Source organism: Caloenas nicobarica, chromosome 6 (assembly GCF_036013445.1).
Source record: "Caloenas nicobarica isolate bCalNic1 chromosome 6, bCalNic1.hap1, whole genome shotgun sequence".
Lineage (NCBI taxonomy): Eukaryota > Metazoa > Chordata > Aves > Columbiformes > Columbidae > Caloenas > Caloenas nicobarica.
The window spans coordinates 4,878,861-5,019,881 of NC_088250.1; the positions used below are offsets into that span (position 1 = coordinate 4,878,861).

Consider the following 141,021-nt stretch of genomic DNA (forward strand, 5'->3'; position numbering starts at 1 on the left):
CAGGCCTCAGATACCAAAATACCTGATTGTACTTGCAAATGAAGCAGCTCAGTATTTAAGCGCACGTAATTTGCAGGTGCCATTAATTTTCCCTACAGTTTGGTGTCTGGTTTTAACTGCAGGCAAAAGGCTTGTCAACAGAAGAGCACACCTGCAGTTTTAAGGTTGCCTTAGAAGCAGCGACAAAACAGCTACAAACCCCAGGACCACACCAAGGTATGGTGGTGAAGCCTGCAGAAGAGCCACACCAGCAGGACAGAGGAGCTGGTGCCACTTGCAGGCACAGTTGCTGTGTCCCTACAAAGACCATGAGACCCACTTACCTGACAGCTGGTTAATGTTGAAGCTGCCACTGGCCAGTTTGCCTTATCTCCTGAAAGAGAGCCCAGGTGATGGATACCCAACAGGAGCTTTTTCATCACAAAAGAGGAAAAAAACAATCCGCAAGAGGTAGACTCCTCTTTCCCATCAGACTGCCACAGGAAACTGCCAAAAAATGTTCACAGGTGAGACAAGGAGAAGCTTAGAGAGGTCCATTACACCTGAAAATGAGATACATGTTCAGAGCAGTGGTTAAAAAGGAGTAACATCAACATATATCTGCAGGTTTTCCACAAATAAACACATCTTGGCTGGTGTCACCAGTGGAGGACTGGTCAAAGAAGGAGGAATCTGAAACTCTGCCATAAAACATGTAATTATGGTTGGAGTATGAAGAAAAGGAATAGCCCGGAGCCTTTTACTTTCTGAGAGAGGCCAGATGGAGCTGTGGACTGCTGTTCTCCAACTTGTCACCTGGAGCTGGTGGAAACCAAACCCAAGAGAATGACTCCGCTTGCAAAGGGGATTCCTGCAGCAGATGGATGACTGATTGGGTCAGGACAGCCCCTAGGAGAGGTGGGGAATGACCCTTACAGGATGATCCTCACGTGAGTTTTGAAGGAAGAAATGGGCTTACTGAGCTAGGATTCAAATGCAAGATAAGTATAAGATTAAGTAGTTCCTCACGTTGGTATAGTGTTTTCTTCTTGTGAACTGACCAGTTTCACAGATTTCAGTCTGTGCTGCCTCCTCCCTGGTACAGCATGGGGTCTCCTCATAGTCATATACTTTCTCTTGAAGATGTCCTCGAGGGGTAGGAAGGTGCTATTAGCAGCCTACAGCATGAAGGAGCATGTGCAGGAGCACAGGACATTTCTGGTTTAGCCATGAGATGTGTCACACACCAGGTGTGTCAGCACGGGGACCACCCTCCGTCTGGGTCTGAGCCTCCTGAGACAGCATCAGAGGACGCCACGAAGCTCTGGGGAAGGACCAGCAAGTAGTTACTGGAGTTACTGGGCAGATCAGCATAGCGAGGGCCAGGGAGAGGGCTCAGGGGTCATGGAGGCCATGAGGGGATGGGGGAGCCCAATGTCCCACATGCACAAGGAGACCGAGGTTCAGACCTTCAAAGTGTGGGCTTATCTGTCTTGGGTTGTAAGTGAAAGCTCTCATGACAGCTCCTTGCAGGATAATCTGTGTTTTTTCCTCAAGATAGGTTAAGTGGCTCTTGGATTAGAAAGTGCTGAGGAGTGCTCCCTGTAGTTTATCTTTGCTAATGGTTTCCTTAAGATCCTGTTCCATGCAACACGAGTGATGCGTCATTTCATAAAACTTGGCCATAAAAGTTACATTAGCGCAGGAATGGGTAATACAAGCTCACCCATGGAGATCTCCATGAGCCTGCAAAGTGACACATTACCTTTTCAGAGAGGAGACAGCAGACCAGTTTTGTGTAAACCTTCACGATCAGCATTGTAAATTGCACCCTGACACCCAGCCACCACTGGCAGAGGTAAGAAAAATCCCAAATAAAAGGTCCTTTCTAGGAAGGACACGATAGATGACAGACAGAGAAGTCTCAAGGAAAATAAGCGTTTGCAGAGACTGCAGGAGCTTCACCCGGCGAGCCTGGAGCTGTCAAAATCCAGCTTGTCAAGATAATTGAAGAAAAGCAATTTCCTAAAGAGTAATGAGCTAAAGTGAAGGAAATGTATCTCCTCAGCTCTGGAAGCAGGATATACTGAATTATCACATAGTGGAAGAGCCAAGCAAGACATTTTGACATACGTCACTCAGGCATTAAAGAGCTGCAGCCTCTTTAGGAAATTAAGTAATGAGTGTGAATAGGAATAAAGGAAAGTGCCTGTTTGGAGTGGATGAAAGGACTCCAGATGTGTACATGGCTGTGACTGCTTCATATTGTTTGGGACTTTCAGCCCTGAAAACAAAAGAGAAAATCCTGATGAAATATGTAAGCCTTCACTTGAATGCTATCAAGACAGAACCAAACCTAATGTTAAAGCACAAATTCAGAAAGGAAACACAAGAGGAAATGAAAAGTGAAAGAGAATTTCCCCTTGAAAAAAAAATGTAATAAAGATATTCCACTTCCCCACGCTTTCCCTTATCTCACGCTGCTTGGGGACCATCGGTTCTGCATATGCGAGCCGCTGCACAGACTATACCGCATTATTGCAGGATGTAATTTCTGGGTTTGAGAGGAACAATTGGAGCCGGGGGCCCTGTCGTGCTCCTCAGCATGCCCTGCACAGCCCCAGCCCCGCAGCTCAGGTGCCGTCGCTGTCGTTTCCACCGTGGGCTCACCTGCATCCCCGCCACGCTGGAATAAACCCGGCGCGGGTCACAAACAACTTGGGGCTGATTATTAAAAACTCAGGCAATACTTATATTGCAAAACCCTCTTACAACAGCCTGCTGCTCCTCGCAGAGTTTTGGCGACGAAATAAAAACAGGAATGAGAAACTGGAGCTGATTGACCAGGTAGGTCACGTCACCCAGTGTGACAAGCTGCAGCACCTTTGCCCTTGGCCGCCTGGCTGCGTTTTCACTGCTTGCTCCTTCCCAGGGCCTGATACCACATTCAACAGCTCCCACACGCTTGCTGGGGACCACACGTTTGACCGAGGTCCCTTCCAAGAGCCCTGCCAGCCTGGCACAGGTGTGGGACAGTGTCAACACCACCGCTGGTCTGCAGGACAGAGCTCCATTTGGGGGTAGCTCAGACCCGGGCGGACTGAAGAGGTGAGCTGTGTCGCACTGCCGGGAAGTTTTCATCAGTAAAGAAAAAAGAATAGCCAAACCTTTTGATTTGAAGCTTTCTGATCCAACAGAGGGGTCTTGCCATCAGGGAGCGAGTTTGGCAGGCGGCTGTTGCGTTGTGGTGCTGTCTGAGACTCAACGTGGGCTACAGCAAAGTGAAAATGATTCAAAAACATGGCTTTCAGGTCCTGGTCTGGGGTTGTGGAAAATAGCCTGAATCTCAAGCAAGAATACACTACAGTATTTGAATCTGCGGTGACAACGATGACTCCCAAACCACTGCCCTCCTCTCTTCTCCGCTCCCAACCCAGGAACGGCGTTTTGCTCCTGCACAGATCACGACAGCAGGATTATTATTAGCATGTCGTAGACTCAGACAGACCATTAGCGAGGAACGATCCCTAGGTAAATAATTAGCAAATTACCTGTTTGAAAATAGAAGCAGAAAACTTAATTCTCGATTGTTAGGAGTCTGGCATCGTTCACATAAAAATTACAGCCATAAACCAATTTCCCAATGCCAGCCTTTCCTTTGCCAAGCCATTTTCCCAGAGTAAACAAAAACCTCTGAGAACACTTACCTTGGTACAAAACCTTGCAAGAGAAATAAACAGAATGATGTCCAAAATGAAAAATAAAATAGGATGTGTTGGATTTATAGCACTGGGAAGGCCATAAAACTTAATACTACGAATGCAAGAGGTTGAAGCCGTTTGCTCTCATCAGTGTATCCCTTCCATCAAACACCACCTTCCGCTGCAAATCAAGTCCTAAACAGCTGGTGGAAAAACAAGAGGCAAAGGGAGAACAGGGCTAAATTATGAATTGTATTAATGAGTGGAGTTATTTTTATGGCATTAGAGAAGACCGAGGTAAAAAAAAAAAAAAAAAAGAAAAAATATTTTCTTTTCTTTTATAGTTTTGATGTATTTAAGAATTATGCACCACAGGAGCAGAGGGTAACATGATGCAGATAAATATCCCATGTTACTGGGGGGAAATTAAGGAAAAGTATGCCTGCAAGTATTCAATTAATTGAGTAAGAGTTAGGCTGCCGCTCAGCAGCTCTCTGACACCTGGCAAAGGCAGCTGGCAGCGGTGCTGCCCATGGGCAAAGTCCACCCAAAGCAGGGACGTGCTCAAAGAGACACAGCACGGTCCTCCTGAAACACTCTGCTCCCTGAAAGCAGCCAACATCACAGCAAAGCAGGAACCGATAGGAGCAGGACCGCTCGCTTTTTAAGCGTTTTTAATGGAAAACGGTGTCTGATAAAGGCATCATCTTTCTGGCATGTCATCACAGGAAATTTGCTACAGGCAGCCAGCTTTGCAAGGCACGCAGAAAAAAAATCGCAGCAGTTTTGCCGCATTCTTTTAAATAGGATTATTTGTCAAGATCCTCATCTCCATCATCTTTAGAAAGACCTGCCTCAGACAACAAATATATTTGTACAAGACCTTGACTGATTCTAATTCTTAATTGGGGGTATCAGGAGTAGCTCTGCCAAGCAAGACCTTGTACCTGAGCAGAGCTGGTGGAGATAAAGGAGCCAAGTGAAGAGGATAAGGTCTGACAAGGAACAATTCTGAGTTCTAGGAATCTAATTTTGCTTACCAAAATCCCTTCACTAACAATTTTAGTTGTAGTCTGGGGGGAAAGGAGATGGAGAAGACACAATGAAAACATTGTATGGAATGGGCAAAACATTGGGGAAAAAAAAAAAGAGGACAAAACCCCCAAAAGCTATACTGAACAGTTGGACCCGAAGGAGAACAGAAAAAATTAGATTAATAACAGAGGAAACTGGCTAGCTCCACTGAGCAAATGCTGGTTAACAGAAAAACTAAATTCTGCAGGCTTAAACAAGACATTAAACTGGTTGGGGCGGGAGGGAAGTGCTCTCAGATATAAGTCAAGTGGCTTTACTGACTTTGAACACTCAGCTGGACTGGAAAAGCTTTTTACTAAAGCAGCCATAGCAAATACATGCAAATAGCTGAGAGCACAAATTATAGAAGACTACGCACTTAGAGAAATATCCTCTGCTGATGCTAACACGTGTTTCTTGCTTCAGGCAGCAAGTTTAAATGTCTGCACAACAGGCAGCAGGAATGTGCAAAGAACTCCAGATGCCTCATGTGTCTTGGATTTAACTCATTTGTATGCTTCTAGGCACTTAAAGAATCACTGCTTAAACCTCTCTGCCCATTCCAGGTGGGTTCATCCTAATGGGGTGATGGCAAAGTATATTTTTCATCAGCAAATGGAAAATAAAATCTGACAAAGGCATTATTTTAAAGACATGTCCAAAAGTGAGAACAGCTTTCAAGATCCCTGGGCTCAGCCAGCTCTCCCAGGACTGGAAGGAACCAACAGCACCAAGCTGGCCATGGAGAGACACAGGGAAGTTCTCACCAGGTACCATGTGCCCTGTGTAGAAATGGTGACAATAGTCACTTTGGAAAATATTTGTGAACCCTTCCAGGGTCCAGTTCTGCACAAATTCCACTGGCACAAATGAGGACCGATTCTGCTGACGTGGCAGTATTGTCACTGAGACTCACAGCTCGAAATCAAACGTTTGGCAGAGTACTGGCCCAGATTTGACGTTAATCGGGCTCTTCGTTCTTGCCGATGCTTTGGCGCCCGCTGGGTGAGGCGAGGTTGGTGCTACCCCTCCAGCTGCAGCTTGGGCCCAATGCATTTCTTCACAACGCTCCCACTCTCGGCACACGCAAAGCCTCAGTGCAAAAAAGCCACAGCCTGAAGGGAAATGCTCCAACGCACTTAGAAATCAAGATTTTCCTTGCATCTGTGAAATCCTTTCCAGCATGAGCCATACCCCATTTTACCCGGTAGCACTGAGATACTCTGATGATGGACTATAGAGACAGGGGAGGGTTCCACGTCAGATGCCAGCTGTGCTTCTCGCAAGCTTTGCTGCCCTCCCTGGGGTCACAGTGCGGGCTCACAGCACCGGTCTGCGCCCAGAAGACCCTCTCATCACAGCGTTCTCCTGCTGCGGAGTCCATGGCACCCAACGTGGCTGCGGTGGGGAAGCTGGAAGTGGCTGAAATCCATGACACCCTCCCAGGAATCGTTGGCTTGCGGAACACGAGGGAACTGTGACAAAATATTGGCCAGCGTGAGGGCATTTACACCTGCATCAGCAGCCTGACCAGCCTGAGCTTTCTGGCAGGCAGCACAGCACAGAGGGCCCTGCAGATCAGATTCGCAAGAGCCCCTGCACGATGGCTACAGGGGGTGTCTGCCACCAAGAGTTGCACGGCATGAAAGCAAACGCTTTAAATTTTAACAATCAAGAACCTGAACCTGAGCAGAAAGAGGCAGCAGAGCCGGATGGAGTTCACATCACAGGAGCCCCTCCACAGCGGTGGCCGTGTCAGCCATGGCGAGGGAGGTGCGGGGGGTGACGGGACGCGCGAGCCTCTCGTTTCTAAGGACATCTGTCAAAGGAGTTCTTGTATCTGGATGTAGAAGGTTTGCACCACTGTTCCCCTACAGAACCACAAGAATACACCTGAATATGAAAGCCACTTGGCTTTTAGGGACATTTTTAACCACACCACTTCAATTTTATTACTAGATTCAGTGGTAAGTAGGCCTCTTGATTAGCACTTTCCACAAGTTGTAAACTAGCAATAGCAGTAAAGCACGGCAGCCATTCCTCGCCTGAACCTCATGCTGGTAAGCAAAACAACCACCTTTGAGCAGCTCAAAACAAGCGTCGTGTATCTCCAGTTCAGACCTGACAGCTGAGAATACCGGCGCGGTGCTCGGGGTGTAGGATCCGGGGGGCAGCGTGGAACACGGCCCCATCATTTCCTGCAGATGGGACGACTGCCCATGACCACGCAGGGAAAGAGAGAGGTGGTTTTCACTTCTGCAGGAAGCCAGCTCTCAAATTTAATGAAGGTTTCTCCTTCAAATTGCTTCACCAAATAGGAGAGTAACACTGGGTCTTGTAACAAAACGTCACCTGCTTTTCGAGTACAAACTAAATGAGCTTCCCTGAGAAAATAATTGCCAGCTATTGAAAGGCTACTGTTGGAGCTCGAGAGGACTGTCAAAACACAAAGAAAGATGTACCACATTCTTCCTGAATTGATACTTCAGACGAAATCTATTTGTGTTTTGAAATGTGGCACTAGAACAATGACCGGTCGTTTTTGTGCAGTTTCGGCCTGAGAGCCATGCAATCATTTCCTAAGAGCAGCGTTTCTTTGCTGTTGATGGAAATGCTGGGGAAAACAAACCAGCCAACCAAACCAAACCAACCACAAGCCAGGTGGTTCAGTCGGTGCCTCCCTTAGTCAGCAGAGGAGTCTCAGCCCGTCTCTCATCAAGCCCACATTTTCCTACCTTCCACCTTCTTTCTCCTCATCGCGGCCTGAAATCCTACACCAAACAGCAACTTACTTTTGCTGTTTTGTTAAAAGCAGATTTTAACGACTATTTTCCACCTAAGAATCAATTCTTCCATCTCTCACCATTTTGATTTTCGGTGCTGCTCGAGACACAAGCACTCTGGAGGATCAGCTTTGCACCATCCACATGCGCAGCCAGAATTACACCAGAAACAGCACAAAACCACCTCATCGCTATTGCCCCACGGTGTCCAAATGCCTCAGGCCCACAAACTTGAAAATTCCCCAGAGCTGACAAGCTTGAGGTAGATTTTCTCCAGCTATATTGGACTGAATTTGAGCTGCCAGATTTTCCTTTTGTTTACTGGAAGTGTCTGATCTTTTCTGTCATTGCTCTGTCTTGACAAATGTCTGGATGCGGGACTTCCAGTGTAGTCCCATCTCCCAGGAAGGCAAGATACTAAAAGCACAAACCAGTTGCATCCTTCGCTGCAAAACCTTTGCAGCATGTGTTAGCAGGGAAGACGACATCCTTCACTGTCACCGCTTATCCCTCAGCCTGAATTACAATCAAGAACCACGAAACACAGCTCTAATTACACTGTCTAGAACGCCTGGGCCACTGCTCATTAAAAAGAAAAGTCAAATTACTGAATCCCCTTCTCATCAATCTCTGCTGATAGTTACTCTGAGGATCAGGGCAGCATTAAGTGAGACTGCTTATGAAAAACAGAACCTGGGAGACGGTCTCACCTAGGACACAACTGCTTTTCCCTTGCAAGTCACAACTTCAAACACATTGGAGACGGAGACCAGCCAAGCGAACACCAGTTGCAGCACATACTCTCGTGTGAGAAAGCGAAGAAGACTTCACAAAACAAATGGTGAGAGGAAGATGCGGCAGCCATCTACTTACTGCAGTGTCCAAGGCGTCATTCTGGCCGAGGAGAGGACATCCATCCTTCAAGATACTTTGGAAAAGCTGCTCTTGGAAACCAAACCTGGTACGGGAAGGTGGGTGCCAGCCCAGGCAGCCTCGCTCACGCCAGCCACAGCAGTGGTGAAGTGGGTAGATACATTTTAAATTTCAGAAAACTTAACGACACATAAGACAAAATTCTATTCTATACCCCTTAAATGATATCTCAAGTATAGTTCTGCAACTCAAAACAGAAAACACGACGAGGAGGATCTGGTCTCCAGGCCAGTGATCCAGAGCTAGAAAGCATTATAATTAGAATTAAGACTGAGATTGAAGACCCCAGTTTGCTTGCAAGACTAATTAGCTAATGTTATTAGAAAGCAGTAGAGAATAAGCAAGAGCAGAATCAGAGTCTACAGCTATCTAAACAAAGGACAGTTTAATTACTGTACTTAGGATAAAAAACCAAACCAAACCAAACCAAAACCTTTATGGATTAGATTTTAGCCTGGGCAATATTCATACATCTTGGACTCAGCAAAATGGCTTGAAGAGGAGGGTTTTATCATAGTAAACACAGCTACTTCACAGCAAGATTTATTAATACATCCAAAAGAAAGAAAGAAAATCATTTTGTCACACTATATACAGATAATACATACAGTGTTTTATACACATATTACATCGGTTTTTACACAAGAAAAATATACATAAAAATGTAAACTTTTGTATACAAAAACCCTTAAACAAATTAAACAAGGACCAGATAACAAAAGGAGACCAATCTATTATAATTTCATTGATTTTTTTTTTTAAAATGGTAATACAGTACATTCATTGAGAAGTCTGAGGAACATGTGAGCCAACCTTTCCTATTTAAAGGGAAAGTACAAACGTGAGCTTTCCTACCCGCCCCTGGAATGGTCCGTGAGCCTCCAGCAGGAGAAGCAGTAAGTGGTATGAGCTGCTATCGCTGCCAGGGACCCCGTCGGAGGGGACCCTTCTTCTCAGGCGTCCCCACGCACCTCTCCGAAAGCCACACAATCTGCAGGAGCAACCTGGACCGGGCTCTTTGTGCGTATTAGCCAGTCTTCCGGCTAATACCATGAGACGGGACGCGGCGATGCAAGTTTGCATGTTCCCTTTAAGCAGTCATTAAGCGTTTTTAGCTTTGCTGGAGCACGTTGTTTATTTTTCCCAATGTACAGTATGCTGAACACATGTGTCGGGGATGGAAGGGAAGAAGGAAGGGGTGTAAGAGACCGCTAATCCTTGCTACCATGCAGTTACTTCAAAATTAGGTATGTTTGCAAGCTACAAGTCACTGGTTCAAAAGACGCTGCCTCACCTTTGCTTTCCCACTGCAACTTGTTTACATTTTAAACTCTAGTGGCCAAACAACTGTACGAGGCTCTTTGTTACAAGGCTGTTTCTGATATCAAAGCGTGATCAAGCTACCTTTAAAATGACACCAAACACAAACTTCTCTGAGACAGCCTTAAAAGAGTGAGCATTCCCTCTGAGCACTTCGGATTGTCCACGTGCCACCTTCTTTTATTAAATCGAGGATAAAGATATTTACCCTTAACTGTAAAAAGGATATTGGTTGAGATTCTGGCATCTGTTTTGCTCCACTTGGAGATAAACAGTTTGGGGAATTGGAGGAAAAAGAAAATACAGCAAAAACTGAACCCACAACAATAAACCCAAACCCTGCGCAACCTCAGGCATCAAATAAGAAGGGAACTACTTAATACGTTGGTGAAAAAACCAGTTGAGGAAACTTGTTGGAAACAAAACGAGAGATTCCAATGAAGGCTTCTCACACTAAATAAGTAAAAGACTTGTTAGAGATATCTTCAAAACAAACATCCATCCTCCACAAAATATGTTAAAATGTAACACAACAGTGCTGCACTGGTGTTTGTCCTGAAAAGGACAGAAGGACATGAAATCTCCTTAGTGCTATCAGTACTATTGAGTGCAGGAGGTGAACAATGATTTACGAAAGTAATGAGGGAAAAAGCTGTGTAAAAGAAACCATGAATCATTAATTAGAATTGGACAAAAGGGGGGATGGGGCAGAATGTGATTACAGTATGCCGCAGAAACCCCCGGAAGAAATAAATACTTAGAAACTTGTATTTCCTTTTTTTTTTCTCATGTCCATCTATGTGATGGTGGGAGTTAAGGGCTTGCCTTCTTGCTTTTCATTTTTTGTTTTCTTTTTTTTCCCCCCCCTTTTTAAAAATAACAACTTTCTAGTAAAAATTCAAAAGACAATCACAAATGGCTTCAGATAATTAAGAGTCTCCTTTTTAAAATAAAACTTTGATAACACATTTCTCTGTTTCTTCTATATAATGCAGCTTCAGTGAAAATATGTCATATGGGACAGCAATTTGCAAAAAGTGGGAAAATAATTGCCAACCGAAGTTCGTAACATATACAGATGTATATGCAGGACATCTACAATCTATATACATAGTTAATATACGTATGCATGAGTATATATCAGGAGAGAACCAACAGGTATGTTCTCCACATACATAAACTGAAATAGAGTAATATGTGTGTGTGTATAAATACGTATTATACACACACAGTACACAGACATACCCATACACACATCCGAACATATGTAGCATAGAAATTGTCATGTGTGATTGCATGAAAGCTCAGATGGAACGATATACCAGTTACCTTTTTCTAACAGAAACGCAGGGAAGACCAAATTCCAGGGCTGAATTGTAGCCAAGAAAAATCGTGCCGTATCCATAGCGAACATGTGGGATGCTGCATTCTCCATTCAAACGGAACTCTAAGTTAGCCAGGAGTTTCAACAGTGCTTAAATGTGACTGAGCAGGGCTCTGACAGCTGCTTTCTGCTAAAAGCATATAGAAGCTCCATTTAGCCAGAAAACAGAAAATAAAATACTTAAACGCACAATTTAGTCGCGTAAGCAAGATCATTTGATGCACAATCAGATGCAAAGTGCTAGCATGTTAATGGTCAACTCTGCAGCTCGTTTTAAAGTGTTTAATGGTAAAAGCTCTGTTTCTCTTGACGTGTTTGATGACAAGCCCAGCGCCCAGAACAGAGCACAGGGCTGCCTTCTGCTCACTGCCTGCGCTACACGGAACACCGACCAAACTCCCTTTTTCTCCCTAGGGCTGAAAACTGAAGATCGTTTTCAGTGGGTGCGTTTTTCTCAGTTTGAACATTTACGTCGAGCATACGATGCTGGGTTAACCTTTTAACATGCTAGGAAGCTTTGCATCGGGTTCTAAGAAAAGTTTGTGCTCATCTGCACATCAGTCGCAGTCCTACTCGAGCACAATTGAATAGCTGAGAAATTCTGCAGAAGTTCAAGCAAATGCTAAGGGCCCAATTCAGCTGCCACTCCAGCCACCAAGAGAATTAATTACCCTAATGCGTAGGCAGAGCTGGATTGGGCCATTAAAGCCGATTGCTGCTGGCAAGAGAAAAGTGGGGAGATGCGGGGCAAGGAGGAGCTGGGATGGAGGTGATGGAGCAGAGAAGCAGAAGAGGTTGGCATTGCAAGAGGCCTCAACAAGTATTAATATAGAATAAACAAAAGCAGGAACGTACCAAGAAAACTCCACTGCAGGGGCTGAGGGAACACAAATCAATGGTGACCAAGCTCGGCTCAGTCACTGGTGTCATCCAAATCTCTCAGAAGAAAGCAACTTCGTTTGGCACAAGTGCTTACCTGTTGCACGTGTGTTACATGGATAGCCTCCCTCTTTAGCTCACACACTCATGTTACAACTAATGTACATGTGTGATACAACGTATATCCCATCTATACATCTGTACGCATGTATATATAGATCTAGATTGACCGCATTCGTAAGTATTTATTGTACATCATGAGGGCAAGTTCACATTCAGCAAAGTGCCACCAACCTCTCATATACAGATATATCTCTCTGTACAGGTATACACAAAAAATGGGTCTATTCTTCCCCATAGAGGCATAAAGATTTACGCTGCTGACCCCCAGTGCCACCAAATAAGCAGAAGGAAAGGCCTCTGACAACTTCCACCTCCCAGCCCTTTTACTTGTACGCATGTGTGCCAGAAACTAATTGTGAGGAGGGGGAGAAGGGAGGGATGCCTGAAGGGTATCAACATGCTGACAGAGAGGGGGATATAAAAATTAAAAAAATAAAATTAAATTAAAATTTGATTTGCAACTGCTTAAAAAAAGCCTTCAAAAATTCAAATGTCTGTGCGATACTGGAAGGTCTGTTTTTCTAAACAGATTTTTAAAGTCACCAGGATCATCATCACTAGAAGTGATACTGCATGAATAAATAGCAATTAGGTTACTTTCTCCAGCCTAAATAGAGCAGTATGAAGAGTAAGGCAATCTGTAAGAATGCTCCTGACTTCTCACAGTTTCAAGTGAGAAATCCCATAAAGAAAACTTCCTTCTCCAATTATGGGGGGAAAAAAAAAAAAAAAGTGGCCACAATTAAATTCAAAATTTCACAGCACGAGTGAAACTGCCTGGACTGAAATTGTATTTTGTTCTGCAATCCCACAATACCAATTCTGGGGCAAAATTAGTACATGTCGAGACCCTCAGGAAAGAAAAGAAACTACTTTGAAGACAAGATCCTTTTACAGAACAGAGATCACCCCACAAACAAGTGTCCCTTACAACCTAATTCGAAAACACAAGTACACTGACAACATTTTCCAAGTCACACAATAGAAGATTGGGGTATTAATTTGCAAAGAGACAGCAATTCCTTTGTCTCCCCTTCCCACCAAAAGCAGATCTTCCCATTTCAATTTCTTCTGAAAAAATCTCACTCATTTCTCCCATCCCTCCTCCCCCATCTGTTTTATTTAAAGGCTGTCTTTGGGAGCTTGGTATTTTCATGGCATTTTAAACAGGGTTCAATGCAACTCATTTGAAAAAAAAAGTTAAATTGACATGATATCAGAGTTAGCCTTATAACAGAAGATTATGTAGTAGAGAGTTTCGGTTATTTATACAACAGTGAGGACGTAACAACCCCCTACTAAATAATCACATTTCTACAATATAGTCCATCACCTCTTGACTACTTTTCTCTTTACACAACTATGACCTACATACAATATACACATCTGTATCGCACGTACATCCCCCCAATGCATATTTTTTGTGTGTATATATAATACATACATGCACACAAGCAGTCTAATTCTATTTATAAGTCACAGTGGGAATTCCTTTGTGAGGAAAGGAGGGGAAAAATTCCTGAATAAGACACTGCAGATTCCTAATTTTCTGACTTTTCAAATTCCAACTCACAGAGCTAACTGGAAATAAATACATTGAAAGAAAAAAAAAAAAAGAGAGAGAAAAGGTCTTACAAACTTGGTTCACAACTTCCAGCTACAGTAGTTGGATTTTTTTAATTTGATCTATTTACCCTGTAACTAGATTTCTAATCATAGGTACAAACCACAGGTAAATTATTGCAGAATGTAACACTCAAAATAAAATTTAAAAACAGTTATAGGAACAGTAATATAAGGGTTAAAAAGAGCTCTATGCTTTGTTGATACAGGATACCATTTTATTTTATTTATATATATATCTATATATAGATATAGATATCTGCAAGGTAGCAAAGAATAGCTGTACACCTTGACACGGCAAAGATCCAGTGTAAAAAGGTGCTTCACTAGTTTGTTTTTCAAAAAAAGCTTGTATATAATTTTATAGCTATTAAAAACACATATGCAACATAATTCATTACACTCAATACAGCTTTAGTATAAAACTTATAATTTATGAGGTGATGTTAATAGCATAAATTAATATACCATTTCTCTTAAAATCTACAATAAGTATTCTGAAAGCTCATTGGGGAAGGGTATCTTTAAATAAAAAGTTTAAAGCTGAGCGTGATGAAAAAGATTCTGTATGCTGAACTTGAGATGAGAGCCCCGAGAAGAGAAAGAGTCCCTAAGCCAGACACCATGGACTATAAAACTGAACAAAGATTTCTCCTTCTTGCGCTCTCATTTAGGTGACGCTCTACCTTAAATTATTATTTACTTTTAAAACTATGTACTTTTTTTTTATTTTATATTTTTTTTATTTGTTAACTGCCCTTATTTCCACAAGGAATCCCTGAGACATACCCAAAACTGTACAGTGAAGGTCATCACTGTTCAGAGAAACTGGTTCAACCCCTTCTGGTAGGATGTCGCTATTTCGCGTGAGAATCCAACTGTCCATCACTTCAGAACGAATCTATTTGCACCAGAACCACCTGCACTGTGTTTAAGACGTGGGTTAAAGAGTCATTTCAGGGTAAATCAGCCCACTCCAAGGCAGGAGCCAACGTCATCGCCGTCAGCTACACCAGAGCAATCCGCACCCCGGTTCAAGTTTTCCAGAGGATACCTGGGCACGTTCCCTATCCAGAGCTCACCCCCGTGGGCAGGTAAAACACGAGCGATACTGGACCAAGTTCAACACGCGGTCGACACGCGGGTACTCCGGACATCTCGCTGTGTGTGTGTTTGGGGGAACTAGCAAGGGGAAGGAGTAGGAAGAATGCATTTTTCTCCATCGAGTAAGTGGAGTTTTAAGGCCAAAAAGCCCAAGTTTCATCCTGTTCACTTCCAAACTGAATTCTGTAAGCCAGGGTAGGCTGAAAAGCTGCCAATGCTTACTTTAAGGAAACAGAAACAGAAAGCCTTCTCCAGCTATTGCTGTCCATCTACAGCCAAGCCCACTTTCTCTTTTCATACTTCCACTACTTTACTCCATAGTAGCTGGAGGAGGAGGATGTGAAAGCAGAATAAAAACAGAGAAAAGCAAAGAACCCAACAATCATGAGAAGCAGCAGAACAGCAAAGGGGAAAGCTCCCAAAACAGTCGCTGTTGCTTTTTTTTCCTCCTTAAATGGCTGAAGACATGAGTGAGAAAATTGTTCTAAGACACATCTTTTGTAACTCCTCCTTCACCAAACTATTCTTTCCCAACAACAGTGGTTTTGTCTAGTTTTAAAGACAAAACCAAAACTGTCCCTGATAGAGCTAAGGTCTCTCATGACCTTCTCTCCTGAAGTCCAAGTTTAAGTTTAGTAAACACAAATGTAGATTTTTCCAGCAACCTTCCTCACTTTTATTTGGGCTTGTGGGTATTAAAAAGAATAATTCCAATTTTTCTTCATGACTTCCTACCGATGCACTTCTCAAAAGAAGAGGAACCTGTGAGAAGGTAAACTCTTGCTAAAAACACTTACACATTCACTGCAAGCGTGTGCACTCCCACGATCGATGTTGTACCCTCAGGACCTAGTTCATGACATATTAACGTGCTGTGAAACATCATCTTACTCGCTGATCTGAGAAATATTTTCATCTATTGCACTGTCATTCTAGCAATCCAAAATGTATGTTATGAATTGTAGGGAACCTCTCCTTTTCATTTTACAGTCCAATTTGCTGAGGACCACGGAAGACGTACTGGTTGGCATTACTTACATTGGAGAAATATCTGAGAATGGGAGAATAAAAGAATGATGAAGAATGTAGAGAGGAAGGAAATAAAAGAGGAATGAGAAGCAGCCCACCACACCCCAGCATTGAATGTTACCCAGGAGATCAGAAAGATCTTCTGACCAGATGATCAGAAAGACCTAAAGATCTGTTCAGCACATTCCCCAGAACTATTCCTTCGGTTAATATTTCCATGGCCACCAGAGCCTGGAAGAGGCCTGCACAGAAGGCTACTTCACATGCAACGGTAAAAAAATATAAAGGCAAGAGGAAGCATCGCACCAGCAAAGCTGCTCAGACACCCACATGAATGCCTCACTGCAGAAGATTACTGCGGGTCAGGCTTCTATTGTTCGTCTGCTGAAAGCACCTCCTGCCACCGTCCCTGCGCCCTGCAAGTCCTGAAAGATTCAACTGCAAGCAGCTGGCTCTTCTGCAAAAAATCCTCTCTCCTCCCTGCCCAAAGGCTCATGCTGTTGGAGAATTCACTCGCTGAGGCACAAAGCCAGGGAGAAATACCCCTGGTGTCCTGCTGATGCCTACGGGGAAACACAGCAGCCACAAAGCTGCAGGAGCTCAGCAGGAATGGAACCACCGGGGCCACCTTCTCAGGGAAGTCCCGTGCCCACGGTTTATTGTTCTCTTTTGTGAGACTCTTCCTTCCTGGCAAGCAGATTCAATCCCAGACTGTAGTTAGGTGTGGTTACACCAAAAAGAAGCTTCAAACTTTATTCAGGAACTGGTTTGCAGGTTCAACGCTAAGCGTTTCACCTTGGCCATGCCCCTCAAGCCAGTGGGCTGTGCCTAACAGCTCACAACAGAATTCCCTAGTTTTTCAGCTAATACCCATCTCCATCTAAAAAAAATAATTAAATTAAAAAGCCAGTTCCCTTGGCTTCTCTTTGCTATCATGGATGACTCTCCTTTGACTTTTTTTTCCTTGCATTTGTATCGATTTAAAGCCTTTATGCCCAGCCACAGAGAGAAACGTGGTACTAACGAGAAGGGAACTGAGCAAGAACCTGGAGGAACTGGAAGGCAGGAGGAGATAAAATGATGTATTTTTTCCATCTTCTTGCATCACACATACATCTTCCTGTATCACAGCAATTATGAGGCTAGAGAATAAATCAACTTTGAGGTATCTAAGTGCATATGGCTCCCCTCAAAGTTGGTGTAAAGTCTTCCTAAGTGAAAGGAAATGTCAAAGCATGTCTGACAGAACGCCCTGCACACCAGGCCAGCACGTGCCTGCTCCTGCTGAGCCTCTGTGCACTGACAAAGTTCATCCTGTGCTAAGTACTTTTGTACAAAGACTAATTGAGGTGCTATTATTACCAAAAAAGATACTGGTATTTCATTCTGAGTCTAATTTTTTTTCAGTTCTTTAAAACTCAAATCTTATGTAAAGAAATTAACTTTTAGGTTCAACTAGCTTTATTCCATTTGTTAACACGTAAAGGGCAGGACAGGTATTGACCATCTCAAATCAATGCACTGAAATTGCTACACTGGCTCTTTGGTAAAAGGGTGATTAGAGTGCTAATTGCTATGTGAGGAGATGACACTCAAAAACCTTTGCGAGAGAGCATGGATTCTACTTGGGAACCACATAAATAACAGCCTCGAGCACTATCTTAACCAGACCTGCAATATTTCCCAGAGGAAGAGGTGTGAAACATTTCTGGCTGCACACACCCCTCAGATTGGACCTCTCACATCCAAAAGTAAGATACTGATTCAGTGAACAGGTTGTGTGGGTGTACAAGCCCACCTGGAATCATCCACCTGGTAAAGCTAAGATCAAGACCCGTAACTGCTTGGTTAGGCTATAACCATGAAATCGGTGGCAGTGGAAAAAACGGGAGGTGAACCAGGAAAAGGCAAGAGTGGTGGCCCGTTTCAGAACTCGTGTCAGCCAGGACAGAGGGATTCCTATTTCAAATGTATACAAACTGAAGTTTATTTTTAAAAGTGCAGCTTTATTGCAAACTTAGTTTGCTCAATGAAAAACGTTACGCAGTCACTTTTTAGGAAGAGTCATCAAGGGTTATACAAAAATTGAAGTCTAAGCAGAGGAAGAGAGTTGATATCCTAGGTCGCCTTAAAGGAATGCAGGTACATAACAGCCATTGATTTCAAGTGGGAATTATGGACCTGCACAGCTTTGACAGCTTTTGAAATTCCCTGTCTATATCAATGCTCGGATTGGGAGCTGGGTTCTGTTCCAAGTTAGACCAGTATAAACTCACAGTGACCTAAGACCATAGAGCTCTCCCATAATTTACACCAAGACGAGCAAGCAGAACTTGGCTCTCAGTTCCTCTCCTCCCTTTCCCCCCGGCATTTGCTAAGAAAGAGAAATATGATGTGGGGCAAACATACTCTGCACTAGCTGCAGCTTCATTAACGAGTTTGATGGGCACAAGAATGATTTCAAGACCAAAGACCTGAAACCAATTTATAGAAATTAACATCCTCTAAAATGACATGAATACACAAGCAGATTAAAGAATTAACCATTTGGTATACTAGTTTTCCACTCTTTTTCAGCCAGTTATCCAAACACATTGAAGAAGGTATACGGACACAACAAAAATCATTTGCAAATCAAACAGTTGTCTACTCGACAAAGTGTGGGGAACATAATACAAAAATAAATAAATGCCTTGTCAGATTTGCCTCATGTCACGATACCACTGGGCATTCCTCAATCAGCAGGACAATCACAAGCAGGATTTCATAGGCTTCAACTTTTTACATGATTTTAAAACATTTAAATGTTACAAACATAAATCACCACTTAAAAATATTTAGCTTATATTATTAAGATCTATTTTACCAAGTAAGAAATAAGGACTTCATAACAACAGAAGCATGAAAATAATTTTTGTTTCCTCCACCCACATACACTTGAAATTTCAGAAAAGGACATATGCATCATCCATACTCCTTTATATTTAAGGAGAACAAATCTTCCAAGAAAAGAGGGATAGTATGATTGCTACGACAGTAAGAAGACACAAGACCTATCCTGTTAAAATTCTGTTCCTTAGCAAGATAGGAGGAGAGGTCTGGGTCAGAGATTTTGGTGTGGGCCTGACTGCTAACAAAATGAATTTCTATACCAATTAAATTTCATTCAACGATCCCTTGCTCAAATAACATATTAGGCCTCCCTATTACATGTGCTTGGTATCTCCTGATTTCCTGAATTAGACTAGAATACATGCAGGCAGGATGTTTTACTGTAAGGTGGAATGAAATCTGTCCTCTACAGTAAGAGACTGAAATATGGCATTTTCTGTTCTCTCTCATCTGCACCTCAGAAACAAACCAAAAAGAGCAGAGACTTATTATATTAAATAGGAGCTACTTTTACAGTCGGAGTACGGTAGCAAGTTTGAGCCCTACAAATTCACGAGAAAATACTTTTTTCCTTTCCTGATGCGAGAGATGCGAGCAAACACCTCAGAATTTCTGCTGCTGTTATCTCTTGGATTAAAAACCATAAAATATATATTTTTTTAATCTAAAAGCTAGTGGACTCCTTTAAGACCTGAAACTACTACCAAAGAGCCTGAATACTATTTTAAGCAGGTGGGCAGTAAAAGCAAAACTGTCTTGCAGGCAGAAGGAATTCCTACCTCTCTAATTTGCTTCAGTGATTTATGTTTCGTTTAGCCATGGCTGCTGATAGGTACCTGCTAGTTCCTTACATACATTCGGCTTCCCATACGGAGCATCGAACCCTAAAAGTGTTGAAAAAAACTGTATGGCTCCCAGGGGGCAAAAAACTATCCAAGAAAGTCTCAGTAGCTAGACATAATTTGAGAAATGTATCCATTTGAAACTTACCAAAGGCTCTGACCTAGATTTGTGTGGATGGGCAGAATACGAACCAAATTTTTTCCAGTTTCAGCTGGGAAATATCTGTCAGCCTGTCAGGCAAGGACTTCTGGGCAAAGCCACACTTGAAAAGGCAAATCATCAACGCTACAAGGCCACAGTAATTCAGCAAGGGAGGGAGTTTCTGCACAAGCATCTTCACTAATCCACGATCTATTTCAATCCTTCTGGTTTTCTTTCTTTTCTTTTTCTTTCTTTTTTTTTTTTTTTTTCCCCGCTGGGCTAACTTCATATCAGCCTTCAGGTTCTGGGCAACCAGTCAACTGATCCCTTTGCTGCTCAATGAATTAAAAATCATCATCATAAAATAAAATAAAAAATTAGCATGCAATAAGAACAGTGACCAGTTCTGGAAGGGAACAGCTCCCACTTCTTCACCAAAAGAAGAAAAGGAACCGCTGCTCCCTGCACCCCAAACACACGCACACAGAGGAGGTCGAAAGATTATTTTAAGAAACGGCCAAACTCATCCTTGAACCATGATCTTGATTTAGGACTTCAACGCACCATTCTCAAATCAATGCGTGCAGCCAAGTTTTCCATGCCAGATGCTACCTTTGGGAAAAAAGTAAATTTAAAAAAAAATAATCAAGAGACTTCTGCCCACTGGAAAACTTTTACCAGATGCTAATGGGATGCCAAGCACTGATCCGAACCCTAGGAAACAGTAACATGCATCACTAATCTGAGGTATCTTTCCATTTCTAGGTCTTACTGCTAAGATCAATTACATCCAATAACTGTGCTGTATCCTTAAGGAATTTTTGGGGAACGGTGAACCTGCCTGCAACAAATGAGCACCGGTGCGTAACAAGCACATGTGAACGCTACAGCAAGGTTCACAGAGGGCTAACCCTGGTCAGTACTGAAGCAGGGGTTTTCTTCTGAACCCCTTCTTAAAAAATAAACCAAGGGAGGAGAGAAAAAAATAAAAAAGGAGGGAAGAAGGAAAGATAGAAAACACAGGTCCCCCATCTACCTGCAGAGAGCCAGGCAGACAAGCTCAGTTGGAGGTGGTGAAGGGCGCGGATGCGTTATTGGTACTGGTAGCGGTGGCACCGGTCACTGCGAAGCCCGTGGGAGGAGCTATGGAGCTGTGGCTGGGCTGCAGGTCCTTGGGGATGCCACTGTGGGAGCTCAGCTGGTGCCCAAAGGCCGCGCTGAACTGAGGGAGCTGTTGCTTAGGGGAGGTGGAGGCCATGAGTTCAGCGGAGGCAGGACCCATGCCACTAAAACTGGTCTGCGGTAACCCCGGCAGCACGCTGGAGCTGTTGGGGGTCACAGTGGCGAAGGCAGGCTGTGTGGTCTCTGAGTGCGAGGTGGTAGGTGGTGTGGACAGGGAGGTGGACAGGAGGTGTCCATCTGCACCGAGAAGGTTGCTAAACGGAGAGGGGTCCCCAAGATTGACAGGAAGATTCCCCCAGTGAGTTCTGGGGTTGACCACCCCGCTAAGTGGCACATCCAGCTGAGTTGGGAGCAAGTGCTGTGCCATCATGGGCATCTCTGCTGAGAAGGTAGCTGCCAAGTTATCGCCAGAAAAGGATGCGGTGTGAGGGGATGTGATATGGTCACTGTAGGGAGACGGCACATGCTCACTATCATAATGGCTTCCATGGGGTGAGGAGTGTGAATGGTCACTGCTGTATTGCTGTCGTGAGGTGATCAGGTCATCTGCCTTGCTCAGCAGCTGGGCAGGGTGGGGCCTCTGGGAGGCATGGCTGCCGTCATGAAGTCCATGAAACTGTCCTGGGAAGGCTCTCTCCCCAAGGCCACTCTGGCTTATCAGAGTGGTAGAAGTAAGGCCGACGTTGGCTGGGGCTGAGAATTGCCCCTGGATCTGCCCTGCCAGGGGCGTAGGTGGGTTGGACAAGGTAGCAGAACGGAGCAAGTTCTCATCCAGCTCCAGACCGGAGAAATTATCATGTACTATACGCCCATTCAACAGCTCCCCCAGATCTGTGTTAACCTCTCGACTCAAGGACTGCATTCCTGGAGCTCCAGCACCTGCAGAGAACACCCCTATCCCTCTATCTGACAGCTCCTGAACTGGCACACCATCTGTCTGTGTAAGTACTCCAATGGTACTCAGGCACTCAAGAGAAGTTACAGCTTGTAGGGCCCGTTCCAGTTCTTCAGCCTCTTCTGTAGTCGGAAGGAGATCTCCATTTTTACCTGCAGAAACAAGGACACCAGAAATTAGCGTGCTCCTCTCAGGTGAGCCCAGCACTGGCACTCTGAAGATGCATATGTACACACAATTCAGTACACAGCTGCAGTGTGTGACAACCTTCCAGAATGGCCGGCAGTACAAAGAAAATTTCCCTCACCAGTGTTCACTAGGTAAGAAAAAAAAAGAAATTACACTCTCCTCTTCAAAGGAATTCCCTCTCTCCACCCTGCTCTTCCACATACTACAATAAAAGGTGCCTCCCAAACTCACTAGACTTAAAATAAAAGCATTTACATAAGATTTTCTTCAATGTTACAACAACACAAATAGTCCACACACTCCATTCTACTTACCTCATTAAAGCCTGAGCCTAAAGCTTACACAGTCAGTATAATTTAGGTTAATTTCAACTCTAACACAGTCTAATGTCATATCATATCAGAAAATGACCAAAGAAATCACATAACATAGAAATTAGAACAGCTCAGAGTTGGGTTATCTGTGATAGGCATTGAACTTTAGAATCCAGAAATTCAGGCACGGTTCTGATCAAAAGCTAGTTTCAAATATGTATTCAAAGATTTTATTCTCTCTTCTTTTATCAAAGGCCAACATTGACTGTGATTCCAGCCCCACTCGATGGCAGAAAGATGCCATTACTGAGAACACTCTTGACAAAACTGCAACACTGACAGGCAGTAAAAACGTAAAATGAATTATTAAAATACTAAACCAATTAGGATTTTCAGAGTAGTAACTATGAGAGCAAGTGGAGAACTACACACACCAGCCTACTTAAAGTCTGTTTTACTTCAGAGCTCATAAACAAACAATAAAGCAAATGCAAACTCCCTTGTCTAGAATTTATTACCTCTGTAGGAAAAGAAGCAATCCCTCAAAATGCATTTTAGAAACACTCAGTTCTTCAGTTCACTGACTATGTTTGTGTTAGCATAAACTAAAATAAAACGGTACCTTCAAAGAAATCGAAATCTTGCAAGTCATCAGGCAGCCGCGGCAGGACATCAGAGAAGTCCTCCTGATTCAATTCCAAGTCATGTGGAATGTCTGTGATTTCGTTGGCGATATCATCAGGCAGCTCATCGGCACTCAGCTCTGGTGTAGAGGGGCTCCTGGGCAGAAAGTACCGTTAGTCCACAACATTCAACTCTGACTCCTCAAATGACAACTATGAATGCATATCCACATGTAATGGGTGTCTCCCCACACCTTTTTTTTTCCCCCTCTATCATCTAGGAAAAAAATGCCTTCAGAAAGTTTTTTAGGAAGCTTACACTTAATCTATTCATTAAATACATAAGATGCACCTTCAGGAGCAAGACATTTTATCTGTCAAACTTAAGAACTGCTCAAAGCTAAAACAACCCACTCTAAGGTTTTTTCAACAGGCACAATTTCTAGCCCTGCTCCAGATGCCGATCAGCACAGCAACATTACACCTTTACATGGCGCTCACTGACAAGGTCTGAGCTTGCAGTGAGCAAACTGGGGCAGGGCTACCACTGACCGTATGTGGGGCATCTCTACTGGCAGTGAGACACTGGTGGGCATGGTGAGGTTCCCCTGGGGCACCGCAGGAGGAATGGGTTTCTGGGGCCGGCGTGGGCCTCGCCTTCTCTTCTTCTTGTGTTTTTTGGTAAGTGCAGGCGGCTTCGTTTTTTTCCTGGGTTTCCTCTGCTGCTGGTGCTGAACTTTACGGGAGCTGTCGCCTCTCAAGAAATTGTCCTTTGGGAATAAAACAACAGCAATGGAGCACGTTAAGAACAAGTACTACTTTCCTTGATTTTTTTCCCCTGGTCATTCCAGACACTCACATGTAATGCAAGAGACACTGCTAACTTACACCCAGGCAAGGTTATGAAAATTAAGCTGTTTCCTTCCCCATTGATCCCAATGGCGAAAATCACATAGACCAAGTATGCTGAATAGGAGATCATGCAGTGTCACTTAAAAAACCATCATAGCAAACCCCAACTAAATCAGCGCAAAAATGTAACCTTTGACAGCATTCCTGTAAGCATTAAAGACAGACCACTGTTGTGAGGTGGTGATAATGGGGATCATGTGCAGCAGCTGAAGCCACCGTCTTCAAGTGCCACTGCTGTTAAAGAGGGACATCACTTAAGAAACTGAATTAACACTGTAGGAGTAGGGTAAGGATGTGGGTAAACAACTAAGGCCTCGTTGCTTTTGAACAGCAATCACTGACTGATTGAAAAATAAATCAAACCATCATCAGTTTTCAGTTCACATCATACTGGGCATGGCAGAGGATTGTCTGTGCTACAGATATAAACCCTGAGAGGCACACTGTAGATTGCCCAGGAGAGGGGGAACATCCCATACAAATCTGTGTAGTGCAGACCCTCACATTTTAATCCAGAAAATTCTGCAATTCACAAATATTGGAAAGGCTGGACAAAAACAATAACAAAAAACCCCACAATAACCCAGCAACAGAACAAATAAAAAGGGCTGGTTTACTCCTAATGCCTTGAAGGTGGGGCAAGACAAAAGTGGGTTTGTGAATCATCCTAAAACCTTTGTTCTGGAAGATGGGAGGTATAAAAAGAGAGCAGAGGATATCATCTTAATTTCTGCATTCTCTCAACTTGTAGTAGTCCATTGCTTTTTCTCTGGGATCCACAGATCACTGACAAAGGTTAAAGGTAAATTCTAACAGTCACCAAAAAGTAAATAAAGTAGCAAAACCATTACTTGTATGCTTGTAACTGCTATCTACACTTCCTCTAGAAGATAATTTGGGCCCCATGTGCTGAGACTGTTTGAGATGCAGTGTTCTTACCATACCACACTCATACTATATTCAGATCCAAGGGCCAGGAGTGAGTCCAAATATAATGACCACAGGATGTCTCACAATGATTTTCCATTTCTTGATTCAAGAGGGGAATCAAATTTCTTCCAGTGAAGGAAATTCTCAGGTACACTTTATTATATCATCAGAAGTATGTAAAAAGATTTTCACAACATACTTTCTATTAATTGGGGATGTTTGGCAAGTTTTACCCACTTGAGAAAAATAAAAGGAAATGAGCTCTTAAGCTCTTCAACTTGCTACTTGTCAAGCAAGAGCTCACAGAAAGATGGGGGATAAAAGTCCTGATCATCCCAACACACAAATAATTAGTTTTGGCTTTGTACTTACCATTTTTTTGGCATGTTCTTCACACAGAGGTGTCTGATGTGTAATGTCAAAAACTGGCACAGAGCACTGTTGACCATCTGCAAACTTGGCTGTGCAACTTGAGAAGAGCTGCTGAGAACGGTTCAACAAGATATCTGTGCGTTTCTGCATCAGGAATAACACACGAGGCAACAATGGAGGAACGCCCTTTGATTTATCAATTTGATGAAGATCAGAGCCTTTAACTCTATCTGTCCATAGATATTATTTTTAATGAGTACCTTAACTTTGTTATTCGAGTTCAAAGCTAGGTAAGGCTCAAACCCAACTTTTTAAGTGAAAAACTGCATTCATGCAGAATCTCTAATGATTTTATTATATATTGAGATAGTTTTATGGAACCAGCCATTTCACTAATGAGTTCCTAGCAAAAAGAAGCCTTTTCCTGGAGTCCTAATCAATAGATCAATAGTAGCAGTTGGAACAGTGTAGTCAACAGGACTATTTCCTTACAGACTAATGACAATCCATACTGAAACATTAAAGAAAGAGTATTTCTTAATTCAATCTTTTAAGGTACATTCTTGGCATTTATCTTTAGTGTGCAGACAAAGAAGTTTCAAGATCCTTCCTGCTCCTCTGAAAAAAAGATGTGCAATCAGACAGAAAGGTCAAGTAAATCCAAACGTAAGCTTGCTGAGATTTCCTTCAGAAAAATCCCCTGCAGGAGCCAAAATGTTTCCAGCCTCAGAGCAAATCAAACAGATACTTCATTGTGTTTTTTCAAACAACATTAGAAGCACTCCTTCCATCTTGAACAGTCCTCAGACTTCAGCATCACTATGTATGTTCAGAAAATGTTAAAACACAAAAGAAATGACAAAGGAAAAGGAAAATCTGCAGAACAGTCCAGATGGCAAACTTGGACAGATGGGTCAGCACCAAGACCCTGCTCATTTCCATTGAGAAGAAAAGTGCAGATGGAAAAAATGAGCACAAATGCAAAATCACTAATCTTGACTCCTCTGCTCTACACACACCAACAAGCACGACCACTTAAACTTTAAAAAAATTAAAAAAAAAATCAGAATCATGAGACAAATCCCAAACACAGCCGCACACCACGGTGCTCTCTCATAGAGAGGTTCTGAACTGCTCTGCAGACTACTTTTAACAGGCCTGCAAAAATCAACCAAGAAAAACAAGGCATTTGCAAACAAAAACGATTGAAAAGGTGTTGCAGTCTGATAGCTACTGGAACAGACAAGCTCCGGCCATTTAAAATACCAGAACCAAAGCTCCAAAAAAAGGAGTCACTCCAACAAAAGCACCAACAATTTTTCAGCTAAAAACTAAAATACAAAGTCTGCAGAATTCTTAAGTATTCCAGGTCAGAAGTCTGCCTGTTTATAGTCTTCAGAATCAAACCTCACACCAAATGTGCTCCCTCCTTTTATTGACTCTTAACACCCTTTTTAGGCTTTGCTTAAAATCCCCCGCACTGGGAAATCTTCCTCATCTAGAATTTGGATGCTGTGACTCCTCCTATTCTGCTTCTTTAAACAATGCAAAGTATCAGATTTCTATCTTTCTAGTCAGTGCAAGCCATGCTTTAATGCTATGTGTAGAAACTTATTCCCATAAACCCTTCACAGGTAGTTAGTCTACTGGAACCTTTCGAGAACTATATGAAAGTCATAAGGCTGAAAGCCACAGGGTTTGTACCAAGTCATCCGTGAAAGGTGATGATTTTTGTAATGCTTCCTGCACCCACTAAATACAGCTTACGAGGTAAAATGATGTGACTACAACAGATACCAGTGGCAAACTACTTACCTTCACTGCCTAAGTACTTGATGATATGCTAACAAATCAGTACTTCTTTGTGAAAATGTATTTGTCTATGCAAAAATCTACCAAACGAGCACAGAAAAAACCCTAAAACAGAACAGCTTCCATGCCTAAATGCAATTCCCAGACGGGGTTAAGAGGATACGCTGAAAACAATGCCTGGTGAATGGAAGGGCCTTGTTAGTGCACTGTTCTCCCTTCGAAGTCCCACTACAGGTCGTTGGTTCTGCATCTCTCTGCCTCGCTTGGTTTGTGCTGAAAAAAAAGCATAAAAGAGTTTAGGGACAAAAAAAACTCAGTCTCAGGTGGTTACTTAGCACAACTCTCACACTGAAGGTGGCATAGTAGGATGAAAAATCGTAACACACGCATGTGACATGGTCCAGATGGGTGCACTCTACACAGGATACAGAATAGATGTCAATGGCAGGTGAAGGTGTGGCCACGGTTACATGATTATTGCTTATTTCACAGGGCCTTCATTGTAATGATAGGTGCTGTGTGCTACTACCATGTTATACCACCTTGCAACAGAGCCAAGGACAGCAGTAGGTGAGTGTCAACGCAAGTGACCCTTAAAATTAGGTCAATTTTTAGAATACTATGTACTGGGTATGCCTCCATGGCCAGTCAAGTGCACTTCCAAGCCTGTTCATAAATCCAAACATGCCGAGCATCCCCAGAGCTTACATGCAAGCATGTGCTCAAACTTAGACTGAGCTCTGGAGTGGCAGAGCCTGAGCGTGCTCAACATGGGTAAAAGCTCCTCTCCAACGTCCTACAGCCCAATTCACCAGCAGGTGCCCAGGGCAGACAGCGGTGTGGATGAGTACTGCAAGCGTTACACAGCTCGCTTGGTGTTCGCCTGCTCTCCAGGCATTTGTCACCTTAATGCAGACTAAGCTGGCGATTCCAGGGCTGAATTTCACCTCTGTACACGTTGTTTTGTAGGTTGACAAAAAGCTGTCTGTAGCCTGACTGCTTTCCTTCAGCCATTTCTGTCATCGGCTGCATTTTGACTGAGCAAAGTTTTAGTTAGCAATATTACTCCTGTGAAAAGTTTTGTAACCGAAAAGACTCTGTGGTTACTTAAATCAACCAAAGCAGTGATGGCAGGCACACCTGGCTTTGCCAGTCAACCCAAAACAATATAATCGGTTTTGTGTAATAAAAGGTAAAAACAATGGGGAAAAACCCCACAAAACAGCAAGAGCTTGTCAGTTCTGGAAAGATTTTGCTGCAGTTTAAGTTTGGAGACATTTACACAACATCGTAAACTAGTAATGTACCTCTACATTACACCTTTGAGCAGCTCTTTAGCATCACATTCTGTGATCACTCTGCCCTCCCAGCAATAAACCTTCCAACTGTTGTGAACCACAGCCCACTGTCCAGTAATAAAATCATCCCATAACCACAATATACTCTCAGTACCCTCTCCAGCTTGCCTCTCATGTTAACCCCCCCTAATCCCCACAGTCACACATCCTGTAAAACAAAACCACAACAGGTAAAGGATGCTGCTGGCACCCCAGACGTAATGCCAGGGTTCAGACTTATTCTGTTTCTGCACAAATATGAATCAACCATCTCTCGGTATGCTGAGAGCTGGAGGGATGTTGACATTAGCTAGAAAGAATTCCCACAGAAGGTAACCTTCAGAGTTGTTAGAAGATATTTATTTTGTTGCCAAGTTTCATTTAATGTTAGATTGAGTTAAATCTAACAAAAAGCATGAGCTTAAGTTTGATTTGCTGGGAAAAGAACTAAAAGGAGGCACAGACTTTTCAAAAAAAGCTATCTGAAAAATGAAATCTGAATCAAAACAGTGAAGTGCAGACCAGACTGCACACCTTGTAAAGAACTGGGTTTTGTAAAGTACAAAATGTTTTAAGGCAGCCAATACGTATAGGTTGGTTAGTTAGGATAAATTTTAGGAGACCACTAACTTATTTTGTGACACTTGAGAAATCAGGCCCAGATACTGCTGAACAAACAATCCACGTTTTAAAACAAAAAAGCTGCAGAATGCTTGTCCTCATGGAAAACACTGTTTGTTTTACTCCACTGACAGAGATTTATATGTCACAGTTTTTCTGCCTTGTGCACGCCTACCACAGTCCAGCCTTTCAGCAGCTGGATGCTCTGCCCACCTCACCCTGCCCAGACCCCGAGTCCCCGGGGAAGGTCTAACCTGGTCCGAGCACACGTGGCTCTTCGCAGCTCTTGGATCAGTTGCCCAGCGCGCTCCGGCTCTCTGCTGGCCGCCTGCAGCAAGGCTTTCCGGAGCGTGTGCCGGCATTTCTTCTGACGAGATTCTGCCCGCTCCAGGCGGCACAGGTGCTTGTATTTCTGCTGAAAGTAAGTGCAAAGTCTGGTCACCCTGGAACTCCTGTCATCTGCATTGTCATCGTCGGACCTGAAGGAGGGAAAATAAAAAAACAAATGGGCGTTAAGTTTTCATTTTTTTCTTTTTTTTTTTTTTCCCCCCCAAGGAAACTAATTTGTCATTTTAATAGAATTGTTAAGTTGGCATCTGTCTTCTAGCCCCACAAATATCCAAAGGCTGAAATCAGGTCGGGATGCTTAAGAAATGGTAAAAGCACGATCCCTTTTGAATTCTAAAGGTACCTACCCTTCTTAGTATGTCATTATTAGAGATTACATCAATTTATCATGAAGTCTGACACATTTAAATGTCTGGAGCCTGCTGTTCAAAAAAAAATCTATACTGTTAACCTTTATTTACTGTAAATGTCTCAGCAAATGAGACAAACTCTTAAATCAAAGTGCAATTAATGGAGAGGACCAGGGTGGGGAACTATGTAGTGGAAATTTATTGCAGAAAGGTCACGCTGGAGAAGACGGTCAAATTCTAACAAGTACCAAAACCGCTGACCTTTCCCAATTCCTCTTACTTTGCCAGGTGGTGTTTTCCTTCCTAAACCAAAATACACATACAGCCAGCAGCTGATACTTCTTTCCCCTGGCTGCCAAGTTAAAGTTGAGTTACAGTACAACCACGGAGAAGATATTCATATTTAACTCCAAAGATACCGAAGGAAAAAATCGGACCAGGGCTAAGCAATGACCAGATGAAGGACCAATCCAATTCCTTGTTTGCTTAAGAAAGCCTTTTCCTATTTATCTTGGCTTTTGGAATGTCTGGGCAGATGTTGACAACACCATCAAACCATGTCAACACATTCAGTCAAATGAAGTGAAAATTATGAAACATATTAAAATAATCACTGGGATACAAAGCTGACCACAAGCAGCTGATGACACAAGAAATGCAAAATACCAGCCACGATGTTTACTAAATAAAGTACGATCCAGAAATGCAGGCAGAATAGCTGTCCTGAAAGGCAATATGACTAAAAACTACTTTTCTTTCTGGAAAACCTTGTTCCATTCACACGCAGGCTAAATTTAAGAGACTGCATCCACCTCCACTAAGGCTGCCCACAGAAACTTCACAGAAACAAATGCTGCCTTGACACAAATGCACATTTTTATGAAGTTTTATGTAAAGTCAACTATACTGTGCACTTTGTTTGTTAAAACAGATTACAGATTATTTTTTAGAAGCATAAATTACAAGTAATTAATCTCTGCTTATCAGCAAACACAACCTGTTAAAAATACTTATCATATGTAATGTTTAAAATATTTTCACACTGAATATGAAAATAAAATACACTTAAAAATCTCTTACGAAAGAATGCTTAGAATAATTTGTGTGCTATCTAATATAAATTTTCCTTTTTCCAATGTATTAATAGAAAATAGGAATACGCAGATGGGATCAGTTAGATACAGGCAAGTCTAAGGCCTTAGATATTTCATTACTGCTCTGGCCCAAGATTTTTAAACAACATTGCAGACATATTGATTTAATTTTAAATATGGCTACTAATTAACTTTAAGAAAAGACAGGAGCATTTCTAAGGGGAAAAAAAAGTGTTTCTTTTGGATGGAGTGTTTTTTTAATGCAAATGTCCCTGTACTTGAGACTCCACTTCTCTCCCATTGAAACAGACAGGAAAAAGCCATCCTATATTAAAATACTGTGAACTGAACTTTATGAGATCATTTTTAAAAAGTAGATGAAGACATATATACAAGGTGTAGAAAGAAATCACACCAGGGCTTATTTTGAGGCAAACAGTTTCCGAAAGCTTTTTCAGGATTTTGTTTCCAGGCCAATAAGATTAACCAAAGCAAATTTATATGTTCAAAGAAACCTAAAAATATCACAACACCACCATCTTTTTTTTTTTTTTTTTGCTAGGCAAGTGCTGAAACTGAAAGGTACTTTTATTGTTGTCCTTTTGTAAACAAGTTTACTAATTTTTATTTCGTTTATTCTCTTAAGCTGCATATTTAACTTCTGAAGTTCGACTTAAAGCGTGGCATTTTATTTATTAAAAGTGTATGCAAATCGTCTGATAATTCAAATGCTGCTTCCCAACCCTTCCCTTCACAATCGTGGTGTGTAAACATCAGGAGAATTATTGCTGAGCGCTCACGAAGGAAACAAAGACAGCAGGAAAGGAGGAGCAAAAGGGTTGTGTGAGCATCCAGGAGAACGTGCTCCCTACCCCGAGACACACCAGCAAACTCAGACAAAAATGAACAGAGAAAAAATAGCTTTAATTTTACGATGAAAAACAGTCAGTAAATTCCCATAGGTTTAGGTATGTTATTTTAGAAACTAAAGGTTTTAGGAAACAATCTCCATTGGTTTTCTGGTAAAATTAGCCGCCAAAATTCAGAGGCGTAACAAGCGGTTCGCTACGTCAGGAGCCACCAGTCTGCACGGCCACATTGGATATTTTGACAAATCAAATCACTCAAGAAATAGTCTGAATTCATTCATCTTCAGCAGCGGGCAAACCACATTGCACAAGTGTCAAAGTGAAACATTTCAGGTAATAAAAACCTCTACAGAAGTTTGCAGAATAGGAATTAAAGTTTTAGAAGGCTGACATTAAGTGGATGTATCAATGTTTATCCCTAAACAAAATTAGGAAAGTTGTTGAAGAGCTAACACTGGGCAGGCTGATGGAAGTACAAAAGCAGCCAGTACCATAAAAAAATGTATCCATCATGATTAGTTAAGACAGTGTTTAATTGACGTGCACAGAATGCTAGAATGGAACAGAAAATGTCAAGACAAAGTATTATTTTCTCTCAGTATGTGAAAAGAGTAGGAAGAATCCATAGGAAGTTAAGACAAATAGAAGACAAAACACACAGAGATGACCTTTATAAGTTGACAATAAACAGGGATCTATGGAAGAACTAGATCAAATGTCAAAGAGAGAAGAATGTAAGGGAAGTTATTTAATAGATATATCTGCTTTGAAAATTATGTATGATTTAAAAGTCTGAAAGCCTGTTCATGTTTTCCCAAAACAGCTTATTTAAAAGTTGCCTTTTAAGTTAACTGTTTAACTGTTTGTGAAAACTTCTTCCTTCTCTGACTGCTGATATCCTAAAAAACAAGGGTCATTCATAACAGAAAAAACCTTTTGTTTTAAAAAAGAAAGTCTACACGCTCTACTACACTTTGATTCACTGAAGGCTTCCAGTATTTAGTATCCTGGTGTCTGTCCTGATGACAGATACAGCTTCGGTGTTCACCTTGTGGACAATCTTTAGAGATGGTAACAAGTTCTGGTAAGTTTTAGAATTTCCATGTAACGACAAAATAATGTTTCCTTATCATCATTACTCTGTGATATTGAAAAATTAAACAAATGGGAGAGAGTTGTAGCGTGAACAAGTCCAGTTGCATAGTGAACCAAGTTACAGAAACTACGTACAATTAAACTTCGTTGAGACCCCAATTTCCTTTTGTTACCAACATGCTTCAGTTTTGTTACAATACTATGCTTGGGATGCTTTAACTTTGCACTTTAAAATTTACATTTATAGATGATGATATCCTGCTATAGCAGTTCATGGAGAACACTGTAAGCCCTTCTGTACCAGCCCCTAATACCTGCTCTGCTTATCCCTTGAATCACATCACTTCCTTTCAATGCTCCCAACTATTTGACACAGGTTTATTCAACACTCAATTATGAAAAGAAATGCCATGCCCTTAAAAAACAACAAAAACCCCCACACATTAAAACATCCTGCACAATTACCATAAAATGAGTACGTTTACTAACGAAGTTATTCACAAATAGTAGGAAAGACAAGAAACGAATAGCAACTCCCTTCTTTTGGTTCTAATTCAAGAAATGCCTCTATTCAGCAAGGCACACAAATTCATGAATAAATCCCACTCAACTCAATTAAATTTAGGCAAATAAGCTTGAATTCTTTGCGATGCATCCTCCTGATCACAGACTGCACAAAGACCTCTAAGTTTGGTGGAAACTGAGACAGAAGACAAGGTGGTTCATAGATCTTCCAAACAAATGAACTCAAGCAATCCTTTGTTTCAGCAAAGCAAAGCAAGTGCTTCAGTTCCACCGACTCCACTTGAAGTGAAGCTCACATTTACATGATTTATTTCATCGAGGCCAGCATGAATAATAAAGGATCATACTCACTCATGTCTCTCGTAGCCGAGGGTTTCTCGGATAGACCATGCAACCTGGTAAGGGGAGGTTTGCTCTGAATCATCCCACTCTTCTCCACTGTCTTCAGACCAGTCCAGCCCTAAGGGAATTGAAAACATGAAAGGTGTGTGAAAAGTTTATCTACCTTGTCTAAGTCTCTGAGCAACCTATGGCACAAAAGATGAGTGTGTAGTGGAGTCACAAGCATAATTATGTTTGATTAAAACACATAATATTCTCAATTATGCAGGAAAAGTTACAGTAACAACTCCATTACAGTGTGCAAATAGCATGCACTGATTTTTGTCAAATTTGAGTTTTCCTTTTAAAATCCTTACTGGCTTCTTTATCCATAAGCAGTGGAAGAAAAATCATCAGCTTTCTTACACAAAGAAAAACATCACAAGTTTTCATAGCAAGCACATAGAATCTTTAGAGACAAGGTAAGAGAGAAGTCTCTGCCACAAAGAACTGACTGCCTGGCAATTTTTAATACTATGTGATCTAAATAGGCCACTTCCATGTCTGTTCATATTCTGACCCCTGCTCTGTGCCAAAACACCAGCAGAAGAGGAAAACGATAAGTGATGATACAGTAGGATCAACTTCTTATATGCACTGGCAGCCTCAGTTAGTCAAGCTAAACACAATCGTTGGACAGCCAGAAACAGAGTCCAGTAAGTTCTCAGGTGAAACATTTTATCTGGAGCTTCATCTTCTGCAGCTTTTTCTACATCCAGTGGAACTCTTGCCAATTCCTTGCACCAGGTGGGATAAAATCCTGTCGCTGCATTATTACTTTTTCACTTTCTTGTATGCTCCTCAAAAACAAAGCAGCAGTTGGGACAGAGTTAAGGAGCAGTTTAGTTTTGCTAAAAATAAACTAAACTACTGCATCTGAGATGATTCTGAAGTCAGATGCTTCAAATTTGGGAAATGCATCAGTACTTGGTCATCTGCTTTGAGAGACAAACACACATGCTTGGAATACAATCATCAGGAGCAACTTCAGCATTTAGAAGCAACACTAACACAAACCAGAAATCTCAGAAACCCTCTTTTTCAGGAACTTCAGCATCCTGAAAATTTTATTCTTGCTCCTATTTTTCGGATGGGCATTTGAACTAAATTAAGATGTTTTAAGACATTTGATAAAATGCCAGAATTATACTTTCAATTTAAATGTGGTGTTTTGTTTGGTTTTTTGTTTGGGTTTTTTTTTTTTTTTTTTTTACTCTCGCCTCTGCCATAAAGGAACCAAAAACCCCTTAATTATTGGATAAAGATGCGCACAATGGATAGAGTGTAACAAATTATCTACCCAAGGTTTTAAAATAAAATCAGAGGTTGCACTGTTTTGCTTCTAATGGGCACTGCAGAAATGATGGAACAAAATCTAATCCAGACTCAGCTATACTCACACTGCAGTTAAATTAATATCCAATTACATGGCTCTGATGTAGGTACACATAAAACTGGCTGCATCTTTTGAAAGATTCTGTGCAGTCATTTCTAGTGCTACTCCAGCATAAAACAGAAATCCTGAAGTTCCCTGAACTGGCATAACTACTCTTTAATATTAAAGGCATAGTATGAACAAATAACAAATAGATTTTCCACTCTCACGTAATTAATATGTGAATTCCATTACTTTGCTAAATATAAAATGTCCTAATTGCATACACATAGTTATGCATTTGCATAACAGGACATTTACAGGTCTATTTTTTTTTTCACTATGCCTCTTTTTTATGAAAATGTATTCTCTTCACCCCTTGAGAATGTCAAACATTAAACACAAAGTGATCTTTCTACAGTCTTTCAAAACACAGGTCACTTTCTAAGCTATTGGGGTCTATGACACTCACAAGTGCCTCTGGAGTTGCCATTCCTCAAAAGACCTGCATTATATATAGGACCATCAAAGCAGTTTTCTGAAGATCAATATCCTTTGGAGACATCCTATGGGATGCTAATTATTAATATCTTGTGAATAAATAGTCAAGCTATCCCATGAGAGCCAAAGGGCAGATCTTAATAGCAAATTTTAAAAGGTTAATTGAAATCGCAAAAATTACAGATGTTTGCAATTAAGATGTTATATGAAGAACGTCAGATATATTTGAAGGGGTTACTTTTTTAAGATCATAAATGGCATTCCTACTCTAGTAGCACACACTGACTCCTGTTTCCCTTTTTCCTGTCAGTATTTTACTTGTTAGAAAAGTACGATCTAAAACTAAGCAGAAAAGTAAGGTAACTTTGGAGGGTGAAGGAGATCACAAGGACAGCCAGGGCACCTAGGTCTGTATTCACAATCAGACAAACAAGCCACAAGGTCAGGTAAAGCTTCATAGAGAAGTACTGCCATAGCAGCAAGCTGCTTGTACTTACCTACATTTTTGCAAGTGGCAATTGATTATAACAGTTTCTAGATAATAAGGAAGGAGGAGACTGTTTCTGCACTGGTACACGGACAAGTCTCCACCTCTCCAGTTACCTTCCGTAACGGTGCTGCACTCCTGCAGCAGCCTGTTGCTTTTGTTCACCCACATTCTGGACATAAATAGGCCCAGTCAAGAAAAATTTCGTCGTGCTCCCATCTTCCCAGTCAAGTCAACTGGAAGTTTGGATCTGCAGAGAATGATGGGCCACATCTCCAAGCTTTTACTTGCACTCATTTTGTAACGTGCACTTGTCACATATTTAACATTGTATCTAAACTTGTCTTCTCCTGTAGGTAACAGCTGGCACCACCTTTACTACTGAAGTTGCAAACCTGTAGGATGTCTGTATCATCCAAGCAATGCTTTCTACACCTCAGTTTGACTTCTCAGATGGTTAACAGGACATTAAGAAGAATAAACAACCAAAATGCCATAAACCATATGCGATGGGTCCAGGCATTCCCTTTACAGAGAACAGGGCTAAAGAAAACACCAAGAGATTACCTAGTTCAGGGTTATTTTGTAAGGACCACACCTAGCAGGGCAGGGCTAGGAAGACATTCCCCTTTTGTCTTTTGGTTTCAGGTTAAAAAATAAGCAGGCAACACACTGACCATCTACCCACCTAAATGCGGAAACAGGTCAGCATCCAGCTGCTGTTTTCGAGTGCACAGTTTCACCAGTCTCTGTAGCCGGCTCACGCAGGACGCGTGCGGAGAGAAGGCTGTGGCTTTCATGAGGACCCGATCAGTCCTTGGAGGGTCCGTGACAGGAGCCCTAGCGGGTGGTAGGAGAGGCAGAGGTCTCTTGTTAGACAACTGCCGGGCTTGTGCTATAGTGTGTGTGGTGGGTGCCACTCCCTGCATTGGTAGGCTGGTGTTCGGAGGTTGAGGTGACTTGCAGACTACACCCTGCGGTAGCCCCGTCGGCTTTAACAAAGCTGATGAAGGTGGCAGATGGGAGTGCTGCTGCTGCAGAGGCTGCTGCTGCTGCAAAGGTGCAGGAAGGGGGCTAAAGTGCTCTTGGCGAACTTTTAAAATCTCTGTCTCTCTCTGGCGCTGCCGGTTTTGAGCCAACTTGCTCTGCAACTTTTTCCTCACTGTTGCCCCTTTCTTCAGGTCATCATCCTCCTCGTTGAAAGCAAAGGGGTCTTCTAATTCTGCCTCCAGGTACTGGAGAGGAAGCCGAGCCCCTGGAGGGGACAGGGACATCCCATCCAGTCCATTGGGCATCTTCAAGGCCAGGGTGGGCACTGTCAGACTGAAGGCCATAGCATCCATCTGATGCCTGACCTTTACCTCCTCTATGGGATCATTCTTTTTCTTCCTCTCCTTTTTCGGTATAAAGCCAAGTACCTGCAGGTGGCTGTTGCAGTACCTTTGAAACGTAAAAACAGTCAGTTATTAACTCAGCTCTTTTAAGAAAAATCTGAAGAAAACAGACATCACTAAAGGGAAACCCACAGGCACACCCATCTCGTGAATTTAGATCAAAACACAACAGGTTTTATAAGAAGTGTACACAACAGACACTTGTGGTGTTCCCAACCTGTAACAGAAAACAAAAACTTATACAAGTGACAATCTGCAGTCTCAAAAGTCTTCACTCATTATTCACAGGAGATTCACACACAACCATTCAAAATATTTACTCCAATGGACTGTCTGACACACAAAACTGTAAGAACTCAAGCCATTAACTCTGATCGTTTCAAAAGCTCCTAAGAAAAAGTACACTGAAAGCTGCTTCCCTTCATTTGGCTGTTCTTTCATTGGAAGTAGTTAATAATGTGTGTGCTGATAAAAATGTTATTATGAATTCCACTGTAGTGGGGAGCAGTTTCTTATATGGACAATCTCACTAGAGATACCTGCTGAGAAGGGTCACTGTTTGCACTTAATGAACAAGTAGCATAAATATTTAAGTTCTGTTTTAGTAGTTTAACATGATGAATTTTGTAGCCAGAGGATTAGCTGTGTGTTTTTCAAACAAAAATCTAGTTTAAAAGAAATTCTCTGCTGATACAAAATGTTACCATAATGCCAGGAATCATACATACAATCCACAAACATTGATTTTAAGCTCTTCAAATATAAAACAGCTTTGAAAGTCATGTTATTAAAAAAAAGGGAAGGGGGAGAAAGTCTTTGAAAGTTGGTCATTAAAAATAAAAGAAGAGTTACAAATCATAGCCACAGATAACATACTAAGAAGTAAACAATTAATTTTTGTCTGATTAAAACAAGCAGGTGATAGAAATGTAGGAATCATGATCTGATTCTTTGCCTGTTTCACATCGACAGGCCCTTCTGCCCCTGTAAAATGCCACCAGCAACCAGACTTCTGCCCTTTCAGCATCCCATCTATAACCTGCAGCTCATAGATGAAAACAAAGGCGAGGAAAAAGCAGTGTCTACATCGAGGTGTTAATGAACAAGCTAAGGACATAACCATGAAGGTATTTATGGACACGAATAAGGACAAGATATGGAAATATACCATGAAGGTATAAAACCTCAACAGTATGAATCTCAGAAAAGTAAGCTTTGTTCAACAAATAGGTTAAAATGAAATTATTCCTGGTCTTCATGGAGCAAAGATAACAGAAAAGCCCAAAATAAACCCCCTCAAAAGGTTTAACACTTCAGTTTAAGTGATTTTCCACTTGCTGTTCCACCCCTGAAGAAGCAATGTGTGAACTGCTTCTACAGGGGCCCTAAAAGGTAAAAAAGAAAAAGCAAATTCATATGTGCTCCTTAACAACTTCCATACATGTAGTTTCTCGAGGGATCCACACCCATAAGGATTCACAAGTCAGAAAAGGCTGAAAAATACTGCTACTTATTATTGTCTAAATAATTTGTTTGTTACATTAAGTTGTAAGTAATAAACGAATCTAAATGAGGCAAGCTGGAAGCCAGCAACGTGTGGAGTCCTTATTACAATACACTGTGATATTGTAAATTCATACTGAGAGATGCACTTCTAAAAATGAAATTATATAACGAGGCCTCCATAATGAGGGTTCAATAAAGCTTCCTTTAAAGTCAACAGCACTATTCCCATAATTAAAATTAAGCACTTCTAAAATACATTGTTTGAACAAGACTGAGGAGATCAGTTAGAACAGCACTTTCAGTATGACAGAAGAAAAAACAATAAACAGACAAGATGAATTCAATGGAATTTTTTCCCCTCTTATTCCAATAAAAAGAGGAGTTTGCTCAATGTGAATACTGCCTTTACATTGTTCAGAATTTAAATATTGCCACCTTGTGCTTATGCAGGAGCAGGGAGGTAAAACTGGCCAGGCTGTTTTCTTTGTGAAAACCAAAGAGAAAGCAAAACATAGAAAATGTGAATAAACCTATTAAAAGGTAATTAGCTTGCTAACATCCTCTGAGTTTTAGGCTACTAAGGGTTTTGCTCGTTCATTTAACCCTAACAGCATCATTTTTTATATGGCAGAGAATAAAGTTTTGGCTCTTACAACTGACTCTACTGCATCATGGAAAGCCAATGATATCTTAAAGCAGACACCACCTCTAGACACAAACCCATAGAATGGTGTTTTAGTTGGTCCTGACCCAAACTGGCTCCAACTTTCCGCAATGTGCAGAGCCTGGTGCAGACATTAGCTGACTCTGCTGGAACCAGTCTAGAACGAGCTGAGTTAAGGCAGTAAACTCTTTGCATGAGGCGTAAGCCCAGGGAAGGCATTAGTAGTTCATGCTCCATGGAGACAGATTGCTGGGAAGACTGGAATAGCACCTGCAAGGAACACAGTTCCTTTCACAAGGTTCTCACCCCGTTAAGGTCAAGCTGACCCTACAAGAGCCAATTCTGATGGCCCTGTCTTAGTGGTGCAATTTGTCATTTCTATAACGTGCCTGTGAGTTATTCTCAGCCGAGTATCTAATTCTCACACTGAGTATCTAATACAGTTCCCCCCCCTTCCTTACTCAGTGCCATGCAAGTGAGGTCGAATGCAGTCAGCACATAAGGTAAGAGCGGAGGGTTGATATCCACTAAAACTATCGTAACGTGAGGCACACAGAAGGTGACGGGCTCTGATGGCTTCAGACAGACACTTTCCCAGATGACTGGAAGGGTAAGAATCCAGACAGTGAAGTTTTCCACTTACTACTGTGTTCTGCTTCTCAACACATCCCTGACTGGTATCAAGTTCTGCCACTTATTTAAAGGAAGATCCAAATAAACTGGAGAGCATCTTGCACATTAACAAAATATTTAAGGATTCTCTTGAAAGAGGAGAGTTAGAGAGCAAATGGTATTTAACCCAGCTAAACTGTAATAGCCCTATATTTAAAAGTTAAGCTGAACTTCATTATCCATGTGTGTATTTGGATAAGAATTAGGAGATGTATTCAGAGGAAACACAGACACAGAATCCATGTCTGTATCATCCCGTGTATGTTCTTTAAAAAAACAAGACAGTGAATAGAGAAACTACACTTCAAATTAGGCAATGAAGTCATGCATAGGTTTAATTTGTAGTAGAACGCTAATGGTTAATAAGAAATCTCATAATATGGCAGCATATTAAACATCTTTGTGGCTGGTAGCATCTCATTTGTCTAAGGTCAAGTGATAATTTTTTTTAATTATCTGTGGACAGACTATGAAGCTTTTGGCGTATAATGCATGCGACTTGTTAAGACATTTTATCTTTAAAAGCATATAAGAAGACAGCTGTCAGAGCATCATACAGCCTGCTTCTGATCATGTACAGTTACATGTCGAAAACTGTGACAAAATGACCATCTGACAGTAATTTTGTGGCTTTTAATTTTCTGTGTACAAGTTAAGGACTCAAACATAGCAAACATCTTTATATCGAATGGAGTGTGAAAAAAGTCTCCTAAGAAACAGATACAGGTTTTCCTGCCAAAAAAAAAGTTTGGAGCAGGCACAGTCTCATCACTAGCATTCATTAAATTTTATTGTTAAAATTAAACTCTGCCCTGAGAAGCAGTCTTTCAAAATATTCTTTCAAACTATCACATCTTCTCATTTGAAATTAAAAGTTTATTTTCTCCTTCAGACACCTGCTGTCCTCTTCAAGTACTGTAATGTGACACTCACCATGCAATTGAATTATTCTAATATAACATACACCAGATGTCATGACCACACTTCACTTTAACTTGAGAAAAATCAAAAAGAACAAGTGTGAACTTAATTCAAGGTGTAAAGAAAAATCTCAAATTCCATGGGAACATACGAGACTTTAAAAAGTGTCATTAAGTACTATTATTTCTATTGTTTTTAAGTCTGACCTCTGGTAAACAGCAACTCTGGCTCAGTCAGCTCTTGCATCTGAAATTACAGCATACCATTTGCACTAACAATTTCCATGATCATTTCTGCGAGCTTATTTCCAAAGAGCCTCAATTGTACAGTAGCAAAGAAACAGTCACCGACTGTCAAATTATAGCTTGAAGTTATTAATCTCATGCCATTTGAGCGTTTGCCCTACAGCTTTTGACAAACATTCGTGGTTTTTTTTCCTCACTTCATCAGTCTCCACAACTGAAATGGCAGGTGAAGTGCAAGTTAATTTAGAGCATGGTCCAACTGTTGTTTCAAACAAGAGAGGGAGCTGCAAGCTGAGGAAGAAGTTCTATGTAGGGCTCAGTGGGAGCACTGCTAATAATGCAAAAGGTTAGTGAACAGCAGCTAATAATGTGAAAGGTCAGTGAATAGTGGTTTGATTCTTTTTTGGCATATTTTGTTTATATTTTAGGTTAAAAAAAGTCGCTTCCAACAGAACAAGCCTCAGATAATTAACACGCACATTAATTAAATACTGTGTTACCAGCAAAACCGGCAACAATGGCTGTGAAAAATTAAAGCAACATACAACTTGCAGACAAATTCTGCTATTTTAGCCCAAGCAACACCAACGGGACTGGTGTTCAGGTCTTGAAAAGCAAGGAAGAATGTCCTTGTGGTTACAGTATGGGCTGCAATTCAGGAAATCCGATTTGAATTCCCAGCTCTCCAACAAATTCAAGCACTATCTCTTGCAAGGCATTTAATACCTCGGCACCTTCATTTGGGCAGAGAAGGGGAGGTGAACTGGGGAAGCAAAGAAGAAAGGGAGTGCACAGCACTTTCCCAGCTGGCTCATCTGTTCTCAAGTAATATTCTATTCTGGTAATACAAAACTACAGATCGGTACCAAATCACAACCACTAAATTGTAATTCTGGATTTGTCCCCATGCGTCACCACTCCCTAAGCCCAGAAAGTATGCATTTGCAACTGTTTGTCTGGAAAAAGTGGATGGAAGTGTGTTATGGCACAGCTGGCCAAACAAGCAGGCATTTTAAGAGCATATACTGCAAGTGACAAAGCAAATTAATTAGAACAGCAGGTATGGAACAGCAGGTTGGACCCACAGTTTATAGTGAATTTGAGAAAAGCAATGAACTCTCCTGGGAGTAAGTTACTGCCCCCTTTCTGAGTACTTGACTCCCACAGAAAATAAAATGAAGATGAGTGGTCTTAAAACAAAACCCCCAAAGGAACATCCTGGAATTCAACCCACTCAGGCCAGCTCCTCCCTCACGCTGAAACCAGGTAGCATCTTAAAAGAAAACTCATGCCTGTACCCCAGACACTTCCCACTTAGACAAATAACCACAACTCACCTACGGTCCTCAGATTTGGGGATGGGGTTGGTGCAGCGTTGGCTGTTATACTTGGCCACATATTCACATTGCTTGAAGGGGGCGGTCTTGTCCTCCAGAACGTGTCTGATACAGAAGGCGTAGCCGTTAAGTCGCCTCTGCTTGCACAGTTTGGGGCTATATGAGCACAAGGGCTTATTGTCAACCTCAGAGAAGTGTATGTGTTTGCCTTCATACATCACGTGACTCTATTCCTTGTGAACATCAGCTGAAAGAACCAAAATATTAAGGTAAATCACATAAGGAAAAAAAAAATTGATTCAGTTGTAGGTTGCGTGTTTCATGTTGGCAGGAAAGAGGGACCCAAAACAATACCTGATTTTAAATCTTCTGGACCATATCAATGTTAAGAGAGAGCCCCAAGGACACCACTATCCTGGAATGATGACGAATCAAGATGAAGCAGATTGTCTAAGGAAAATATCAAAAAGGTCAAAGTCAGAATAAAATAGATACTACTACTGCTTAATAAGTAGACAGCCAGATGTAGCCACGAAACCTGTAGTTCAGCTCGCATCCAATAAGCCAGATCCACTAGCGCGATATGTAGTTTTCCATCAGTAGTCATGGATCTTTGGAAACACTGCAAGGAAATTATTGGGGAGAAAAAAAAGAATTCTACTGCCACCACACTTAAACCTGTTGAACAAAACCCCACTGATCTACCAGAAAGCGATTAGGAGCTACGGGTTGAAAAAGGTTAAGTGTCAGATTACATAACTTGCTTTCAAGAATCAAGTTGAATGATGATTAACCCACTTGGTTGCAGAGGTTTTACTTCAAGTATCCTTGCTTACAAAAACGCTGGCGACTGTCCTTGCTCTGCAAAATTTTAAGTTCATCAGGCAGTGCAAGAAAGCTTTTTCAAAAAAGCTTTACCACACCTGACGAACAGTCTTCAGATCTTGTAGCTGCCCACAGCTTCTGCAAGCATCAATATACAGCCCTTCTTGAGGTCATCATGGTTCTTCAGAGCTTTTCCTACCTTATTGTACTTATTTTAGGTAAATGCAGGCATTAATAATGTCAGAGGCAGTATTCCCATCAATGCCAGGAGGGCTGAAATGTCATTTCAGCAAGAGGCTCGGGGTTTTTTTTTTTCCGCCCCCTAAAATAGACTCCTACAGTGCAACAAAATAACAAATCCATGCAATCATAAGGTACTTTTTCATTTCCTAACACTATGGAGTCTTTGGCAATCATCTTTAACACAAACAAACCAACCAAATCCTCCACCCCCAAAGCAGCTTCAAATAAAATTAACAGTACATGTATTCTGCAGCTACTTTGCTACACCCAGCTTAGACTGTAAAAGGCAGCTTTTATTCAGAAAGGCCATCCTGAAGCACTGGAATAAATTCTTTTGAACACGTTATATTCCGCGCTCCGTTCAGTTTCATATGTGTTATATACCAAGCAAAGCAACGTACATAGAGGTGATATTCAGGAAATACGTAATAAATTAGAGGCATGTGACAGGTGTACAGGTTACCACTCCAATTAACACGATTGCAAGGAAGGAGCCTGCACAGACTTTGCAGGAAAGACGCAAGTTCCCCTTGCAAAGGTACAAACCTGCACTTCCCGCTGCATGAAAGCACCTTGAGAAATGACAAATAGAAAATCAACTTTAAGTCACTACAGCAAAACGAAACACTCTGTCACACCTCTAACAGTAAACTGCAAAAACCAGGCCTTTCATTAGCATATATTTAGCTGTAGAAGCGGGACAGAAGACTACTAAACATTTAAAACCACACTTAAAATTCTCGAAACAGTTGTATGTGCACATGTGCGGCACACCCAGCATACAGAATGGAGACATGTACTATAAAACGTAACTGGCACAAGTGCGAGAAAACTGATTAATCATTTAATTAATAGTTAATCACTAATATTAAGGATGATTTTGTATTTCCTCTTTATACACACAGCTCCCTTTCCATGCACACACCCCCAGGGGAAGGGGGCTCCTGCTTTGCTTACACCAGATCAACACAACACAAGCCACAAGCACCGACAAATACAGTTTCAATCACCTTTCCCAACTTCACTCAGTGCAAGGAAGCACAGGAAAGTACGGAGCACATACTACATATATTTAAAACTGATCACTGACCCTCCACAACGCACCAGTTCTAAGAACAAAAAAAGTTCATTGTTGGCTGTGCCCTTCAAAAAGATTGAATGGGAAGAGGGAACTATCTCTTCCTTAGCATGCTGAGAAACAAATAATCCTTTCAGACATCTTTGTTAGGGCAGATACTGACTTTACACGTCAGTATTATCCAGCAACAATGTGAAAGAAAATCATAAAGCCCCTGGTGACATGCCCACTATGGGAGCTGTGACCTTGGCTTGGGAGACAGCCTCCTTCACGACTACGGCAGCAAAAGTAATCAAATGAGTCTTAACTAATTGCATCTCATACACACAACGAAGTTGACAGAAAGCCTTTTGCCCTGGACTTTGCTTCTCTTGACAGCTAACCAAAGCTTGTGTTTGGTGGCATATCAGACAGGTCGAAAAACTTGCAAGAACAAGTGCATCTTGCAGTTGGGGTGACTCACGTGCTGTTCCATATTCCTTTCGGTTTTGTTTACCACTTTCGTCTAAGTGACTACTATCATGCTTTGCAGAGTTTTTGACGGATCAATGACCTTCTCCTCTTTCCCACAAGCCAGTAATATTTCTTTTCTGGAGGTTATCACGTGACAGACCAAAGAAAACAAGTTCCACAGGACAGTTCCAAAGTAAACAGTGAGAAATGCATACCTGGTGTGCCTCCGTTAAGTTGCTGTAAAGAAACCGCTCCACAGTTCCCAGCCACTATAATCCTGGATTTATTCTTGTGCCCCCAGTCTTATTTTTGGATTTAACTGGACTGCATCAAGGCAGGCATAGTATTGTACTTCTCATTTGTCTGAAGGACATAGGGCACAAGTACAATGCCATATGAAACATTTAAGCAAAAATACTGACAATAATCCTCAGGGAAACCAATGAGCTTGAACAAGGAATAGTTGGGCCTATATATACACTAAGAGAAGCTCATGCAAATATAATCATGTTAAAAAAACTGATAGGAATCAATTAGTGCAACTACAGTGCAATGAACATAAAGAAAGCTAATATACCTAGCAGCCAATGCTCTATAATAGAAAACCCTACAGCAACTCTCTCAAACTTGTAATTATATCTTTATTGGTAGATTCCGAAACAGAGGCCCCAAAAGACCGTGGCGCTGTGTGGATACACTGCCAGGATCAGAGACTGAAGCTGCACTTAACCTAAGAAGAGCTTTTTCTTTTTACTTCCATAGCATGCCATATATCTATATAACAAAGATATTTAAGTCTATTGATTCTGATTTAATCTTATGCAGCATTTTATTTTAAACAAAATATACAGGAGTTCTTAAGAGAGTTTTTTTGCTGCTACATAAAAAGTAGCACAAGCATGGAATAGGCACATGTCGCTTCACTGAAGAGAACTGAAATTACACTTCGCTAAATAGTGGGTGTGGGACAAATTATTTTTGTCCCACAGGATTCAGTAAGAGATGACGGAAACATGGACTTCCCCTGGAAAAATCAAATACTTAAGCAGCTGTACTTCACTGCAAAAATATCAGGGTACAAAACTTTCTGGAAGCTGTTTCGGGTTTTGCATTTATACTCTACATTGAAGCTGCAGAAAGGTTTAGCAGAAACATAATTCACACCTGCATACGCTCAAACTGCCTTTTGCCACGACCCATGAATGAGAAATCAGAGGGTGCTTCTTGAGGAACACAGATTTTTTCCTTAAACAACTGCTTCTAAATAAAAGATTTTGAGCTAGTCAGAAGCAATGGGGCAAAAAAAGAGAAGCGAACTCCAAAAGGTGCGCCATTGCCAAATGATGTAAGACCTGCATGAGGTTTAAAAAGTCATTGTAGGGGATAAAGTGAATACAGAATGGCCATATACCACATCACACAATATTTGAACTAGGGGTACTTGATGAAGACAGTAAGAGATTGACACAATACATATTAAAATAGTATTTCTTCCTTTTTACTACTCACTACTGCTGGAACTTGCTGTCACAGGAGGCTATGGAAGCAGACAGTATCATCAGGTTCAAAAAGACCACAGAAAAGTTCTTAGGCAATGGGAACATAGGCGATGTACCTGCTAGCATGCCTAATTTAACAAATATGGATGTTGGAGAAGAGAACACTAAAAAGCAGCTGGGCTTTCATGCTCTTCCTAAATAGCATCACTTACTCCTACTGCCCAAGACAGATCGACCCCTGATCTGACCCAGCACGGTATTTCTTACGTTCCACAGGACAACAGAAGGTGGTTTGGAAAGTGACTGTAAAAAAAAAAAAAGAGAAATGAAAGACCTAAACACACACAGGTACAGCTCCCAACTGCTTTTAGTACCGGCAAGGAGGCCTCGCCAGTTCCCTTGCAGCGCACACCAGCTCCAAGAGAACAAAGCCGTAGCTCTGCACTCCATATATCCTCTCCCATCATACAGAAATTTGGTACCTGACATCATCTTGTAGTCTACAGGGAAGTTGATGGCCAGGTCACTATTAGAAAGCCCAAAGCATTATAGCCCCAACACTCAACCAGTAATTTTGAGAAAATACCATGCTGAAAATATTAGAATATTTTAAAGCATGTGGGTTGGATACATTCTTAAACATCTGCTCAGAATTTTACATTCAACATACGTTAGACCCTTTTAGGCAATGGAATCCCCAAATGCGTTGTAAATTGCAAGGCAATTACATGTCAGTGGTTAAAAGATGTATAATTAAGAGGACTGAACTCAGAGCTTCACACATTGCATCCAAACAAAAGCCACGATTAAAGAGGTCTGAACTGTGTTGTTTTGCATTTGCTAATCCTAGTGCAGATTTCACATTAAATTGCTTGGTGTGTTCATGACATCTCACAGACAAGGTACATATGCTTCCAAAAGCACCAGAGCTTGGTGCCAGAAGTAGAACATGGATCTGCAAGAACCTCAGCTTTTCCACAAACACAAATAGCATAAATAGCAGTTTTGCTGATCGCTCAACTTGACCAAGAAAGAACAATTCCCTGCGTTGCCACTGTCTGACCCTTTTGCTGAGACTAAACAGTAAATACATAGATTTTTAAGACGTTTGAGCGACATGGAATTTCATCCACTCAGAGATGAACAGAGACCATAAAATCATCGCAAAAAGATTTGCATTTAAAGCTCCCTTACAGTAAAACCTTTCAGTAGTATTAGTAAAAACTATATTATTAAGAGACAAAGCAAAAACATTCCTTTTTTCTATTTCATACTAAGAGACCTTAGGCAACTAGTACGTCTCCTGTGAAGTGGTCTGTTCTACCAAGAGAAGCTGCACCACATCTAATTGTGGTCGACATCAACACCACAAACTTACAACTTCTGTCCTCGTTCTGTGATCTAACCAAAACTTTGGCTTATTTCTGCTCATTTAACAGCTCCATTCTCTACTACGTTCAGCTATAAAACCAAGCCTGCTGCAATTCTGGAAACAAGAGTCTTTCTGTCAGTAAAAGCATCCAAATTGAGATGGAAAACACTGGGAAGCAACTGAAGTCAAGTACAAGAATTCCTGTAGGGAATATCTTTATTAGCTAGAGTACAATCCTTACTCAAGGAGACCTCTGAAGAGCCCCGCACAATTCAAGGTTCTGCACACACATGCAAGTATCTGACAGATCAAGGCACTTCACAGGTTAAGATCTTACTAGACATTTTTAGTTACCACCTGGAACTATATTTTGGACTTTTTTTTCATACATTAAAATCTACCTAGGAAGACAGCAGCAGCAATGTTGTCCTCATTCTGCCTTATCAGAAAGCTTTTTACTTCAGCTCTGCAAAAAGGCAGTTTATGTTGCATAAGGATATATCAACAGAAAAGCAGCAGTATATCTTAGGCAATACTGGTAACACCAATATAATGCAATAAATATAGAACAAAATTTAAGTATTATGCCTAATAATAACAACAACAGCTAGAGAGCTTATACATTTGTAAGAAGTTTCCATCAACAGCAGAAAACATAAGTAAGAGGAGGGAAAACGACTCTTTTTGTTCCAAAACTAAACGGATTCTTCTTTTTGTTTTGCTACACAAAATGAACTTAAGCAAGAACTTTAATTCATCTGATTCACTCATCTGATAAACAATACCTTAAAGAAAACCCGACAAAGACACCCCAAAGCCTAAAAAACAACTAACATGTAAGACTCCTGGAATTTTAGAAACTCCAAAGGATTTCTAAAGAGAAAAGATGTTAAGCAGGAAGATTCATAGCTGTTGCTAAGAGCACATTTCTATAGATTTCTATAAAATAATTTCCTAAACATGGCTATTCCTGACCTAAGGTTCAAGACAGGCTCCATATCTTTGGAAGTTTGTTGAACACAGATTTCTTTATTTGAGCAGAAGGTCGCAGGCCCCAGCCCAGCAATCACATCCTCACAGGCAGATTCTCATGCTTGCACAGACACACACGTACTTCAGGGGGGCTACAAACAGACCCAGGTTTTGCCAGGGCAGCCTTCAGATCAGCAACAGAGGGAACATTCAGGCCACTGCAACCTCGCAGAGAGGCACTGTAAAACATTATATCAAAATATCAAAACTATGAGCCTGAGAAAAAGCAGAGACTAAGCATACCGCAGCATACCTTGCATCTGTACCCAAAAAAAAAAAGCTGCAAATCCAAGTCTTTTCTTTATTCAAGTAACAGATAACCTGCGCTTGCATATGAGGTTAAACAAAATACTTTAGTCTTATTTTAAGTCCCAATGCTGCAAAGACAAACAAGCTTATTACCACACAATACAGGAATATTATTCTTGCTTCAGTGGGAATACTCGATAAATAACATAAAGTAGTGCAGCTTCTCACAGAGCAGCCTTTTAGCAGTTATAAGCTATCAAAGTTTCAATATGGTATTACAATAAATTTGCACCTCCTGAGGATTTACCACACTGTGAGAATACAGTACATGCAACTCCATAGGACCAGGCCCTACGCGCAAATTCATTCACTCATCATAAAAATATTGAAACAACAAAATAACTCCCACCAAGTAAATTTCGAGTTGCTTTCTGTAGATGATTTAGCTTTACAATTAATAAATCTTGCCTGGTGTATGTATATATTAGAAAAAAAAAAAACCACATAAAAGGCTGAAGATGGATGCAAAAATGTCTCCAGGTTGTATGTGACAGCTTCACAGCAAACATGAGCACTCCGGTTCATCGATCTGCAGCGATACCTGGCCGGTGCAGCCTTAGTGCGCAACACTGCCAGGGGTGCCCACATTCAACTATGGGCAAATGATGCGTTGCCCTAAGTTTGCCAATTTTCTTTTTAAGCCTAACAATCCTTAAAAACTGAGAACAGCCTTAAAATAAAACCTTCATCGTATGTTGTTAAGTAACAAAGTTAGAACTAACTATAGGTCTACATATTTTAATCATATGGCATAATAGAAGGCTTTAAGGTAAGCATTACTGTCATTTCCAAAATTCATTTGAGGTTACTTGTACAAAGACATTAGCATTTTGAGCTAAAAGACATATTAAGGAACGCTTGAGCAAAACTAGACACCTCCCACCTTAGAAACCAGAGCTACTTCACCTGTGCGGGGTGAAGCGCGTCGGTGGGTTTTCCACTGGACTCACTTCACAACTACCAGACGTTTTTTTATCCCTGGAAAAAAAGCATCCTTTCATTTCCAGTCCTGGGGGTGGTGGCACCTCACAGAGACCCCCCTGCCCCGGTGGGCCTGCAGGGACATCCAGGGTCCCCCGGCAGGGACAGGAGAGAGGGACAAGCCCAGACCCCTGGCTGTGTGGGGGCCGCTGCACAACCCCAGCCCCCGGCTGCTGCTGCTGCCCCCGTCCCGCTGGCGCCAACCGGGGACACCGGGGCGGCTGAGGGAGCCCGGCCCGGGCCCGGCGGGGCGGTAGCCCCGGCACATGGCGGGGTGCGAAGGCGAGGCCGAGGCAGCCCCTCGCTCCCCTCCCTCACCCCCAGCTTCGGGGGCCGGGCCCCCCCCATGTGCCGCCAGCTCACGGGGTGGGGAGGGCAAGTCTGACGGGCCTCCCCAAACCGCCCCTCCACCCCCTCCCAAAAGTTGTGAGGCGAATCACCCCCCGCCGCCCGCCCGGCCGAGAGGGGACACCGGGCGGGGGGACACCGGGCGGGGGGGACCCGCGGCTGAGTCTCGGGGCGCCCCCAACCCCCCCGGCCCCATCCCCACGGCCGCGGGGAGCGCGGCGGCGGCGCGGGGGAAGGAGCCCCCTAAAAAAGCCGCCAAACTTTCCAGGCCGCGGCCCCGCACGCCCCGCGGGACCGGCACCGCCTCCGCCGCGGCGGCCCCGGACCGGGCTGGGGGACGGGGTGCCCCCCCCCGGCCCCCCCAACCACCGCCGCTCATTAAAAGTCTTTTCGGCAAATTAATGCCGCCCCCAGTTCCCCCCCCTTCAGCCCGCGGCCCCCCTCGCCCCGCCGGGGTGGGGGGAGCGGGGGGAGCGGTCCCGGCCGAGGCGCCCCCGCCGCCTCCCCCCAGCCGCCAAGCTCCGGCGGCGGCGGGGCTCGGCCCGCTTTGGGCCCGGGGCCCGGCGCGGGGGGCCCGGCAGGGCGGGGAGCGGAGCTGCCCGGCCGCGCCGCGCTGAGGCCTAGCGCCCCCCCGCCCCCGTTCTCCCCCGCCGTCCTTCACCTCCCGGGCAAAGGCGCCGCGACGCCGCGCCCCGACCCTCCCGCTGGGCCCCGGCCACCGTCTCACCCCCCTTCGGCACTCGTCTCGGCGCCCGAAAGCTTCAAAAACCCCCCCGGCTCCCCTCACCCCCCGCTGCGGCCTACATCGCCCCGGCCGATCCCCGGCCTCGCGTAGCCCGCTTCCCCGCCCGCCCTGCACCCTTCGCACCGCCTGCCGCGCTACGCGAGCCCGGGGATGCAGGCCGGGCCTGGCTTACCTTTCCAGCTGCTTTTTTTTTCTCCTCTCTCTCCTCTCCCCCCTTTCCCTCTGTTGGGCTGACAGATCAGAGTTTCCTCCCCAGCAGAGGGACTGGGAATGGGCTCGGGCTCTGTGCTGAGAAGCTGCTGCCCCCCTGGCTCTGAGAAGATCCTGCTTTTTGTGGGGAAAGAAGCTTTGGGGGCTCTTTATTATTTTAAAACTACAAAGTGCTCAGAGGGTAGGTGATTATTAAGGGGAATCCCTGAATATATTCTCCAGCAAAGAAGGCAGGGCTGCTGGGGCTGCTCAAGAAGAGAGCCAGCAGCCTCCTACAGCACCACTACAGGCACTGAGAGTACATAACATCAGAGAGCGGCTCCTCTGCCCTCCAAAACAACAACTTTCCTACCATCTTGGAGGTAGTAGAGAGGGAGAGAGGGAGGGGGAAAAAAGTACAGAAGGTTTTTATAAAGTGTCAATTTGGAGGAGGGAGCCAAATGGCCAAAACCAAATTTTTTAAAATAATTTATGTGATTTTTATTTTAAATAAAAATGAAATGCAAAGGCGTGTGGCTGAAGAACTAATTTTCTTTATAACCTGTTAAGACCAGCTTTCTGGGGAAAAAAAATAAAGGAGGTACGGTAAAAAATATATATTTTTTTAGTAGCTTTGTTTTTCTTTAAAAATTAAAAAATCGGATTTTTTCATGCAATTTTAAAGTTCGTAACTTTTTTGTTGTTGTGTGATAGCTCTAAAAATTAATGCGTAATTGTGAAAGTTAGTGTAACTTTTTTTGGTACTTGTACTCTCAGTCGAACAGCTGAGATTGATGTGGGATAGTTTGCTGTGACTGTACCATCACGTCTTTCTCCCTCTCAAGACTTTGTAAATAAAACTGGATGTACAGGTAGGAAAAAAAACCTATATTTTTATTTTAATTTTTTTTTCCTAGAATATGCCACGTGGAGAAGCTATGGGGGATTTAATGCAAGTGAGTGGAACCTGTGATATATATCTGAGAAATTCTGCTAATCTGTCATAAATTTAGCGTTGTCTGCCCCTCGGGGTGGGATGTGGAAAAGTAAAGCTTATGGCAAGAAATTTGGAAGCAATAGTTGAGTTTTGGTTTTAACATTTTCAAAGCACTTTGCAGCCTTCTAAAATCTGTTTTGGTTCTTTTTAAGTTACTGTTGTGATTTGGGGGGCCTTTGTTCTTTATATTTATGAATACTGTTATTCCTGGCTTCTTCACAGAGTTAAGAAATGCTATTAATTTATACTACAGTATCTTGTAATATAAAATAGTCATTGTGTTTTTCTTTGTTGCGGATGTTTTTAATAGACTGTAAAAAATATATGAAGTGCTGTCAAAACAATGTGATATGCTACGGTGTATCTATAGGTGAAGACACTGATCACTGTCTTCAGCTGACCTATGATAATGTTTCTTGCAGTAGGATGAGAGATGAACTGCAAAGATGCCTTTTTATTTGTCCCGAAGGAAGAGGAAATGATTAGGAAACTAATGAGCTATACATTAAAAAAAAAATATATAAGTTTTTTCCATTGTAAAAATTATTCAGGTGGTGTAGGCTACTTGAAGTGCAGTCAGACTAAGGTCGGATGAATGAAGGTGTTGAATTACTGAGCATATTATCAGCCTCTCCCCTTCCTCTGTCAAATCTGAAAGTGTTGGTTTAGCTCAGTTGCTGTAACCTTAAAAAAAAAAAATTCTTGAATTTAGATACATTCCCTTTTCAAAACATACTTTCTGAGCTTGCCTACCTAGTCTAGTGAGCATAGTTTGTGATTATAATGGGGTTTTCATTTATTTAAATTAGTTTGAATGAAAGTACAATTAAAAGTCAGCTGGTCTTTGCGTCAAACTGCGTGTTTTTTGTTCAGCAGGATTTTTTTTTTAATTATGGTTAGTCTACCTAGCACATTTTAATAATCCAGAGTGTTGTATTCTATGGAGTTACTGCATAGGAGGTGTTTTCCTCTATCAGATAATTAATCCATTAAATGCATTATTCTGCTCTGATATTAGAAAAACAAGAAAAAATAAAATATGTTCCTCCTATATTGTATTTGAAAAGATTTTGCTTTTTTTTTAGAAGTAATGCGATAATTAGTGTACTTCATAACCTCACCAGTCATTGTGGGCTTTGGAGCATGAAGTATAATGATTCTTTTTGTAAGATTTTTATATAAAGAATACTCTTATATTCTATATCTAAAATTAATTACAGGCATGACAGGGATTACAAATGTTGGTCATATGTAGGATGATTTTAAAAAACCCTTTTGAAATTATTTAATTTATTGAAATAAATTATCTCAGTGGATTCAGAAATTCAACAGATGCAGCATAAACTAATATTTCCATTTCCTTTATTCTAAATAAATAAAGGACCAAATTCTCAGACCCCAGGTTTGCAAGTGCTTGATTCAGAAGTGTTTGAAGAATTACTCAATACTTGTGTAGAACTCGTTACCAAGTCCGTAGGGTTTTGCTAGTGTTGCAAATTCAAGTTTCTGTGCTAAGTGATTTATTGTATCCAGTATTATATTAAATGAGAGTATTGCTACTTTTACCTGTAATTCAGTAGCTCAGTATAATTCAACTATAATTCAATTTAGTTCTTTCTACTGTATTATTAAGGCATTTTTAGTGTTTTAGGAAGAGAGGTGTTCCGTGAACAACGGTGTTTCTCTGGTACTCTTGAACATCTGTCCAGCACACTGAGGGTTGTCTTAGTATTTTTTTAAATGGGATGCAGATGATCCAACGTGTTAACGAAATGGTTCAGAAAGCACTTGAGAACCTGAACACAGGAACAATATTAAACCCTTTCTTTGGCTTATGTGCTCGGCTTTGCAGATACCAACTTTAATCGGATTACTTGCATGCCTAAATTTAAACATGCACCATAGGAGTATTACACATTTTGGTGACATCCTGCGATTTGTTTGATGTGTGTTAATTGCGAAGCCAGAAGTTTAATGCTGAGGGAAGATTTTGACTCTAGATTGGAACACAAAAACTGAAATGAGATATTTTTTAGTTTCTTTTACCAAAAAAAAAGAGAGGACAAAGAGGAAAAAATAACTAGATCTTAGTTATGTGGACTATTGTGTAATAATTCAACAGAGAAAGTAAAATCTATATGTTATGGATGGAGAAATTTATTTAATGAAACTCTATTTACCTGAGAGGATTAAATGGATTCTCTTTTTAGTAACTTACTGAAAATTGGAAATATTATTTGAATTGTTTTGCTGATGACAAAATGTTACACAGTAACACTCTAAAGGAGCAAAGTCTGCTAGCTTTAGTTATGCGAAATTAAAAGAAGATTTAAAAGAATTTTTTTTTTAATCTTTATGGACAAGACTCTAAGTTGGGAAATGCATAATTTTGATAGAGCAGAGCAGTGCTGATGCGTCTCACTGGTATTAATAGTGAGACACAGGCAGTGACATTAAATAAAAAACAAAATTATGATTAGACACATTCTTCTAAGCAACGTCTTGAGCAGCAGCTTTACGTGGTATTGGTTCATTTAATTGTGGTAAGTTCTGGGGTCAAGCTAACCATTAAAGCCCAGCGTAACGGTATTATTGAAAAATGCTTTTTACTTTTCAACAATTCTTTAACACAGAAATTTTATTGCAGTGGTTGTCTCTAGCATGTCTGAACTTCACCTCCCCTGTCTGCTGCAGTAGTATGTATTTGATGACTAGCGTGCTTTTTGCCACTTTTCCAAACATCAAAGAGTCCCAATACTAAAAACATTGTCTACCGTCTGGGGACTTTTCCCTATTAAATACACCCGAGTTATGGCATAAATTCAGCTGCTAAACTCCATCAAATCCATGTTTTAGTGCGCACAGCTAGAAGTATAGGACAAAGCATATGTAGAACAGAGTAATTTTGTTTTACTTCATTTGAAGTCATCAATGCGAGCAGAGCAATACAAAGTAGAGATGATCGGCCTTGTTTTCCTGAGCGTTAGGGGCTTCATTAAAGCTTCTTGGAGCAACAGGAATTTTGCTGTGGATTTTAGTAGTATAGTTGCAGAAATATTTAACCAATTGGGAGCAGATGTATGCTCACTATTGCATGATAATATAATTAATTGATAGTGAACTGTACTGAAAATAGTAATTAACTAAGACTTAACTAATCTGTTCTTCATTATCAATGTGTATTTTAATCTGCTTTAAATAAATGGTATTGTCTTCCTAAAGCTCAGCAAAGACAAAATAGTAAGACTATTAATTGTGGGAAGGTTGTCCAGCGTACATGACGGGCATCCGTGGAGACTTCTTTAGCTATTTAGCTTCCCATTTTACTGGGAAGCCCACTGTTAGTTCTAAGTATACTATTGTATTTTTACGATCTGCCTCTGCCTATTGATATTTCATTAACTGTAATTATAGTGGTTCAGAAGCTACACGCTTTCGCACCAGTCTCCTTTCTGCTCTTGGTCCAGTTATTCGTTTACATTCAGGTTTGAGTGGGTTTTGGTCATCACTGCAAATTGGAAAGATGAGAATTCCCACTCCAGACCAAATCAGTGAGCTCAGTCTTCTGCGAGCAGCCAGTGTAAGATGCTTAAGGTGTGGAGTATCCTGCAATGGATAATTCAGAAATGAAAAGCATGCAGGACAGGATTTTTCAAAAATAGTTGGAGTAGAGCTAACACCAAAGCACAAGCCTTAATTAGTGCCCAGGGTCACGAGATTCCTGCAGATTTTGAAAGTTATTTGTTATACATGAAGCTTTTTGCTCTTAGTATGTTTCCTTTGGGTGCATGGTTCTAATCTCTGATCCATTGCAAACATAGGCAGGGGTGTCCAGAAGGTGACAAGAAATAAAATTATTGATTGGAAATATTATTTAAGTATATTCAAAATTCAATATTGGCATCAGAGTGAAGAGATATCTCTACCAGCTGTTAAGTCTTACTACGCAAAGAGGCTTCTCAATCTCAATAGGGGATACTCAGGTACTTTGGGACACGTTGCTGACATCATATTCAGCCAATATTTATTACTGTAAAATGTCTTTTGGGTAAAACCTTACATGACGGAGAAGACCACGACGTGTATAAGCCCCTACACACAGCAAAGGATTCAGTGTTTGTTTCTGAACAAAGTTCTCCTTGTGATTCTCTGCAAACTTCAGTGTTTCACTCCCACAGGTACCTGTGCCCATTTGACATTTTATGAGTAATAATAATTATCTGTTAATATCTATTAATAGATGAATAATAGGTTATTTAATTTTTTAAAATAGGAATTTAAAAACTGCTTCTTGAGCAAGGCAACTTCTCAGTTAACTCTGGGAGAACTTATCCCATAAAACATGATAAAAAGCTTACTTCACTTGTCGGTGTGGTCCTTAATTTCTAGGTGCTTTCCACCATTCCCTGCTGAGTTATTGCTACTTTTTTCCCCATGATGGTAGTGACAATCAAGTCATCATCACTGAAGGTTATTTCAACTAATTGTGTATTCGCAGGACAACACAAAAAATCATTATTAAGAGACTCTCTTGTTTGGGGAAAGGATGTTTTGGCTTAGAGTATTTTTTGAGGAACAGGCGTGTGAGGACAGGGATGGAGATGAGGTTTTATTCCCTTTTCTGCTTGGAATTACGCTGATACCAGGCTGCTGCTCTGCTTTTTCTTTGGCTCTGTGAATCTGAGCTGCTTTTCTGTCAGCTTCAACAGTAATATACAGCACATCCCCAAGCAGATAGTAGCCACTGTCTTGCAAGAATGTCAGCCTCAGAGAAGGCATCCATCCCAAATATTTTACTTCCTGCAGAAATGCTACAGCCACTTCCTTTTCTGCCTTGAGTCATGTTTTGAAATACCTTTAAAAAAGACAGTTACAGCTATTTTTAGGAATGCCCTAGTTCTGGTGGCTGTTTCAGAATCTTGCTGAGAACATACCTCAGTTTGACTTGACTTCCAGTTGGGACCACGCTGTCTGGTTTCTTTTTACTGAAGCAGCTCTCCGACTTGCCCAGGGTTTAAAGCAGTCTCCCCTGGAACAGCAGGGATGTACCCGTGGGATGCTGGTGCTTCCAGAAAGGTGGCTGTTGAACAAGCTTTTTTTAAAAAAATGGGTTTTTTCTTGTTTTAAAATCACGGCTTTACACTTAGATGCTTAAATCTGCCTGCGGTATTTTGATGAAGTTTACTTCTCTTTATTCTGACTGCTGGTGTTAACCTGGCTTGAAAATGTAAGTGCTTAGTAGGGTTTTACCTTGAATTAACTCACCCCTTTCCTTCTCCACTCCCCACAGCCTTCTGCTAAAGACAAGACTACATGAAGGCAAGGTTTGATCTAAGCTAGGTTGGGGCTAAATGCTTGCATGTGAGTTATGTTCTCACAGTGTTGTGAGGATACGTAATAACTAAACCCATCTCTCTCCCAGACATATACCTGGTCTTTCTTATGCTGTTTGTGCAGGCAGCAGTGTAAATAAGAAATGAGATGAAGGTCACTGGACCATAACTGGTGATGCAACCAGTGAGAAATTCTGCCAGTTGGCCACCAGGTGGTACTAGGGCTGCATTTGGGGAATTAAATCTCCCTCTGCTCTGGTCTTTGCTGCTTTAAAGTGAAGTAAAATAAACCCCTGCCCAGCTCCCTGCAGCCACCAACATTGCATTTGGAGGTTCCTGCAGCAGCAGAACTGACTGCTCAGGCCATGTATCACCTACCCTATACGCCTGGACTTCACAGTCAAGAACAATACTTGCAGCACGTCCATCTCCCATCATCCCAGCTCTTCACTGCTTTCTTCTCATAATGTTCTGCTTTAATCTGAGGTCGCAGCTTCAGAACCAGCAAGCAGCAGCACTAATTGTTAACTTTTTTTAAAAAATAAACAGAAATAAATCACATGAATAGTCCTGTTTCTGTAGATTTCTGTTCCAGTGCTTTGCCCAGGCTACATCACCTCCTTTCTTTTGCAGACCACGACTCCCCTTTTATCGCTACCTGGGCAAAAGTGCACTTGAGCACTGACTGTCCAGCCACCAGAACAAACAGAAGAGATAAGGGAAGGGCTACACCATAAACCCAGTTGGTAAGAATGCTAATGTAGATTGCTCTTTACCGTCTGGTTTCCAACAGTCACATTCGTAGAGAGCTTTGTTGCTATTACCAAGTTTGGCTGAAAAGTTCTAGTTAGGTGGGGAAGAGGGTAAAAGCAGGACAGACAGCACATAGACTTCTTATCTTTTTGTCTTTCAAGATAAGGACTGGACACTTTTTGAATGGAAATAAGGATCTTCTATATATGCTAACTGAAGGATGCAGAGCTTTCAGAAAAATAAAAAGTCATGTGTGCCAGAGCTCCCAGAGTTAAATAATACTGTAACACTTAAGGCAAAAAGTCCCCTTTGTTAAAGCTTCTGAACCTTTATAAATTTCAAAGAAGTGATAACTGACTTGTTGCACAGCTGAAATTATTCCTCTGTGTTTGTACAACATGGATTTTCAGGGAAAAAAAAAATGTTTTCATCCTAGGAACCTGAGAAGCAAATGTTTTAGTGAATATAGGATTCAGCTACACCCTTTCCTCTTAAACCTACCATCTGTGAGAAGAGCCAACTGCCTTGCTTTTGCATATGTTCTCACACATACTTCTTTTGCTACATCCCTGCCATAAATCCCTCATCCTCCCAACATTCCACAAGGACAACAGGAAGCTTTTATACTGTACTTGGTCACACGCGGACATACACACTATGAAATCCTGTGAACTGAACTGTCACGTTAAAAATAAACTGCAGTATTTCCAGATGTCTCCTTAACACGCATAGTATAGTATGTTTGAAGAAAGCGAATAGTTGTCTTTATTTTGTACCACCAGAAGAGCAGCATTCTCATGCAACTCAGTATTATTCTACACCGGAAAATGTACCTTTTCCTCATGCAAAATTAATTTTTTTTTAAAGAAAGTGATGGCTTTATGATACTGTTCCCATTTGTGTGATTTCTGGAAGGATTAATCTAAAACTACATTATATACAAACTTACATTAACCAACATAATAGAGAGTCACTGTTCTGAAGTAATACTAAAGCTTTAAAAAAAAACCCCAACAAAACCCACACACAAGCCCTTCCCCCACTTTGCTATAAAAAGATCAATGCACAGAGAAACTATTCTTAGATCTTTATGTTTCTGCTAGATTTTTTAAGCAGTTCAACATGAAGAAGCTGTGTGAAAACTGCTTTTCTTTTTCACGACAAAAATTATTTCCTCTGTGAGTAGTTTCTCAACTGAAACGAAATGGAGAAACACACCAAGATCTACAGCAATGGTGGGTCTGAACGCTGACATAAACCAGGTGGTTTGACTCAAAAGAGGGATAAGTTGCTCCAAAAGTGCATTATAAGTAACATGTTCACACTCTTGCCAGTGCTTAAAATTCAGATACCTGGATATGCTGAAGGTTACAATCTAGTATTTTTGCCATGTAGACTTGTTCCTAGCAAATCAAGACTTAGTGAGTCTGAGTCGCTTACCGAGTTCTTTCCATGCAAGAAATGTGAGCTGTATGAATTACATAGGTAGTGGTTGGTTAGTATTATAATTTATTTGTGTACAATCATTATGTACTCTGCCTCTGGGTACAGAACGTTGAGTGCTGCATGTTCTCTCAGACACAACAGTCCTATAATATTACAGGACTATTTCAACAGATGAAAATGTGAATGAAGAAAAATACAACAGCCTAGCAAATAGGTTTTGGAAAAAAAAAAAAGATCAGTCTCAGCGGTTAACTGCAACAAATACTTGGATGGAGGTGGCCGCAGTCTGATTAGGCTCTAGCAGCTGGCTGGCTCTTCTACTGCGTGAGCACCTTCCACAACAGCTTTTACACACTTGGCCATTGTCTGGGATGCTCTACTGATTGAATCTGGAAAAAAAACCAAACCAAACAACACAAATAAACACTTGTCAGTCAGTTAACTGTTCATTTTCAAAATTATACACAGACACAGATTTAGCACAGGACTGCATATAAACAAGATAAAGAAAAATGCTTAGTTGAAGATATAGTTCAATAGTCTCTGCTTTATGCAAATTCCAAGGCATTTTACTGGAAAATTTTGTTTCTTCAAGACCCAAATCTTACATATCTTAGTGGAAAGCTTTAAATGCCTGGTAAGAATCTTACTGTAAAGCCAAGTAAAATGTTGCTGATGTCAGAACGGAGAGGCCATACTACACATACCTGTCATATAAAAGTCTTTTATTGTGAGCTGAGGTGGAACAAGAGGATCAGCAAGAAGCTGTTGCTTCACTAACTGTGACAGGAAAGGGAAAAAAAAAAAAAAAGGTCAACTTTATGACAGGAACTTGTTACCAAAGCATCTGTTTAGTCAATTCTGCATTCAGTGCAGGTCCAAGTATATTTGTAGTACTACATATAAAGAAGGCCCATTTCTTTAAAAAGCATCAAGCTATATACCAGCACTAAATCATGCCCAGATACTCTGGGTTTGGTTACCTTTGACAATTCATTTGCCTGGCTGAAGTAGTTAGCCTCTTCCACATCATCATACCGGACCAGATTAGGAGATACTTCTTCTAAACGTTTCCGTATTTGATCAAGGTTCTCGTAAGGCAAGGTCATACCAGCCAACTAAGAGATTCACAGAAAGAAATGCCATCAAGTCTAGGGATTTAATACATAGTGGTTTAGATTACCAATCCATTAACATACCTAAAGTAAAAATCAGGAGAAACCTACACTCCTGAAAACACAGGCAGCTGTAATTGACACAAAGCCACAGTATGCTGCTGGACTTCTGATGCCTACAGTTAAGACTTCCCCGTGTTAAAAACCAAGGCTATCCTGTTTGCTATACAAAGGAAAAAAGACAAGAAGTACTCTTCTCCTTCCACACAGACGTCCCTTGTACTTTCCCTAGTTTACCACTAAATGAGATAAGAGTTGACACAATTATCAATGCGTGTTTTTCCCAGTGACTAGTAAGCATGTATTTGACCTTATCTAATGATACCAGATCCTGTCCTCAGAGTTCATGTTGTTTTCTTTCTAAAAAGCAAAAAACTGCATCCTCTGACCCTTTTCCTCTAAAGCACTTCACGAAGACCAGCAGAATTTGCAGACAAGACTTCACCCATTATGCATTCCAACAGTTTTCCATGTATGAGGAACTTAACCTCTCAGTATATTTTTATTAGAAGCAATTTATAACAGCAACAGTACCTCAGAGACAGCTCTAATAATTTTCCAGTCTTCCCTTGCCATCCCAGGTGGCGTTACTGCTACTCTCGTCTGCTGGGCCCGACCCTCAGTGTTCACATACGTGGCCGCCTTCTCTGTATATGCTGCTCCAGGGAGAATAATGTCAGCCATGGGAGCTCCCACATCCCCGTGATGTCCTAAATACATGGAAAGAAGAAACAGAACACAACCGCATAAGACACAAGTCAGTCCAAATAAATGCTTTACTAACGCATTACAGAATCCCTGTGTTGCCAGAAAACCGGAGTTTCTAAGCTACTTTTCTAATACTTTGGAGAGAATGAACAGACTACAAGCAGTACTAAATGCTAATTCAGTCTCTATAGTCACTCAGCTTTGGGGTGCTCCTGGAACCAGGATGCTTAGTGAATTAAAATAAAACCATGTTTTCGTATGATAGAACAGCTGGGAACCGACACCGTTTTGTCTGCCAGGTTTGAAGCTACGCTCCAGAAGACCACACTGCTTTATGTTCCCTTATTACTCATCAACAGTTTCGCATTTTTACCTAAGAAATAGGTAACCAGTACCTCAGTTATGTGTTGGAAATTCTATTTCTTGGCAGCAAATAAACGCTAGAATTTATCAAAGAATAAGATACATTTGTAACGATAGGCCACTGTTTAGGCTTTCTCTCCAGGTATTAGTTAGCAACATTTCTTAATTTACATCTAGTAATTACCTTGATAGATGACAAAACAATCCTTTGGCAAATCCCGACGTGTTATACAACCCGAGTCTGCTCCCAAGAGATACAATACTTTGGGAGGATTTTTCCTAATTGCCTCCACTCCTGGCTTGAAACCCAAATCCAAAGCAGCGACCTGGCTTGCAACCCTGTAGGAACAAACATATCACGACTTTATTTCAGAATTTTCCCTCTCCCATGTCTCTCTCATATTCTGTACCTCTAAATTTAAACTTTGAATTCTGCATTTAAATATAACAGTTTAATAAAATCTCATAGAGAGCCTGAAAAGTTTGCCAGGTCAAGGAACTCATTTTTATTAGAAAGTTTCTCCTAGTTTGTACTTCTATTTTTTATATTCCCTACAGGTTCTAACCTGATAAGCTGCTTGCGTGTACATGAAATCTGTACACGTTTTGCGTAACTTGTGTAGGCCCAGCCTGAACGAAAGCGGCTCCCAAAAAAGCTTTAAAGCAAACCTGTGGAGGATGTTCAGGACTTTCCAATCAGAACCAACACCGCTCTTAGTCCTGGCATTTAGTGCAATGGTGGAAACCGCAGCGTGGATGGCGGCTCCATCACCGCGCTGGAGAGCCGCACTGCCCACCACCACCATGGGCTTTTTGGCCTGGTTGAGGACCTGTGCAAGTAGAGAATCAAGAAATCCACTCCAAGGCTCTGAAGACAATTCTTGGTGCAGATAATGTAACAAATCCTGTAATTTCTACATAAGCCTTCCATGCAAAGCTCCAGTTTTGAAACTGTAATTGCTTCATTTAGAGATAAAGCAAAGAGAAACTGCTGTAATTATATGCTATGCTGTCAATACAGAACTATATTCTTGATAACCAGACATTTACATGGAAACAGCAGGGCCTGAAACAACCTGTTTTATATGAAGAAATACATCAGGAGTTTCCTGCACTTCAGGGTTTTACACACCCGAATATATTTAACAGTTCACACAGGTGCACACTAATCATTACCTCATCTCTGCATTTGATTAAAAGCAAATAACCCCATATACAACACGGTACTTCAAATCTATCTCTGTGAGGCATTCGGATTCTTATTCAATACATCTGATATTTAACAGTCACGCTCTTAAGTCGTCTGTACCCTGCAGAACGCGTGTCTTCCAGAAGCAATGTCCTCGAGTATCTGTGCGGACTCTCCCAGATGATCATATGTGTACGTCAGATTCACAGGAGAGCCAACGAGGGCCACTCGCAAGTCATTGTGAAGCCAGCTGAAAAGACAGCAAATGTTTTAGAAAAATCAAAGAAATACAGAGCTTTACTAAACCAAAGCCACTAATTATAAATTTAGCAATCACTTGAAATAGGATGCAAATTCTTTCAAAGGAATTTAAATGGCATTCATTGCTTTGGTAACATGCAATTTAGCATTATTCTGCTTGTTAAGCAAGCTTAAGTTTTTTTTAGAAGGACATTTTCTCTACATACATTCTGGGACCAGCACAGCAACATACTTTACATGATGAGAAGTTCATATCAACTCCCCTCTCCCCTCAAACTTTTTCAAGTTCAGTGGATAAAAAGTTTGCACAAAATGAGATGCTACAACTTTAAACTATCTTTTCAAGTGGTAGGCAAAACCAAACACAACAAAAAACCCCTCACCTACAGCTACTTTTAGGTTTATTTAGCTTGACTTAACTCTTAGTTACTTCAGAATTTAAGTTAAAACCCATTTGTAGGAGAAAATAATTCTGAATTTGACAAGTGCTCACGGTTTTAGATATCTACTTATTTCTTAGATAAACAGAGAAAAATATAGCTGGTTAGAAGTTTTCCACTTTTGCAGCTTCTCATACCACATACTTATAAAAATGCATAAATCGTTCAAAAATTTCACTGCATTTTTTCCTCTCAAGAAGTTAAGACCACTGCTGTTTGACTGATGCCTTTTGGAAGATCCCAGCATGAGGAAGGACAAGGCTGTTATAAACCTCAGTTGTCACATCTTGTTAAAGTTGAATTAGCTACGTTCAAAGTTTCAGAAAGACGCATTACTTGCCAAAGAAAATGTTAAAGTTGACTGGCTGCTTCTAAAATCAGCAAGTCTGACTTGTTCCAGCAACAATACAAAAAGCAGCAAACGGATGCTGAAAATAATTGTTTAAGGAATATGCTTTAAGAACTTCTACAAGAGAGAAAATTGGAGGTGTCTGTGTAATGTAACAAATGAACAAATGTCTGTGTATATGAACTTATACAAAATGTCAGAGCGAGAATGAACAAAACACAACTATACACTACAGGGAGAAGAGACACCTTTCTACACATGTAACACCATCCCCTTTACTAAAAGGTGAACTAAATCCAGCGCGTCCGTCTGGCTGAACGCTCTCAACCAACTGCCTGCGGCTCCACCTGAGCGCTGGATCAAATCCAGATGGATTTGTGTGCTTATTCACCACCAAGAAATACAAACCTCTTCCGAATTCTGGCATTAAAAAGCGGGGCCTCAAAGCGCGGATTGGTGCCAACCAGAAGCAGGACATCTGCTTCTTCCACTCCAGCAATCTTGGTATTAAGCAGGTAGTTAGAACGTAGATCTGTGCTGTAACAAAAAGATTTGAGAAAGGAAGATGATGAGAATTCAGTGAAGAGAAGGAATGGAGATGCAGTACAGATTCTAGATGCTCAAAATACTCTTTCATCTTGGGAAGAGGAAGGGAAATAAGAGATTTCTCAATCCAAATTACTAACCCAATAAAAAGAGCTTTGCTCTTTCGTGATTATCAGAGACAGCAAAACATTAAAGGAATTACAACGTGTTCCATTAAAGGAATTACAATATTTCCTACATTTATTTATCTTCAGCCTTCATAAGCATTGTCTGCTATTACACAGTCTACAAGGTCATAACTGTACTACAGTTTTCACAACACAAATAGACTAAATTATCCGGCTTACAACAGAGTGTAACTGGTTTTCAGTAGCCTCCTGTTAAACTGCAGTAGCCTCAACACACAGTAAAGTGTGCAACCCTTGCTGTAGTAGAGACTGTGTATCCACTCACAATCCATAAATACTCTCTAGAAATTAACATCAAATTCAAACAAAACCTGCTAATGCATCAGCAATCGCTCTCCTTGGTCATTTCAGAATATTACCATGAGATGACTTGTAGACTGGAAAGTTTAGTAACATACTATTACAGCCAAACTTTGCCTGAACTCTTACCCAGCTCCAGCAGTAGGGAAGACCTCTTCAGTGCAGAGCGTATCGCAATCTACTCTATTCAGCAAGTCTTTCAGAGCTACTAGCGCTTCTGCATCCACCAGTCCTCCTACAATTGCTGCTACTTCCTTACCTTTGACAGCCTGTAGCTGGAGAAAGAAAGCATAAACATCAGCAAAAGAAACCACTGAAATAAATTCCCATTTGGCCCAGGTGAATGTTTGTTATACAAGGATGTGCCAAAGCCAGCAGAGCAACCTGGAGTAGCACAAACTGCTCAGCGGTGTCTGACTCCTGCAGGGCAGCAACTCCAGCTCCTCCAGAACTCGTAATAAGCAAAGAACAGTTCTCTGTATTCTCTGCAGGTCTCTCCCACTTGAGTTATTGCTCAGATGTGGCCAATTCTCATTTGGTGTGGAGAGGAAGATCGGTAAATGCTTTTATTTTAATGAAGCTACAGCGCAGATGGAATACAAACTGCCTTAACACAAGCTCAGGGAGTAAACTCAGCTCACAGGTATTCTCTGAGAAGCAATAGCTTTCATAACAAACCTTGCTGCTGTACCATGGGCAAAAACATCCTTGAGGAAAGTTCAATTACAGTGATTCAATTCTACTTTGTCCCACATCAAATTTTTAATCAAAATACAGAGCAGTCACGCAGCATTTCATTTGAGCAGCAGAATCAATCGCCACACAGAGAAAGCTCTGAGGCAAGCACAACTCAGATATAAGTAATACAGAATTAATGGCTTTGATGGCAAAAGTGGTGGTAGCCCAGTTTAAATAAATTTAAAGAAGTGTTCAGATAGATCAGACTAATTCAGGAAAGTTGCCTTCTCCTAGATTTCTGAAAGAACAGTTTAGTTTCCTATTTAAATAAAAGTAATTTCTCTCCCAATGCCCCAAATGAAATAATGATAAAATTCCTCAAATGGTCTAATCCACAAAACAGGTAATAATATTCAAAAGAATACATTTAAGTGGAAATACAATGGATTAAAAGTCAAATGCTCCCCTCTGACCTTAAAGAAAAAAGCCCTTTTCTATATGACTGTTTTCATATTAATCATTTTAGTATGTCAGCTTTAGAAATTAATTTTACGCTGCATATATTGAAAATTGTTCTTACCACACCAGCAACACGAGTTAAGACATCCTCCCATGAGGCATAAACAAATAGTCCTTTCTCATTTTTGATCATTGGCTGAGTAAGTCTCTGACGCTTCAGACCATCATAAGCAAACCTGAGTGAACATTACTAATATTACTAATGAGCAAAGATAATTGTGTGTACTGTTTTCTAGGACTGAGTTTTCTAACAGCTTACAATTACTTAAGTTATAGTATTAAAAACATGTTTTACTGATTTTTCTTCACTATAGCTTTACAATAGTAACAGTGGAAACCAGAAGACTGTGCTCTTGTCCGCATTTCCACATTTCTGGTTCAGCAAAGTCTGCATTTAATGTGTGTCTAAAGGCAGAAGTGGGTACAAACGCCTCCCACACACCTTGTTTTGTCAGATATCCATTCCTCATTGATATCTTCATGCAGCCTTGGCAAAATTCTCATCACTTCTCCAGTCCTCGTGCTCACTACAATGTTGCTTCCAACTGCATCAAGAACATCAATTGACTCTACCTTCCTGTTCAGTACAACAAACAAACCATTTGCAGTTTTCATTATACGAGCAGCAGACTACATAACAAACAAAACAACAATAACAACAAAGGGCTATAGGTTTAGCTTTATATATACACATATGAGAGCTTAGTTTCACAAGGTATTTTAAATAATATCCCCAACAATTACTGAGTTAATAAATCTGAATCTTCTACTGAGCAATCAGTACAACCTACAAGTCAAAAACATTTCAGAGTAAAAATAAAGGAAGAATAGCCTACAAACAATAACATTCTTCCTTTTCTTGAATGAGCTGTGAGTCAATAACAGAATTTGGTTTAGATACAGCTTCTAGGAAGTCTGCAACAAAAATGCAGAGAATAAAAATCAGACAAAACCCATGGTATCATAGATGAACATATTCTAAGATAAAGCATATGGCAGAAGCAGAGAAAGTTGCATCTTCAGTATGAGTTAAAACACATACCTTGTCTCCCATGGGCGTGCAGTAAAGGCATATGGCTTGGAGGTAAGAGCACCAACTGGGCAGATGTCAATAATATTTCCTGATAACTCAGACATGAACATTTTTTCAACATAAGTACCAACTTGCATGTCATTTCCTCTTCCTGTTGTTCCCAAGTCATCTACCCCTGCAACCTCGCTAGCAAACCTGGTAGATGCAAGAAGAATGAAAAAACCAATCTGGGATGTACAACAGCAACACAGCACGTTTTTCAACCCTTATCTCATTTTCTTAGGATAAAACATTAGTTTATACACCTGAAAGAAGGAAACAGTTGTTTCAATATATTAGTCAGGACGTCTGCAGGGTTCCATTCAGATGTGGCTACAAAAACTAGGTAGATTTAAAACAAAAACCAGCCATTCAGTGCTCACTGAATTTCACAGTCCAAGTCCAAGCTTACTCCTAACTAACAAGTTCTTTCTAGAGCCAGGCGAGTACATTGTATTCTTTGCCATCTGGCTCGAATTAGCTGGTATGGAATCTCAGCACGACAGAACAGCATAAATACAGCTACCAGACACTGTCAAGAATAAACAAATCTGGCAGCAGTGGCTGAGAAAATCACTTAGCGTTTTAAAATCCATTCTGGCACTAACACCATGGGACCATAGGCTCAGTACTCTCTCCAGTGAAAAACAAAGAACATTACCTGATACATCGCGTGCACTGTATACACCGTGTCATGATTGTTTTGACTAATGGGCCAATGTTCTTGTCCTCCACAGCACGTTTTCCCTCTCTAAATCTACTCCTATCACTGCCAAACATCATCGATTGATCCTAGAACAGATAACAGAAAACAGACATTCCCAGTCTGCTGGAAAGCACAATTTCACCTAAGACGAGAGTATTAACACGTAAGTCTACATGATTTAATTGGATGTTGGTACCTGTAGATCACATTCTCCACCCTGATCGCAGATAGGACAGTCCAACGGGTGATTTGCCAGCAGGAACTCCATCACACCCTCTCTGTTGTGTTTACAAAATAAAGTTAATATTAACTGCACATCATCTAGAAGACAGTGCAACTAATCAGCTATGGGGGCCTCAAAGAAAAAGGTACCTTGCTTTCCTGGACTTCTCCGAGTTTGTCAGTATGTTCCAGCCCTTCATAACCGGCATGGCACAAGCAGCAACTGGCTGCATTAATCAGAAAAAGCAAGCATGAACACAACAAATTGTTTTCAACATGGGCACAAACCCCAACATCTCCCTCCCCCCAAATTCTTACATAGGCATCTGTTATTAATTTAACATATTGTAGAAATAAAAAGCTATCTGCAAGGAAAAAGAAAATAGAAGAAAATCTAGCCAATAAAGTCACTAGAGATCATGTTTCTTAATACCTGCTATATAAAAAGGTTACATTAGTTATGATTTATTTATTTTTAAAGTTGAAAATTTTACACTTTTGTGTTCCAGTTCAAGTATTTATAGCAAGAAGAAAGTCAATTGTAACAGGTAGAAAGGCAAATCAAACAGATTCAGCAGAGATCTGCAAAACCCCTAGAACTGAAGTTCAGAGTATGCGTCATTTATGAGACATTTATTTGGTCGATGCCTATACAAAGAGTCTTGGAATAAAATTATTCACAAGATTACTGCAAAATTAACAAAAACTCCTGCTCAGAAAATGAATCCCTTCTATTTTCAATCACATCATCAGATAGATGATCATGACTTCCACCCAACGTTTCCAGAGAGGCAAAGCTCAAACTATGGAATTCGAGTTGAGGTGAGCTAGAGAGTTTTACATGTGAATCTAAAGGTGAAATCTGAGACTGAGCTCCAAATGAATGTCTCAACTAACTGCACAGATTTCTTAATACTGCTGAAGACAGTGTTCAGTCCTGGAGCCAACTACTATTTTACAACAGACATCAATGGTACATAATGCATTAAAGCATAAACTAAGAAATAACAACAATCTCTCTTAGCTAGAGCAAACCTGCAGACACAAATCGTACAGCTGAATTCATACATTATCTGAAGTTTACTATTTGTGTAATATCAGCTGAAAACGTGTGATTGAAGCCTGAACTACAGAACATGCAAATATAACTGACTGAAAAAGCAAAGCTATCAAATGCTCCGTCCCGGAGCAAGATAATCCATAAGAACCTGAGAAGTGACTTTGATCCATAAGCAATCACTGTGGTGCAGTGGGGAGAAGGGAAAAAAAGACTTTGAGCAGCTGAATGACACCACTTTGTGTGCTAATGATAGCACAAACAATTAATTACAAGATTTAAACTAGGCCCTAAGCACAGTGGAAAACTGCAATTCCTATGAAACACATACAATACCTTAGGAGCTTTCTCTATTTCCACAAGACACATCCTACAGTTTCCAGCAACGGAGAGACGATCATGGTAACAAAAACGAGGTATCTGAACTCCAGCCTTTTCACAAGCCTGTGAAGAATCAGAAACAAAGGAAAATTCAATTTTAGTTAGACCTTTCAGTTCCACCTCATAAAACATTATTCAGCTTTTCAAAGAACCACAGCGTTAGTGCTCAGGAATATAGCGCATTCAACCTTTCTTCTTAAGAAGTGACCATAAATAAAAAAACTGTGCTCCAGCAGAAACATGCCAGGTTATCAATTACAAAAATATTTTTTCCAAAATTTGTAACTGATTGAAGAGACAAGAACTGACCTCTCTTTCATTCTTTCCTCCAAGAATATAAAAATTCTCTCTACTAGTTAGGACACTAACAATACAAATAGCTTTTTAAAGAATGCATGCACTCTTTGAAGTGCATAAAAGGAAGATTTGAAAACTTGTATCCAAAGAATGAGGGATATATTTTGAAGTAAACAATATGTACTTTACTGTTCTAACTCACTATACCATGTCCCCATTTAATGGATTCTTAAAAAGAAGACTGGAATAAAATCTACTTGAAATTTTGGCCTGAAAAGCAACAATGCTGAATATGGGCTGGGAGATCCAGCTTCCATTTCTTCCCACATCAAGAAGAACAAAAGCAGCAAAGGATCCACATTCTGAATCATAAAAACTAATAACCACGGACACAATCTCTCATTTAGCTGAGACACCACTTTAATAAGAGACAAAATTAACAGGTTCTGAAAGACTAACAGGTCACATCGAGTTCAGAGCTAGAATTTCAACCAGAATTTATCAAAGTCTGTTATTGCATTATATAATTCTTTGCTGTTGGGATTCATGCCACGTGTGTCTTCTTTCAGGCAATCGTGGCAGATGCTTCTTTTTCAAACACTGAACTCCCCAAAGGATTTCTGCCACGTGAAACTGCGTCACAGTCAGTGAAAACACCCCTAAAGAACTGCAAGGAACAATGCAAAGGTTTGGGGTTTTTTTCTATGTAGAACAGAACATGCTGCCAAGCAGCGAGATGGAGAGTGCAAGAAAAATTCCGTATGCTACTCCCCACACCTGAAGTACTGTGGTTCCTGGGTCCACCAGCACAGGATGACCATCCACAAACACCTCTATTTGGTTGCTGGCTGCTGTTGCAGTTGTACGTCCTGAGAGACATGGAAAAAGAACACAAAAACTTTCAGTTATGCCAGACACAAACCATCAGAACCCACGCTCCTTACTGTACAGTTATACAGCACCGATACAATTCCAGTTCCATAAACAGGGCAATATACAATTCCAGGGCTGCAAACAAAGCACTCATACATGCCCTTCAGTAAGTCAATTACACATACATGGATTTTATCATCATATAAACAAGTATAAAACAGAGACACTCACCACAGACTCTGGAGGCCTGGGTGACCCCAGCTACGGCCCTGCGGACAGCGGGCAGTCGCAGCATCGTGCTTTGGTGGGAGAGGAAACAGCACCGAGGTGTTATCAGTTTGCTGACAGGTTTTAAATAGGCAGAATAAAAAACTCTATACTGAAACGAAGAAATAAACTTAACAGCAGAGACAATTACACTACTAAGCGGCATACTTTATTTTATCAGTGCTGGGGAACACTGAGGATCATCCTCCATAAGTGCTCCAATGACTGGATGCTCTTGTGTTGCTTATGTTCACATAATTATTACTTATGCATTACAATTTTTGAAAATTTTGACATACATCTATACTAAGAAATAATTGAAGATGTTAGTTATAATTGTTCCGTTTCTTACTTACGTCTATTAATTATTAGTTAAATATAAACTAAGCACTCTGCTTCTAAACAATGCGTTACTTAAATCTTCTGCCTCCCTCTAGTCATGCAGAAGGATCTAAAACTTGAAAAACATCCCCTCGTTTTGCAGGTGGTCAGAAAGCATTTATCTCGTGTCAGTTGGTTAATGATGGGTACGTCTTTTGTAACTTAATCACAGCAGACATTAATTGGGCAGCTTCTCTTCAAGAGGTTGAGGGCCTGGAGACAGGAGCAAAAAGCCCTGTATCAGCCCATGGCTGTTCTTTCCTGAGAGAATTTTTGCTGGCTCGTTGCAGCTCTCTTATACCTGTCCCGTCATTTTACTGCATTACAATTCTTTAGATGAACTGAACAGACCTGCTGCAGGTAGAATACTTTTTTGTTAGTGAGCTCAAAGGCAAGCTAACAAAACCCATTGCTACAAGTCAGGCTTGTCGGCAAGGTTTATCTGCAAAAGCCAGCATTCTAGAATTCTCCAGCCCTTGAAAATTTTGACATACATCTACACTAAGAAATAATTGATGACATCAGTCATAATTGTTTAGTTTATTACTTACAATACATCTATTAATTATTAGTTAAATACAAACTAAGCACTCTGCCTCTAAACAATGTATTACTTAAATCTGCCTCCCTCTTGTCATGCAGAAGGAGCTAAAACTTGAAAAATATCCCCTTGTTTTGCATTTATCATGTCAACTGGCTAAAGATGGGTTCATTTTTTATAAGTTAATCACAGTATACATGAATTTTGCAGCTTCTCTTCAATACCAGTTGCAAAAAGGCACGCGTGCACCTGTAAGCGCGGAGAAATGAGAAGTCACTTTATTAAACTACAAGGTACGGTTCTCTTTTTATAAGTACCTACATTTGATACACACACACGTCACCTCACAGGCAACACGGCGAAGGTTACGGTGACAAACAGCTCAGCCCAGCACAACCCACTCACCCACCACAACCGGGCCGCGTTCACCAGCGCCCGCGGAGGCACCGGGGCCGAGGGCACGGCCGCCGGGGGGGTCACCTTGGAGGCGCCGCCGCCCGCCGAGCAGCCCCCGGCCCGCCGCCCAGCCCGTCAAGGGCACCGGGAGGGCCCAGCGCTGCGGATCCGCCCCCGCCGTTACCTGGCGCCTTACCTCGGGCCTTCCCCGCCGCCCGCCGAGCAGCCCCCGGCCCGCCGCCCAGCCCGTCAAGGGCACCGGCAGGGCCCAGCGCTGCGGATCCGCCCCCGCCGTTACCTGGCGCCTTACCTCGGGCCTTCCCCGCCGCCGTACGGGCTGCGCTCCGCCTCGGCCTCTGTGGCGGCGGCCTCGGCGCTTTCCGCCGCTGCACGGAGCCTCCTTCGGCAATCTCCGGAAGGGCAGCCGCAGCGACGTGCGTCGCTTTCTGACGTGCGCGTTCGGCAATCTTCGGGACTATCCGCTTCGGGGATTTCCGTCAGGTTATCGGCGAACGATGGAACTCGGCAATTTCCGCCGTTCTCCCAGCGCCCTCTCGGCCACCGTCACACACGCCACAATCGGCAATTTCCGTCTTATTCCGCCTCTTTCTTCGCCCAATTCCGACGACTTCCGCTAGTGCCTGCAGGGCGTGGGGGACAGTACGGGGAATGTTCCCATACCCTTGTAACACTGACAAGCTCCCTGGGCTTTATCGCCAACTTCACGTTTAGTGCTCCGATCCTTCCCGGCACCTCTGACGTCCTGTCCGCTGCACACCCTATGGCAGAGCAACCAACCCGTTTGGAACTACTTCACGGCTCATTCTTGCGGAGGGATAAATGTGCGTGCGCAACCGCGGAGGGATTCAGTGCTATATAAAGGCGGCGCAGAAGCTGCTGGGCCTCTTTGCGCGGCGGCGGTTCTTCGTGTGCGGGTGTTTCCTGCGCCGCTGCCGCTATGGGCTTCGGGGACCTTAAGTCCGCCGCTGGCCTCCGGGTCCTCAATGATTTCCTGGCTGACAGGAGCTATATCGAGGGGTGAGAGGCGGCTGGGGGAGTGCTGGGCCTTGGGGGAGGCGCGCCCGGCCCGGCCGCGGTGAGGCCCGCGGGCCTGACGGGACCCACGGTGGGGCGGGGGTCCCTTCGCAGGGGGGTGTTCCGCTCCCCGGCAGCCGCTGCTTCACCTCTTCCTGTGTGCCCTGAGGAATTCGGGTTAACTTCGGGTTGTTCTCCGCAGGTACGTCCCTTCTCAGGCTGATATCGCAGTCTTCGAAGCGATCGCCACCCCACCTCCTGCAGACTTGTGTCATGCTCTTCGGTGGTACAATCATATTAAGTCGTACGAAAAGCAAAAGGCAAGGTATGGTTGAAACTGCAAATTTGGAATAAATGTGCCGACTACAAAGTGTCGCTTTTGTTTTTTTGAGTTTGAACAAGAGTGTTTTTCAATGGCACCACGTGGCATTTTGTGTCGCTATTGGAACAGGAGCCGCTCTAGAAGCAGAGCAGACTTCTGTTGGCACATTACACTTCTCATTTAGAATTCAGGCAACGAGATTCTGTCCCTGTTCAGTTGCTGACATTTCTGCTAAAGCTCATAAGAAGGGCTTGAGTTTTGTTGCTACCATTTATACAGTGTATGGTGAAAGCTGGAAGTTACTTGCCAGTAAACCCCATAAAAGCAACACCAAAATGATTTAGAAAGTACCATAGGAGTCTTTTAAGATAATTGTACAGTATATAGATGATAAATAAGGAGAATAGTTTGTTCAGGTTTTTAGTCCTGGAAAATTAAACAATTAGTTGCAATGCAGAAACATATAAAGAAGAGGAAATGTGAAAGCAAATGTTATCTTTTTTCTTTTTTAGTGATTTTAGTGTTCATGAAAGGTGCTGTATTGACATCCATGGAGACTGCAGGCCTCTCTAAAAAGGTACAGCATAGGTAGTGTCAGTATTGCTACACTGCCTCCTCTGCGTGCCTCAGTCCTGTTTGGAGGGAGCTCTTGGAAAGTTGGGTGGCTCAGTCACCAGTCCGTTTACGAAGCTCTTATAATACTAAAAGGGACTGAGATCTTAAATTTGCTTCACCAAGTGCACTCAGTGAAAACTGCTTTTAGTTCCTGAAAACGAAAGTTGATTTACGACTCTTCTAACAGCAGTTCACAGGAAAAACAGAACAGTGAGTTAATTCTAAAACCACAGAACTATATGAGAAGATTAATTCTGGGGGTTCTGGTCCTTCCCGTGCTGTTGCGAGCTGAGAGAAACATTTACTGACACTTCCAAAGAGTTACCTTGCAACAACATGTTTTCTGTCAGTGTCAGTTTTTAAACAAATGAAAACTTTTTTAGGGAAGCATGATCAAGAAGTTGATAACTCTTCCTACACAGAATATAATGCAGATAAATTCTTCCAGTAAGAAAGCTTTTTCTAACCATATACTTATGTGGAGCAGCCGTGTTGGGCAGGATCATGTCAGCTTCGAGGAGCAGTCTTTGAATAGGGGATTTGCTGTAATCTCAACTAGCATATTGTCAGGAGCACTGAAGATTTTATTTGGGGAGGTTTTGTTTTCAAGTACCAGAATTTGTGATTTTTTTTTTTTTTTAACACAGCATTGTTACCATGAATGTGCTTATAGGTTGATTGACAAATTGGCATTTGGGTAGGTTCCTTATATCTGCTGTTTCCTTTCAGCTTGCCAGGAGTAAAGAAGGCTTTGGGGAAATATGGCCCTGCTGATGTTGAGGACACAACAGGTGCAGCCACAGATAGCAAAGATGATGATGACATTGATCTTTTTGGATCTGATGATGAGGAGGTACTTGTGACTGCTTCGTATTATTTTTGTGGTCTTTAGAAATACCCAGGTATGAATATTTTTGCCTTAACTAATTTAAGCTACTTAAATTTGTGACCTTAAAACCAAATCCTACTTGGAATTCTCAAATTCAGCTGGTTTTAGAGAACAGAAAAGCTTAGAAGGTCAAAACTCAGGGTTAGAAAGGAATATGTTGCAGTGGGCTGAACTGTCTACTTCAACTTTGACTGGTTACATGATGAGTAAAACAAAAAATCACCATCTTTCGGCTGACAGTTGTGATGATTTGTTTTTGCCTGAGCAGATGCCAGTCACTTTGGTAACTGTTTAAAGATGGGGGCTTTTGGTGCTTTTCTGTGACTTTGGATTTCTCTTTCAGGAAAGTGAAGAAGCAAAGAAACTGAGGGAAGAACGTCTGGCCCAGTATGAATCAAAGAAGTCCAAAAGTATGTCTACCAAGAACTCTTAAATCTTTTATGCTTACGTTAATTTTCATGTATTTGAACAAGATGGCTCGAAACACTAATGAACTGTAGTAGATAAACTTGACTGGAATGAGACCAGAGTAATGAGCTTCACTTGAATTATCTGTGAGCTTGGCCTTTCCCATAGTGAATGGGAACCTTAACGTAGTTTTTGTCCTGCTTAATACACTCTTGTTTGACTTACCCAGAGGCTGAGCTTTGTGTATAAATCGAAGAAAGTCCTGGCGTTTTCTCCAGCATTTAGAGAAGAGGCTGCAATATGCAAGTCCCTCCACAGCTACTGGTCTGGAACTGTTGAGAACTGTAGCAGTTGCAGTATTCCCTCTGTGGAAAAGAAACTGTTACACAGCATTAAGCTCCTTCTCAGATCCTCTGAGCAGGACTTCCTATGTAACAAACAATCTTAGCTTCTTTAGCTGTGTTTTCTTCGAGGCTGTTTCTCAAGAACATACGTATCTGCATCTTGAACATTAGGATATATATAGCTTAAATACTTTAGAAATGTATGGTGCTACAAGAGGCCTGTCACAGCTATGTGAGGAGGTTCTTGATAAAATTGGAAAAGTTTTTGTAAAGCGAGTTTGCAAGTATATTAATGAGGTTTTGAAAATTTCCCAGCTTTTAATGGTGATTTTCTTCCCCCAGAACCAGCTGTTGTTGCAAAATCATCACTCTTGCTTGATGTGAAACCTTGGGATGATGAGACGGATATGGCCAAGCTAGAGGAGTGTGTTCGCAGCATTCAAGCAGATGGCTTGGTCTGGGGATCCTGTAAGTAGAAAAGCAGGCAGAGGGGAGATAGTGCGGTCTCTTAATGCATGAATAAGACCTGTGGTCACTGCTGATCTGAAAATGTGGGTATTAAAAAATACAGTACTTCAGTATCTTGAAATAGTCAAAGAGGTGTATTGGTGCAGTGGCCAGGTTAAGATTCAAATACAGATTTTAAGAGCTTTGAAACTTTGGCGTGCACCCCCATCACTGAGGGGGACCACAAAAACAAACCCTTTCTGACCACCTTGTAGTGAATGCTGTGTTGTTGATTGGGCAGTCTATAATACGGAACAAATTACGGCTTTTATGTATTCCTGCAGACTGCTTAGGTCAGTTCAATCTTATATTCTACCAGTTAAGGAGTACTAAATGCCTTTTTTTTTCTTCTTTTGCAGCCAAGCTAGTACCAGTTGGCTATGGTATCAAAAAGCTTCAGATCCAGTGTGTTGTCGAAGATGATAAAGTTGGAACAGATATGCTGGAAGAGAGGATAACAGCTTTTGAAGATTATGTACAATCAATGGATGTAGCTGCTTTCAATAAGATTTAAGTCTTGATATATCTAGAATAAATGTAATTGCAAAAATTGGGCTGTGTCTGTGGTTAATTCAAAATCTGGGGTCTGTGGTTAATTCAAAATCTGGGTAAGGTAGAAGCTAAAACTGAATTTCAGGATTGCTCCAACACCCCACTGTAGCACCCAAGAGCTTGAGCAGAGGAAATTTACTGTCAATCCAAATTTAACATTTACCTGGCTTTAAAAATCTGAAATGCTCTACTCCATTTGGGGGGAAGTTGCATCTTTGGAAATTGCTGTTAATTCCTCTGGAAGAAGGGATGGCTTTAAGGGAAAAGTACAGAGCTTGGGCAAAGTGCAAATAACTTTTTAGCAGTTAAACAGTATACTTTCCTTTTGTTTAGTAAGGGTGGTGACTAACCAAATATACCGTGGCTTTTGTTGAAAGCTAAAACTTGGCTTTTCTGAGGGAGTGTAGGTGAAGTTAGAAGCAGCTGCAATACACTAAAGATGACGAAGTGTGCAATGTAATTTTGCATTTTTTCCAGGGTTTCTTAACTAGTAGAGTAAATCACGGTGTTGATAAAAACTGCTGCTTTTACATCCCGAGGTCCTTGCTAGGTGCTATGAGCTCAGAGGCGACCAGGGGGCAGCAGGGACCTTCTGCAAGAGCTCCAAGGCATCTGCTGGCCTGGGGCTATGGGGATCCTGGGGTGCAGGGAACACACCCTACAGCTCATGCAGGTGGAAAATTTACTTGAAGCATGCGCCAAGCTAAAAGAACAAAATAACAGGTGTTCAGTTAAAATGCAAAGGTAAAGTAGTAGAATTAACAGTTTGAGCTGCTTACTTGGCTTGAGGTTGGTTTGTAGACTGATTTTGACTTTTTTTTTTTTTTTTTTTAAGAGAGTAAAAACCTATCAGAACTAAATTGTTTTCCAACAACTATCCGTAGGAATTATACAAATTTAAAAACTGTCAAAGTTGTCAAGCTTCTAGACAAATTCACATTTCTAGGCCTTCTCTTGGACTGAGATACAGAATCTATTGTGACCATGAAGTGGAAGCCTTTTAAATGCCACATTGGTCACTCTGAGATGAAGATGCTCAGTGCCAAAGCCTGACAGCAGCAGCTAAAATGACTCTATCCTTTTTTTTCATAAAGCATCTGTGTGTGGTTACCTGGCACGGCAGGCCCTGTTTCTCTTTGTTTAAAGATCTGTCAATTTGAGATTATGCAAGAGCTTTAGTTTATAATTTGTCTCAGAAAAAAGTAATCTGCCTGCTGGAGGTTTAAAGGATGATTTAACAATTGAAAATAAGTACAATTACAGGCTTCATCCCCACCTTCCATAAACTGAACTCCTAAAGGATCAGCTTCATCTTGTAATTAATGCACAGTACCCCTTCTGTGCCAATTCTTTAGCTATTGCTTCTGCTAAGTCATGCAGCTCAGTTTTAGCAATTCAGTCACAGTGTATGATTTCTGATAATTTATGCAAGATGTGTATGTTCCCCCATTTGAAAATCAAGCTCTTTATATAGCTGACATGCAAGAAGCAAGCTGACATAAACCTTAATTCCTGTAGTAGAGAGGGTCAGGGCTTGCTTTCATCTTCCAAAATCTTTGGGAAGGAGCTGTTCTAAGCCTGGACAGTCACTGCTGCTGAGAAAAGCAAATGAACACACTCTTTAGAAACAACAACATTTTATTACTTCACTTGGAGTACAGTCAGGAGAGTAGCACTAATACATCATTCTTAGAAAGACGTCAGGGAACATGTGAAGAAAAACTTCAAAATGGTTGATTTAGGCACATTCAGCAGCACAGTGCCAAAATATTATGATTAGTCACTATGTGCCAGGCAGCAAATGACTCAAAGGAAAGCGCTGCTTAGGAACTTTCCAGCCCAAAGTTAAATGCATTGAAATCCCACTGATCTTGCCTGACTCTGCCAAACTCCAAAACCCAAAGAAACGGCCACAAACCACAGACTGTTTCTGTTTGTACAGCTACCAATGCTGGACAGGCTCGTGCATGCATTTGTGTATAATATAAAAGCAAATATATTTACATACGAGGCCTCATTTACAGTATAAATGCTACTTACGTCTGTTGGCAGGCCATAGAAACTAGGCAGATTATCTGACAGGCAGTTTTATTCTATATACCTAGGCCAACAACAAGGAAAAAAAACCCAGTTCAAATTCACCCAAAGCTTTACGCTTTTACTTCCAGTGGAGTTTTATCCCACATTCAACTTTTTAATTAAGTGGTATTGTGTCAGAAATTAGTCCACTTAACAAACGTCTGCATTGGTGCAATTTGGCTGCAGACTTGAAGCAGAATATTGTTGAATTCACTCTGCCCATTGTCAGATTTGCACTAAAGCGAACAAAACGTTATATTATTTCTTTACCTTTGACAGAGCAATAAAAAGCGACTGATAGTTGTAAACCTCTTTAAGCCTGAAAGTTTAAACATAAAAAGAGAACAAGTATGGTGGGAGGCCTTGAATCTCAGCTTCTGTAAGAAACATTTTCACTAACTCTTTGCACATTTCAAATGAGCCCAATACCTGTATGAAACATTTGCTCAGTATTTTGCATCCAAATGGTGCTAAAAGCACAAGAATAAGTGACCAGAAAACATGGGATGTCCTGTTTTAGTTTTGAGTATAAGAGCAATAGGAGAAAACACATCCTTATTTTTCCTTTTTTTTTTTTTTTTTTTTGGTCAAGAAAATGCAGCAATTCAGTGTTCGCTGTCTTGAGATTCTTCTCCAACTGCAGAGTGGAGCCACTAACAGCTTCACTCAGCTGGGATGTAGCCATGTGATTCCTCCTTCAGGCAACACTAGACAATCAGGAGTCAGGACTGTCACTAAAAGAGAACTGGTCTTGTTTTTAACAAAACAAGGACATTGACCCATTGATGTATGGCCACAACCCCTTGGATGAGAATTCCTAGATCAAGCATGTCATCAGTGATGGCAAGGAGGAATATTTTTATTATGTGCTTTTTTATATCAATGAGGTATGGAACTACAACAAAACAACAGGATTACAACAACATTCCCCATCAAAAACCCAGTTAGAGCAATTCCACTTATGCTGACAACACTCAGCTCAGGCTGTGCGTGCACTGTAAATACACCACACCCTAACGATGCGTCCTTTAATAACATGGCAAGGAAAGCAGCAAGTGCAATTAAGCCAGCTGTTTACACAAAACTGTACATGCAAAATGCACATCTGACTGTCAGACGTTCAGTCAAGAACACCTTCAAATCTCCTGTCAGCTCTTTTGGAGAGGAATGGTGACAAGCCCAGTCACTGAGCAGTTTCACAATAGTGCCCGGGCGTATGGGTGTTGTCTGAGCTCCAGAGCTGCTCGCTGACCGTCCCCGAGCGGCTCACCTCCCACAGGGCCAACTTCAGCACCTCTGAGACCGTCGTCTTGACTTGGGCCTGGAACTTTTTGCTAATCAGAACGTAGAGGATTGGATTGAGGCAACTGTTGATGAAACCAAGGCCAGTGGAGAGGGGAATGCCGTCCTGCAGCAAGTCGTGCAAGTTTTCATCGTGGTGAGCAGACAGCTCCACAATGCTGAATATGTGGTACGGCGTCCAGCAAACAAAAAAAGCTACAACTACAGCAATGATGGTCCAGAAAAGCCTGCTGGACGTCAAGACAGTTCTCCTCTTCACTTTGACTATCAGCAACGAGTAGCAAATGACCATGGTCACTAGAGGAAAGAGGTAACCAAATGCAAGCCTCACCCAAATGAGAATGTGATGTGTCAGCAGAATAACTTCTCTGTCATTCACATGGAAATTGTTGTAGCAGATGGTGACATTGTCAAGAATTGTAGCTGTGTCTCTGAAGTATAAGGCAGGGCCACCAATAATTGCAGCTGCCATCCAAATGATCCCACTAAGAATGAAGGTGTTCCTTACAGTCCGATACTTGTAGGAAAAGACTGGGTGGACTAGGCGGATGTAGCGGTCAAGGCTGATGAACGTCAGGAAGAAAACACTGGCAAACATATTAAGTAGCGCGATGAACGAGTTCATTTTGCAGAGCCACTTCCCAAAAGGCCAGTGGAAGCCCATTGCCACATATGTAATATAGAGGGGCAGGAAGAGAACAAAAATGAAATCTGCAATGGCCAGATTGAGGAACCAGAGCGTAGAAACAGATTTATCCCACTTAAAGCCCATAAACCAGATGACGATGGCATTACCTGGCACTCCCAGCAGAAATGCCACGCTGTAAAAGGAAAGCGAAATCATATGGGCAATGCTGAGGGAGGACTGGGGTGATTCATCTTCCTCAGACAGGTCGTAGAAATAAGAGTAGTTCTCAAAATCTTCAAATGTCATGTTGCACAGTTGCTTTCTGGGGAAGACGAGAAATGGAACAAAAGAGAAATGTTTTATAGTGTTGAAAAGAATAACCTACAACTCCTTTAAGTTCTTTGTCATAAAAACTCCAAAACATTAACTTAGTTTTACATATCTATCACTTTCTAGCTGCCAGGTGTTAGCACAAGGCTTATGGAGTATTTTGAAATGCTCAAATCAAGACAACACTTGAAATCTCCAGGAACTGTTCCCCTCGCATTTATTTCTTAACAGAGAGCACTGAGCACAGTATCACTGATAAATTTCTGCGAGACCGGCTGCAAAGTTTTATTGAAGTGTGATTTTTCTATTCTTTTCTAGTCAGGTTTCATATTTCACTGCTCTGTTCCTATTTGACGCAAGTTTTATGGATTATATCTGTCAGAAATTAGAGAAGCACCAGGCACCTCTGTAGGCAAAAAAAGTGCAGCTAAAATGCCAGGAAGCAATTTTTTTACAAAATTACCATCCACCCACACCCCTCAAATTATAGTTAACAAAATCATAGACAGTGATTTCTCCAGTAACTGAAAGTTAAATAGGTTTACTCCTCTCTGTCACGTATCTATCTTTGTATCAAGGAATGCTGATTTTCAGACATATTCAATGTACTAGATTTTCTTAACACAGAGAACGAAACATACAGAACATATTTCAGGGACTATACATACAATTGTGGTTTCTTCCACTAGTGAGCTGAGAAATAGGTAATTGTTGAAAGAAAATAAAGCTTCGCAGGAGAATAAGACACACTGCAAGAGCTACAGATGAAAATGTGTTTCTCCTTTTTTCTTTTTTTAAAGACAGAACAACAGTCTCAGTTTTCTTCTGCTGCAGAAGCTTCTGGAACTTACAATGTGATTTTTCACATAGGAATTTTCTTCTAAAACTCCAAAGGAAGAGTGTGGGAGGGAGAAAAGTGGGGGGAAAGGAAAAAAAAAAAAAAAAAAAAAAAGAAATGAATGGGAAAACAGACAGCAAACAGAGGTTAAACAGGAAAAAGCACTCAGAAGTTATGTGTTCATTCCACAGTACGGACAAAACTGCCGCAGAGCAAATATGGCAAAAGTATCTGCCATGGTCAAAACAAATATTCTGCTAAATTCTGTTGGCATTTAAAGCTATATTGTCTGGTCGGACTTGTCCCTGAGAGCAGGATCCAACCAGCCCATGAGCTCTACTATGGGTGAGCCCACCAGTACAATTCTGAGCGCTAACCGCATTCAGAAACTGAAATTCAGCCCGCACGTTTGGAACCCAGCCCTGCATTCCTGTAATTCCATTAATTTTAGCACATTAAGGACAACAGGAGCAGGGTCGCCAGAGTACGATGCCTGCAGAACCACATCTGCAAGCTCATCTTCATGTACACACCTCTCCTCCAAAAAAGTAGCTTGCTTATTTAGAAAGGATTACTCACACAAGTGAAGCTTGTGCGTTCACACACATTAGGAGAATAAAATTTCTCTTTCATATATAGACAAGAGAAAAAAAAGTTGCGTAATTTTATATCTCTTGATTAAAAAAAAAAATGTGTCATAAGATTCAATACAGCCTGTTCTGTCAAGAGGCTGTGATAACATTTGCCCCTTGCAATTTACATCAGGCTGAAGGAATGTTATTTGGTTTGCTGTCCTGATAAAATGATACTTATTGGGCGCATTTATGTAATTACATGCCCCTTGGGGGCAGATTCTGCACCAAATACCAGTACCACCCATCTGAGTCATTTTTTTCAAACAGCTTAACAGCTGCTGAGAAATAATATAAACAAGGAGCAGTACCACTAACATCTGGAACAACATTACAGTTGGACAGTTTCAGGGATTGGTCAGGTTAACAACTGGATTTTTAAGTGTCTTTGCCTATATAAAGACCTATACCTTCAAACTGAACATATGCAATTAAACAAAAGAAAAATCCCATTGTTCAGACTCTTGCTGATTAACATCCTGTATTTCAGTCACAAATCAATTTTGCTTTTAAGGTTCTTGAGAGCTAGCGCAATGCGACAATACTTGGATTCAAACATTTCCTCTCTATATGTATAATTCCCAAACTTTTTTTCCAAATGGTGCTGAAAAAAACCAATGATAAGAGCAAACACCTACTGTTTAACAATGTTAATTTTACATTTAGAATTTCAAAGATGATTTATAGCAGGAGAAAGAAGACATACCTAAATAAATACCAAATATTTACCAAGCCTCCTGTAGTTTAAAACTCCTCAGTTGAAAGAGCACACCTCTAGGATGCAATTGCTTTTCCAAGCTTGTATTTTTCCTTATCTCTGAGTCTTCCAATGCAGTAACTCTAGCAGTGGGGGCAAAAAAGCAGGAGGGACATTGCCTTCCATTGCTCCCAGTGCACAAATGCTGAAAGCAGATTCTACGGCTAAAGCTCAGCAAAGACTGATAATTACATTTGCAAAACCCAGAAACTGTTACCTCTGACATGCACATACATGAAGCACTTTATAAAAGGACTCACTGTGTTGTGCCCTGCCCTGAAAAAGATAAGCAGTGATTTTTTCAGTGGAGCTATGCTGGTTCACATCAATTAGGACCCAGATTTTTTCTTCTAGGATAACTGTTAACCATCATCATTCAGCATGTTTCTTCATGTTCTTGAAACCTTGATACATAGTTTCAATTACATGACTTTGGTTTTTATTTATTAATAAACTTTAAGAGTCAGACCTGTCTTGCAGTTCGAGTCTAGGTCTTGAAAGTGAAGAAATCTCATTCTAGTCCTTATTCTGTCACTGATTTCCTGTATGATCTTTGACAAACGGCCCAATTTCCAGGCTGGAAAGACTCGTGAACCTGTCTGCAAACAAAGCCTCAGTAGAGAAAACAAGACTTTTTGCCGGCAGTTTCCTTTGGCTTTCAGGCCAACTGCTAGAAAGGGCAAGGGCGGTTTGGTGCAGTTCATTGGCTCAGTCCCCACTGGTCCAGGGTTGCAAAAAGGAGCTAGAGGGAGGAAAATATTTCAAAAATCAACAGGAAAGTGCTTTTAGAGTCCTGCCAATGGGACTTGGGGGCAGCCACAGGTTACAGAACAGTGTTGTATTGCACATGGATGAATATAACTAACTTTAGACTTCATCCTGTCTTTTTTTTTTTTTAACAGTAAACAGAGTAAAAAGCCTATGTAAAGTGTACACTCAGCAGTTGTTTGACGGGCATCTGTTCCTGTTTGCTGAGGTCACAAGCAGCTCTGGAGACTGAGCCTCCTTGATTTAGTTGCTTAATTATGAATACAGTTGCTTAATTTTAAGCAAATAGGTTTCAGAGTGTTTGACCTGGAGGTTTCATTTCCTGTTCCCTTCTGTAAAACCGAAGTTAATTACTGAACAACTTAATAAGAATATCGCAGGCTGGCACTTTGTGCTAGTGTCTTTTAAATCCAGGGAAGGAAAACAGAATTACCAAGAAATACTGATAATAATACTAAAATACTAAAATACATAGCCACAGAAATGCTGGGAAGAGATTCTACCACATGCTGTGTAAACTGTCTTTCTCTGAATTTCAGAGGGGAATTAGAGAATCAGATCTCAGCTGATATATTCACAGCTTTTCACTACGAGTACCTACAGTTCATTTTCTCTGCCACCACTACAGTATCTCATAAAGTCAAATGAGCCATTCATTGTGGCTCATAATGACAACTGGGACAAATGATTGGATATGCTTAAAATAGAACAGTTTTTGTCACACTGTGAATGGCCCTCCAGTTATGACACGGGACCAGTACTTTGGACTCTATTTGTGGCCACACCACAGGCATCCTGTTTGACCAAGGGAAGTCGTTTGACCTCTCCATGCCTCAGCCCTGAGGTCACTGGAATGGCTTTGGTATGAAATCCCATTGGGTTTTCAGTCTAAAATAGGAGAACACAAACAGAACAGTTGCAATTTCCACTCGCTTAACTTGATGCAAATTCTTTCTGGGGGTTTAAAGTTCTCTGAGCACCACACAAGTTGGGGTCCAACTTAACTATACTAGTAGTTTATGCCACATTTGGGCCACAGCCCACACAACCTCTCTCTCACATTTGGTCCTCATTATTTTCAAAATTGACAGAGAGGTCCAAGAGAAGAGCTTATGCATTGTCTATGTTAGTTAGAAGTTAACACAAATATTTGAGTAGTAGTCCCAAAATCTATTTGTTCAGCGTGATAAACAGTGCTCAGAGCCTCTGACCAGCTAAATTGATTTAAGAAGCCAAAATAGCGGGTCCTGACTTAATAGGAAAGTTATGGTTTGTGGACTTGGCTGTCTCAACAGTTAACTTCATCAAGGGAATATATTACACAAACCCTCCTTTTCATGTCTTGATGAATAATTCTGAGCATATTACATTCCGTGTATATGATCTATGGCTAAAGGAAAGCTTATTTCATTGATTCACTTCAAGTCTTGTCATTTGCAAGAATCAAATGTTGGAGAACAGCTGGTTTCTAAAAATGTCACCTAAAGACCTCTTGTCATACTGTGTCTCAGAAGGTTTGGATATTGAATTCATTTGAAAGCCCTCAAAAACATTTATTGGAAATTCTGAGGTGCTAAATTTTGAATTTATCTAGCTTCAAAAAACAAAAAACGTGAAATTCACAGAGTACTTTATCTGTAAAGTTCCAAACACAGAAAGCTGAGCAAGTTTGTTAGAGATATATACGTATTTCTGGCAAGTATTTTACAAAGACATAAGAAAAGATCCTAAAACTCATGAGGAATACTGATGAAATTACAAACTGCCATAGACTCATATCTCTCCCTCACAAGAACAAAGCAAAGATGACCATGTGCCTCCATGTAGAAACATTCCTATAGCAGAAAGTGCCTGATATACCCAAACTACAAAATTAGATCATAGCTATGCTATAATTTAGGCCTAAAGCTGGCCCTGCAGCCAAAACTACATGGTCACAATATAGATGCATTTGTTCCAGCAGACAAGACAACAACGCAAAAAAACATCATTCTCCATTATGTCTCTCTGTGAAGCAGTGTTAGAAATGTATACACAATGTACTAGCTAGACATCTCTTAAAATTTATGCCAAAACCAACTTTGAGCAAGGCCAAACATGACCTTATTAGTCATAACACACCACGTCATCTGTGGTATTGAAGTCATTTGACCAGATTAATTGCCTCAGAACATTTGACATCTAGTGAGTGTTACAGCGGGATTAACAAACCCTTACAGAGCAGACTCAGTTAACATTGGTAAAGCAATGATTTCAGACCAGCGCTTTTGCTGCCACGGAAATATTAAACAACAAATGGAAACCCCACCTTTATATCTAAATAATGCTGCCGTAATAGGAAAAGTATCTACAGTAGGTCTGGCCTGATAACAAATCATCTCGACAACTGCTGCAACTGAGGAATGTACCATTTCCACAATCAGGTAACTCAATGTCTGCAACCAGCAACTGGGTATCATCCAAGACAATTTATTTTCATGCTTATCCCAAGCACCAAGACACCACCACCAAAGAAGTCAAAGAAACTCAGATGTCCTCGGGATATGCACTGGAGGAAGGGGGGTGTGCACTTAGTAACTGTGTAGTTCGTGCTTGCTCCTGCTCTCATTTCCTTCCATTAATACAGCTAAAAGTGGAAATATATTTTTTAATATTCCTTTTGAACATAAGGAGTTGCTGTAACTACTAAAATCTACCATGTGACCACAGACATATTACAGCAGAGTCAAGAAAATGACAGATGATAACTGTGAAACACTTAAAGTGGCCACATTCTGGGAAAAAAAAAATCCAAGCATTCTTACAAGCAAGTAAAAATAGAAGTTTACGGAAACAGTGCCACTTGAGATTTAAAATATGGTCTTATATTGTATGTGTCAGCACTGCCTAAGTATTTACATAACCAGTCATAAGGCCTCAGTATTCACAGCCCTGAGTGAAAGTGGACTCAAGTGGGAAGCACCAACAGTCTGGTTTACCGAGAAGGCAGCTGAGAATGACCTGCAGGAAGCGTCTGATCAAACCAGGTGCCAAACCCAGAGTCCCTGCCTGGTGGTTCAACCGCAGTCACATCCTCCTTTCTGAAACCCAACATTGTCCCCTCACTCCTGATGGAGTGGAGAAACCACAGCTTCACCTCTGGGAGACCTTCCCCTGCACCATCACACCCACTGTGCTGGAGGGAACCAGCACCTACCTGGGCAGCCCTTGCAGATTCTGGGTTTTTTTTTCTCTACACTGAAGAGAAAAGGAACCTGTATGTCCATCATTTGCTTGTCGTAGACACTCATGTGTCTCTGCAGGCCCAGGACGTGAGGCACATGATGACAAAGCCCAGCAGGTACACCACGTATCATATCAGCTGTGTCTTGAGCGTATGAGATATAAACACTAATGAAGCAGTGAAGTTTCACGTGTTTCCTATTCCTCCACAAACGCCACCAGTATTTTCTTTGGCTATATGCCACCATAATAACTACAAGTTTTTAAAGTTTTTCAAGTGCCTCAGTTTCATAGTGACTGGATTGATAGGATAATGAATGCTTGTATTTCTAGTCATGCTATGTTTTTCATGCAAAAATTATATGGAATTTTTACTTTGCAATTGTTTCATATATTTGTGACGAAAGAAGATTTTGACTACCATTCATAAGATCATTACATGATCATGAAGCTCTGAGCACATTTTTAAATGTGTTTACTCCTTAACCACAATTCCCTCCTAACAGGAAGTAGCAAAGTGACAGCAGAGAACAAATAGTGAATGCAGAGACTTCTTTCAAACTATCAACTGTTGTCTCAGCACACTGATTAAAGTCAATTAAACATGTTAGACAACAGCCTTTTAAAAGTTACTGCAGGGTAACAACAGGTCATTACAGAAAAAAATAAAACAACCCTCTCCAGCAAGATACAATCTATTACACATACAGTAAGTAGAGTTAAGAGCTAAGCCCAGAGAAAATTAGCAACATAGCTCATTCCTCAAATATGCCTTCTTATGTCCTACTCTACTTCATATATTAATTTTCCAGTCACTTCTAACAGTATGCTTGGTTATATACTGCATTCCAAATTGAACTCTGTTCTTTCAGGTTTATTCTGCTGCTCATTAAATCTACATCAGCCGTTTCTCCTAGCATGACTGTAATAGTGCCATAGTTACATTACTCTTGACACAAACTCTTGCATGGGTATATCAGAACATCCAATTCCAAAATAGTGCTAGTATATAGCCAAAACATTCCAGCTGATAACATACTTTATTTTGTCCTCACAGTTAATACAGTAAGATCACTGCATCCAGTAGATTGAGTGTCTACTTCTGAACCAGTGTTCCTCTAACATCCCTACTAATACAAAGCTAATTATTTTATTTACTTTAAGTTCAAGTCTAAAATAACCACTCCCTGTATTCCTGCAAAAGTGAAAAATTCATATTGTTATTACAATTTCATCAAGCTGGATATTTATCTGTGTCCCTAATGTGGCACTGGGAACACTCCCTAGCACTGATAAGAATACATGGCGCCTACAACTAAGGTGTTAAACTAGAAGCTTAGAAATACTGGTTTTACAGGCTTCCCATATTACCTTAGCAAATCACTTCTTTGTCATGTTGAATGACTCCACCAGACATAATACAATACCCTCAGTTAAGAGTTTAGGGCCTCAAGAACACGCTACTCAGTTTTCTTAAATGGACAACGGTTCTTAACATTTGCAAAACATCTCATTTAAAATTATGTGGTGCTGAGCTCATTAAAAGAGGATCACTAGAAAGAAATGGGAGTGTAGAAAGGGATATTGCATTGATGGTACAAGACTTAGTACTCACCATTTTCTCCCTCTCATCTAGAAGGCTTCAAAAGAGAATCAAACTTCTGTGCCAGGCTCACACTTGCTGAAAGAGGCAAGTATTTTATGTTGGGAAAGTACCCAAAGGCCCTGGCCTTTGAGATCAAAGCCTCACTCGATCTAGGCACTATAAGCACATAATGAGAGACAACTCTTGCCTTGTTTATAATTAAACAGAATAAACAGACACAAGAGTTGGGAAAGGAATAGAAGTATCTTGCCTAAAGCCAAACAGCAGATTCAAAGGTAGAATTGGAGGCAGACACCAGACCTTGCCAAAAGAATGAAGATGAAAATTTCTTCTGTGGATAGACGGAAAAGGTGCTGGTTCTGATACTTGTGCCTTGTGGTTCTTGAAATACATCCTTTGAGAAGTATCAAAAAGGGACAAGAGAGCCTGAGCTGGCAAACAGAAGTAGGAGAAGGCTGCAGACTCTTTGCTAGCTACTGTCTCTGGCAAGGGCTGGAGAATTCTAGAATGCTGGCTTTTGCAGATAAACCTTGCTGACAAACCTGACTTGTAGCAATGGGTTTTGTTAGCTTGCCTTTGCGCTCACTAACAAAAAAGTATTCTACCTGCAGCAGGTCTGTTCAGTTCATCTAAAGAATTGTAATGCAGTAGAATGACGGGACAGGTATAAGAGAGCTGCAACGAGCCAGCAAAAATTCTCTCAGGAAAGAACAGCCATGGGCTGATACAGGGCTTTTTGCTCCTGTCTCCAGGCCCTCAACCTCTTGAAGAGAGGCTGCCAAATTAATGTATACTGTAATTAAGTTATAAAAGACGTACCCATCATTAACCAACTGACACGAGATAAATGCTTTCTGACCACCCGCAAAACGAGGGCATGTTTTTCAAGTTTTAGATCCTTCTGCATAACAAGAGGGAGGCAGAAGATTAAGTGATACATTGTTTAGAAGCAGAGTGCTTAGTTTATATTTAACTAATAATTACAAGATGTATTGTAAGAAACTAAAAAAATATAACTAACATCTTCAATTATTTCTTAGTATAGATGTATGTCAAAATTTTCAAAAATTGTAATGCATATGTAATAATTATGTGAATATAAGCAATGCAAGAGCATCCAGTCATTGGAGCACTTAGGGAGGATGATCCTCAGTGTTCCCCAGCACTGATAAAATAAAGAATGCCGCTTAACAGTATAACTGACTCTGCTGTTTGTTTCTCCGCTTCACTCTGGAACACACAGAAGGTACAAAGAGCACAGAATTAGCTGAGCTCACCTAGAAGTACTATATGCTTCTTTTGAGGACACTGTAAAAGTATAAAGTGTGGGAGAGCTGATCTGTGCACAATGGCATCTTCCCTAAACCCAAATATCTCTTGGACACCACCCACAGCAATCCCTTCTGGTACCAGTCCATGAGAAACCGTTCCTCCCACTCAGCTCTCTCTTGCAAAGCCAGCAACAGAGCCCTGCACTGTGCTAGAACTGCTGGCTTCAGACTGAAGGAGCACAACTCAAACCATTATCAGAAATAATTAGTGAAAAAGAGCCAGACAGACAGCCACCACGGTAAGAGAGACAGCTGAACTGCTGGCACATTCCGTAAGAAAAAAATTAATAAATAAGCAAATAAGACCATTCAACAAACTACAGTCCTCTGCAAAAATACCTGCATAGTGCCTGGAATAGCAGAGTTATTAATAAAAAATTAATATCTAAGAACAGATAATGAACTTCAAGCGGTCTTTAAAAAAAACATACAAAAATTCCTTAAGACAACTGGCTTTATTAGGAAACCAATATAAAGTTTTCTCTTGAATCAATCTACCAGAAGTAAACACAAATCTAACATTTCAGAAGTTGCTCATTAAGTTGTCAGCAGAGAAGGAAATTCTTAAAATTAAAAGGAAGAATTTATATAGTCCATACAAATTGCATTATTGTCATCGACAGTTTTCCTCTGCCCCAACCAGTGCCATAAAATTCTGTGGCCAGATCCTGCCTAGGAATCCTTATATAGTATCTGTGACTTAGGATGCCTCTCCACAGAGGCAGTTAGAGAATCCGAACCATAAATTCATTCTCCAGAGTCAAATAACTTTCACTATACTACACTCAAAAATATTCTAAGTGCAATAAAAATGGACTCTAGTATCACTCATAGCACATATAAAATCCCTAGGATTAAAGTAAACTTGGAAGGACCTCTAACCTGTCTGCCTGGCATAAGTGGCTGATAATGTTTTAAATTAGAACGGAAGCTGTGGTGACACTAAACAAAAGTACATTTGCTTATCAAAATATTTGCATTTCCTAGTTCAGATAAGGCAAAACAAGAATAGGATGCTCATAAAAGTAAACTGTCATAAGCACGTTCATCCCGAATCAGTTTCTACAAACCTCATCTGACAAATTCCTTTACCCTGACCTACCCTCACTCTCCTCTCCTTAGATATGAATTAAGAAGCATTTCAATTTATTCAGCAACACAATTTTATTCAGCTAGAAAGCAAATGCATTTTAATACTTAGACAATCCATACATTCTCTGTAAATCTACAAAAACAGCTCTGAGACATTGTTTGGCTTTGCAAGGTCACACTTAGAAAGGCGACAGGGGACAATGACACAGAGGTGGAATCCAGCTGTCTCATGGTGTGGTAGCACATAAGGCTGCAAATCTTGTCACTTCCTAGGAAACACCCTCCCATGCACTTAATGACAGCAAAATCTACATCCTACCTTATTCCACAACGCTTAGGGAAAACACACACACCTTTCGGCTCAGATCATAGAAGCCTTTTTTTAATTCTGCATGACTGTAACTCTTCAGAATTATTTGTTAATCTGCTATTTGAGTTGAAACTGTTTCCAGTTTCTGTTCAGATCAGAACTGATGTACTTATTTCCACTGGGAAATACTTATTTCTACTGGAAAATATTTATTTCTAATTATTTCTACTGGGAATCGCTCTAGCTATAGCAAACATACTATCCCTAAGCAAATAAAAAAATTAAAACCAACACCCAAGGGGAGGTGGGGGAAGACAGAGGAAGAGAGAGAGAGATTTAAGTGAAAGTCACCATTCTCTGACAGGATAAAAGACTCCTTGAAGTGTGTATAAACACATTCGAAAGTCATTAAAAATTAAACTCATACATACTTTCATATCTTTTCTTGCTGCAGGGGTTGTTCAATGTAAACTTTGAAATTAATGAGTATTACATTCTTTCTTCCAAGAAGCATTTTTAGTCAGTATATGCTACGTTACCTTACGGGATTTGCCTGCAAGTGGTGGTGTAGCTGTAGAAACACATTATTTAGAAAGTAGGGAAAGAAAGATTTAAAATATAACCAAGAGGCTGACCTACCTCGTTTAGTCCTTTGAAACGAAATGCACTGTAAATCAGGGATGTGAGCTCTGTAGCAGGACGAAGAGCGAAGTGATCGCAGAGTTCAGAGTGACTTCAGTGTGATTCCAGCTGCTTCACTTGGCTACTGCCTCCCTTCTAATAAAGCTGTGGAGTGATATAACACCGTGTTTGTTTTCAGCTGAGGAAGTTGTTTCCAACTTCCCTTGGTTTTCTAGACCCAGTTTTGAAATATTGGCTTTCTGTATAATCCCAGTATTTCACCAAAAATAAATGTAGACATGTGAATGAATCATTCTGGTGAGTGGCCAAGCAAGCAACAGATGTGGTGGCTGATGAATGGAAAGAGACCTTACAGTTGTAGGCTGCTTTTTGTTATGCAGAGAAGAGGTTGAACAGTATTTCTTTGTAAGCACTCTGGTTTATAGAAAATAATGTTGAATGAGCAGAAAGATGCTTAAAAGTCACACTGAAAGCATAATTTTGTAACTGTATCCATTCATTTGTATCCATTCATTTTGTATTCATGATCAGTAGATTAATCCCATTTTGTGTGTAAGAGAGAAGTGAGCTCCTCAGAACATCACTATTTAGCGCCTCAGTCAGGGCAACACTGGTCAGAAATTTGAACTGGGTTTTAGGAGACTTGGCTCGATTCCCAGTTCTGTAAAGAGCCTGCTGAGTTTTTGTGGCCAGGACTCATAATCTCAATGTAGCTTAGCTTCACAGTCAGTAAAATGGGAATATTATTCCACCAGTCTCTACATACCACAGCTTCACCTGATTCTGATGGTACTGCATTCATCATAGCATTTTACATCAGCTGAGCATGTCAGTCTACCCTTACCAAAAATTGAATCTTCCAGTGGAAGCAATAATCTAACTGTAGTGCTCCTCTGTCATTAATGAAAAACATGTATAATGTCCAACCCTGATTGAATCTAGTCAGTTCCAGATTTTCCAGATATCAACTCTACTGATTCCAGTGAAAATTAGAAAGAAAAAAACCCAACCAAACAAACAATCAAACAAACAAACAGAAGAGCCAAGTGCTCTGTAACAAGCAGCAGCATCCGGTTAGCAATGCTATCAGTTTTAAGCACCTCTCCTATGGTCCACAGATCACAGGTTATCTTAACAGGAACCAAAACCTTCCAGCAAAACTACTCTTTGTCTTTCCTCCATGACAGCTCTTCCCATTCTGCCAATATAACTTAAAATGCTGACAGCTTGTACATGAGGGGGAAAAGCTATGAATGAGAGGAGGATGGAGATTTTGCTACAGACGCAGAGTCCCTGCACCACAAGGGAAGTATAGGGGGCACGATTCCTGTGAATATAGGACATGGGAGATAAACACCAGGTTGCCTTAGGAAAGAGTATAGAAAGACTCAAGTCCCTCATGATTTGTTACCTCACTTGTTTATTTCCTGCTTTTTAAAGATTTCCTGTTTTCTCTAGGTAACTGATTGGTGAACCTTCACTGATAAAAAAGCTCCTTTAATGGTAGTTCTTTTGTAAATATTGGGATAGGTTAATAATAGGCACAATTAAAACAGCTCATCTGCTGAGGTTTTTTTGCTCGTAATGGCACACGAGTCTGTGTGTCTCCAGGTACCTTGCCAAATCTAGTCACTGTAAGGCAGTTAATTCAAGGGCTTGCTTGGTTCTATTTCAGTAGGACAAAAGAGGAAATTACTGGGTAGATAACCCTGACACACGATCTACAGTAAAAGAAAAAACCTCAGCAAGCAAAGTAGAATCACACATTTGCCAAATGCTCTTCACGTTCTCGGTGCAGGTGTTGTCCCAAAAGGTGGGATCAGTACCCAGTGTGCAGATTCCAATCCACACACAGGGTCGAGGTATTTGCTTTATTTATTTACTTTTCTGAGTAGGGGGCGGCTTGAGTCAGAGGTGGTGATCTGCCCCTGCTGCCTTTACCTTTCCCTTAGTTCCTATACCCTTTATTTCGATCTTGGCAATCTTCCATCCTTTGGCCACTAAAACTTTGCATTCCTCATTTATCTTCCTATTTATCCTTCAGGGGAGAGTTGAATTTCAACCGAAGCTTCAACCACACAAGCATCTCTACATAATAAGGATCCTAAAGTCTAGGCAATAAATCGTTACATTTACAATCTTATAGCAGCAAAACTGATTCAAATTACTTATTCAACTATATCAAAATCCAAGAATCAAGACATCACAAGGAGCATTTTGGAGAGTGCAGGGGATTCTAGCAGTTTTGGGGTAGTGAGGAATTGTCCTTAAGGGATGGTTTCCTTCACCATAAAGTAGGTTTGGGACTACTCTAACATGCACTGTGGTTGATAGCTCCTTCAGAACCAAAGGAGGTTTAAACCTCACACAGCAATTTTCCTCACTCTTCCTACCACTGTAGCAAATACAAAACCACAACTGCTAAGGACCCAGAAGACGTTTTGTGAAGACAAGTTTCCATATAAAATTAGATTTTTTTTTTTTCCAAGAACAGCAGATTACTGCATTTAAAATAATTTTTCTACCAATCCGTCCTACCTAAATTTGCTTCTTTTCAATTGAAAAGGACTTTTGCTCTGACAAGCAAAAAGCCCAATGGGCACGGCATGATCTGATCAGCATACATAACATCTCTGGGAGAAGAAATAACAGAATGTGTTACAGACAAAATTGCATTTAATCTAAAAGGATTTTGTTCTGCTTGTTTTCTGTTCAGAGCTAAACACAGCATTTTTTTCTTCTACAGTTGTGATTACCCACACTGGGAACCTTAAGTCCCTGAAGAATGTAAACTTGGGCCCTAAACCTTTCCTTGTTTTAGTTCCTTCTGTGTTCAGACACAGTAAAGCTGGAATGGTGAGTCCCACATTACATGGCTTTTTAATATACATTTTCATACAACCCATTAACCATTGACATAATTTTATGAGTGTGATCTCTTGGGGAAAGTTATATACTTGGAAGAAAAGTAATTTTAAAAAAGTACCTTGTTTGCTTTTCTGTCTTCTCCTTTTTCTACTTGGAAGCTGTATTTTATTTTGCCATGCCATTCGTGCTTTTTCAACAGGGTAAGTTAATGAAGTCTTTAAGTTTTTACTCTACATTAAGTGTGGTCTATGCCAGAGCTATAGTGAAGAGGGACACGATTCGTGAACATGCAGTGCATGTGCGACTTGTGGACCAGAGAACAACTTTAGACCTGATGGGAAAAGAACAAAGGAGAGCATTTTAATACAAATAATAGATACTGGGCTGTCCAGCAGTGACTAAAGTGGGTCTATGGAAAAGCAGATGAGTTTTAAAAGCGTTTCTGATTCTTTGTGTTTTTTCTTAAACTCTATAAAACAAATGCAGAGGATGTATGGAAAAAAAAAAAAAGATATGGGGGAAAACCTTCAGAAATATTTTACCAGTATTAACCAAAGCACAAATTATAAAGCAGTTAAAAAAAAAAAATCAAAGTAGCTTTAATTTACCTGGATTACCAACAGTTGCCTGATAGTTCTGATAATTATTTCCCACTGCTGGGACCACCGGATCTTATCAAGCTGCCTATTAGCACGTGCAGATAACAAACAGCGGTAACAAACACCCCAGACTAAATTCAACATGCGCTAATTCAACTAAATTGTACCAACCATGAATTTGCAAATTAGGTCAAATAAAAGATACTTGTTTTTTTTTCTCAGGGTTAAATTAAGCTGAATAACACAAGAAAGAAATTACTTACCTTTTGAGGATTCAGCTGTTTACAGTTCTGTTCTTTAAAAAAAAAAAACCACAATTATTCACTGTTCCTTTGTCCTCACTGTTTGAATTAACACCTCATCGATTACAATCTACTCCGGGAAGACGAAGTTTAACTACCTGACAATCAGGAAAAGGGTAATTTCCTCCCTTCCTGTGAAAATAATGACTATTCATGCCTATCCTTTTGGTAAAGCTGTAATGTTTACTTGTGGCTTAACCGCCCACTATATACCATAGTCAGCAACAAAATTCTCCAGCGACAAATTTAAACCAAACCACCTGATGAAGGGAGGTTTGGCTCAGGTAGGCAGGTCCACATCCTCTTTCTGTGCTGATATTAGAAATCTGAAGATTTTAATGTATAATATGTTGGAGAAATTCGGTAATTCTGCATGAAGCAGTATAATTCATCTATTACTTTAGTCAGGTCAACACACACATGTATATAAATGAATTGCTATACATGTAACGGTTGGACTTGATGATCTTAAAGGTTTTTTCCAACCAAAACAATTCTATGATTCTATATGCAAACAAGTTCAAGCAGGATCTTTAAAAGCAGCACTTCATGTAACTCCTGCAAACAAAGTGAGCAGGGTGAAATCATGAATATTGGAGAATAATTTACAAAGAAGAGAAAGAAAAAAATATTTTTATTATGAAGAATGATACTTGGAAAAAAACACTATTAGAAATAGCCTTTTTTTTTCCCCATGGATTTTGCTTTTATACTGGAGTTTTTTCCTCATTTTCCAAATATAAGAATTATTTTCCACATAACTTTCAGACCACAGCTATTCAAATTTTTTATTCATATGACAATAAAATAAGAGATTATATCTGCCACTCAGATAACACTTGAAATCCATAGAATTTTCAGAGGGTGTCTTAACAACAAACCTGATACGTCACCAAGTGCTAAAGATTATAGTCACTGAGTAGCTAAATAGCCGACTTGACAACAGTATTTTTCCATTTTAGCCAAAGTGCTGTCTCCTCCCACACAAAGGAATGCCAGTGTTTGGAAAATTACTTTCAGAGAGAACCACAGAGATTACAGAAACAAAAATAAGACTATGCAAACAATTGCTGTTTCAATTCACATTTCACAATATTTACTACTGCTATAGGGTTAACCGACTTGCACCTTTTCACTTCAAATAAATACCAGGAACTAGAGTCACATAGCGAGGTCTTAGGTAAGAAGCCCTCAAAAAGGAAGCCAGAATTTACTGTTATGCATTTAATTTACAACATACAGATTCAGATGTCTCAAAATCTGCCCAAAGCCTGTTTCAAAGAAATCCAAAGCACAAAGATGAACCTGAGCCACATCTCTTCAGGATTTTAGCTGCCTCCATCCACTCGGGATCCAAGCCATCTCCATAGCTGCCTACGCATGTTCTTTCAAATAACTTATTTTCCATTTAGAGCAAGTTATTAGAAGCTCTGAAAAACACTTCACTGGTTAAGGGCTAAGTCTATAAAGTTAATATTAACTCTTCCACCATCTTCTATGAAAGCAAAACTAGCACTGTCTGTAATAACTGGACAGTGGGCTCAGGGAGGGAACCATAGGCAAGCAGTCTAAGCAAAGAGGCAGCTAAAACCCCCAATATTTATTTGTCCATTCTAGTTCTGCTCCTTAATTAATTAATTTTAAATCCTTCCTACTCTGCAAGGTTGTTGGTTTTTTTTTTTTAGGAAGACTGTGTGCCCATGATTCAGTGCTTACCATGAACATAAATATGCAGTTTACATTAATGCAGATACTAGAATTGCAGGATTTTCTATAAAGGCCATTTAAGTAGATACCTGTATTTTCAAGACAAGTAGGCTCTCTTCAAGAGAAGAGAAGGGAGCTTGTGAAGAAGGGAAAAGCTATTTTTCCATTTCAATATGAGAAACTAGACAAAGGGGAATTACACTAATTGTGTGTAGCTTGGGTGCAAATCAGAAACTGAACTCTGATCACTTCAGTAGTAGAAACACAGACCATCCAACAACATGGAAGAGATTTCTGGTTTTACTGATGGACCAGAAAAGAGACCAAACTCTGATCCAAAGAACCATTGCAGTTCCAGTATAGTATGTGAAATGCCGAACAAACACAAATCAAATAAAAGGCTTTTTGTTCAAGAGTTCTTTTTGTCTCTCTTTTCAATTTTTTCCAGAAAAAGTCTCTATATTTTCACAGTATGGGAGAAAGAGTTTTCTTTCAAAAGCTGATGTTTTTGCTTATCAGCATTCCTAGCCTAAAATTAAGTTTTGTCCGGGGCTGGGGGGGGGGGGGGGGGCAGAAAAACAACCACACACAAAAAACTCCACACCACCAAACAGAACTACTCTTGTATAACTTCTTGCCTTTTTTTTTTTTTCCTGAATAGGATAAATAAATCTTTCTTTAAATTATTCCCAAGGTAAAGCAAGGTAGAGAGTCTGCTTGCTCTCAGATGTAAGAAAATATCTTACGTGGTTTATCATGGGAACATTAAAAAAATTAATATGATGTAGAACAGCCAGTGTAGAGGAAATAACGCTTACTTAACTGCCCTGGGAATACATTTTGACCCCACCTTAAACTGACTGCAGAACATCCAGTGACTCAACATAGTAGTGTATATATTTGGAACTCACTCCTATAAATTACACTACAGACAAGGAAGCTGCAGAGGTACTTCACATTCAGGATCATCTTACATTCATCTACATCTGTTTAAAACAGTTCAATTGAAGTTGATGGATAGAAACATTTAATTCAGAATATTCCAAGGGGTCAAGGCAGGTTCTCAACTACTGGGAGCTTTAAAATTCTTGAAAACAGAAACAATAACCCTCCAAGAAGCTTCAAGAAGACTCCCTCTTTGTTTCAGAAATACATGAGTAATGGGAATTAATATTTACTTTTGCAAAAATGCCTTGGAGTTCCTATTATGAGAAAATGTGAGGTTGGCTAGAAGGGACTAATAGTCATCTATTATTTAAAATATTTCAAGACTCTCACATTAGCATCAGATTTAAAAATCCACATTAATTTCGTACCACATCTATAATAATAAAAATAAGGATGGTCTAAAACATGCTAATCAAAACATTTTGCCACACAGATGAGAATCATTCTGTTCTAAGTGTATTTCAGCCACGTTATCTGACTGTGGTTAATACAGGAACCTATTGGTCTTTCTGTTCCCTTCTCAGGTTGTAGAGCTCCCTCCAACATGGGGAAATTGAGTCATTTTACAACTTTCCACTACATTTTCCAGCATGTACATTTCAGAAATTATCACGTATTTCCAAGAAATTTGGTAATGAACAATTATATCTGCCAATTTTCAAGGGCCGATTTGACTATATCAAATCAGACCATTTTAAGATCCTTGTTATTTTTGAAAACAAACATGAAAAAATGGCAAATAGAATTGAGAAATTCTGAGGCACTTATTTTTGAAGCTAAAAAAAAATTCCACGCACAACATGAAGGTCAAAGAATATCCTCCAATTCATGAGCAGTCACCTTCAGGCAACCCCAACTGACTTCCTGACCCTGTCCTTTGTGTCACTTCCCTAGAAAAACAGGCACAGATATTTCAGAGAGATGAACCGGCTGAACAACCATTAGCAGAAAATAGAATGTAAAAGAAAGTAACTCACATTACAAAAGGGAAAATGATCCAGAGATGAGTTTCCCCTTAAGTGAATTTTACCTGCTCCACAAGAGGGTTGGCTGGACACCGACAGCAAAATTTCTCCTTGTTTTCTTAGGTATAGTGTATCTAGTCTTGGTCCCGTAAAGAAAAAAATCATGCAGTGTTAGAGCCATGGCATACAAAGCTTGCAACTGCTGACTTAATTTCTTTGCATTTTCTTTTAGAGCAGAAAGTCCAAAAACCACATTAATTTAAGCTAATTGACAGATTGAAAACAACTGCGGTGGTGTTAGGGTATGGATTTTAAATGTAATTAAGAACATCACGCGGAAACTTTCTGAAAACACTGAATTTTGTAGCCATACTGTTTAAAGCGACACATTTAGAATTGTCTCATCGGCTGTTCCTTCTGGATGACCTGCCAGCAAATGGACAGCAAGAGCAGCTGTAACAGCAACAATAATGTGCTGTGGGATACGCACGAGTATCTCAGAAGTTTGCTCACCACTATTATAACAAAAATCTCTGTATTCTCCAAACTACATATATATGGAAATATATTATTAAGAGCAATTTTAGTGCAAAAAAAGAAGGGTAAAAACCATACAACTCTGAAAACATAAGTTCATGAAAGCAGTATCATGACCTTCAAATAACAGTCACAAAAAGACTGAGGATTTGCTTCTAATGAAATACGCAAAAAGATTCAAACTGTGAACTACTTTGAGTAACTTTTAAAATATGAAATACATAATTAAAGTAAAATATCTTTTTGAGAATATTCTTGGTCCATACATTTAAAAAATGCTTTTTATAACCCGCTCAGTCTACAAGGTATTTTAAACTTCTTCCTTGGTCCCTACACAATCATGATTCAATTATAACACAACTGCTAAGCTTTTTGGTTGTTTCAATGATTAAGTGATTGAAATGATAATTTAAATTGCAATTTTTTTAATCTTAAGAAGGTAATTCTGGCAAGAGAATGAAAACCAAAAAGGACAACCTTAAAATTAGACTATCCCTTAAATTGGGGGATTAAGCTAATATCCTCTATCTTGGGGATATTTTTATTGTTAAATAAGGTAAAATTATTATTTTAAAATTTACAAAACCTTGAGTACAACACACACAAAAAAGAAAGCTCAACTTTAGATAATGAGAAAGTGAACAGAATGCCCATAATAATTTTAAAAAATACATTAAAATGTGTTTTTCTTTCTGGCTTGCATTTAATTCCAGTGCCATACCAAAGCAAACAAAAGGCCATTGTTATTTTAAAAAAACATATACTTTCCATTTTATATTTTTCACGTTCATAGTAGGACAAATAAATGTGGAATAGCAAACAGTCAAAGTAAAGCAGACCAAAGAAAACAAGTGGTTCTACTTTGAGAAGCAATTATACTTGCCTTTTACTTAGATGAGGAATTATTTTCTTTCACTTTGAAAACCCTTATTATTAAATACAACTGAACTGATATTAAAGAAAAAAAAATACACACATACACACAAAAACCAAACCCACCAAAAACCAAAACCAACACAAAATACCACAGAAGAACATATCGTTGCTCCATTTACTCTGGTACCAATGTTGCACAGTGGCAGCATCAGATTGTTCAGAGAAAGACAACAAAATTATTTTGAGAGAATTTTACACTTCTTAGTAATTGAAGGTTTTAATGTAACGCCAGGCACTATAAAACATCTGTTCTAGCAATCCATCTTTGCAGACATTTAGCAAAAGTACTCTCTGCATTGTTTAAACCCCAGCCCTCAACTGCTGTCAGCTACATTTAGCTTAGATCCTTTGAAGAATTTTAACAAAACAACAATTTAAGGATAAATTACACTTTTAAAATTAGAATGTACAAAGCACATACGCAACAAGCTGAAAATGTAGGCAAGTTTCCTGCCAGCTAGTTTTTTTTACCAACCTTGATTTTCTTTTGTCACATTCTGTCTTTACAATCTGCACTCAAGTGTTAGAAGAAATTCGGGACTCTTTTTAGGAAAATAGCTGTTGTTCACCTCTGTCAATTTTTCTTAATTCTTTTCAAAGGTGTAACCTTGACATATATTTGGCTAATGGGAGTGGGAAATCATAGCAAATCAAAGCAAAGGTAGAAAACAAAGCACTGGAATGTGCATGGCAGAGTTTAGGGACAACGAATAGGTGAGTATAGATACCAGCAAAGAGGAAAAAAAGTCTGATGTTTAGACCAGGAGAGAGACGGATTTTTAAAAGGGGGAGTTTGTCAGCCCTGCTTCAGTGTTCATGCACAGATGTGAGGAGTAGGTTCCTAGGAGGAGACAGGAGACAGAGGGAAAAGGATCTCTCTCAGTATCTTACCTGGGCTTGAATCAAGGTGCAACCTCAAGTTCAGAAATACAGATCTGTAAGAGCTGAAAGCCAAGAGATACTTGGCAAGACAAGCCTAAATTCTATTACCTTTGAAAGATAGTCCAAAAGATAGAATATTACATTATATCCTTGTAAAAACATTCAGGAACATTCCAAGGGCAAGTTACATGGCATTATAAGACAGACTCTCCAGCTTTCTCTTTGTTAAGCAGGACTTCTGTTTTACGTGAGCCATTCTGGAAAAGTCAGCAGCTCAGCTGGGTAACCGAGCTTACCTTGTTTCAACAAGTTACGAAGGGTTAGCTGAGCCACAGTGACTCACTAAACCTGCTATAAACCATCACAAAGGTATTTTAGCTTAAGATTAAATGGTTCAAAGTGTCCTCGCCACACGTTTAGACAACGCAGCTCTGCTGACATGCAGTAACTTGGGCACGTGCCTGAGCTTTCACGCATGTAAATCTTCACAGAAATACTGCCTCTGCAAAATTTTGAGTGCTCCTTACAAATCTCCACTCCTACCCATAAGATTCCATCTAAAACTAGGTTTTCACTTGTCCAGCACTGAATTCAAAAATCCTTTGCATGTCAGTGATTGATTCCCCCACATACACTTACATCTGCCAAGATGCCTCAGCTAAGCTATAATTTTCCAACAAAATAAATGTAGCTGAATTGAGTGAATGATTAGCACTCCGTCAGCCTCTAAAGGCAGAAATATTATGTTACATATAACTAACCAACTAAAAAGTTTTCTCCCCCCTCCTTTTTTCTTTTAAATTAGTTCCAGTTTTGCCAAGTTCTGTATTATACTAGGCAACAAAATATCACCAGGCAACTTTAGTTCTGTATCAAGGACTTATTTTTTGGTCTATAAACGCAGTAATTAAGGTAGCCCCCTCCTAAAGAAAACCCTTCTCCTGCAGTTCTCCCACTTGAGATTTGTGTTCAATTACTCGTTCAGCGTGGGCGCACATTTCTAATCTTTGGCTTCATTATCACACAACAGCGTCTTTTTACAACAGGGTCTGTTTAAATATTCTGTATTACGGTACATTTGAGACGTTTTTTTCCCCCGTTGCACAATCCAAGCCTGTATCTGCACCTGTCTTTGCACATAAGGGTGTTGATTATCTCTGTGCCTGCCCGGAATGCTTAAAAAAATCCTGCCACTTCAGCATAATGAGAGAAATATGCAATAGCTGGTTTCCCACGGGAAAACTGATAAACGTTGAAAACTTGCAATTGAAAACAAGGGAACCTGAACTAAGGTCGTATTATTAAACCCATTTCTGAGAAAGAAAAAAAAAGGAAAAAAACGAACAAACACCAAACAAACAAAAACCCACCGGATCTAGCATGAACTCAAAGAACCAAACTAAGACCCTTCTCTTTGTGATAACTGACAGAAAATGAAGCATAAATCCATTCTTAAGATTATGAAACGGTACATTTTGAAGGAATAACTAACTGCCACGGTTGTTGAAGTAAAACTTATCGAAGATGCCATCTCCCAAACGAGAAAAACCCCGGCCGTGGCTGACAAACGGACGCAAGCCCCCGCTTTGCCGGAGGTTTCCAGCGCCTTGGCTGCGGGAACCGAGGCTTTTCGGGCCCCGTTCAAGCCGCGTTAGCTCAGCTGCCGGGTGACAGAACCGCAGGCGTCACTGGCCCGGGAGACAGGCAGGGCAGGAGGCGGAGAGAGGCGCCGAAAGGCAGGAGCGCCCAAAGGCGGAGCGGGCGGCAAACAGCGGATCCGCCCCTTCCCCGCCCAGAGCGCGGTCTCTCCCACCGCCGCCTCCTCAGCCGCGCCGGCCCGACCCGGAGCAGGAAGCAGAGGATGGCGGCCCTTGACCCCAGCGTGGCACGGAAGAGCTCCCGGGGAAGTGATGGAGGTGAGCAGGGAGCCGGGCGGCGGGAGCGGCGGGGATGCCGGGGGTGCGGCGCCGCGGCGGCCGTTAGGGGCGGGGTCTGCGCGGGCGTTAACGCGCGTGGGCGCCGCCGGCGTCCCCTCAGCGCGCTCCGCGGCGGGAGCCCCTGGGGCGGGGCGGGCGGCTCGGCCGTGCGTGGCGGAGCTCCCTCAGCACACAGCGGGCTCTTGGCCCTCTAACGGCGGGCCCTGCCGGCCCGGGCGGGGAGACGGGGCGCGGGAGAACCGCGGGCGCGGTGCCCGGCGTGGTCGTGGCGCAGCAGGGACGGGACCCGACCCGGGGCCCGAGCTGGTGCAATGGGGCAAAAGCGGTTCCTGAGATAAGTTACCGCCTCTCTGTGTTAGTACTGCGGGAAGACAGGTAACTTCGAGGGAAAGTTTCCCCCCCGTCTGCCCAGCACAGACCTTCTCAGGTGAAGGGACAGTGGAGGTTTTCGTGAGGTGTTCTTGATGAGCAGTTTTGATTGGCGTTTTTGCACTTTTATATTTTACCTTCCAGTACAAGAGTGACGCTGTCTGGAGACTTCCTTTGATGCCTTTGTCACTTGTATATACTATCAGAATGCATCACTGCTTTTTGTTACCTGTATGTTTCATGCCTTTTGGTTGCCTCTTTATGGATTTCTCTTGTTAAATGGGATTGTTTGGCCTTTTCATCCTCTGGCTGCTATAAGCAGAGTAATTCAATAAAAGAAGCATGGTGTTAGAGACGGCTAAAGTAGGCCAGTTAGAAATGTACCAAACCAAACATTTCTGTAGGTAGCCAGTTGTTTCTATGTTCATTACGGCCAGTCCAAACCTGCTGAACGCCTTGCAAGCAGAACCAAACTACAGCCTTGAGGGAAGGTGGTAAGAGATGACAGGGTTACCCTCCATCAGAAAGCAAAATAGACTAAAAAAAAAGTGTTCCTTTTCTAACGGGAAGAGGAAAGGTCAATATGCAGGCCTGACCCCCTGAGGAAAATGCTGTCTCGCCAGGATCAAGGTTAAAGGTGTAAAAAAAACCTGCTTTAAAGCCTCAAACCATTCAGGGTTTTTTGCCTAGAGTTAGGTTGTGGTTGAACTCGATGATCCTGAGCGTCTCTTCCAACCAAAATGATTCTATGTTCTACAGTTTACGGGATTTTTCAGTAGTAAAATGTTTAAGCTAAAGCTTGTACAGATATAATTTACTTTTTTAATCTAGCTATTTACTGTTGGAAGTATTTTAACTAAACTAGAATTGTGCAGGCTTTGCATGGACCTCTGAAAAATCCTTTGTGGATTTCTAGGTGTAGTTTCTGTCTTGATAAAGTAAGGATTGCAGTTAGGCTCTCCAGATTTTGGCAACATAAGTACATAGCAGATTTCCTTTACATTACTAGCCTGTGATTTAAGCTTGACTTCAGATGGTAAGCAAGCTGTATATAGTTAGTTCAGATTTTTTTCTTTGTCCTGTACACTAGTGTTCTCATAAAACACTGAGATAAAGAGAATAGGTTTTCCTCTCATCGGCTTTGTACATAAGTATTTCTGAAAGATCGTACTGTGATGTTTTTCTGGCAGTTCCTAAGCAATAGCTATGCTCTTACAAGTTTTACCTCGCACCCCCCTCCTCCAGTGAGAAAAACTGGTCCATTGAATCTCCTCAGATTGTAGAAAGATGATGAGGAGATCCAGACTGTAGTAATTCGGTGTAGTTGTTTTCGTAGTCCTGTGCTGTTTAAATTTACTGCGCTCCTAGCTTCCTTTAAATGTGCATGAGTCTGTGTGTTGACCTCGGGGTGTAACTTGCGGAATTGTACTTGGGATGAGTGAACTCGCAGTAGCGCACCACCATTGAAATAATTCCTTGAAATAAGTAATGAACTGTTGTAGTAATTATCCTATTGCAGGTGCTACTGCTTGGCATCTCTGAGATGAAACTAGATATTTATATACCGAGGTGCTTTAATCCAGTTTTGGGGCAGCGAGTGGGGATGAGTGGTTGTGATGGCCCCTGCTGGCTGACTGCCCTGTCAATGGGGAAGCCTCCTCGGTGGCTGCTACACTCTTACTACACTCCACGTTTGTAGCTTTTTCTTAAGGAAGTATATATAGGAAAACCTTAAAAATTTGGTAAGTTGACTTCGAGCACGTGGAGAAAGTTATTTTCTATAAAACATCATTCACAAAACATAGTCTTGTGGGTTTTCCTTCACTTTCTTTTGGGTTCAAGCTGTGTATAGGACACAGAACAGGGTGACTGAGACCGGTTGGTCTATCAAGAAAGCTATTCTCAGTTGCCTGAGGTTTATAAGAACAGCTGAGATTTTATGTGTTTGGGTTGGGTCTTTGTTAAATTATTACATTAATTGAGACACTACGAGAAGGAGAATGAGTCCGGCGTTTGTGGTTTGTTTTTTTGTGTGGGTTGTGGTGGTTTGTTTTGTTTGTTTGTTGTTTGTTTTGTTTGTTTGGTTGGGTTTTTGTTTGTTTGGTTTTTAATGGGTTGAGGTCTTTAATCTTTCTGACCATAACTGCTGTAACAGCCCTGCTATTTTACAATGAGCAGTGCATAGTCAGGGAAAGAGCAAAACAAGTTTAAAGAAAACAACACGTCTGTCAAGCCTGATGGTACGTATGTAGACTCATCTAGGAACATCTTTTCTACATATATGAGAACAGGAGAGAAGGGAAGGAATGCTAATGTCTGTCATGCTAATGACAATATTTCATTGAGTATATAATGATTAAATTTATAAAATGCTTTGATCATCAGTGTGCTGTGAAATTTCCACTTAATGTATTATTATTATTACTGCAATATCTAACTAGTTTACATAACATAAGCCAAATAAAACAATATTTTTCTGAGCAGGTTCATGAGTGATGCTCAAAATAGATACATTTCAATTTGGTTAACACTGAATGAATTTGTTTTCTGTTACTGCAGAAGTACACTTAATTTCTTGAGTGCTAGCATCCAAAACAACACAACAATATTTAATACGTAGAGACTATGAGGAAGAAAAAAGGGACAAATTTACTCCAGAAGGAACAGTTAACATTTATGTAGGAAAGCCTGTCAAAACAACTTCCATCATAAAAAAGGAGGATGTATTGCAGACTTCAAAAAGAGATTTATTTATTTTATCGACTGGTGTGTTTGCAAAGTGGTACATAAAAACTTACATGCCTTAGGGCATGGAAAACACGCATTATTAATTCTATTTTAAAAGGCTCTTTACCTTCATTGTTGCCAGATGGGATGAGAAAAGATAAGTGTCCTGCACTCCAAATGGCCTCCTGTTCAACACTTATTGTTTGCTAGTCTGGAGTCAGCTTTGGTGGATGAAGAAGGTTGATGACTCTAAGGTTCGTACTAGAAAGCTCATTTTGTGCTTGCATTTCATAATGTGAAAGGATTATGTGAACTCGGAAGCCTTGTGTGTTTGGGCACCATAAAGCATGTAACTGCATGTTGCTGCAGTCATATTTTAATTAAAAATTGTGGGATTCAATATTGATTTGGAGGTCTTTTGAGCAATGAGGAATACTCTTCCAGCCTGGATAATTATTTTGTGTGGTCTGAGTCTTGTATGTTTTTATTAGCATTCATCTTTAATCTTTATCATAAAGGCAACTTAGGAAACGAAGGAATTGAATTAATTTGACAAGGTTATAGCTTAATAACCTAACAGAGTCTAAACCGTATTAATAAGTATAGTATGTGACACTGTTAATTAGATCAGAAGTTAGGCCCTTCTCTAACATGCATTGTTAAATTTAATATTAGGGTAACCTAGTAAAGCAGAAATTTATTTTAACAATGCCGCTTCATTTCAGTCAAGTCTTGGTCTATAGCTGAAACTATTTAGTGGTTCTGAATAGCTTGGAGCTTGGACTGAGGGATGAACTTGGGGATGGGCTTTACTGTGGGGTTTTTATTATTTATTCTCAGTTATTTTATTTTTTACTCACAGATGTTTGACAGAATCAAACCATCTGATGAAACTTCTGCTTCTTCAGCACAGGGTGAGAAGTTTAAAGCAGATATTTTTGTTGCAATTATTCTTTTTTCCTTTTTTTAAAAAATGTTGTAATTAACAGTGGAAACATTAGTTCACCTTGTAGTTTCAATTGGATGCTTTGATTTCCTAAATTCATTATGGAACTCAGATGGAAGAAGCAACTTCTGAGTCGTCCACAGTTTCCATGTAGATATATTTTTCCTGTCCTGTAATAAGCTCTTTAATTCATGCTGCATTTTATCTAAGTGATCATGGATGTAACAGTATAAATGTAGGTTGTCTAGTCTTGTTCCAAGACAAATCAGTAGAAAAATTCCCACTCCAACCATGAAAGAGTAAAGCTTAGCTTATGAAGTTCTTAGAGGAACTGAGGACAAAAGGATCTCTATATGCTTTCTTGAACTTACTAAACTTTTTATCATCCTTTAAAATACTAGTTTTGATAAATGCAATGTAAGAGAAGTAACTATAATAATGGGAGGTAAAACTATTTCATCTCTTTAATATTATGTTGGGTTTTTTTCCATAGGAATCGAAAGACATGGCGTTGAAGGCTCTCTACAACAGGACAGCAATAGCAAGTGAGTTAGGTGATGATGTAGCTGGCATCTAGCTTACACAATGTAAAACAAGAAGAATCTGTTTTTCAACCTCGTCTGTTATCTTGTGTAATGGATGACAGTGGTGCAATATGGTGGAGGTCCTTTTTATCTTGTACCCACATACTATTAAAAACTGTGGGTAAGGTGTGGTGTAGTGCCTAAAACTAATCTGTGGGTGTCAAGATGTGTTTGGTCTATATATATATATATATATATATATAATTTTTTTTTTTTTTTACATTCCAAAATACTAAAAAACAGAAGAATGAAAAGATGATTCTGCCTTTTTCTGGGGAGACAGCTCTCTTCAGATTTCAGCAAAATGAAATTAGAATTTGTGTTAGCTGTGCCTTCAACCTGTTATCCTTTGCTCTGCATTTAGGAAAAGTTTTCTTTGATGAAATTTGCTTGGGAGTACCTTAAAATAGATAGTCCTACTTGACATTACAATTCCGAAATAGAAACGTTTATTTTGCAGTTTGTTCCGCTTCTGTAGTAAAATAGATGTTTAGAATTTCCGTGTTTAAAACACGAATTAACCCAACTTTTCCCGTTTTCTAACTGAAATGTCTTGGTAATGTTACCTGTTTCTTCCAGTTTACACACAAGAGGGCAAGAACATCCTCGGCCTGGAGTATCCACTGTGCAAAATAGGCAAGGATACTGCAACTGCTGCCACGTACACTACAGTAATCTGGAACAGGTGAGAAGGCTTCTGCATAATTCAGCAACAGATAGCAAGGAGTACCAAAAGGCTTTATCAGCTTATAAAATACCGGTGTCTACCCCGAACAACCAATACTGAGTCAAAAATAATCAATTTGTGAATTGCGCAATGTCTGCTCCGAGAAAAAGATACCATTCTTATCTGTTACCTGTTAAAAAGATTCGGGTGGAGTGGCATGGCTACTGCAGTCTGCATTTCTAAGTGGCACACTACTGTGCATTGCATCCAGCAGGTTTATTTCTGTGGCTTTAATCTTGTGATCTTTATGCATTACCAAGTATTAAATAGCAAGGCTGAAGACATTAGATCAACTATTTTCTTTAACTCTCTTAGTCTCCTGTCTTTTAAACTTTTAAAATTAGAAAGTAGAAAACTATGTAATCTTCTGTGCTTATGAAAATTCTCAATTTGAGTGAATTACAGGATGTTTACTCATATGAATTTCAAGAATATTTTAATAGTAATCTATAGATACATTTAGAGTATTTGTACTGCTTACAAGAGATTTGTGATCAGCTGTCAGAGCTACTGATTTAGGTTCCAACTCAGACTGATATTATTGGTATTATTTGACGCTACTTAAGCATGCTTAAAAATCTCATTAAATCAAGGCTTGAAGTAGGAAAGGCTGAGGATTTTTCTTTTATTTAAATACTTTCATAGCAACAGTATAGTATTTAACCTGGGAAGTAATTTGTAGGCACTGGCTAGTGTGTCAACAGTATTATTAAACTCACCATCTGTTATCTTTTGCCAGCATGTTTTCAGCTCCCAACACAGACATTTTACCACTTACTGTAGGAATCGTATGGGTACCAGTAGCTTGATGGAACGTTTCCTGCAAGATGTTTTACAACATCATCCCCACAGATATCATGACAACAGGTATAGTACAGCTGGCTTTTTTTTTTTAATATGTGTTGAATGCATGTCTTAAGAATTCTTGTATCTGTTCCACTTCTGAGCAGTAAATTTTGCCCATTTGAGGTGAAACTTTCAGATTAATGTTTCATTATATGAGTTTTCTCGTTTTGCTTAGTCCTATAACCCTTATCTACACTCTGAATTCTCTTTTTCTTACGTTACCAGAATTCCACTGTATTGTAAAAGATGGCACACCTTTGAGGAAAATGTTATTTTTTTGGAGTACACAAGGAGTATTGCAGGTTGTGTCATAAAATTTTATTTTATTTTAAATTAACACGTCTTGAGCAGGGAGAAGTTGTATACTGCTGTTGGTGAATCAATGTGGCTTGTTAGGGTCATACGAAGTATGTTGTAAGTTTTATCCCTTGTTTATCAAAATTTTACTGAATATTGCAGTGCTTAAATTATTCCAAGGATCCTTTTAGCATTTCCTTGTCATCTGAAGATTTGAATACTTTACTCTTCAAAAATTTTTGAAAGTAAATTATAAAACTTAGCCTGAGCTGGAGGGCATTCTGCTTCCAGTCTTTTGTTGCAATTGACTGTTCAACCCTCCTATTTGATATTAGTAACCGGATCTTGGTGTTAGATTGGGGTTTTTTCTTCTCCTAATGATTATTTAACTTTTTAATAGATTCCCAATGACCTTAATGAAAGCCTTTTGCATATCAAAGTAGTAAATATATTTTTTCTTTATCTACTCCTCTATCACCACCTAACACGTGGTCCAGAGATTAGTGAAATGCAACTTTTTCCTTTTGAGAAACTTTGGTGGCTAGATCTTTTAGCTGTTCAGCTATTTTATTCTATTTTAATTGTTGTTACTTCAGCTAGCTTCCAGATACAGCTCTAAAAGCCTTAAGTTGCTATGAAACTTTTTGTATTGCCACCTATGATTTCATTATGTTTTTAAATGCCAGCAGTGTATTTACTACCTTCCAGTCTCTTGTTACTGTAATTATCTATAATAGAAAAGTTTTGTTGTGGATTTTTTTCTTCAGACTTCAGCCTGTGATTGTATTTCGTATGCATTACCTGGAATAAAACCAAGATCTGTGGCAGGTATCAAGTAAACACCCTTTACAGTAAGGAGGAAAAATATAATTTGGCATCTCAGTTATGCTAGTTTTTGTTTCATTTTTTCTTTTGACCAAGACATCCCTGTCTTCTGCAAGATTCCTGCTTCTGGTTTGCATAAGCCATGACAGCTGCCACTTCAGTTCCCTTACTTTTGTTGCCCAGAGAGGTGGTGGATGCCTCATCCCTGGAAATATTCAAGGTCAGGTTGAACGGGGCTCTGAGCAACCTGATCTGTGTGAAGATGTCCCTGCTTATTGCGGGGCCCTTGAACTAGATGACCTTTGAAGGTCCCTTCCAACCCAAACTATTCTATGATTCTATGACTTTCACTTAAATTGTGTATTATTACAATATGTAGGGGTATATGTGTTCATACATATTTCAGTCCTACGAATACACTCTCCCCACACACAGGTTTTACAGATATGGGAACACGTGTGTGTCTTCATGTTTTTGAACACTATGTAAAATTATAACAAGTTAGGTAGGCGTGGTGGCCTTTGTCTTCTAACCTCTGGAAAGTAAACAAAGGTAAAATTTTGCAACCTGAATTTTTCGGCATTTGGTGTCTGGACTCAGTAAAAACCTGGACTCAACTTTAGACATGGAGCCACAAGTAGTGAGTCTAATAACAAACATTTTTTTTGGGAAGCGTGTTAATATGATTTGCATCATTAGTTCAAATCAAGTATTGGCAGTCAATATTTGATATGTACATCACTTTAGTGAATGAAGAATAATATGCTAATAGCCAAAGTAAAGTATAACTTCATTATGAATAGCATACAGAGCTTTATCACTTTTTATGTAGCCAGTGTGGTGTGGGTTGATTTTTTTTTTTTTTTTTTTTTGAGTTGCAGTGATCGGAGGCGACTTTAATCTACAGGATGTTCATGTGACTGCCCTTGTGTTTGCTTGGGAGGCTTTTTTTTGTTTGATGGATGGTGCTTCAGTCTCTGCACTGTGAAATACCTTGTACGTCTTGGTCTTCTGATAACTTCCATTTGCATGCTGTTCTGCTTTAAAAAGTTGTTTCATTTATGACTGCTAGTGGCTCTGTAGTTCTCCTCACATGAGCTCAGTAAACAGGGTTTTCGGCACTCATGATAATTCTGTGAAGCAATCTGGGAGCTGTTAGTAATTATTTTTGAGAGGCCACAGAGAATGTGTGATGTTTCAGAAGGACTGGGAAAAAACCAATGTAGCAATTGTCATCTATCATTAGGGGCATGGGGGGGATCTGCTTACAGACGTCTTTGCTTAAATTACAGTATTTCCCTGAGAACCGAATAACCAAACTGTCCATAAGAATCTAGAAGACAATGAAGTGATGAGTAATGGTTACTGCTGATTTAGTCAAGAAAAATCACATTGGGCCATCCTAATTTCCTTCTTTGACAGGATAACAGACCTTGTGAATAGAGGAGAATCATCCATCTTGGTGCCATCTGTTGTGTCGCATCTATTGTGCCATCTCTTGAAAGCCCAGCTTTTGGCATGTTCTTGTATGAGGTTTATAAGCAAGCTGAGGAAAATGTGGTTGGAGAGTAAATGGTGATGAAATGAATATGTAGCTGGCTGGAAAACTGTTTTCTTCATTGTTAGTGGCTTAGAGAGAGAGAGAACAAAATCTAATGGTGGATTATGAACCCTATCACTGAGCCCTATCCCGAGCTTTGAAGTAGATGCTTTCAAGTATGACTTACTGGGGGGGAGGCTGGGGAGTCGTGTTTGTTTTGATGGTGATCCTGTAAAGTATGCTTTTCTGGACTAATTCTTGTTAACTCTGTGGAGTTCAAATGTCAGTTTAAATAATTTATTTTTCTTGAAACATTAGCCAAACCTGTCATTTTTTTCAACTGTTAAACAGTTCTTCCAAGCCGAGAATTCTTCTTTTATCTGTCATCTCTCAGTAAAAGGCTGAGACATAGTTATATTCAGATAAGGTCTTTTGTGATTGTTTTTCAATGTGAAGTAACTAGTTAGAAATACTTGCTACAAGTTTTCTTGGTGTCAGCTGGCTTTATTAATAACTGAGTCCTTCTAGGAGTTCTGCACGTGTTGACTGTTAAGTATTGCTAGTTCTGTTGGGTTCTTATTGATTTTTAGCTTTCAATAAATGTGGAAGCTGAATGTTTATAACCAAGGAAATTACTGTGTGATAAAATTTATTCATAGAATCATTTTGGTTGGAAGAGGCCCTCAAGATCATAGAGTTCAAACTTTAACCTAACTCTAGCACTAAACCATGTCCATAAGAACCTCATCTACACACTTTTAAACCCCTCCAGGGATGGTGACTCCACCACTTCCCTGGGCAGCCTGTTCCAATGCCCGACAACCCTTTCTGTGAAGAATTTTTTCCTAATATCCAATCTAAACCTCCCCTGGCGCAACTTGAGGCCATTTCTTCTTGTCCCGTCACTTGCTACTTCACAGTACTTCTGTTAGCAGATGAATGCAGCAGAAGAGGTGCATGGCTGTTTGCCGTGTATTAAAGTAAGCATCCATGTGAGTCTCACAAGGTCTGGTTATGACTTTCAAATGAAACATAATATTCTTTCTTCAGTCATATTTACTTTTTAAAAAATGATTTTCATTGGATTAGCCCAGCTGTTACACATTGACGCCTTGTGGGTTCCTGTGTTGCATAGGAGAAATAGTCCATATCTGTCTGTTCTGTGAATTCTGCAAGACATAAACACTTGTATTTGAGGCAGTCTTAAAGACAGAACTGCCAATTACAGAATATATAAAAATCTGCTCTTGTCACAGTGAAGCTGAACAATCATAACTTGACTTCTTATAGAAGTGAGTCAGAAGCTGTGGTATAGCTGTGACAAACGGCAAGCATGGAATTCCTTGGCAACATGTGCAGAGTTACTATCAGGCAGCCATGTTTTGTGAGGAAAGGAGCGTTTATACTCAGTAGTGTGTTTATACTGTGCCATATTATAATGTTCCAGTTCTCAACCAAAGCTGAGTATTAATTAATGATAGTTTTACCCCAATGAAATAACCTCTTTATAACCTCACAACTTAAAACAAAGGAAATATCTTTACGTTTTCTTGCTTTCCCATATTTATAAAATGATTGTGATGTGTGTTTGGCCATTCTTAACAGGTGGTTGCATGAAGATGGTAACCGACTAATGCCTGAATTGTTATCTTTAGCTTTGTACAACATTTCCCACCTGCCCTACCCTCTTTTTAAAAACTGAGTATCTCTGCTACAGTAGCAAGGCTGGTAACTTCAGTTTGTTTGTTAGGTGTGATGCACTCTAGTTGTGTGTGTTTTTTTTTTTTTAACAAACAAACAAAACCATCCACTATTGTTTGAAAAATCTTAAGCATATTTACAGTATTTGTATAAGGTGTGTTGTTTTTGTTTTGTTTTTTTCCCCTCCCCTTTAGACCAACCTATGATGACATGCCACTCCCTGTCACTCCAGAGGCTGCTAGGATTGCTCGCCTGTCCCCAGAAGAGATGGAGAAAAAGAGGAACAGAGACAGACAGGAGATTTCCAGCAAAAACCAGGAGTCCATTGGTGAAATATGCTCTTCTGCTCCATGCCTGTCTCATGAGGGCACAAAGAAAACTTCTGTAACACAACCATTTATTAAAAAACTAGGAAGAGGGCAGGAACATGTTAGAAGAATATCTCAGCAGTCTGTGGGCATTTGTAGAAATGAGAAATGGGATATCCTGAAAGATGCTCAAATTGCAAATCATAGCCAGGAAGACCAGTTTACAGCTGTGAGCCCTGTACCTCAGCATTTTTCTATCGGTCCTTTAATCCATAGTTCTTCTCTTAATCCTAAAACAGCAAAAAATTGTAAGAATTTGGCAGCATCGCATCTGATTCAGCATAGTGGATGTGCTAAAACGAGAATGGAGGTATGTAAGAGTGATGTGTTATTGAACCCATGCTTGAATCCTGCTCCGACACTGATTCACCCAAAACACCCTTCAGTTTCTCATCAGAATTCTGTGTGCAGCCCCACCAATTCTTTATGTATTACCTCAGGTCAATCTCTCTCAAAACGAGATGGTTTACGAACTCAGGATGAGACTTTGGTGTCTGATTTCCATCTCAGGGATACTGTGGGTATCAGCAGCTCCCTAGGTCTTGGGATGTCCCCACAACTAGCACGATGCAAAAACGTGAAGACAAACAGAGGTGATGAAAGTTCAGTGGATGAAACTATTGAAGATGTTATTTTGAAATACTGCCATGGAACTACATCTGAAGAAATTTATTTCAAAGGAGGGAATAATCCCTGCTCAAATTTTTCATCACTTCTGGACCATACTCATTTAGAGGGTTCTGAAATGAGTTTTGACTGTGATGCACCTGTTAAGGCAGGAACAGACTTACCCAAGGCAGCTATAAAAGATATAGAATTCCTCAAAGAGGTCCAAATAAGTTTGCAAGATAAGGACTATGGAACACAACTCTCTTCTGTTTTAAAAAGTGAGTCAGTAGAGAAAATAGAAGCAGTGAAACAGGCTGTCATAGTTCCTACCGAAGAACCAGTTCTTCCAGCTCTGCCTCATGTGCCTCCTTCTTTTGTGGGAAAGACTTGGTCTCAAATAATGTATGAAGATGATATAAAAATTGAAGAACTTGTGCGTGATTTCAGGGAAGGTCGTTTTCGCTGCTACTTTGACAGTGAATCCTCAGCCAACTGTACAGGGAAGAGAATGAAGAAAAGAAAGCAGAAAGATGAAAAAAAGAACAATATTGTTGAGGGTGGTAGAACAGAAAGTGCATCAGTTAAAGCATTGCCAGAATTTAATGATGCTTTAAGTGGTGGCTCTGATTTTGATAACTCATCTTTAGCCTCAGATACACTATGCAACCCACAAATTCTTAAAATGCCTAGGAAAAGGACATGGCGTCTGGCTTCAAGGTGCCAGGTGGTTAAAGTCAGCCATGGAACCCAAACAAGTCTATTGAACTACCCTGTGGCAAAAAGAAAAATGTCCAGAAGGGAATCTGATCCAGCTAATCAGAAAGCAAGCATCGTATGGCCAGAGAATGAAAAAACTCCAAACATGAAAACTAGACTATGTGCCCTTAAACTTCCTGAGTCCTATAGCAAGATTATGAATCCTGTACAGCCCAAGACAGTGGTGTATGTACTTTCATGCCCAGAAATAAAACAGTGTAAAGGTAAACCTATAGATAGTCCCAAAACGAGGAAAAATCGTAACTCCACAGATAGCAAGGAATCTGTAAGATATAAATACAAACAGTGTTCTTTTAAGTATTATGACCCACTGACAAATCGAATTCTGAAGATGCCTCCAAAGATGACAGTTGGAGAGAAGGCCAAAAAGCCCTCACATGTTCGACAGCTTTTCAGAAGTCTCAGCTTTGATGCAAACATGAGGAAACCAGCTGATGTACAGAGAGAAACCACGCCATCAAAGTCGCTCAACTGGTCAGACTTCCATAGTTCATCTTCAGCATCTTTCCTGCCAGATCCAGGTAAAGGGAATGATGCAGCCTCAAGTCAAAAAGCAGATGGATCCTCTGTTTCCACAGAAAGAACAGATTGTCTGGTATCTGGTCACTCTGAGAATTCTTTCAAACACCTGATCATTTCACCTTTGAACTCTCACCAGTCTGCAGTAGAAGGAGATTGTAGATTAGCTCCATTTAACAGTAGAGTTACCAAAACTGCTCTGACCTCTGTCAGGAGTGAGCGATTAGAGAAGGAGAATCCAAAGGCAATATGGAAGAGAAAGGAAGGCACTAATAAAGAACCAGTTTTTTCCAGAAAGCCTGCAGGACCTATGCCTGTCAGATGTACCGTTGGGAGGAGAGGAAACAGGGTAACTGCAGGCAGACAAACTTCCAGAACTAAAAAACAGCAAAAAGAGGGGATAAGAAAGAAACTTCGTCCTCGTGTCCAGAAATCTTCCACTTTCTCCATCCATAGGTGCCAGACAAGGAAAACTACAGTGGGAAAGCACCTTAAGAAAGAAAAGCCTGATGCAAAAAAATTAAAGGTGAGGAGGAAACCAAAAAGGACCTTTCTGAACTCAACAGTTGTCACAGAGATTCCTGAAAAGAGGCAGAAAGTCACATCAGAATCTTTTCCCAAGAAGCCAGAGCGAACTTCTTCCAAAGTCAAGAACTGGGAAGTAAGTGGAGATCGGGGTCACCCCAGCACTGTGAACCAGCCTTCTAGAAGAACTGCTGTACCGTTACGTCGAAACTGTCTTGTTCTACCAGGTGAGAGCTAGCTACCAAAATAACTTTTTTTATGTTTTATATTTATATATATACATATATATATAGCCAGTACCTGGGAAAAGATTGAGGAAAATGGAAGGGAATGAGGAGGTCATAGACAAAGCAGTTGAAATGCTAGAGCTGCAGAAAGTGCAAAGAAATGTGAAACAAGTACAACTGTAAACTCAGCTCTTGTTCCTGGAGTATGGGGACATCATGTATTGCACTGTTCTACTGTGTAAAGCTGCACAAGTTGTGCAGTTGAGTTAAAAAGCACTTGGAATCCTATTTACTAGATTTCACCTGTACACTAGAGCAATGAGCTTGAATAGTATCATATTGTTTTAATGGTATTATCAGTGTGTAATAGGGCGCTATAATAAGGTAAATTAGAAACCGTATTAATTAATCGTGCCTATTCTGATTTTTCCACATAATTCTAAAGTGCAAAAATGACTCATTTCTTATGCTAGAAATTAAACGAAGATTAATCTGGGTTGAATTATATGTATGTATTTTGTGTTTGTGTATATGAACACCTTCAACACGTAATATACTTGCCTATGGGGTGGCATTAAAATTCATACAGTATGATAGAATTCAGATCAATTCAGTGCTTTCTTGAAATTAAATACAATTGTACATGTTTTATATTGGCTTTTTTTTTCATGAAACCATGTCCAAAGCAGTTATTTTGGACAAAAAAGTCACTGTGGGCTCTTATCAAGCAATAATGGACGATGTTGGTAAGGAAATATGGTTCTCTAGAGCACTGTTCAAATGGTGGTGGCTAAAGTGAAATCTCAAATTCCAAAGGAAATACAGGCTTAGGTTTTGGGTTGGGTTTTGGTTGGGTGGGGTTTTGTTTGTTTGCTTGTGGTTTTGTTTAGTTTAAATAGCTTGTTGATCAGTTTATGGTGAATTTCACATTCCTTAGTTGGGGGATGGAAAAGTTCTAATACAAACAAACAGTGCGTTCTAGAATTTCAACCTTAAATTTGAGTTTCTGTGGCTTTTTTTAAAATTTTAATTGGGTATACTGTTGATTACATTTTTATGGACTATAGTTGAAACTTTCTTTTTAAACTTTCAGTAAAATATTTAAATAAACCTAAAGCAGCATCCATCTAAATATATTAGGGTTCAAATATCTGTTTAAACAGATATTTGAATATCTGTTTAAAATATTAAGTTGAATTAAAATTATATTGCATAGTGATTCATGTTTGGCCACTGATGCTCTAACTACTATGATTTTATGGCAAAAAAAGATGGTAGTGTTTTGATTTAGTTTTCTTTTTTTTTTGATAGTTATTATGATGACAGCTTATTTAATGTATTTAGGAGATATAAGCCCCAGCCTTGCAGATGATTCTATACTTTAAAATACAATATTAATTGTTCATTTGTATTAAGTTAAGCATATAGTTAAACACCATCACGATCAGGGCTCTGGTTTGTAAATCTACCATTTGGTATATTATATAGTCTATTTTAATTTAAAAGTCTTTGTAAATCCTGTGGTTGTATGATACATCTTTTGGAACACAAGAAAAACATAGAAAAGACCAGACTGTGCTCTCTCTTCCATTGAACACAGAATCTGTGCGTTTTCCCCTGGGGAAAAAAAAAACCAAACCAAACCGACAAAATCATTCTTGACACTTCAGAAAAGGAATCAAGGGTCGCTGCTTTGGATTGAGATAAAAGTGGACTTTGAAATGTTTTAATATACAGTATCTGAAGGAAATACAAAAGCTGTCATCATAAACCACTTGTTAAAAAAATACTTGGGGAATTTTTTAGTATATATGCATATTTCCCAGGATAAATAAAAGATGTGCATGTACTTAAACCAGCTGGAAACTAAGTTCCTTTACAAGTTAAATATGGTCTAACAGATTTTTTGTTTTATTTTTTAATTATTTATTTTTAAAATAGAAGTTGATTTCTGTGGATAAATTTTCCTATGGTTGTCAGTAGACATAGAATATTATTGCAGGTCACTGGAAAATGAAGGGTTATAATATGAGTTCTTACAGCCCTCTTAACTAATTGTGCCTGTATAATTTAATATTTTGTCTAATATAAAATTGATTTTTTTAAAGCAAAGTTTTAAAGGAGTGGTTTTTATAGAAAGGCTAATTTTTAGATAAAGCAAGAGAAGATTTTTAAATAAAGTTTGTTTTAAAGCAAAGCTTAAAAATAACTATAGATGTCCAGTTCTAACATATTTTTATGATACAAGAATGTTTTCCTATCTAACTTCCATCTTATTTTTCACAAGATTGTACACATGAAGAGCATGACTCGTTTTGTGTGAATAAGGTTTAAAGCACATTGTACTACAAGATCACTAGTGCATAGTTGTTTACAGCCAAAAATCCTGTTCTCCATACTCATTCATTGCAAGCTTATGTTTCTCTAGCACACACGTTTTCCTTGAAACCTTGAGTAATAAAAATATCTTGAGGGCTATAGAATGGCTAATATTTTTAGCCTGTAATATCTTGGGGTTATTTTGTAAATAATAGACCTCCTTGTCAGAGTGGGTTTTTTAAAAAAGAAAAATGTGTTATATTTAAATAAAAGTGTAAGTAGCTATTCTCTGTAACAACAATAACTAACTATGAAATGAGTCAATTTTTTAAAAAAATAAGACTTGGGGTACAAGTCTGGAAACGTTTCTGCGGTTGACACTGTCAAAATAAGATTTACTGTAAGCTTGGATGTTGTTCTGTGCCTCATTTTTGACTATTCAGAAACCTCTTCTGTGCATGTTCTACGACTACTAGGAAAAGGGAGATTATGATAGGAGAAGTAAATGTTGAAGCTGCTTTGGAAAGAGAATTGACAAAGTTATGTGCCAATCAAAAAATTGCAGAAATACTCAAAATATCACGTGCATGAAGGAGAAAAGAGAAGTTTTCTGGGCTCTTGAGGAATTAGTCAAGCAGTTCCCTATTAGACAAATGATGTAGATTGTGCTGCCGTCATTGAATAGCATGTTGGTTCATGAGCAGCGTGGCTGAAACTTTGGAAATGTGACTGTGGAGTCTGTGCCATCAGAAAACATGAGAGCTGAAATACTTTCCCACTGAAATTGAGGGAAGGGCTGCTTGGTTTGCGGGGGGCTTATTTGGTTTTGTTTGTTAGCTTTTTTTAATCATGGACAAAGATGTTTGTCAGTATGCTTGCATACTGGCTTAATCTAGAGAAGCAAGAAAAGATAACTGGATTAAGCAGAAATTAAGTCATGCTTTTTGAATCTAATTGGCAGCAGTTACATGGAGAATATGTTGTTATAGCTGAGAAAAATGCTATCGTTTCTTCTTCTACACACATGTAATTTTGACCTTCTGCAAGTTCATACTGACATTTTTTTTACATTTCATAATTTTAAAAAAGCCTCTCCCTCCACAAAATGATTCTGTGTTCTATGAAGTACTCATTCAACCTCTTAAAACAATCTCGTTCTAAGCAGCTTGATTTTTTTTTTTTTATTATTTACTTGTATTGTGAACCTTGAGTGTGACCCAGACTCACGCTGTGCCAGGTGTTAACCGAACACAGAACAGCAAGTCCCCAAAACTTTAAATTTCTGACACTTGCACCTAGCAGTTCTTCAGTTCCTTTGCTGATCGGATTTTTTTGCTTTATAGTTCTTTCTGACAAATTTGCGTTCAATGTTCTTGTAATTGTAGTATGAAAGTGCTCCTCTCTGGGAGTTGGAGAAAATGAAGTATTTAGTTGTATTTATAGTGAGACTATGATTAATTCTGAAGTTGTGCTTAAGTTTCATGCTGAATTTGTGCCCACATGAGAATATCTGTTTTTGTGGTTTTCATGTTCTTGTAATTGGTAATATATTTTGAAATGCTCTTGCATGGTGCTGTAATTTTTTTACCTCCTGGTCTGTCTTTACTATCTGTGCTCATCTGACAAAATGTGAGTTTGTAAGAATACAGTGATGTTACAAACTTGTCCACTGCTATTGCTGTATTTTCTTTCTTTGTATCTTCAGCTCATTTCATTTCAGATTTATGGTTTCCATGTTTTTCCTTCATTGTGCTTTTGGATGTTTTTTATGTTGTGAAGAGCTGAACTGCAGGATCAGTGGATGGTATCCTGATCTGAAGTGTTGAGGACAAGTTGGTGCATGTGCTCCCATGCTTGGGAATCCACTTCACTGAGCCATGCAAAACAAGTGGGAGGATGATTCTTAATTTCTTTAGCTGTCTTCCTTTCTCTTTCCCCTACGGTAACTCTACCCAAGAATGGAATAATCTGAATTCCTACTTATTCTGAAATAGAACAGTGTTTCAACTGTTGATGTTTTGGGGACAGATAAGAAAAGTAAAATGTACCTGACTTGCTAATGCAATTAAAATCCCAGAACTTTTGTCTTTAATGACTTATCTGCTATGAATTACAACATTCCTGATAGTCTTTTTCGGAAAACTTTGTAGTAGCATAGGTCTGAGCATGCCCAGAAGCACAGGTTTTGTTCATTGTTTGCTTATGTTTTGCAGTTATGATTTTATTCATTCCTTCAGCAGAACAAATCTTGTTTTAATAAAAGACTGAATTTGCGTTTTTGTAGTTTCTTTATTCTTGAAGTAGAATTTAACTTGAAACCATTTGCTATAATTTGTTGTGGAAAGAACACTACAGAATGCTATGGAATAAGCTACTACTTTGAAGAAGGCCCGTCATAATTTAAACAGCTGTTCACAACCGTATGACATCTTGACCCAGTGAAGTCTTCTGGTGACTTGAGTGAAGCCAAGATTCACCCCATCCTATGGCAACTGGAGCACTGATGTCCTAGGATGGCATTGAAAAAGCACTGGATGTATTTGAGGTGTCTAATTGCATTTTGGCAGCAGGAAACCAAGACCCACCAACCACATGGTAAGCCAGATCCCCGCAGAGCTTACTCATCAACAGGTTTTTTTGGTTTTTGGTTTTTGGTTTTTGTTTTGTGGGGTTTTTTTTGTTTTTAATGTGCACTTAATAAATGAGGGCAGGGCTGCAAGTATTGTAATGTTAAGTACCTTTATGCAAAATGACTTGGCTTCTCTGTAATCGTAGGCCAAATCAGTCCTGATTATGATCTTCCAGTGCATGCAGAACTGTCTTCAAAGCTGTGTGCAAAAATACTTTTGAGAGATTTTTCTGGTAAAAAGATTACTAGAATACCTTGAACAATGGAATAACCCTGTGCGGAATACCTTGTTCTTTAGTAGTCATTTGCTGTTTGTAACAGTGCGTGTTCAATCCAGCGTGATCTTTTGCAGGAGTGGTACACACAGCAGATGGATCAGTTTGGATCAAGAAATTGCTGAAAGGCATAGGCGTATTGTTTCCTGAGGCTTCAATACATCATAAAATTTCAGGACGTGCTTTGCAGTTTTCAGCTCGTACTTGAAGGTAGTTATGTATTATGTAGTTGGCTGAATAAAGTTACCACTGTGCTTTCAAATAATAATTCATCAAAGACATAATATATTGTTCACCCATCTAAATATTTAGTTATAAACTAGCCAAATTTTAAGTCTGGCAATTGCATTGTTCATGGGAAATGTGAGCAATTAATGATATGCTTATAGAATGTCAAGTACAATGGAGATCCAGTTTTGGCTGGAATATTTGAGAGTTATGATGAAATTAGTAACATGGTTTTAGTTGGTTTTGGATTCATTGGAGCTATTAATATTAGTAGTTTGCACAAAGTTACTGTGTTTCTGTGGTACTGGAAGTCATAATTTTTCTTGAAGTGCAGAAACACTGTTTTTGATGAAATGTATAAACACAGATCATTACTACAGTGTATGTCATTTAACAGTGTCAGTGATTCTACACCCAGGCTTTTTCTTTGTTGGTGTTCCTTCCTTAAGGAAAATTGAAGAACAGTTCTTCCCAAATATTAGCATCCATAAATAGGTTTTTAACTCTCTGACACCCTCAAAATTGTACTTTCGTGTGCTAAAGCTGGTCAGCTCTTATTTGTTGTGTCATATTGTGTTAATGTTGGCACTGGTGCAACTGAAAATGTTGGTTATAGCTTACTTAGTCATTATTAATATTATACAAGCAAGTTGCAGAATGAAAGTATACCCTTGCTAGCTCATGCAGGGAGCTTAGACACTGGCTGCTGGCCTGGAGATCGTGCTGTAGGAAAGAAGAGTGTATGTGACGCGTCCCTTTGTGGATGCAATGCGTGTGCCTGACTTGCTTTTCATTACACTGAAGTTTGAACGTGAAGAGGGAGGTAGAAGTGAGGAGTAAGACTTGAAGATGTAGTATAGATTGTAACTAGACCAATGAATATTTAGTTTTGGTTCTTTTTTTTCAGTATTTATCTCTGTGTTTTCTGAACCTTTGCAAAATCCATCCATTTCCTGGGGTCGTTCAGCTCAGATTCCATCATTCTTTCTCCTAGTATTTTGCTTTTATTTGCTTGATACATGGATAATATTTCTCTTTTTGATCCTTTCAGCTACTGCTAAGAGGGGAAAATTATTATAAAAAAATCACGCGCTACTACTTTGAAGTCTAGGGGGAACAGTTATAAGGTAGTATGTGGCTACCAGGAGATTTCTCCAAAAACTGAAAGGAGCCCTGTTCAGTTGTCCAAATGATGATGGAGGCACTTGTGCTTTTCTTTTTAATGGCCGTAGACTCATTCTACATACAATTAAAAACTGACCTTTTGAGAAAAGATATTTTATGGATTTCCAGCCTGTTCTAGCAAATTAAAATGTTCTGAGTTACGGCAAATACACTGTAGTTTTGATTGAATCCGGGGTCAGGATAATGATGGAGTCAAAGTCAGCGTGTTTTCACCTGCCACAATTAGTTAATGTTCATACAGCACTTTTTGTGGGTGTAAAGAACTCTTAAGTGTTCAATATCATCAAGAATTATCTTCTATATTCTTGTTTTATTTGTTGGCGTTCCATGCTTTTTGTGAAATGTGTTGGTAAGCACAATATTTTTTCTCCTTAGAGCTTAAAAGAGAATACAAATTATATTTTACATATTTTTATTTCCAGTTTTACAGAGACACTATGCTTTTTCTGTGCTTAGCAAATTTTTTTTTCCTCCCTTACACTCCATTTTAAAACAAGAATTCATCTGCAATGCAGAGTTCTCCATCTTTATTTTCTCAGAGTAGCGTGTGATGAGTGTCTTTTGGCTGGATCATGAATATAGTTTCATGTGATTATGTACTTATTGCCTATGTCTTCATAGACATATCTGCCTTTTCATGGAAGCTGTAAGGGGGGGCCAAGCATCCACACCTGTCTGTCTTTAGTCTTGTTTTACTGCCTTCCCCATTCTTTTCAAGCTCCCTAGTGCAGCCACTGGATCAACTCTTCTATTTTCCTTTGTTTCGTTTAACTCTAGAGTATGTTGGAAAACAAAAGTTTTTAATTCATAGAAAAAAAAAAAAAAAGGGTCGAAAGTCCATTTTCAACCAGTCTTTCCCCTAGGAGACTCACATTCGTTTGTGTATGGGGGTAAACAACAAAAATCTTGACAGTTGTATTTTGGCAAGCCTTGTGTACCCTCGTCTCTATCTTTCTGATTGGTTTACTTTGCTTTGTGTCCAATATTTTGTTCTAACTGGTTTAGTATTAATTTGATTTTAAAAATATTTTACAAATGTAGCATTGAGGGTAACATGCTGTGGCATATTTCTTCTGAGCTTTTTCAGGCTGTGAGGTTTTTGTTGCTTTTTCTCGTTTCTTTTGTATATTCTCTCTGAATGAATCAGTTCCATTGTCATCAGTTTGTATGAACCTCACTAAATTCTTGAATTACATCTGAAGAGAGGGGAGAGACAGGAGCTTGCAAGTCATTCAGACTCCTCTGGAAACTTAATGTAAATATTTATGTTGTGGTGGGTTTGGGTTTTTTTTTTCCCCTCCTTTCTTCAGCACTGTTTTAAAGAGCCGCATGTGCTTGACAGTCAAAATGCTCAGGCTGCCAGTGGATTTGAAAGGGTAGAGTTGTGAAATGCAACCACAAGTTGACTCTTGTTTTTACTTTTCATGTTTCTAACACTTAGAAGTGAAAAGGACTATCACTTATCTCAGTCTCAAGTTTGTACTTTCAAGGAATTTTTTTTTTCTAAATGATGAATTCTGATGGTATTTGTATACTAGGTGTGGATGCTACCGTGGGTTTTTCTTTTTATTTAAAGTACGTTTTTAACGCACTTGATGTAAGTGAAGATCATACAGCATCTCAGAATTCTAGAGATCATTTTGTAAGCAGTGTGTGGGAGGACACGTGCTCTTTTTCAGCCTTAATGCACATGGAATTTTTCTCTTGTGATTGCAAAATACATGGGTGAACTACGCTGAAAATTTAATGTTGGCAAAGTATTAAGGGGCAGGAAACACTGTTCTTGATTTAAAAAAATGTTGCATGTAGCATAAAAGGCCTTTATGGCATTCACTGGTGATACCGAGGTTTTATCCATCCGTAATTCGTGCATGCGCTGGGCTTATTTGTCAGCTAGAAAGTGTTTCATTGAAAGATGGGTCTGAAACAAATCATGTCGAAGTAACTGAGATTTTTTTGGGAAGTTTCGATGTGGATCCTAACTTTGCAGTTTGAATACATTCATTTAATACATATAATACAAACTTTAGAATTGCTATATCCGCTCCACTCAAGTGAGGGCAATAGAGCATCCATCTAGTAAGTCAGATCCCAGATCATTTAAGAGAAAACCCACAAGCTTCTGTCAGTTCAAGGGGACCAACTTCTGAGCTTCAACAGACATCCCAAAGGTTTTGTGCTGTTTCAGAGCCAGAATGCTGCAGGTATAGCAGAATATTCATCCTCATCGTTGGGCCAAAATCAACTAGTGTGAATGCAAAAACCTCCAGTGACAGAAATGAGCATGGATCAGGCCCCAAAGAGGATGTGCCGTGCCTGTTCATTTGACTTAAATATATGAATTATTTTGCTATACAGTTATCAATAATGATAAAGCTTTACAACTACAGGAAGCAGTAATTTTCACATGAGTATACCTGCCTTGTATCCAAATACCCAAGAAGGTTGGTTGCATTAGAGTTCCTTACCTGCTGCTTCAAATTAAGAATCTATTTACCTTGCTTTTCTTCAGTGGCTTGCATATTGGATAACATAAAATCAAAGACTGCTTCCTATAGCTCTGCCTTGAGCCAAAATGCTGGTTTTTCCTGCATTCTTAACTGGTGTTTTGACAGCTTGTGTCATAACACAGGCGACTGCACAGACATTCTTCTCCTGGCTGTGCAGCTGCCTCAGGCAGGCTGACTATAGCTTGGGTTTTATGAGTGGTATGTCAAAGCCATCTATTTATAAACCAAATTAGAAAATGCCTTGGAACTGTAATTTTTCATTCAGGCTTCACTTTCAGCTATTCAAAGGCTCAGTATTCCATATTCATAGATTTGGTTATAAAATGCAACTTGTCTGAAAAATAATGCATTAAGCAAAACAAAAAGAACCCTGTTAAATTAATCAAACTTTTGAGTATAGATATCAGTCGTAAAACATTTTAAAATATTTTTATACCTTTACCTGCAAGGTGAAATGTGAAGGATGTAGGGATGCACTAACCAAATAAAGAAAACACATATTTATTTTTTCCCTTTTCCATAATTTCCAATTAGCTGTTATTCTTGAAAATATTTAATGATAAACTGGTATTATGCTTGTTTTAAAGGTTGGAAAAGTGAGGTGAGGTGCTTAAGAGAAACACTTAAAACACATTCACTAGTTTTTACCCTCTCCAGTTTCAAACCAAGATACGCACTGACTGACTTTGAGAGGTTTGAATGGCCTGGATGCTGGTCCAAGTCTTTGCTAGATATTTATGAGGATCAGGCCCTAGGTAACCTGAAATGAATATCAATAAAAACAGCATTCAGTATAAATGGAGATGCGTGATAATGTGGGCATAAGCAACCTTCCAGAATCCAAAAAGAAATGCAAATGAATAACTGATAGTTACCCACAGGCAGGTGATGCTAGCAGTCTATGCAAATGATTTTGGAAGTGTTTTCTTTGTAAAATAATAGTCCTCTCTCACAGATTAATCTCCTATAACCAAGCACTTTCTTTAAATATAAACGGCTCTGTGCCGCTTTTAGAACACTCAGATTACTTTGTTAAATTATTAACCAGTTTTTATCATTAGTAGGGGGGGCTTTATAGAAAAGAGAACAGGATCTTACTGGTTATTTTAAAAATGTGACGATGTGAGGGCTTGTACTTCTGACAAGGCTCATGAAACATATCAGCTGTTGTATGGATTTTAGAGGTATTATAAAAATTAGAGAGAAAATATTCTTTTTAGGTGTAAAGCTCCATCTAGGTTTGGGCCTACAGTGTGTTTTATGTTCTGCTTCTGCAATCAGTGGATACTGAGGCCGCTCAGCAGCTCTTGGTAAGTTTTCATCATATTTCAGGATCCAGCTAGTAGGCTAAGAATATTGAAGCAGGGGGAAGGCTGGTATTTAAATCTTAATTTATTGGTAAGCATTTTCTGCTTTGACAGAAGATATGGGTTGGCAATAGGCTATATGTCATTTTCTCTCTTCTGCTTCTTATTTGCATTAAGGGCTGCAGGTAGAGAAGCAGTGAAGTCCTATTTTGCTTGAAGGCCTGAGAGGAGGAAGGTCCACCTGTAGGGGTATAGCTGGTGGATTGCTGTGGTTTAAATATTAGGAAGTCCTCCCTCCCAAGCTCTTCATGAGCATCCTGGAGGATACCAATGTACCTGCTACCCAGCAGTTCCAAATCCTGGGCAAGCAGAATAGGGTCAGGCATAGAGAAGTGTCTGTAGTGATGTCTGCCAGCTTCTGAGCAGCTCAGCTTCTGGAAAGACATAGATCCTTCAGAGCTGGAGCTACATCCTCCTTGGTAGACAACTGAAAACAAAACAAGTCTCTTTTGCTCCAGACTGCAATGAAACACAATGCAAGAATATGTCAAAATCCACAAGAAAATTGAATTACCTTTCTGCAGAGTACAACTTATCTGTTGTTGTAACTGAAAATACTTTGAAAGATGGTATAACAAATGAGAGTTGAAAGAACATGGGTGTTGCTTCCTCCTAGGCTCTACAGCATTATTTTATCCAAATAAATTTTGAAGTCTCTGGTTTAGGTCTTACATGCCTGTTCCAAACTTCTTATTCAGCCACTTAATCACATATCTGCTAACCAAGTGTGGATATCATGAAGCTGATTTGTGAAATCTCTGAGAACTTGCTTTATACGGCCATTTTTAAAAATTTCAGATCCAATAACTGTGTCTGCTTATGCTGTGCATTTCCACTTCTTTTTGCACTGTGCAAAACCAGATTTTATTTTCGATGGAAGATTGCTAAGTTTCAAAATTGTATATGGATATATGCTTCGTGTAGTTTATATGGCAAAATGCTCTTCTGACATTGGCAAAGCATATTCAGCAGATGGCTGGGGAGAGTCCAGTCCTCTCCCTCCTGGCACAAGGTCTGCAAATTACTGCATGGCTTGAGCAAAGGGCCTTCTAGATATTTAGCCGCCTTTCATATTGGGGCAGAAATGTCTGCTGGGGAAGGTGATGGAAAGATCTCCATCCTTGAGGACATCTTTACTGTAAAAATGAAAAAAAGTAAGAAAACTCTACTACCTCCAAATGTTAACTGGAAAAGCAACAGGGCTTGCTGTCAGCCTAATTCAAAACCCACCAGGGATTGTGCTGGGTGGAGGTTGAATTTGGCAGGGTAAATGGGAAGAGATGGCAGCTGCTTCCATCAAAACAGTCAATTTTCGGGGGAGGCAGCAAAGGATCTTTGTCCTGACACAGCCATCTGAGACCTGTGAAAGATGTGGTGTGAGGGTCACTGGATAAACATTTGGCACTTCTTGTCTCATTTTTTGTGGTTCCATTGAAGTGACAATGCAGCATTGCAGCAGAGGAGCCAGAAAGAGGCCCAGGAAAGATGCTGCATGCCTGAGATGGGAAAAGTGCTTAATGAAACCAAAGACACTGCACCATGAAAGCAACCCAGAGAGCTCCTGTACTTCCAAAGCTGTTCAAAGAGAGGAGGCACCCCTAATGCTGACCCGAACCCTTCATTTGCAGGTACCTCGATTCCAACAGTGCCATGATGGGAAGACAAGGAATGGAAAAGACAAAAGGATACAGTGCTTGCCCTGGCACTCAGACCTGGCTGTCCTTACCCATTTGCTTTGACCACCGAGCCCTTTTCTGCCCATCAGCAGGGCTATGAGTGTGGAGTGTGACCTGGCTGCAACCACAAGTCCACTGTGGGGGCTGCTGGTGCCTGATCTGGCTGGCAGCAGGGAGCCGGGGAATTTGGAGAGGTGTTGACCAGCATCTTCACCCAGCAGTGAGGTTTCCTCCAAAGAAGAGACTGGAGATGGCAATAGGGACAGAGAAGGAGCTTGGTGCCTGACCCACATACCTACCCGTGAGTGTGTGGTGGGGAGGGACCCAATCACCTGGGGGCCTCCTCGTCTTTGGTGGCCTTTGCTGGAAATACAGGGTGAAACACAGCAGGACTTGGGCATGATGCTTGGCCCTTTTCCCGGCACTCTCTTGGCATCTTTTACCCAGGGACTTCCTCTGCAAAGATGACCCTTGTGAAACAACCCCCACCATCCCTGCCCTAGCCTGTCCCCAGAAGGTAGATGCCACATGGTGACCCAGCTGCTGGAGAGACAGCAGTTATGTCCTCTTCTTATCTCTTCTGCAGCAGTAAGTCAACTGGAAGGATCTCCCTGCCCACAGGTTGTGTGGGCAATACTGACCAGTTTTGGCTGATGTGGAGGCATCACCCAAAAATAATTCCAAAGGGAAGATAATGATAAACCTGATATCTGTGCTTTTTAGAAGTTAATTTTACCACCTGCTACTCTGACATACCAGCTGCTAAAGCTTCTGTGCTGACTCTTTTCACTTGCCACTAGAAGGTCTCTCTTCCATTCACAGCGATACTGGTGGAGTTGCTCTTGGGGTCCATTGCTCCTGGCTTGTGTTGCTGCTGCTGGGGGCCCTGTGAGGTCCAGCACCAGAACCATGGTAGGAGCAGCTGTGAGGCAAATGGGACGGTTCAAGCCATGCTAGCAAGCTGGGAAATATGCTATCTGCATGCTCAGAGCGCGTTCACCTGCTGTGTGAGCACGTTATTTCCTGAGTGACCTAGTTTTATGAATAAAAAAGTCTTCCCTCTTTACAGCAACAGAGAATTTTATTAATGTTTGCCACTATAAGGAAAAGGTTAGTGTGTCTTAATTTTACTAGGATACTTTAAAACCTATAAGATTTTTAGGGAAGTTAGGAGATAGGACTGACAGCTGATCACAAGCGATGTGCACACTTCTTGAAATGAGTCTGTAGGGATGACTCAGGCTTGGCAGCCCAACAAAAGATGTTCCCTCTGTAAAACAGTTACATCTGAAAATGTATGACTGTTCCTTCATTGCTCTCTTGGAGGGAAAAAAAAAAAATGCTAGGATGATCATGAATATTTTAAATTGGAGCTCTGCAGTTCAGCTGCATGACAGCTCGAATAAGCCAAATAACATTTTATACCCTGACTGGATAAGCACATTAGTGCTTCCAGCACAGATTCTAGTTTTGGCTCTTCAACTCATTGGCTTTACACATGTGTCTGGAACCAAAAAGGGTTCCAGAGACCAGTTTTTAAATGTCACTTTAAACCTATTAATGTACTTACCTAAGCCTAGACTGAGGGCTATTACCGTATGGCCACATCTGTAAGAGCTGACTCTTTTCTGGTGTCGGGATTTAATAAATACAAAGCATCTTTCCCTGTAGCCCAGCAGCAAAGAAGAGGTACCATGTGAGCTCTGCCCAGTAATTCGACTCTCTGAAAGGAACACTTAAAAAAAGCAATAAAGGCAAATTTAGGGTTGCTGTACTGCTGAAGACGGGATCACAGAGAATCCAATTTCATGTGAAAAGTCTGAAAAGTCTTTGTTGGTATCCACACTTAGAAACAAGGGAGAGGTTTCAAGTGTGGGAGCTCCTGGGTGGTAACCGGTGCTATTTTACACTGGTCTGGGTAGTGCACTGCAGTACAGAGTGGGAAAGTCAAGTTTAAAACAATGTGGGCCAACAAAATAGGGTGACTCTTTAGCCATCATAACACAAGCTGACATTTTGAACTGTACTGTTGAGTTGTCCACCTTACTTAAGCAGAAATAGCAGAAAGCATGGGTTTCTTGTGGTTACAAGAATGCAAAGTAATGCAAAGAGATGATACAACCCTGATTGCATTGCTTTCATTCTAAGCATGACTTTTTAAATTAGTGATGCTCCTTGTCCATATCCATTCATCTCTTGTTATTTCCCCCATAAAGACTGTAGGTGGTATATTGTTGTGACTGTTATATTGCTTGAACAGTCACTGAATCAATGGGTGACTGTGGCTGTTTAGAAACAGTTTTCTACAAGGAATGTCCATCTATAAGCAGAATGAGGAAAGAGACACTTCTTGTGCTCAGCAGGATTTCTCTGGTAAATGGAAGTTTTATTGATTATGCACCTGTATTGGAAAGTAACATAAATTTTGGGATGGGGCTAAAATAATATAAAAAAATGAAGGCAGGAAAACACTGTCCAGTGGGAAGAGCCTTGGGGTCTGCAGAGGCCAGATTGTCCTTTGGCCTGTACAGTTCATCTGCTTTGCACCTTTGGGCATGTTCCCCTGCTCTTTAATGTTTCAATCCACCAGGCTCTACCAGTTGAAGCGTATTCATTTATTTAATTATTAAGTTATTTTGCACTTCAACCTCCATATGCAGTATCAGCACATGAGAACAGTAATAAAAATGAAAAATAATTCAAGTTTCTGTTACTAAATTCTTTATTTTTCAGCTCCACAATCCAAGTTTTGTGTATGCATTTGTTATGGAAAGAGGTTTTGGTCTGAAACCCAATTTAATCAGAGGTGAGATTTCTTTTGGTTCTTGCTCAGGCACTTGATGCTTGTAAAGCTTTAATTATCAGCAAACCAGTCCCTTTCAGCTACAAGTAGGAGTAGCTAATTTCCTGGACCTGCTTACAATAAGCAAACATTTGCTTCTGCAAGTTAATGCATTCCTATGTTTTTCTTAATATTTGTGTGAAATTCTTTAATGGTGATAGTGTATTGGTGTAACTAAACCTTATATGGAGGTGTGAACTGCTTTTTGGTGATGTTCTGGCATCATTATGCATTAAAGCCTTTGGTTTCTCAAAGCAACAGTCTTGAGAAAGGTAGTATGGGGTTTCTGGTGCTCACATGTAAAAAATGGGATGAAAAGCAGGAGAACTGAAGGATGTTTAAAGTTGGAGCATTTCTCAGCCACAGATATGGATGGAATTTAAGACAGAAGAGCAAAATAATTCTCCATAAGAAGCAGATTCATAAGTAATAAAAGTTATTTTTGAAGTATGGGGTTTGAAAAATAAACATGTTATTGGGGGGTAGTATAGGAAAACTAGTGCTTTTTCAATCATGTATGTATGCTACAAAGATACTCCAGGTAGGATAAAATAATGCTGCTTTAATTTCCAAGGAAGTCTTTAAAAAATGCTACATTTCCATAGTAACAACAAATAATAATGTGTGTTTAAACTTCTAGTTAACTAGTGGGATAAGCAGCTCCAGAAAATCACAGGGAACATATGCAGATAGAGAAATAATAAGATCTTTGAAGGGTGACTAAGTGTGAGTTCATGTGGGCGAGAGGAAGAATGGAAGCAGCGGGGTAAAGGGCATCATTTCACATCCCCCAAGTGTGGGTTCTCGACATGAAAATCCACATGGTCAGGCTGTGTGTGGCTCCTGCGGGTGTGAGAGAGGAGTATCCACTTCCATGGTTGTGAGGACTTGGGGGTTTTTTTTGTGCTCCAGAGATTTGTGGCTGACATTTTTGTCCAGAAAATGAGCAAAAAGACTGAGGGGTGCATACCACATCAGGAAAGATTGTTTGGGTCTTATTTGTGTTTGTACCAAGCTGACAAAGCAGCAGAAATGATCCCCTGAAGTATTTGCTGAGTCTGGTAAACTAGTAAAATATTATCGGGCCTGTGATTCTTTCTGTGCTTTGGGAGATTGAAAATTTACTGGCACTTCCTTAGGAAGTAAAAATCCGCTCAAGCAATTAAGAGCAAAAGTTATGCAAAGTAATCACAGGGTTCTGTGCGCAATTTTGATGGAATGTTACAAAGCAACTATGTTGATGTTACCAGATGCTGTCTTTGGCAGCTGGGTTGTGAGAATCACCAAAGCTGCAAGTGACCTCTAAAATTTGACAATCTGTAGGTCCAGACAGGGAGAAGCTGAAAGAGGACTTTCTTTGGTTGTATATCAAACTTGTAAGGAAACTAGTTTAGAAGGTCTTTGTTGGGGGGGATAATATCAAACCAATCTGTGATCCACATCCAACACTGAAAGCTGTTTATGCGACAAGAATGTATTTTAGTAACTCGAATATGTTGGGACATAGTGCAAAACTTTGATAATACTTTGCACTGATTTTTTTTTTTCTTAAAAATTCAGGCCATGATGGTTGAATATTTTAGGCTCTCTAGAGGGACTGGTGCCAAATTCTAGACACATCCTCAAGTAGGAATCTTTCAGGATAGTGTGTTTTGTGTCTGATTCATCCCTAAGCCTAATTAGGGAAGGAGCAGGGAAACTGGTCCAAGTTTGTCTGTGGAGAAAAGGCAAAACGCCTAATTGGATATAGCAGGGTTTGTGGGTTTTTTTCCCTATTTTGTAGAGCTGCATTTTATGGAAATGCCAGGATTTTCCCCATCTGACTAACACTGCTGCTTCTTGGCATTTTTACCTACCTTTTATAGCACAGGATGACAGGAGTGATGGCAGCAGCATCAGCACAGGTCTCTCTGCTGAATGCAAGACTGTGTAGAAGGCAAGAGTCTGTAGAAGTCTCTCACCTGAGCAGCAGCCTCAGTACCTGTAAATTATTGGAAGAATATTTTTTTAATTTTTATTTTTGGGTGTACATAAGAAAAACAGCCATAACACCTTTAAATGCTGCATGTCCTTGCCCAGTGAACCAGCTTCCAAGTAGTAGTAGCTGTAGGTAGGTGAGGTTTAGTAGCTTGAGCGCACGTCTTCCTGGCATGGCCAAAGTCCTTCTGCTTCACAGGCTAATGCAGTGCTTGCTATTCTGGTTATTTCTGTGCCGAAGATAACATCCTTTATGTTTTCAACTACAGTTTCATGAAATTTTTACCCATCACTTGGGCTTAGATGCTGTAAGCACTGAGAGTCTGGCTGTTTCTACCAGCAGGGGGAACGAACCAATAATGCTGGTGCCGGCACAAGAACAAATGGGTTTCTGTTAGGCATGAATAAATTTAGGCTGGGGAGTAGGAGGATTTACTTAGTGATTCTAACAATGAACTTCTGGAACAGCCTCCCAGTGGTAGTAGAAGGGCAAAAAGCCCAATTACTTTTAAATGCAAGGTATAAAAGGAAATGTGTGATGGAATAGCCAGTGGTATCTGGGGGCTGGTCTTGATGACTCAAGAGATCCCTTGCAGCTTTTTTTCCCCCCGTGCAGGTGCAAGTGGGTCACGGAACGAGTGGTGATATCTTCCCCCTCCTCTGCAAAGCACAAGCATCACTGGAATATCTGCAATCTGGCTATTTTAAAACCTACCACTTGGAAGTATTTGATCAGCTGTGGCAAGTCCTTGGGATAAGAACATGTATTTAGTTTGAAGGAAATATAAATCAAAGTACATATTTAAGAAAGATTTCCCCTGCCACCCCATCTTACTTTCTTGACATTGTTTTTACATTTGAACATTTCACTAAGAGTGAAGCAAGCTAGCAAGGAGCAGGCTGATGTCGCAGCCGCAGTTGGAAGTGTTTGCTTATTAGAAGAGCAGCATCTTTTTTTTCTGCTGGTGGCATATGTTTTATTTGCTAAGTATATCCATATCAGAACAGCTGACATGTTCTAGATAGCATCACTGACTAGCATGTTTCTGCTGCTTCTCCATGTCTTTATTAATAAATTAGACAATATGGTGAATAATTGGAGCCTTTAGTATCATAATATTTCCATTGACGGCAAAAATACCTCGCTGCAGTATCTCGATTACTTTCTTCACTTGAATTTACCATTAATGTTTCACAATGATGAGGGGAGGGGGCTGGCAAGTATATCCTAATTACCGTGTATATTCTAACCTGTAGTGCTGGAACATACAGTACTCAGAAAAGAGTTAATTTGTGTAGTACTACTGGCGAGAGAAGTAGCTAATGATAATGTACATGCAGAGCTTGGCAAAAAGTGATAGCTCTGATGGAAAAGTGGCGTTTTTACTGTATTCCGTTTTATAACATTGCTGTGTTTAAAATGGTATTGTGTCCAGTATTGTACATTATTCCACTAATGTACGTGGTAGAGAAAGCTGAGTGTAGGGCTTTGTTGAACTACAGACTAAGTAGCAGGAGAAAGCTCTTCCCCTGAAGAGTATGAGGGTGAAGTAAAGAAGATGGAAAAGTGAAGAGCAAGGGAAACCCTGTTCTGTTAGATCTACAGTTTGGAAAGTGATACTTGCTTCAGAAGAATCTAGAGCCACAGCTGTTTTCTGAATCAGTCTTACGTGTTTGTTGAATTATGACATTTGCACTTTTCCCCCTAGTTGTTAAAACGTATTTAAAGAAGCTAAAAGAAACACAATAAATGAAAAGTACTTATTTTTCTGACCAAATGCTGGGTTGCTGCTGTGCTGTTAGGTGGTAAGACGTGTAGCAAGAGATGGTCACATTATAAAAACTAACAAGCAGCCCTTCGTATAGAAATATTCCCTTTCACAGTAATGACTGAGGAACTCTTTGACAATGGATGAATGTGGAGATTGAGTTTTCAAATGTGTGATTAAAAAAAAAAAAGTTAATGCAATGCATTGTTCATTGCAATTCCCAGGTTTCTTCTAAGTATGAATTACCCATACTTACAGTGCATATGATATAAAGTAAGGAAATATGAGTGGCGTGAAGTTTCAGTACAGCTTTCTTCTTAGCTGTTAACCCCCTGCTGAGAAGCAGAGAATGGCCACCAGTTTCTTTTGCATGGGAATTACAGGTTGTGTGGATTAGTTGGCGCGTAACATCGTTGTTCAATGTCCCCTAATTATCACTTTTTAGACCTGCTGTTCTCTTGTACCCCTCCTAGAGCTGTTTTATTTCTTCTGTTGTTTACAGCACTGGATGACTTATTTGCTATTGCAAATCAAAAGGAAATTTCTCTAACAGATCTGTCATTTTGTGCTGTGTCTGTACAGTAGGACCTTGGCCTATAGCTGAGCCTGCTAGTAATATGAATAAATAATAATTATACTTGACTACAGCACTCACCTGATAGCAGAGTTCAGCAGCAGCTGCTTCTACTCTGCTCTTTGAGCTGACTGTTCCCTATCACATTATACCTTTGGTCACCCAAGGCCAGTCTTGATTTACCCAGCTGGTATCACCTGTTATTATCAAAGCAACTATGCTCGTCTTCCTATGCTTAACCTCCTGTTAAACTGAGTGTTTGATATTGTGGTTTCCTCTTCCGTAATGATCATTGCTATTGTAAACTTGGTAGCCAGTGTTCCTATGCCGTCCTTGCAAACGCTGTTTTATAAATTAGTTATCCATGTTTGCATCTCCTGAACTTATCTCCTTCATCTGCAACAGTAATGTTCCTCTTTCTATTAAACTGGTGTACACTTTGTCTGATGAATATCCAGGAATGCCCCACCTGCTCATTTATGGGACCTAACTGGATTCTTGAAACAAGTATTACTGTTGCAATACAGAAATTTTCTGTATTTCCTAGTAAGACACAGTCTTGTGCTCACCTAGCAAGGTAACTATTATTTATGCCTTGGTAAGAAGCAAGTTATTTAAAAACTCATTCTACATAGGGACTTCCCCAAGTCAAGCGATATGCTGACTTTTTTCTTTCCTCAGGTGATATAGGAAAAAGGCATTTGATTGTGTTGGAAGGTTGTACCTTTACCACTGGGTTAACAGAGCCTGGACTAACGTTTCCACTGGATACAGATGTTGCTATGATAATCCACGCTTCTAGTATTTTATTTTCAGACATCTACAGGGCAATCTATCTGGGGTTATTTCATAGTATCTTTCAAAGGTGAAAACAGGTATTTTTTTTAAAAAAAAAGCAGCTGTTATTCCTTGTGGGGTGTTTCATCTTGAGCTGATGATGCTCTGTGAACTGCACATGACCATCTGAAGATTTGTAGCAGGTTTATGAAACACAGCTTGAGTTACGTGTCCATCTGGGAAGGAGAGACCAGGCGTGTCTGCTTCAGATGGTTATTCAGGTGATTATTTCTACTGCAGCCTTTTACATAAGTTAAAAGAACTTCAGGAAATCTTTGCCCTAGATAATGATTGCCTCTTTCTGCAAAGGTTATTTTCTCCCTTCAAAATCTGGACAGCAAAAATAAGAGCTGATTGTTTCAGAGAGCAGGTGTTTCTAGCATTCATTGTTGCTAGACTTGTTTGTTTGCTGTGTGGTGGAAGTCAGTTTCTGGTTTTTTTTTTTATGATATGATCATTCTATTCTTTTGTTCTTTGCTCCTAAAATATTTTTTAAAAAATTTATTTATTTTGGATCTATATGCACTGACATAACTGGTCCTTTGATCTGTTTATGGGGAGAAGCAGGAGCTGCTGTTGGTTGAAATGTTCTAGTGATGTCTAATAATAAGGAACAGCTGGGCTACATGGGGCTGCATGGAAAGTGACTGGGAATGTGAGCATCAAGGAACACCATTTTACATAGAAGACTGGTACAGCTTTCTCCCTAGATCCAGACATCAGAGGAATCCTAAGGTACGTTTTCTGTTATTTTTCACACCTGGTCATCTTGATGGTCTGTATATTTTGTGTGTTTGTCTGCTGTTGAATGCTCAGATTTTGAGCTTCCACAAGTAGCATCTATTTGACCAGCATGAGAATTCTGAATTAGTGGGGTTTTTTTTAAAGTAATAACCCTACTGCTATATGAAGTAGTCTGTATGGTAATGACTTGCAAAACTGCTTATACTTTCTAAATTAACAGTGATAATGAATTCGGGCTGGAATCTAAAGAAAATTATGTGAAGCAGAGAAAATTCCTATGTTTCTGGAAATCCATGTGGTATGCAGACTTGGATTAGAAGGAATAAGCTGACAAATAAAAAGCGATATCCAGATGAAAAAGGAGAAACATCTTTATTTCCTCAGCAGTGAGGCCTGCACCAAAACACAACGTATCTATTCTTGGGTATTGAAGTCTGCTGGGCAAAATGTGCACTAAGAACTCAATATCTAAACCTGTCTCTGAACTCAGCTTCCAGGTTTTCTGTCTCCCAAAGCCATGGAACGCATACAAAGCAGCAGATTAATCTTCTTGTATCTCTTTGAAGTTATTTTTATCTTTGCAAATATTCTTCCTATTGGTGGTTCACCTCAGGCAGGCTGGACTGAAGCAGAAGAGATACTCGCTGTACAGAAATGCACTAATACTTCTTTCTGTTTGTGTTCCAGTCTTGTTTATTGTACGTGTGCATTTTCTGTGTCAATATCTGTATATTTTTGGTAATATTTGGTTCTCACGTCCACAACTGCTTCATGGCAGGTTGGCTGCAGTCAGTAAGGATAAGCAGGTCACAGGGACTAAAGAAGACAACAAGGGGGGAGGACTGAATCTTTAATGTAAAACAAAGTCTCTTTGAACTAGTCCTGGATTACATAGTGATACCTATATTTAAAAAGTTCATCTAGGGGGAAGATTAGACAAAGAGCCAGGAATCTATATTCTAAATAGATCAATAAGGGGATTGTTAAAATTAGATGAATGACATAGGTAGACTGAGGCAGGTGTTGGGTAGTCTGTAAACCCTGAAGTACCCAACCAACAGGGAACAGGGGAGGGAATTTGTGGCTGGGATTTGGGTGGCATATAAGCAGGTGCTTTTTGCCCTGTTATGTATGCCTGCCTTTAGGTAGAACACCTGGTCTTGCAAAATCATTAATAAAACATGCTTTGGTGAGGGATCCTGCCTGGGCCTATTTATATTGGCAAAGTGATTGTTTTCTACAACCTGTGGCTGCTGCTTCATGTCTCCAAAGCCTCTTCCAAGTCTTGCTTAGGGCTGCCACTTTTAAAAGTTATTTCAGCCTGCGTGAAGTTCTTAAAAC

General features: G+C 40.3%; 5 protein-coding genes and 2 non-coding genes across 15 annotated transcripts; 4 read left to right on the top strand and 3 right to left on the bottom strand.

Moving 5' to 3' along the window:
- Window positions 1–9,178: 9,178 nt before the first annotated feature.
- On the bottom strand, window positions 9,179–52,169 carry INO80D (INO80 complex subunit D). 5 transcript variants are annotated; one of them, XM_065637297.1, is made up of 13 exons: window positions 51,817–52,169; window positions 50,477–50,548; window positions 43,114–43,209; window positions 42,760–43,006; window positions 36,709–37,460; window positions 33,628–33,736; window positions 29,250–29,474; window positions 27,201–27,310; window positions 25,226–25,359; window positions 23,564–23,781; window positions 23,011–23,168; window positions 20,845–22,037; window positions 9,179–11,304 (listed from the first exon to the last, which is right to left on the bottom strand). In XM_065637297.1, the coding sequence occupies exons 4-12, from the start codon at window positions 42,975–42,977 to the stop codon at window positions 20,869–20,871; spliced, it is 3,093 nt and encodes a 1,030-aa protein (XP_065493369.1). In that variant the 5' UTR covers window positions 42,978–43,006; window positions 43,114–43,209; window positions 50,477–50,548; window positions 51,817–52,169; the 3' UTR covers window positions 9,179–11,304; window positions 20,845–20,868. The 5 variants fall into 5 exon arrangements, with proteins under 5 accessions (XP_065493369.1, XP_065493368.1, XP_065493365.1 ...); XM_065637296.1 differs by having other exon boundaries at window positions 9,179–20,420; XM_065637293.1 differs by having other exon boundaries at window positions 9,179–22,037.
- Window positions 52,170–59,653: 7,484 nt separating this feature from the next.
- NDUFS1 (NADH:ubiquinone oxidoreductase core subunit S1) lies at window positions 59,654–74,009 on the bottom strand. 3 transcript variants are annotated; one of them, XM_065637148.1, is made up of 19 exons: window positions 73,582–74,009; window positions 71,918–72,027; window positions 71,591–71,682; window positions 70,472–70,579; window positions 69,229–69,305; window positions 69,053–69,134; window positions 68,812–68,942; window positions 68,121–68,306; window positions 67,521–67,655; window positions 67,140–67,254; window positions 66,011–66,156; window positions 65,256–65,384; window positions 63,918–64,047; window positions 63,278–63,438; window positions 62,793–62,947; window positions 62,072–62,247; window positions 61,346–61,480; window positions 61,070–61,142; window positions 59,654–60,751 (listed from the first exon to the last, which is right to left on the bottom strand). In XM_065637148.1, the coding sequence occupies exons 2-19, from the start codon at window positions 71,979–71,981 to the stop codon at window positions 60,660–60,662; spliced, it is 2,187 nt and encodes a 728-aa protein (XP_065493220.1). In that variant the 5' UTR covers window positions 71,982–72,027; window positions 73,582–74,009; the 3' UTR covers window positions 59,654–60,659. The 3 variants fall into 3 exon arrangements, with proteins under 3 accessions (XP_065493220.1, XP_065493218.1, XP_065493219.1); XM_065637146.1 differs by having other exon boundaries at window positions 71,918–71,985; window positions 73,582–74,007; XM_065637147.1 differs by lacking the exon at window positions 73,582–74,009 and adding an exon at window positions 73,468–73,500 and having other exon boundaries at window positions 71,918–71,985.
- Window positions 74,010–74,092: 83 nt separating this feature from the next.
- EEF1B2 (eukaryotic translation elongation factor 1 beta 2) lies at window positions 74,093–77,941 on the top strand. 2 transcript variants are annotated; one of them, XM_065637151.1, is made up of 6 exons: window positions 74,093–74,113; window positions 74,509–74,631; window positions 75,973–76,096; window positions 76,476–76,542; window positions 77,227–77,352; window positions 77,751–77,941. In XM_065637151.1, coding segments are annotated over exons 1-6 (597 nt in total). In that variant the 5' UTR covers window positions 74,093–74,111; the 3' UTR covers window positions 77,906–77,941. The 2 variants fall into 2 exon arrangements, with proteins under 2 accessions (XP_065493223.1, XP_065493221.1); XM_065637149.1 differs by lacking the exon at window positions 74,093–74,113 and adding an exon at window positions 74,167–74,309.
- On the top strand, window positions 76,324–76,400 carry LOC135990575 (small nucleolar RNA SNORD51). The gene has a single exon (XR_010606436.1). It is a non-coding gene; the product is annotated as a small nucleolar RNA SNORD51 (small nucleolar RNA).
- LOC135990578 (small nucleolar RNA SNORA41) lies at window positions 76,851–76,984 on the top strand. Its single transcript, XR_010606439.1, has one exon. It is a non-coding gene; the product is annotated as a small nucleolar RNA SNORA41 (small nucleolar RNA).
- Window positions 77,942–79,563: 1,622 nt separating the features above from the next.
- On the bottom strand, window positions 79,564–96,490 carry CMKLR2 (chemerin chemokine-like receptor 2). The gene is made up of 3 exons (XM_065637764.1): window positions 96,467–96,490; window positions 93,478–93,624; window positions 79,564–82,274 (listed from the first exon to the last, which is right to left on the bottom strand). The coding sequence occupies exon 3, from the start codon at window positions 82,256–82,258 to the stop codon at window positions 81,206–81,208; it is 1,053 nt and encodes a 350-aa protein (XP_065493836.1). The 5' UTR covers window positions 82,259–82,274; window positions 93,478–93,624; window positions 96,467–96,490; the 3' UTR covers window positions 79,564–81,205.
- Window positions 96,491–107,709: 11,219 nt separating this feature from the next.
- ZDBF2 (zinc finger DBF-type containing 2) lies at window positions 107,710–119,813 on the top strand. Of its 2 annotated transcripts, XM_065637887.1 has the most exons (7): window positions 107,710–107,770; window positions 108,400–108,511; window positions 109,120–109,171; window positions 109,697–109,748; window positions 110,367–110,472; window positions 111,254–111,381; window positions 115,918–119,813. In XM_065637887.1, exons 2-7 carry the CDS (start codon window positions 108,488–108,490, stop codon window positions 118,757–118,759), a joined length of 3,204 nt encoding a protein of 1,067 aa, XP_065493959.1. In that variant the 5' UTR covers window positions 107,710–107,770; window positions 108,400–108,487; the 3' UTR covers window positions 118,760–119,813. The 2 variants fall into 2 exon arrangements, with proteins under 2 accessions (XP_065493959.1, XP_065493960.1); XM_065637888.1 differs by lacking the exons at window positions 107,710–107,770; window positions 108,400–108,511; window positions 109,120–109,171; ... (1 more) ...; window positions 110,367–110,472; window positions 111,254–111,381 and adding an exon at window positions 113,447–113,478.
- Window positions 119,814–141,021: the final 21,208 nt, after the last annotated feature.

Coding starts and splice junctions, on each gene's coding strand:
- INO80D (XM_065637295.1), bottom strand. CDS start 42,977: ATGTATGAAGGCAAACACATACACTTCTCTGAGGTTGACAATAAGCCC. Junction 25,360..27,200: donor CACCAGGCATTGTTTTCAGC/GTATCCTCTTAA, acceptor AGAAACGCACAG/ATATCTTGTTGAACCGTTCT. Junction 22,038..23,010: donor AGATTTCGATTTCTTTGAAG/GTACCGTTTTAT, acceptor TTGTTTCTGCAG/GTAAAAATGGAGATCTCCTT.
- NDUFS1 (XM_065637148.1), bottom strand. CDS start 71,981: ATGCTGCGACTGCCCGCTGTCCGCAGGGCCGTAGCTGGGGTCACCCAG. Junction 68,943..69,052: donor GTGGAGAATGTGATCTACAG/GTACCAACATCC, acceptor TATCTGTTCTAG/GATCAATCGATGATGTTTGG. Junction 66,157..67,139: donor TAACTCGTGTTGCTGGTGTG/GTAAGAACAATT, acceptor TTCTTTCTCCAG/CTACAGGCTGTCAAAGGTAA.
- EEF1B2 (XM_065637149.1), top strand. CDS start 74,230: ATGGGCTTCGGGGACCTTAAGTCCGCCGCTGGCCTCCGGGTCCTCAAT. Junction 76,097..76,475: donor TTGGATCTGATGATGAGGAG/GTACTTGTGACT, acceptor TTTCTCTTTCAG/GAAAGTGAAGAAGCAAAGAA. Junction 76,543..77,226: donor TGAATCAAAGAAGTCCAAAA/GTATGTCTACCA, acceptor TTCTTCCCCCAG/AACCAGCTGTTGTTGCAAAA.
- CMKLR2 (XM_065637764.1), bottom strand. CDS start 82,258: ATGACATTTGAAGATTTTGAGAACTACTCTTATTTCTACGACCTGTCT.
- ZDBF2 (XM_065637887.1), top strand. CDS start 108,488: ATGAAGAAGGTTGATGACTCTAAG. Junction 109,749..110,366: donor CAACAGGACAGCAATAGCAA/GTGAGTTAGGTG, acceptor TGTTTCTTCCAG/TTTACACACAAGAGGGCAAG. Junction 111,382..115,917: donor CACAGATATCATGACAACAG/GTATAGTACAGC, acceptor CCTCCCCTTTAG/ACCAACCTATGATGACATGC.